We start from the raw sequence: 132,487 nt of genomic DNA, 5'->3' as shown, positions 1-132,487 counted from the left end.
CAAATGCGGAAGCAGCTCCAAATGCAGAAGCGGCAGCTCCAAACAGCAGCAGTGCTCCAAACAGCGGCAGTGCTCCAAACGTGGAAGTGGCAGCTCCAAATGCAGTGGCAGCTTCAAATGCAGAAATGGCAGCTCCGAATGCGGCAGTAGCTCCAAATGTGGAAGTGGCAGCTCCAAACGTGGCAGAGGCATGGGCAGAAGAGAAATCAACAGTGGCGGGCACTGAAGGTCTTGGGTCTGCCGCAAAGGTGCTTGGCAGGAGTAGGGAGCTCTCCGTGCTCCACCATGATCGCCCATTAGGAGCAGCTGGTGGCGAGGAATTGCTGCCCATGGGGCGCTCCTAACGGCAAGTCCCCCCGCCCTTCCCCCCATTTTGCATGTTTCAAAATAGGCCTAAATTTGGGGGGAGGGGCTTAATTTGATTTTATGCCTAGAAAACATGCTGGGTCTTCCTATTGGGGGAGGTCGTATTGTTGGAGAAATGCAGTAGCTAAGGCTGATCTGTTGCTGTTTATAACATGAAAATACACTTTAGTTAATAATTTAATAGTCAAGGAAATTTTGTTTAGCTTCTAAATAGCCTCTGAATAATTGAGAAGGCATTTGACACTGGATAGCTTTTTCATTCCTTCACATCCACCTTGTGTGAAATGGTGATAAAGATTGAAATAAGTGAACTGTCTCCTGAAGGTCTCATTTTACAGTCTATGGATAGACTTTCCAAATCAGAAACCAACCAACCATGGCTTCAAAGAGAACCAACTTAAGAGTCCTTTAGAAGCAAGTGAAGAATATGGAATATTTTCAAAAGCATGGGAAATGGAAAAACAAGGAGCTATTAGCACAACAGGTTGAATCTTAAGATTCGAACATACAAGAAATAGAACAAAGTAGTTAAGAATAAGGTGGGGCCCTAATTATACAAGATTTCAGAATATACTCCTTTTTATTTGTGAAATCTATTTTCTTACTTTGCATTTTCTGTCTGTGAGGTCTTTGTAGCTGGACATGCATACATCAATGAAGGAATAGAAGACGCATTAATTTCTGAGTGTAGAGTTTACTTCTGACTGCAGAATTACATATTGTACCTAACTTTTTTATTTAGCACATGGCTATATGTTATATTAGGCAGGAGAATTCGATGCTAATACAGAGTAGTTATTTTGCTGCCTAAGACTGCTAGCCTGTTCAGTTCACACTCAAGCACTATCCACAGTGCACCACACACACATACACACGTATCCAGTCCCATAAGCAATCATAATATATTTTATTAAGTTTTGTACAGAAAATGGACTTAGGAGTGTTCCAAGGCCACGCATTGAAAGAATAAGATAGTGTTGAGAAGAAAATGGCAACGACTTCCAATATTTAACATAATTTATATTACAATTGAATAAATTATTTTCTAAATCTTATTTGCTGTACACATTAGTCAAAACGGCATCAGAAACCCATGTTTGAAGAAATATGCAACAAGTCACATAAAAAAGTTATATGCAAAATTCCAAAGAATCTCAGAATCCTTGTGAATTGATTTTTGTTCTTTAAAGTAAAATCATCCACAAAAACTAGACTTGAAAAACTAAGAAAGTCAGAGAAAGCAGAATTAACAGATCTGCTGATCTGTAGTGTCAGCACTGCTCAGAAAAAAAAGGGGGGCTGGGAATCTCATACTTTCTAAATAAATGGGTACATTGCTTAATGGTTCCAATGGTGATCAGATTTACATCTTTCCATTCATCTCTGTGGTTTTCCTCTATTTTCATTTATTGATTTAAACGTCTGCATGGCAGAATGTGCGTTTCATCTTCTAACTAGGTAGACAGGCCAAAGAAGACACACGTACCATTTCCCACATCTTCATATGAAGTGGATTGATGCAGCTCTCCCAACTTTTGTTAAGAGCTCCATTTTTACTGCAAGGCCCTTTGAGTTCTGCTAATCTTCCCAAGTTCAGCTCAACCAAAGAGATGACCTCCACTGCAAGTCAGAACTCTTCTTTGCATCAGCACCACCACATGTGACCCAAGAGGACAGAGAAAAAGCAGCATCGCCTGGCCCTGATTGATAGATTGTGAAAATACTATTCAGCATCCTTTGTGGGTGGCTTGCTCAATGGATGTCATTGCATTTTTTTATGCTCTCTTAGTTGTGCAATGTCACAGATACAAAAAGATGACTGTAAGGACTGTGTTACATTTCATCTTAATTATCTGCTTTCCAGTTACACAAACGGAAAATTCCAGCCTATTTGCAGGATGAATGCATTCTGCTTAAACTTTTGTTTTGTGTGTGTGTGTGTTTGTAACAATAAAAGGGCAATGTTTTTATTTTCACGGCAAAGACACTGTTGGAAAGCAATTTACATGCAAGGCAACTAGTGAGTTAGCTACAAAGGTGTATAAAATGGAGATTTCAGTGTAAGTAACTGTTTTTTCTTGTTGATGAATATTTTCACTCAGGCTTCTTCAGCTGTGACCAATTTATTCACTCAGTAACCACAAATCTCAAAATGTTTATCAAGAAATACATTTATGTATCGATTTTAGTGGAGTTCCTAGGTTAGATTGAGATAGCAACCTTCATCAACTTTGGCATATTTCTACCTTATCTGCAAACAATACCGTTTGTGGATTATTTTTTTTGCATGAGAAATATAAGGAAGCTAGTTTCAAGACAAGTTACATTGCCTGTTAAAAACACATGGTTCATGTATGTGTGGATTTCAGTCATTTTGTCCTCTTGCTGTAGAGATATACGCCTTAGCATGAGTCTCCACTTTTATCACATTTCGAAAGAACCATTCCAGATACCAAAGATGTAATTTCATATAGTCCTCTTAATTCTCCTGGTGCTGCAATTTTACTGTCTAGTCAATTTTACTGTCTAGTCTGATAATTATTTATTTTATCATTTTTATGTAGTGTATATTGGAGGTGGTGACCCTTTGATAACTGTACGCAACAAAATTTCATTTTAATATATGCCGATTAGTGTACATTCAAAGTGACAATAAAGTTATTGTAAGTCTAAATCTAATTAATTAAATATATCCTTGGTTAGGTCTTGAGTTATAAAGTTTCCACCAGTCTAAGACTGTGAATCTACTTGTAAATAATAAGTACAACTATGGGAAAATAAAGCAAAGTAGTACCAATAGTGATAAGTGACTTATCTGGACCATCTGGAACATCACTTGGAAACCATCAGCACTGACAAAATCACCACCAGTCAACTGCAAAAGACAGCTCTACTTAGAACAGCTTACATCTTGCAGTGATACCGTTAATACCATCAAACAATATTTGAAAATCACAGGTCCTTGAGAAGGGCTCAGTAGATAGATAAAAATGACAAATCCAGTCTAAACATCTGGCTGACTATGCAACAAATTTTACTAAAATTGTGAGGCAAAAATGACTAGATTTTGGATGGTTGCTTTTTAGGATTTCTTTCTTTCTTTCTTTATTGAATTTATATTGCCGCCTATTCGTCCATGGTGACTCAAGGCGGCTTACAGAATATAAAACCACATTTAAAACAATGGAAACTAGCAAAAAGAATCAAATAAATTAATACAGTATAATACTCCTCAACTCCCACCCCCTGCCCTGGCGACCGCAGACCACACGAGCCATTTAATGGGCTTCATCCCGCTCTGGGTTCCCCAGGCCCGCTGGCATAACCAGGTCTTCAGCGCCTTCCAGAAGAGTGTTAGAGTGGGGGCCATTCTAATTTCTGGGGGAATGATGTTCCAGAAAGAGGGAGCCAACACGGAGAAGACCCTTCTTCTGGGATCCACCAGGAGTGTTTTGATATGGTTTTAAGACTGGAACTGAGAGTGACTTGCCTGTATGAGGCCTCATCATCCCATTCTCTTCTTTAAATATCATGGAACAATATATGTTGATCCTGTCAAGTCACCTCATCAAATGATGACCTTATTTGACCATTTAGATCAGGGGTGTCAAACTCATGTCATCATGGCAGTGTCACGTGACATATCAGGATTCCCCTCCCCCGTGCTAAACTGTGATGCATCTGGCCCATGGGCCAGGAGTTTGACAGCCCTAATTTAGATTATGAGGGTCAACCATAGCCTTTCACTCATCAAATGCTGCTCATTCCTCCTCTAGAGTTTTTACTTCACAGTGGATCCAAATGAGAAAAATTGTGTAGGATCTTTCCTGTCTCAGGCAAATCTGTCACATGTTCCATGAATCAAGTTCATTCAAAGTTGTGGCTGATACCACCCACCAACTTGATATTCAGCACAACAACCTGTTTTTTAAAAAAACCTAAAATGACTTTTTTTTTCTTCCTCTACCTTCGAGAAAAATAATTCGACACATCCGTATTTTCATCTCACTGTGCCTATCACTGAACTAGAGTTCAGGGGGAAAAATCTCTGGTGCTTCTAACTAAAAGAAAATTTCCTCCAAATGTTTTAGCATGGTAGGAGATTTCTTTAAAAACCTTCAGCTGGCTTCTTTTTAATGATGTGTTTAAAATAAACATTCCCAGATGGGATATATCATGGGCAAATCATGTCCTTCCATTCAAGTACCTTGTTTACTTTAAAATTTGAAACTAGCTACAAATGTAGAACCATTTTTTTTTTAAGCCACCTGGAAAAAATTATCAAATATTTAGGTGTATATCCAAATGAGAACAAAAACAGTGTGAATTCTTAAGCTGCTATGTCTATTGTTAAAACTGATTCCCAAAGAAGCTTTTGATTTTGATTTAATGAGATTTTAACTTCATTTCAAAACACATAGACACACACACACATATACACACATGATTATTAGAGGCACATTTCAGTTTGTAAACATAGCATGTCTTCAATAATGTCTCAGAGCCTTTTCGGCATTTCAGATGAGCGATCTTCCTAAATAAGTTAATTTATTTTTCATTTTTACAAGAAACACACGATTGAGGAATTAACTCTTTCACTGGAGACACAAATCTTCACAATTGCTGAACGATGGTTGATCTATTTTTGAAACATCTTGGCTGTTAAGCTGCACACAATTAGCCATTTAATTTCCATTGATTAAATCAGATCTATATGGCCTGGATGTGCAGAATTGCAGCCCTAAAAAATTTAAAAGAGACTGTGATTTGGAGAGTACTGTTTTTGCAGTGCAAGCATTTAATAGGACTTAATCCAAAGCATATGTCAATAAGATTGTACTTTATTGTCCCTAAAATTAAATACTGTATGTTTAAAAGGTTTCTATTTCTTAATCGGAAATTATAGGCATGACATTAGCTATACAGATATTAGATCATTGCTCTGTGTAGTCTCCTTCCATCCCATGGAGATTAGTAATATATGTTACATTTTTATCATATTCATAAACCTCTTGGAAATTTTTTTCCAACTGATTTAGAAAGATAAACAAAATTGATTCCAAATAAAATATGTAAATCTCAACTTTTTTTCCCATGATTTTGTTAGGGTTTTCATTCAAGATTGCCTGACTGGGCACTTGTCTCTGTAGGGCAGGGCTGTCAAACTGTTGGCCTGCAGGCGGAATGCATCACACACAGGCCACGCCCACCCCAGCTCTGTGAAGGGGAAAAATGTCACGGAACGACATGTGATGGCAACGGGAAGCCACGAGTTTGACACTGTAGAGAGCCAGGACCTTAACTCCTTCAGAATTCTCTTCAATGCATTCAGAGAATCTGGTTCCTTGAAAATAAAATACTGTAAGAATCTGTATGAGTTGTGAAAATATTTGTTTGTGATATTTGTTGATACATTATTTAGTATGTTGGTGTTTTTAGGATGGTAAGTGGGCAGCCTTAAAAAATTGAGATCCTCATCCTCATCCTCCTCATCTTCATGAATGGTGTAAATAATGCCATGATAGAGTTGAAAAAAATTTGAATTTATGTGGAAAGTTAGGCTTTATTGTTCACAAAAAGTACTGGGACTACATATCCAGTGGTGGGATGCTGCCAGTTTGGACTGGTTCTAGAGAACTGGTAGCTCTGAAGATCAGTTGGCCCCGCCCACCTGCCCCTGCCCTATTCTGTGCTATATGTCTGTGTTTTTCAGCTCAGCTGATTCGCGTGGCACAGTGGATTCCCACATCTCAGCTGTTTTACTTACCAGGGCTGCCCTAGAAGGTAAGTTGTAGTGCTCGGAATTGTTGTATTTTTAACTCTGCACACGCACATTAGGCGAAGCTTGCTCTCATAGATCCGGTAGTAAAAAAAATTGAATTCCACCACTGTACATATTCAACAAAGAATACAAGGAGGTAAAGACTTTGTGGGATCTTCAACTACAATCAATAGATAGCTGAAACACAACATAACCACATTATTGTCACTGAAAAGAAGTGTGGTTCCTAGGCATAGCAATAGCAAGTGATAGCTGAATAATTGATGGAAAACCAATGGACAAATACTGGGATTTGCAAATTGAATTTGGAAGACACACACATGTGTACTACCTACCTTGTTTGGAGCTTCCTACATATTACAGCAGAGTTTTCTAGGCTTTGGGTTAAAATCCAAATAATCAGAAACACTGTAAAATTTGATTAATCATTATCATCATTATCCATCCATCCTGCAACAATATCTGTAACAGTGTCAAGCATACACATCTCCCTATCCCAGCTCCTTGGTAAGGACTTGATAGGTAGACAAAAATGCTAAACCCAGTCTGAACACCTGGCTGACTGGGTGATGATTGATAATGATGATGATGATGATGATAATGTGAAGAGATAATATTGCAATGTCTGTGGCAGGCTGACTCCCCCTTCAGCTTCTAAAGATTAAATTTACTATTCTTAATGACAATTTGCCATCCATTCAGCTGAAAGAATTCAGTAACCACTGCGCAATCTGAATGAGTGAAAAATGTTCTTTACTCTTTTTTTATTATTGTAGTTTGCTAGGGTTCTCCAGAATTGGTCAGAACCTGCTGAATACCACCTCTGGTTATGGTTAGGATTAGGGCTGAAACATATTAATGAATTATATTAATAATCCAAAATCCATGAAGCAAAGAAATGACCAGTCAGGGGAAACTCCATAGTTTGGATCAAAGATCCTGGAGCATCATATTTAATCTGCTTTTGTGTGTGTGTACTAGGTCTAGATACAGTCTTGTTAACAGTGGAATCCTGAGTTACAAGGTGGATTGATTTTGTCCAGCAGTAAAGGGCAATGAGGCAGAGAGATCTCCAGAGAATGAAAGCATATTTTTTAAGCCACTGATGTTCAAATCACCGATGCCATTAGCTAATCATTATATTCTCCATAGGCAAGTCAGAACATGACAAGGCTAAACGCATCAAGGGCCCTGTCTCTGGCCTCTCTGAAATATGATTGAATAAGGCACATTGTAAATGGCCCTTTCAATTTTTCTGGGTTTTGAGAATATGATACCAGAGCATATTTTCTATTGCAGGCTATTTTAGCAAACCATAAATCAACAAAAGATGTATGTTTTGAAAACTGAGTTCTAGGGGGTTTTATTTTTAAGGCAAAAAGCCAAATAACCTTCAGAAAATGCCAGTGATGGAAAAGAAACACACACAAAAGGAGGGAGACTTATGCAAAAGCAGGAACAGTGTGTCCTGGGAGGCTCAATGGGCAGGAAGCAAAACAAAGTTTATTGCAGGACAGGGGCAGGGAAGCCATAGGAAATCCTTTCTTCCCTTCACCATCAAACAAATCAGTCTAGCGCTACCTGGTGGTAGAGTCTTAGTATGTCAGGACTCACACAAAGGCTTTCCAATTCAAAAGCCATAACCAATTTTGGACCTCAATACAAATTAATTAATTAACGCAAGTAACTAACCCAGATATTTCTCAGATACTGGAGGTTAGCTTTTAACCCCTAAAAAGTAGGCAAACATTCAGTTCAGCAAGTAAATTTGTCCAGAACTAAACCAGCATGCCTTGAAATTAGGAAATATGATTCCCTTGCCAAAATATTTCAATGATCTGAATCAAATGCATTGCTAAGAAGCAGTGGTTTCTCAATGGAGTCTTTTATTTATATTTCTTACTTGATTGTCTTGGGCTTTTCTATTCTGCTTCTGTTCTAAATGATATTCATACTGGGTTGAATTCAGAGACTCAGTCATATAAATCTGCTCTGCACCTCACTGCAACAGGGATTAATCTGATGGGTATCTTTTTTTAAGGGGCCCGGGGCTACAGTGGGGAGGAGGCAGGGGTGGGATTCCACTGGTATAACAACTGGTTTGATGATTGTGTGCTTTGCACATACACGCATGCTTTGTGCATGCGTGCACCAAACGCATACTCTGCACACATGCTCCGCGTTTGAAAAATCTCTAATATTTACCTTCTACTTCAGACCCTGTGAATAAAACACAGCTGAGGCACGGCAAATCGCTATGCCGTGCGAATCAGCTGTGCTTTAAAAAAAGGAAATAAAGCACAGGAAAGAGCAGGGGTGGGTGGATGGGCCCACATGTTTGTCGCAGCCAACCGTTTCGCTGCCAGCTGATCTCCAGAGCAAGAGGTTCACTCGAACTAGTCCGAACCGGTAGAATCCCACCCCTGGGAGGAGGAATAGGAAAATCTTGGTGTACCAGGGCAGTCCCTATTTTTTAACTTGTAGAATATTGTAGAAGTTACCTTGTAAATGCCTTTGAATTTTAACATGTCGTCTGTTTCAATTATGTGTATTAATTTGGTGTTGACCCTTTGTGACCACATAGACAGACCTCTGCAAGTATTTGTTCTGTCTTGTACCTATTTGAATGTCAATCCAATTCACTCCGGTTTTGTCTTCAGGGCAGAGGAGGTTATAATTGATACCCCAGGTCAAAAGTTGGCTATCAATACGAAATTGAAGCAAAGCTTTAAGCTTGAAAAAACAAATGGTAGCCAAGTAGAGGAAACCAATCATGAAGCATGAATATTTGAAGCCGTTTCCTCGTTTTCCACAAGTTTTTATAATGTCAAGTATGTTGTCATGGGGTATATACTTTGTTCAGCCGTGGGATTCAGCTGGTTCTCACCAGTTCAGGAGAACCAGTTGTTAAATCCCCCCCCCCCCCGGTTGAACCAGTTGTTAAATTATTTGAATCCTGCCACTGACTTTGTTGTCATCTAATGCTAACCAGGCCAGAAGAATCTTCCTTGATATCGTTTAAAGTAAGGAGACATTATTAATAATCATGGTATTGGTACTGATACAAGGTGGATGGACCCAATTACAGTGGCAAGGGGTGTTCTGTTGGAAGACCTGAACAACCAGGTTGGACAAGATTGTCATACAGAAAATGTATCTATGTGGTCACTAAAAATTTAAAAAATGACCTCATGGCACATCATCAATCAGTCAGTCACTGTCACTGGTATGACTCAGGTTTATGATATGTCCATATGTTTAGATGAGAGAAAGAGAAAGCACCAAGTGCTTCATAACAGATAAAATGAGAAATGATATGTACTGGCAAATTTCTTTACTAGCATTATATGGAACTCTTTCCAAGCATTTTTCACTTTAATTTATTTTTATTTTATTTTATTTTTCATTATATCGGATTTTCACACATGTGGAAGTGGAGAAAGCAGTTAGCTTTGGCAGACAGACAACACTGTGTTTTAGATCACAGGGTTGGTTGCAACCGTTGTTTGAGATCCCCAGCCCCTCACATTTATCCTATAGGCCTACTACCGTGGCGACAATATTTCTGACAAAGCCCCCTTTCCTCTTCTTCAATTACTCTGATACTATGCAAGACTGGTTCAATAATGTTTAATTACTGATATCTTGCCAATAAGTTTAGACCTTCCTTTTTAGGAAAACATAAGTATCTATTGGCTGCCTAAGTTTCATAAAATGTTCGTACCTCTGTCTACTTTTACCCTTTTTTTAATTATATGATTTTTGTAATATTTTTGGAAGTGGATTTAACATTATGTGTGTGTGTGTGTGTTTGTGTGTATTTTAAATATTTAACTGTGTTGATTTTAATTGGTTCAAGTTGTCCTGAGTGATGCATATATCTTAGAAGTGTGCTGTAGATCATTTTATATTAGTTGCATGGCCTATGTAAGGCCTAGACTGGCTGGGCTGCCTCAGGAAAGTGGGATTTATTGTATAGGGGAATACATCTACAGAGCACCATGTAGAGGAAGCTTACTCTAAACCAGGGCTGTCAAACTCGATTTCATTGAAGGCAACATCAGGGTTGTGTTTGACCGTGGGTGCGGGGTGGGTGTGGCCAGGGAGGGTGTGGCCAAGGTGGGCATGGCCAGCTCGGCATCACTCATGTTGGGGGCTTCTGTGGTGCCCTGAACACTCTGCTACAGAAAATGGGCTCCCGAGCTCCATATTTGGCCTGCAACCCCCTGCCAGCAAAAACTGAGCTGGGGAGGGCCACACACGGCCCTCCTGAGCTCTGTTTTCACTGGCAGAGGCATCGCAGGCCACTCCTTTTCTGTTTCCAGGGTGGCCCCGCAGGCCAGATCTGGCCCATGGGCCTTGACTTTGACACCCCTGCTCTAAACAAATAGTTGATAGCATAGTTATTGATGGCATGTCACCCATTTGCATTTGCCTTGTTGGTTTCCATTATTCCACCTGGTGGGGATGTGTCTTGCATAAAATAGGGCACTGGGCCCAATGACCCAAGTTGCTCCTTTCACACGCTGGGATTCCGACCTATGGAAAGGGACAGCTGGCTTGAAAACTTGATCTCGCATCATTATTTCCTATTATTTTGGGATGAAAATAAACATCTCCTTCATCTCTCCTTTGACCCCAGAGCAAAAGCCCTCAATCCCAGCCAACTATTTCAAAAACTTCTCACAACAGAGACAGTTCAGGTTAATTACACTGATGAAATTACAGGTAGTCCTCAATTTATAACAGTTCTCTTGATCATTCAAAGTTACAATGGCACTGGAAAAAAGTGACTTATGACCATTTTTCATAGTTATGACCATTGCAGCATTCCCATGGTCACATGACTTACAGGCAGATGCTTGACATCTGACTCACATTTATGATCATTGCAGTGTCATGTGATCCCCTTTTGCAACCTTCTGACAAGCAAAGTCAATGGGGAAGCCAGGTTCACTTAACAACCATGTTACTATTTTAACAATTGCAATGATTCACTTATCAAATGTGTCAAGGAAAATTGTAAAATGGGGCAAAACTCACTTAATACATTTCTCACTTAGTAACATAAATGTTGGGCTTAATTGTGATCCTAAGTTGATTGTGTATAGGGGTAGAGATATTAATCTGTTCACTAATGGCTGTTCAATTACCAACTTAATTATAAGGCAATGGTGGCCAGAGGCCAACAAGTTCTGACCAGTTCTGGAGAATTGGTAGCGAAAATTTTGAGTAGTTCGGAGAACCAGCAAATACCTCCTCTGACTGGAGATTTTACAGTATCTTTCCCTGCCACGCCCAGCAAGTCACGCCCACAGAACCGGTAGTAAAAAAAAATTGAATCCCACCATTGAATGTTGCTGAGAATGAGAACTCCTTTGCTGTGAATCTGAATGATTTATGTCCATCTTCCCCCCTAGGGGAGGAAATAAATTCTACAAAAACCAAGTCGAATTAAACCACCTGCTGTTTCTTGACATTGACTAGATTACTCCAGAAAATTGCAGGGCATAATGTGAAGTTATTTCCCTTAGGGAATTGCTCAATTTCTCTTCCGTGCATAATTCTTTACAACTCAATGAAATGCCTTGATGACGCAGGGGGAAACTTCAGACCGCAGGCACTTTGCAATTTCCTTTTTGAAGCAGAGATTGCACATCACAACACATAAATATGTGACATGTGCTGGTGCCCAGACTGATCCCTCTCCCTTTCTGACTGTCAGGTTCCAGCAAAGTGCATAGTGTGTGCATGTGTGTGTGTGTGGGAGGGTGGGGGTGGGGAATGAACTGACCTTCAAATGGAAGAGGTCAGTTCTACCTTCTTGAATGAAATACTAGCTCTGCTGACTTTGGCTGAGGCTTTATTGTTATTCACTGTCATGAAGAAAAGCTAAAATTGGTGACAATTTGTTCAAGCAATTTAGAATCTATTATTGAATATTCAGCTGCAGTGAAAGCTTTTTTAAAAATATTATTATTATTATAATGATCAGCAGATGTGCTGCTGCCTGAATTCATTTTCTCTGTAGAAGAACACGGCTCAGTCCACTCCTAAATCCTTAACTCTCCCTATGTCTGAAACCCAACAGCTAATTTGGACTTTGCTCCCTTGTGAATCATTCTGAACAAGAGAGCTTCAGTTGAGTTTGCTTTGAGTTTGATCTGGCATCACCCAGAACAAAACTGTGGTTCTTCTCATCCTTTCGTTTGTCTTGAGAACATCAAATACCCAGGACTAGTAACAGTGAAGTCAGTTAATCATTGGCTCAATTAATCTGAACATTAAAATAAAACTTTGATTCTCCCTGGAGTTCTGACCTGTTTTCATGATGTTCAAAGTCTGGAAGGAAAGCAGATATTCATACTCTGTGGGTTACATTTTTGGAGATCTTTGTTCAGGTGGTAGTGAAGAAATGGAAACACAAGATAGTTTAAGGGTAAGTTCTTTTCCTAAATTAACTGTTTTTTTTTCCTGGATTGCCAATGGGTGAATTGCCAATAGCTTAAACAAATGCTGTCTGCTGCTGAGGTAACACTTTTTCATTTGAATAGTGCTCTAAATGGCTTCAACTTATTACATATTAAAGTTTTAAGTATATAGTATATACTAGAATATAGTATTCTATATACCATATACTAGAATATAGTATATGTTATACTATATTCTCAAATGCACAAGCAGCCACATAATGTTGCTGGAATAAGGGAGTAACTATATTTTTCTCCATTGGTCATCTAATGGGCTGAAATCAAATCAAGCCAGTGTGAGAGAAATAGGAAGTTTGTCAGGGTCACTTGTCCTCAGATATATTCATGTATACATTTTATTTTCCACCTGTCTCGTATCCATTGACTCTGGGTGGCTTACAACATATAAGAGCATTGTCTAAATCAGACCCTAGGATTCAATCATTGCTCTTCAAACAGTGGAGGCAGACACCCATGTTCATAATCAGGCATTTCTCAATCAACAATGTCCGCCCCCAGAAAGACCAACAGAACAAGTTTAATCCCAAACCTACCACAGCCCAGATCCAGAAGACACTCTTTCCCCTCTACACACACATACACACACACACACACACACACAAACACACATCTCTAAAAACCCACAGCTACAGTGTCTGTCTACAGGCTTTTGACACGCCTCAAGGTAATAGTTTAAGAGGGTTTCTTAGCAATAACAAAGGCACCATGAAATCGAAGATTTGATCTCAAGAATCAAGCCTGCAACTACATCTCCATATACTGCCTCAGTTCTATAGTGTCATTTCTTATCTGTATCCTCATTTTTTTTGCCCAAGATAAATGGAGGTATTCAAAACCAAATACTCCAACTTATTTGTTTATTAAATTTATAAGCCACTCATGTCACTGTCAAGTGACTCTGGGCAGCTTACAATAATATAAAAACATAAGGCAATAAGAACATTAAAAAAATTAAAATGTTAAAGTTTACCAAGAACTAGGGGAAAAAAAGTAAAAAGTAAGTAACACTGTCTAAATGAGTGGAACAGAGGTGGTATTCAGCAGGTTCTGCCCAGTTCTAAAGAACTGGTAGTGGAAATTTTGAATAGTTTGGAGAACCAGCCTCAGCCATTTCAGTCACTGACTTTAACCAAACATTAATGGTAAGGGATGGAAGGAAGAGAAATAGTAACAGATTTAAAATGCAATGGTAGTCCTACAGGTTCAGTTTTATCTCCTATGACTTAAAAATGAAACATCCATTGTGGTTGACCATTGTTGACTTAAATACATATGATCTCTTTTCTCCCCCTGAATTTCATTTCCCTTTCAATTTATCTCCCATTTCTCTTCTTTTTAAAAACTTTACTGATTTGATTTTTATCTCATCTTTATTTTTGGTCCACTGAAGATGTTTTACTTACCTAATGTTCCTCTCTCTGCATGGAGAGAAATAGATTTAGGCTCAATCCAAGCAAGGCCAACCATCTATAGGTTTTAGGTTGTTGTGGTTAGCTGGCAGCAGTGAGGAGGAGGTTCCCGAGGGGCCTGTGCTAGGTGCAAGTGAGCACAGGATGATTCATAGAAGAGCAGCACTGGCAACTCAGAAGTGAGAATGCTAATTAATGGCCCCTCCTTTCAGGGAATATAAGCCTGGTTTCAAAGGGTTTTTGCTCTGTAGAAGGCAAAAACCTTCTAAGAAGCTCTAAGGACCCAGCATTGTGTAGAGATTCTGGCTTATCTGAAGAATTCTGTCAAGGCTTTTCTGGTTGGACTAATTGGCTGCAAGCAGGGGTGGGATTCAAATTTTTTAACAACCAGTTCTGTGGGCGTGGCTTAGTTGGTGGGCATGGCTTGGTGGTCATGTTGTTGGCTGGGCATGGCCAACTCAATATCACTCACATTGAGGCATGCATCTCCTCGCCTGGCCTCTCATTAATATGGGGATGCTGCAACAGTTGTAAGCGTGAAACATGGTCATAAGTCACTTTTTTCAGTGCCATTGTAACTTTGAATGGTCACTCCACACAGCAAAGTACCAGCAAAGGAGGGGAAAAAAAACTCCAGAGAAGTTCATGAGACAGGAAGTCTAGTCCTGCCAAGAATGTAATAAGGGGTAACGGAGAGGTGGTTTCTGTAAGCAACACCAGAATGTTTCCTTCCTGCCTTCCTTACAGGATTAGGCCAGTAATTTCTTCTAACAACCGGTTCTCCAAATTGCTTAGAATGTTAACAACCGGTTCTACTGAATAGGTGTGAACTGGTAGAATCCCACCCCTGGCTGCAAGCCATCTTTTACCTACAAAGAAGTTTATTAGTAGATTAAAGCTGTGAAGGTTTGAGTTACTGAGTTTCTCTGTGTTTGCTCTCTAGGAACCCGGCTGGGTCAGAGCATAGGTTTCTGAAGTTCTGGAGACTTTCTCTTGTTGGTACTGAGAAGGGTTGCATTGCCAGAGATAAAACTGGTGTGTAGTCTATTTGAACTGCTGGATCTTGCTCAAAGAACAGGTAGAAACCATGGCTAAGGAGTTCTTTGCACAACTATATTTTGTGTACCAATCATATTCATTCTGGACCAGGAGACCCTGTCCAAGGTTACTCATATCTTAATCATGTTCTTTTTCAGTTGTTCTACTGTACTCAACATGGGGCTGCTCTTGAAGACTGGAAAGTGTAAGGCATATTAGTTATGAGAGCATCTTAGTATTTCAATGTGACACTACTACAGTATGATCTGGAGGGCCTGTCCATAGATTTCTGGGTGCTATAAAGTCCGGGGGGCTGGGTTATCTATGAACTGGCCTGTTTTCAACATTTCTGCCAATCAAATGAAGTCTAAAAGGGTGGGAAAACTCAAGATCCCTTCAATGTCATCTCATGTAATTTTGGAAACATGGCCCACAACTCCAATTCAGAGGACCTTGATAGCCTATTGTAAGCCATTATAAATTTAGCTTTCCCCTTGGTCATTGGGCTAGGATATGTAGTGCATCTGTTTTTAGGACACTGCAGATGTGGATAGATGCATTGTTCCAGACATGATGTGTTTTCAATAGACGATGTGGTGATAATATTAATTTAATTGTAATTAATTGATATTAATTTTAATTGTTTACCTTCAAGGTCATATGTTATGTGGGTGTCAATGTACAAAGAAATGTGTGGATGAGCATTTAAATATGGGAAAGTTGTTTGGAAAAATTATGGGTGCTAGGCAAAATTATAAGCAAAACTATGTTTGGATATTGTGTACCCTAATGCATTGTAGTGCAAATTTTAAAAATTTGCCCAAATTTATGCAGGAAGTAGAAGAACTGATAATCAAAATACATAAGTATTGAAGTGCAAACTTTAAAAATTCACTCAAATTAATGCAGAAAATGGAGGAAATGAATTAAAAAATGAAAAAAATTGGGAGAAACTGAAGATAAGAGACTTACAAATGGAAACTTTAGAGAAACTTCACCTGGCGTAATTATCTATCCTTACCTGCTGTACTCTCATCTCACATCCCAGGTATTTTTTAGATATCCTTCAGCTTTGGGTAAACTTTGGGGGAAAAAATACAAGGCACAGCAGTGAGAAGAGAGTCACAATACTCACATTACACACCCAACATTTGTAAGTACTTTTAAAAAAAGGGGGGTGGCGGGTAGAAGGTAATAGAGAAATATCTAATGCAGATATTTATCTGTAATTATATATTCCATGAAGTTCAGAGGGAATGACAATGATACATAAATCTGAATGTCCCATCAGATACACAGAATTATTGGGAATTTCATTGAACTGGCCTACAATAATCTCAATTTTCTGCCAAGCCATTGGTCCCACTCTAAGGGAATGTGTACATGACCTTGGGGGAGAAATGCTGCCCAGGAAATAATCAGAGAAGAGAGCCAGGAGTGCCTATCCCCCCTCAACAGTCAGAGAAAGAAGTTGAGGGAGGACCCTTCCTAATGGATCAATCAGTTAAAAGTGGTGGAGGGAAGTACCTTTGTTGAGGTAATTCCCCGTTAGGAGAATGAGCGCATACAGGGAGACGTATTTGAGAGTAGTGTTTGAATAATACACACACAGCACACAGATACACTGTACAGTAAATGTAGGTTTTTACTTCCAGAAATGGTTTAAGCAAAGTCCAAACAAGCAATCCAAAGTCATTCACAGGTAAAATCAGTCAGTTTTCATCCAGGGATAATCCAATAACAAATTCCAGTGTCAAAAACAGTTCAATATCAGACTTACATCAAATCCAGTAATATCAATCAATTAGAAGAAATGGAGGAACGGCAATACTTTCCAACAGAAGGAAACAGAGACTGAGACACACTCTCTTCTGAGATTAAGACTAAGACAAACCAGGTTTCTGGCTCCATTTTATGGCCATTTGAGAAACCACACCCAATTGCATGCTTTTGCATTCCCTTAAAGAGACAGTATTAAAATGTTTATCCTGGTTTATATATTGTCCAACCCAAAATACTGTTAGGTGACTTATATTCCTAACAACCTTCAGACTTCCAAGATTCTAATAATGTAGCTTGATCCAATCATGTTTCCTATCTAGATTACTCAGGAAGGTTGACCCAAGCCATTGGCCCCGTTGTCTTTTTTTCCCCCTGGCTGAATGGTTTATGGAATACAATTCTATCCATATACATTCAGAGGCCAAGGGCTCTGTAAATGGTGTAGTCTGACTCAGGTATGAGGTAATTCTTATGTTCCTAGTGAGGGACCAAAGACAGGAAATGAGAATTCATTATATTACAGATGAATTCATGGAAGGGATTAAAACATTGGATGGGAACCGAAAGGTTATTTTCCTCTGGCATTCAGTCAGATAACTCTACTTTTGAAGAAAGTGAGCCTTACTAAAAAATAAATAAAATAAAGCAAACATATGACATGATCCAGGAAAGATTCAGCACATACAACTGCTGAATTGAAAGTGGCCTTCAGCACAGTGTCTGATAAATTGAATTGCTGTGAACATCACATTGGTAGAAGTAAGTGCACCACATTGTGTCCCTACCTATAGTTGATCCAATGAAACAAAATTAGGAAACCGTAAGATCTTCAGGTGTTGTTAGATTCCAGCTCATGCCAGCCTCAGTCAGCATAATCAATGGATATAGATACTGTGAAGTGTACTTATCCATCAGCTATATAATTCATATTTCCCCCCAATAAAGTAAGCTTTCAATGGTTCTAAGTTAAAAAAAGACCTCCCCAATCAAAATAAATAAAAAGATAAATGGATTTGTTTTGTATCCAGACAGACTTTGTCCTTGGGCAGAACAAAAAGGGGGTTATTTAGTCCAACATTCCTTAAAAATTTCAAGATTATGAACCACAAAATCAATATATAACTGTTTCTTTTTTAAAGGATGGGAGTTACAGTAATATAGCAGTGAAAACATATTATTCTTTATTTTTCCCTTACATAAATCTTAAAGGCGAGAGTGATTTACATATAGTAGTATATTTCATCAATGTATGAAGAAAGATTTGTTAAATAAAGTCCTAGTGTTGACTAATACTCAAACTATTTCAATATTTGTTCTTGACTGTAGTTATGTGCTGAAAATCCACTTTCACAAAGACGTACTAAAGGCTGTTCTACCTCCAATGTTTTTTTCACTTAAAAGCTCAAAATCTCTGTGAACCTGTGTGTGCCTGTGTTTGTGTATGTGTATAAATCAATCAATCAGTTGTATCAATGAGATTTCTGGGCAGAGATCTGCCAATATCTCTTCTTCATGTATTGATATGGTACTTTTTGGCAAGTGAAACTGATTTGAATCCAAATCTATAATATATATGCTCTGAAATCTTGGGACCAACTCACAGAACATGTGAAGCTGTTTGGAGGAACATTTGCACTTTGCAGAGTGTAATTTAAAGCAAATTGTTCTTCTCAACTTTTAGTCAGAGTATATATATTTCCTCTAGCTCACACATAGAGTTACAAGTTTTTTGAATTGGTATAAAAAAGAAATTCTGTTTGGATTTCCAAATGTTACAAAAGTTCTGCATTTAAAAAAATTCAGACAAGCCTTTCCTTAAGTGAAATTTCTCTATATGATTCTGCTGTTTTCCCCCTCCTCCCATTATACTTGCTGTTACTGTACCTTATATTTTAACCCAAGTTTTCTTCAATTGCTGGGAGCAAAAAAGGGGAAGCAATGCCTGTCTCATGTTTTTGAAGGATTTGATAACTACTTGTGAGATTTCTAATAAGCAGCTTTCATAATTATCACTCCATTCAAAAGTATAAAAAAGCTAACTCCAGTCCAAGCACAACAAAATCATAATGGGCCCAACAATATCCGTAGAAATGCTTTTGATTTTATTGTTTTTCAGTGTTTCATTCTAGATAAAAATCTGGGTTTAAAAAAAAATCTGTAACATTTTAATGCCAGCATAGATAGTCCTCATTGCGTGATCACAATTAGGCCCAGCGATTTGATTATTATGCCAAGTGCTAAATGCTAATCCTGACTGTGCTTAAGATAGCGCTGTGCTTAAGTTACCTCAGCTTTCCTTTGCTTTATAGAACCATAAATATTGTATATGTGAAGAATGGATGTAAAGTTACTTCTTCATCAGCATAGTAATTGTGAAAGGTTCTTAAGCACAGCAGTTGCGGAGCAAAGACTGCTTGTATTTAATGATTTGTTGGAATATGAACGTAGCCAAAAATGTCAAGGCAGTTTACAATTCAAACAGGACTTCAACCACAATAACATTGTGGTTTGGTATAACGTTATCTGAAGATATTCAGTTTAAGTTTTTGAGGACATATCAGAGTAACTGGGACCCAGTATTTTTAGTTAGAGCACCATTATTAAATTTCATTAGTATACTCAGTACACTGAACAAACTGTAATTTAGCATTCCATGGGACAAGTTTGTTTCATTGGTTATTTTATTCAAGTAATGATTATTTTGGTATAAACAAAACAAAATTATGCTTTTAAAATTGACTTTACATTTCTCACAATGCAAAATCAATACCAATGTGTGCATACAATCCAAGACAGGGAACAATGGTTTAGAGAAAATTGTATTTATTTTAAACAATTGCATTATAGTTTAGAATTATCCATAAGAGCCGTGGTGGCACAGTGGTTAGAATGCTGTATTGTAGGGTAATTCTGCTGACTGCCAGGTGTTCAACCCTGACCAGCTCAAGGTTGACACAGCCTTCCATCCTTGGTTGGTAAAATGAGGACCCAGATTGTTGGGGGTAATAGGCTGACTCTATAAACTGCTTAGAGAGGGCTGTTAAGCACTGTGAAGTGATATATAAGGCTAAGTGGTATTGCTATTGCTATTTCGAATGCAAAATTTGAATGGATTAACATTTCATATCCATTTTTTCAGCCAACAATATCAGTTATATAGTACATACCATTTTGGATGACTGTTGAGCTAAATAATTGCAAAGTTTGCATATGATAACTTTCTTATGTGGGTATATCAGGTAGTATAAACAAATACAACTTTTTTAATGGAGATATGTACCATGAAGCATTAATTATTAATCAATTCCCATGTTAAGATTATATAGCTGAGTGTTCATCCAACATGGCAACAAGGTACTGCAGTGTTGTATATAGAAGTAACACCCCCATGCAAAATTAATCTTGTCATAAACAGTCCTCAGTTATAAAAAAAATGATTATGCTTCAAAGCTTAAATGTGCGAAGCCAAATTCATAATTTAGAATATCTTTTAGCTGACAAAGCTTGGATTGAAAATAGCTCAAAAGAAACCAGATGTATTCACAGCTAGAAGTTTATTGTGACAATTTCAATACTCACACCATAGATCTGGCTCTTGGAATGCTTTAATAACGCCTTTCTGGTAAATTTGCATATTAAGGTAATTAACAGTTGCAAAGCAAGATGGGGGACAGATGCTGCTGACTGAACTTCTCCCTGGGGTTGCCAGTCCTCTAATAGCACTGCCATACCAAGCACTTTATGAGAGTTATAATCCCAGCTGATACAGTTACAAAGAATTTCCAGGGGATTTTTAAAAATATTTTTATCCTGCTTTTATTATTTTTATAAACTAATACATTCCTTCCTCCTCTTATTTTCCCCCTAACAACCACCCTGTGAGTTGAGTGGGCTTAGATAGAGAGTGGGAGTGGTCCAAAGTCTCCCAGCCAGCTTTAATGCCTAAAAACAGGACTAGAGCTCACAGTCTCCTGGTTTCTAGTTTAGTGTTTTAACCACTAGGCCAAGCTGACCCTTGATGTGATGTGGGTGGAAACCAGCCTTCTTGAACTCCATGAAATATATAGGAAGATCTGTAGCAATACAAGAAGTTGCTGCCCCGTCATGTATGTTTGAGGCAGTCACAGTTTTGTTCACTCAAGCTGTGATAACTGTTTTTGCAAATGTAAAATTCTCACTTGCATGAAAGTTGTAGCAAAAGCAACTGAGTTTCCTTTAATCTCACTGACTGGTCAATAGCTGAGCGGAATTGGCTGAGATGTATCTGCTTATCAATTAACCAGGAAAGGTACATTCTCACCAGCTTTAAGGTCTCTGCACGACCTACTGGCTTGCCACATAGAGATACCATAATGTCCTGATAGCTTTAATAGCCCAAATAATCCACTCAAACTCTACTTGTTTCAAATGTGAAATTAAAGGAGTTGAGTAATGAAAGGCCTCATACTCTGGAAATGAAAATGTTTGCAAAGAGAAAAAATTATGTGAGTGGGGATTGAAATCTTTGAAATACATTGCATACATTTTAAGATTTGAAAATATGGATGCAAGAGAGCACATTCAATATCTTTGGCTCTACAAAATCAGAATGTTCACATATTGTCCAGAGATATTATAAGTTGATTATGAGTCTCTTGTTTAAATAACGGTAAATAAATAATAGGTTTACACTTATCTGCAAAAAAATAATAATCTAGGAACAAAATTTGATCATCATATTTAACATATATAATACTTTTGTTTCTTCCCAAAGTAGTTTTTGTGGCTGAGAGCTGTAGACGGTAGCCTCTCCTATTTAGATTTTAGAAAATCTAACACTACAGCAATGACCTGGTGATGAAAAGGCACTAAATGCATTTGCCTCTTTAATACTTTGATCTACTTCTTGGTTGCTGAAAATGAGACAAACAGCTTGAAGTGAGTCAGTTTTTCTCCTTAATTGGTCATTCATATTTAATGATAATTATGTCAGAATTAGAATGGGCTGTATCCAAGATGTTATGAATTTAAGACTCAGGTTTTTTTCAGAATTTATGTTTTGTTTTTATACTGTACTTTTTTTTTCATTTGTTTTCAAATGGCCCACATATCAAAAATAGGTTTTATGTATTATTTCAAATTACATATGGAACTCATTTTGAACCATTCATCCTATTTTTTTTTAATAAAATACATATTAGTCCATGGTGGCAACGTATCTCTGAAAAAATATATATGCATGTTCTTCCAGAGTCTTGCTAAGGGACTAACATTCCCTAATGAAAAAACTTGAGATGTCTGTGAAGTATAAAGATATTTATATTCCAACAAAGATGGAACACAATGGTGATCAAGTTTAATACTTCTAGAGTTTAAAACTTTAATTGCCCTTATGACCAGAAAGTCATTACCCTTCCTTTGTGTGACCCTTCCTTTTTCTTTAGAAACCACAAAGGAGGTTGCAATTTTTTAGCAAAAGCTATTAGAAATTATCTGGTTCCTTCCTCACTTTATTAGTTGTTAACTGCTAACGCTTTTAGGATTTTCTCACAATTTTTAAAATTCCCCCTTTTAAGTTATTTTATTGAGTTGCTGATCTGTTTGATTTTGGACTATAAATACATTTTGACTGAATGCATGGATGTACACTGGAACATTGCAAAAAAGCAGGATAAGGAAGATGGGCCTTTGAATTGTAGATCTGGGAATGGTCAGTAACAATAGTATGGACTGCAGGAAAAACCAGCCCATCTTTCACCAGGACTACCCACCTGAGCAAGCAGAAATGCATGTACTTTGACTGTATGATTTGAGGGGATGATGGGTCAGAATATATCACTCTGCTGCGCACGATTTGAGAAAGAAGAAAGAAGAACCCAAAGTCTAGATTGGGGATCCCCAGCCTGAGAGCCATGGCCTAATACCAGGCCATAGCCTATTTGCAACCAGATCGTGTGAGTGGCGAGTCAGCATCCATGTGACTTGAACAAGTGGTGGGCATTGGTGCTTGTATGAATGGCAGACACTAGCACTTGCAGTCCCACTAATGTGAGTGGTGGACATGTCTGCCTGCTGCTCACAGAAATGAAGCTGTGTGTGTACATGTGCCTGCCCCTTACACAAAATCACCCCCTCTTTCCCCTTCCCCACCACATCAGGCCAGGCCACCTATCTGTAAACATTGGGGAACGCTGATCTACATGGAAAATGACAAGTGATCCCAGGTTTATCCTTGGAAGATAAACAAATTCTTATAAGTTGTGACTCATAGAGAGAAGGGAAGATTTGTCCAAATGTTAAGGACAATTAAATGAACCAAAGTACTGGGGAGGGAGGGGGTATGTGTTGACAGATGAATACAATAGAGAACAACTTTGATCTAGTGATTAAGGCACCAGGCTAGAAAGCAGGAGACTGAGAGTTTGAGACCCACCTTAACCATGAGAGTTGTCTGGGTAACTTTGGGTCGGTCATTGGCTCTCAGTCCAATTCACCTCATAGGGCTGTTGGTTTGGGGGAAATAGGAGGAAAAAGGTATATATTGGAGGGGGGGGAGAGAGAGGGAGAAGAGAGGGAGTGGGACTGACTCTTGACTTATACATACATACATACATACATACATACATACATACATACATACGACAGAATGTTTTACATTATTATTCAACTATTTAAATTAATTCATTATTATTATTTTTTGATATAAGCCCACTTATTTTTGCCTTGTTTGCCTGTCAAACCTTTTTGATGTACATCTTCAGCCAATATTGTCAATTCAGGGACTACACTCAATGCACTTCTCCCAAAGGACAGAAAAGGCATTCACTTGTGTGAAAGTTCATCATCCAACTATGGATTCCACATCTGCTTTCAAGTTATGTATTTAAGCTGGATCTGTGGTATCTTTTGATAGAATGATGAACAATCAAGCTTCCCTGATTTTCCCTTATGCATCTCTCAGTGTGCAAATAATAAAGAGGCCAAGAAACTATTTATTTCAACTTTAGCTGTAGAAAGCAGCCAGGAATGAGAAGGAAACCAACCTACTTAATTTGAAAATCTGAATTCTACAGCATTCTCCAACAGAAGCCACTAAGTGGTTAAAGGAATGGGAGTAAGAAGAAAAGTCAGTCTAGACAAAATCAAGTTTGGCCAAAGGATTTCACTCCAGAGCTGAATCAGAACTGAAAGAGCTTGGCAAAATGCCTGAAAGTGTATAGACAGATGAATGGATGGAATGGATTAATCTATTTTTAGCCCGCATCAGTTTTCAGTCCTGTTTCTGATCAATCTGCAGATTACAAGTGGTAGTTTTTTTGCATATGTGAAAGCACAGATTTTAAGTGCCTGCTTCTGCGACATGCTGAAATATCACACAAAGTTGTAAATATAATAGAACTGAACTTGCTTCACAATGTGGTGAAGGCCATGTCGTACACAGTATTCCAGGAACTGCATTTTGGTGTAGTAAGACCAACACATGTAGAGTTCCTTGCAGAAGCATTGGGAAATGGTAGTAGAAATAAATTTAACATGGGACAGATTCTTAGCTGTGTCATACTATGCCTTGCTATAATTGACCACATTTCATCTGAAAAGGGAAAGAAAACATGCAGAGAGCTTCAAAGAAGGCACAATAAAAATATCTACGATGATTAATGAATTAATATTGTCAGAATAATTAGCTATTCTGATGCACAGGCTATGGGAGAGATTCCAGATCTCACTGTTGTTTGGTCTGGAGCTGATTGACTGTAAGGACTCCACAGTTGAAGAATTGTTTTAGTACTTCAGGACTGTCAACTTTACAACAGATTTTTCTCCCAAAGTGCTATTTATTGATTTCAGATGGGGAATCCATTCTTAGCTGTCAGGAACTGCCATATGCCTGGTATGTTCCTTTCCTTTCCTTTCCTTTCCTTTCCTTTCCTTTCCTTTCCTTTCCTTTCCTTTCCTTTCCTTTCCTTTCCATACCTTTCTTTCCCTTTCCTTTCCTTTCCTTCCTTTCCCCTCCCGTCCTCCTCTGCCCCTTCCTCTTTCTTTCTTTCTTTCTTTCTTTCTTTCTTTCTTTCTTTCTTTCTTTCTTTCTTTCTTTCTTTCTTTCTTTCTTTCTTTCTTCTTTCCTTCTCAGATGGAATCTGGTAATTGTGAGGCAAACCAGAAAAAAATTAAGGAAATATGGGTCCTTGCCCACAGTTCCTTTAAATTCAAAATTTGCTTCCTTTATCTTCCAATGTGAGTAACAGTTTTCCTTCAACGTTGGATATTGGCAATTGGAAAAAACATCTTTGTAATACAATTACTATGCTTGGAAGGTACTGTGGTTAATAGCACAAGGGAAAGGCAGTTTGGGAGTAACTGTGTTGGGATATTTGTTTGCAAATCAAATAGGATATGATCTGGTGGAAATCGTAATTGTGATTATGCCTTTGGATATTTATATAACTATATATTTTTGTAAAATATAATCTAAAGATAGAAGGATATAGAAAACAGAGTCACTCCAGAGATCTTTCTTGTTATCTATAATTTAAGGTAAAGTCTTCACTGCAAAATAGATGAAATAGAAAGTTCTGTATTTGGAATGATTATCAAAGAAGCTATCTATGATGGAATCAATCATCTTTCTTGAATTCGGCTCCAAATCTCTTAATGTAGAAATGTGTAGCTGGAAAAACAATTCCAGGGCTGTGGGTTGCAGCAAGGGTGGCTAGCTAGCTTCAGTCCATAAGATGACAAATGTTCTCTCAACACCCTTTTTGCATCCCCTTCAATGCATTTACACATTTTGCCATTAAAATTCTTTATTCTGGCTGTTCTGCAACCCAGTTCTGAAACATTTATACTTTTTTTGTGTGATGATGAGGCGGGTTGGATTAGTGGGACTGCCAATTGCCAGACTATTACCTGTAGTTCGCACCTATTCCTTTGGGTCTGTCCTGAAGCCTGAAGTCATGGCTTGAGTAAACCTGAACCTGCTTTTCACCATTTCATAATGTTGTCTTATGGGATATAGGGATCATGCTTTCTCTGCTCTGGCACTTTGTTGGCGTAGCCTCTTGGAGCAGGATACCTTGCAGGGTCCCTCAGACTTATTTCTGGAGGAGTTTGGGGGAGAGAAAGAAAGACTTTTGCTGCTTTCCTTGCATGAAGCCAAAAGCAGAAGAAAGAAGCAGAAAGAAGCCTATGAAACAGCCTCCTCTGTGATATCTAGAAGATCTTGACTTTCTCAGCCTTCCAGAAGGCTGTAAAAACCTGGCTTTTCCCCTGGCACTTAGCCTGCCTGTTAGAGGAACTCAACATTGGTGTGGTATATATAGCGAGTCAGTTCTACGGTGCCTTGGTTATGGCATTATGGTTATTTTAATTCTTTTGTTTCCTTCTTAGCATTTTAATTGTCTCCTTTGAATGGTGTGTAAATATGATTTATTTCTATGTGGCTGACTTGTCTGAATGCTAAGCTTCCAGGAATTGCATAGCATTTTTGGATTTAGTTTGGTCTGGGATGCTCACATTTTCCCATGTGTAACTATGCTTAAGTCTTCCCATGTGTTGTGAAATTAAGGAGTTGTCATCATGTTTTCTGGCTGTTAGTTAGCGTTCATGGATGTTCTCTCTAGTCCTCTGCTTGATTATCCTACACAGTGGTTGTTATAACCCTTACATTCTATGTTGTAGATAAATCCTGTTTTTTCCTTTTTGGGCTACTTGGTTTTTTTCACTTAAGGTTTTGGAGAGCTTTAGTTGGTTTGTGTGCTACTACAGCACTATGTGGTTGTGATAGTCTATTGCTTATTTCTGCTCTCTCTCTCTCTCTTCCTCCCTCCCTCCCTTCATCTTTCTCTCTCTCTCTCTCTCTCTCTATCTATATCATATATGTATGTGTGTGTGTGTGTATTATGTTTGCTGTAGTGGGTTGAGTGGTCAAGAACTTTTTGATAAAGTTGTATGGTTGGAAGATGTTGAATAGGTGGCCTACTTCCATTTTCTAGTATTCTGGTTATTTTAATGCTTTTGTGCTCATCTAAATAATGTTCTTATACAGTTTCTGTTGTGGAAAGTTGGGTTGATACTTTAGTAATGAAGCACCCTAGTTAGTGTGGGTTGTTTTTCAATAGATGTGTGTTTCTAATTTGCTACTATTTCCTCTACTGATGAGTATATTTAGGAATGATTGTGTGTTATTGTTTTCCTTTGTGAATTTCATTCTCTGGTTGTCCCCTTTTTATTATCACAAAAGTGTCACCTATGTAACAAATCCATTATTTTGATTGTATGTGTAAGAGTATTATAGTTTCTAGATGCCACATTACAGCCTCTGTTATGACTCCTGTGAATGATGATTCCATGGGTGTCCCTTTGTTTGTCCATCAAACTTCTGCAGATAGGCAGAAGTTGATGAGTTCCATGATTTGGGGAATTGTGATCTTAGGGTATTTGGCTAGGTTGAGCATTCTGTGTAACACTGCTGCCATGGAATCTTTTTTTTTAAATAAAAAGTTTTTATTTTTTACAACAAACATACAAACAAAACATAAAAACATAAAACCCTCTTTCAATTAAAGGCAAATGGCAATGCCCAACTAGGAAGGTGAGGCTCTAGCTCCTGGAGCACTATCTCCCTATAAAGCCACCCCCTGCACCAGAAATCACTTTTAAAGCTGCCGCCTGCGCAGTAACTGTGAGTAAATCAGAGCCCAAAAAACAAGCCCCAAAACGCTGGATTCGGAAGCTGTGGAGCCCTAATAATGCTGGTGGAGCTCCTGCTAACTGATCCGGAGCCCTCGTCTCCTTCACCAGAGAAGTGAAGCTCTTTCCATCGAGCCCTATTAACCACACTGGTGGACCTCTTGAACTGGATCACTTGGAGCCAGCGGACTGCAAACAACGTACCTTCATTTAAATCCCTCACACAGCTGATAGAGGTATCTTCCATGCCAGACAACATGTTTCCATTAATATCCCCCACACAGTTTCCCTGGAGCCACATCAGACAGCTGGCAGGGAGAAACAAGGAGGGAAGGAGAAAGCCCTGAGGCTCTTAGGAGCCGAAAGTCACCCTGGACGGGTGGTAAAGGCAGAGGAATGCTTCGGTGGTCGCGAGGAGAGGAGAGTCTCCTCGACTGACCCGAAGAAAACCCCTCCATCCGAACTAAAAAGAGAACTGCCAGCATGGCTAAATCGAAGCCAGGAAGGCAGCTGAGACAGAAGTGAAAAAGAAAGGAAAGATCTTGTAACAGCATACTTAATCTTGGTAAGAATCACCCCAATTTCTGCAGTGGAATTTTTCTTGGAAAGTGGGACTCAAAGGAGGAAAATATCTGTGATTAACGATCTGGAGTGACTGTCAGATTTAGTTAAAAAAAAAAAGATATTGCAACTAGAAGTAACTTTAAAAGTAAAGGACAGATTGGATTGGTTAACCCAAATTTCTGGACTGTATTTTTACTACGACTCAACTTGAAGAACTTTAGGAAACTCTTGGAAAACAATCTTATTCAGAGACATATTGATTGTAGTTAAAGTGTTTTAATTCAGCGAGTCTTGCTCTCTTTCAAAAATCCAGCATGGTTTTTGAACATCTTGTTACAGCTTATTGTTTACAGAGTAATAGCAGCAGCAATCAGAGCAATAAATCCCTCCCACCCAGTAAATCCCAGCTGCTAGTAAACCAATTAATCCTTTCCTTGCAGACTGTCAATACTACCTCATTACTTTAATCAAACACTGATTGATTCATTAGCTCAAAACTTACAATTTTTCTACCTCATCACTATATCAATGATTAGATAATCAATTTCTATAAAATATTTCATTAATGGTTTAATTGATTTATTGTTTTAATTGATTAGTGTGATTAGAGTGTTTAGTGCAAATAGTGTGATTACTGATTAGTTTAAAAGATCAAGATTCATGCAATTTAATTGATTAGTAAAATCAGTGATTTAGTGAATTTAATTGAACAGTGTGACCCTTACCATTTTTCCTTCTTTCCCAAAGGCTTTTGAGCATAAAGGTACTGCTAATGAAAAAGATAAAAGTAAAGTTTCCCTTGTCCAGTCATGCTCAACTTTAGGGGGGTGGTGCTCATCTCCATTTTTTAGTGTTAGACACTTTCATGGTCACGGGGCCAGAATAAGGAACACTGTTACCTTCCCACCAAAGTAAAACCTAATTATCTACTTGCATTTACATGCTTTTGAACTGCTAAGTGGGCAGAAGCGAATAAATAACTAAACTGCAGGTGTGTGTGTGTGTGTGTGTTGTGAAGGAGGATGGGGAATGGCCAAGTAGGGAATGGAGAAAGCAATGGTTGATGGAAAGGTAGGATGGAGTTCAGATGCAGGAAGGCAGGACAGGGAAAAGCAAAATAGCCAGATTAGGGTACAATCAAATCAATTCTAGCAATACAGTTAAGAGGTAGACTGAATGGTGGGCAGGATGTTGGATAAAGGGCACTTGAGATTTGTCAATTTAAGGGCATTCTGTAGAAAGGAGACCAAATAAAAATAACGGATGAGAATTGAAAGGCCTATTTGGGAGCATGAGAGTAGATGTAGAAAGAAAATATGTTTCAATAATATATAGACAGTCCTCGATTTACAATAGTTCATTTAGTGATCAGTCAAAGTTACAGTGGCCCTGAAAAAAGCACTGTAACTTCTGACCATTTTTCACACTTCTGATCATTGCAGCATCCACATGGACGTATGCTTTACATTCGGATGCTTGACAATTGATTCATGGCTATGATGATCGCAGTATCCCAGAATCACGTGGTCTCCTTTTGCAACTTTCTGACAAGGAAAGTCAATGAGGAAGACAGATTCACTTAACACCCAGGTTGCTAAGTTAAGAACAGCAGTGATTCACTTAGCACACATGGCAAGGAAAGTGGTAAAATGAGGGAAAATCCACCGAACAAATTTTTCACCTAGCAACATAAATTTGGGTCTCAAGTATTACCTGTAGAAACTTCTATTGATAACTCCTGTGTTTTTTCCTTTCAAAATAAAAACCTGTACAACAGGATGCCCAGGTTCCCAAATGGGAGAAATTATTGTAGAATTTTTTACAATAGCATAGTAGGCTTTAGAGGAGAAGTGAATTTATGTGACTTGTTGCTAACCAGTATCAAAGGAATTCCCCCAGATAAACAGCATAGTCTGAGCCCTTGTCTGGGGAAATAAGGCTGAACATGAGCTCTTGAGCCTCTGGGGACAACTGGTACCTTTGAAAAAACATTTTGGACCGTCTAAGAAAATAGCTGCAAAGGAGGTGAAACTTATGCATGCAAAAAAATTACTGTTGTGTTTGACACCGCCGAACAGAAAATATTAATGTTGTGGAAGACAAATAAATGTCTGCCACACTTTTTATTCCTGGAAGTATAAAACATTGGTCTGTGGTCATTTACTATTTGTTTTCTAAGAAACCCTAGAAGAATTATATTGAATCACAGGATATTTTTGGCAATAATGAATGCTAACTTCTTTTTTTTAAAATTTTGTTTAAAAACTAAATCAAATCAAATAAAAAAGAAGAGTGGGGCAGTTTGAAAAATCACTCATACATTGAGAGTCATATAGGATATCCCACTATGTGTGCTAGGACAAACAATATTTTGGTACAGAGAAATACCGGGAAAATGTGCATGGACTTTGTTCAATTACCATCTCACAGATCTGCAAATACATAAATTTTGGGTCTGTGGTTTACAGTTTGGTTTTTCTGGGTGGAAATTTTTTCTTGCTTCCAACACAATTCCTATGCATAACAAACAAATAGTATTTACTGAACACCATCAATCAGCAAAGAAAATTAAGAAAATCATGATGATGTGCAAACAAATTAGGGTTGACTCTTGGTGACCATAGAGATAGATATTCTCCAGAAGGATCTCACAATAAGGCTAAAACATATGATGAATAATTGCAGGAACTGGGTATATCTCGTCTAACCAAGAGAAAGATTTTTTGGGGGGGGGGGGGTCACATGATAACAGTCTTACAATATTTGAGGGGCTGTCACAGAGGTCAACCTATTCTCCAAAGCACCAGGACAAAAAAGATGGAAGCTTATCAAGAAGACATCCAACGTAGAATTTAGGAGACATTTTCTGCCATTGAGAACAATCAGTGGAACTGCTTGCCTCCAAAAGTTTTGGGTGGAGGTTTTTAAGAAGAGATGGAACAACCATTTGCCTGGAATGGTATAAGGCAGAGGTCTCCAAACTTGGCAACTTTAAGACTTGTGGACTTCAACTCCCAGAAATCCTCAGCCAGGCTGAGGATTTCTGGGAGTTGAAGTCCACAAGTCTTAAAGTTGCTAAGTTTGGGGATCTCTGGGATAAGGTCTCCTACTTGAGCAGAGGGGTGGACTCACTAGAAGACCTCCAAATTCTCTTCCAATTATGCCATTCTGTATTCTGTATGTTCTGTTGCAACAGGCACATGAAGGAGCACCATCCATGTCCACCACTAGATGGGGTATGTTCTCTTTTAGTTTTGCATATAGAGCATGGGTGTCAAACTCTCCGTGTCACATTGCCGTTGCATGACATTTTGCAATGTTTTTCCCATTCATGGAGCTGGGATGAGTGTGGCCTGCGCATGAGGCATCTGGCCCATGGCCTGCCAGTTTGACACCCCTGATATAGAGTGATGGAAACATCTGGACAGAGACAAGTTAACCATAAACAGTATGCAAGGAAAGGCCAGATATTCCGAATATCACTGTAAAAAGGAGTGTATTTCAATTAATTAAAGGCAACATCAAAAATGTGGGAGAGAGATTATAAAAACAGGTTCTCCTTCCCAAAAGGAATTGTTGGAGTGTCTATTGTTTACAGATTTCTTGTCAGTGCATTAAAGAAGACATTTTTTCATGGGCTGCATTCAGCTAACCAGCCAGGAACTGGGTCTCATAATATAATGTAATGAAATGGTGTGAATGACAATGGGGACCTGTAGTAGACCTCACAAAATTCTCAAGATGGCAAGCAAGAGAAAAAGCCAACAGATGGTGCCATATACAAAGGAGAGACATTTTTTTTCCTTCCAACAACTGAGAATATAAGGCAGGAGGCAGGAGAAATTAACATTTAAGGAAACGGCAAGTTTTGTTCAGTTAGTTAGTATCTCACCTTTATTATTTTTATAAATAACTATAGGCAGCAAACATATGCAACACACCTTCCTCCTCCTATTTTCCCTACAACAACCAACCTATGAGAGAGCTAAGAGTGTCCAAATCACCCAGCTGGCTTTTGTGGCTAACATGAAACTAGAACTCACAATCTCCTGCTTTCTAGCCTGGTGCCTTAACCATCCCTTGCAAGTGGACTGGGTGGATAATGATCTAGATGCATTATGAAGATCCATTATGGTCTAGATCAGGGGTGTCAAACTCACGTCGTCATGACGGGTAATGTGACACATCGAGAGTTTTTTCCACTTTGCTAAAACGGGCATGGGTATGGCCAGTGCGTGAGGCATGCAGCCCACGGGCCGGAAGTTTGACAGCCCTGTCCTAAATGCACTGTCACAGGTGGTCTGAGTCAATGTCACACCGCAAATTAAAGGATTATAGTTCACACTATGGGTGAGCCATAATATATCTTTGGCTACTTACCAGTCTCCCAGTATAGGATGATGATAGTTATAAATCTTTGGACTAATTTGCTTAAATGTTTTGTTATCTGTTAAGTTTGCCATTTGTTATAAAACTTTGTTATTTTCCTCAGTTTACTCCACCATTTAAGAAAAAAAATTACAACTTATCAAATCCATAATTAAATCTCACAGTATTTTTCAGCCATGAAGGGAGGATTTTCTTTATTAGAATAGTATTGGAGAGCAGATGTATAATTTTAATAAATATAATATTTCCCTCATTTAAATCTTCTACTCCCAAATTAAGTTGCTGTTATCCCTACAGTGCATAAAATGGGAACCTATATTTTTTAATTCAAGGAAGCTAATAGTACCTTTAAGTAAAATTATTTAAAACAGAAAAGTGGCACTTGGTATTTCTCTATTTGCATATGCTGGGGAAAGTGCATTTAAAACATCATCCATTTGCTTCAGACTACTGCTTTACATGTATATATAAAACAAAATAAATTATATTTTATGGAAACTTTTAAACAAGAAGATAAACACTAATACAAACTAATATAAAGCAAGGAAGAAAAGAGGGGAAAAAAACCCACAATTGGTACAAGAAAAAAGTTGCAAAAACATTACAAAAAATAGAAAAGAAAAATGTGGTTTCCGATATATTCACATCAGTTATAAGTTATTTCAGTTCCTCCCTAAAATTACTCTTCCTTCTATAAATTATCCTATCTAATCATCAAAATTATAAATCACAAGTTCATTTTTCCATTTTTATTCAAAAAGCCCCTAAAAATGTATTAAGTAATTGAATTAAATTAATTAAATAAGCCAGTTTATCCATTTCATCAAAATCTGTCAATTTCATTAACCAATCCTCAACACTGGGGTATTTCCATGTCTGTACATATGATATAGAGAGTTATGCTTTAAAAAGAAAAATAAAACATATTAGACTTGATCATAACCTACTACACTCATCAGTAATTTTTGATATGTCATAGTCTGCTAAACTGTTACATATGTACATACAGAGAGACACACAAACTCCATCGGGCCAAAAGCAATGCACCAAGTTTTTAAAATATCATAAGACAGCTATTTCATTTAGAGCAGAAACGGTTATGTTATGTCCTGAGGACTCAAGGAGTTCTCACTCAGGTCCACTCACTTTATGTGGGCGTTATTCCCCCATTCCCATTGGTTGGTTCTCCCCAGCAGCCAGCTATAAAAGCAGGCTGCGGGGTCCAACCGGTTGCTGATTGCTGCGAGCCAGTTCCAGGCGTGGCTAGCACGGTCAGCCCTTTATTGTAAAATAAAGTACTGTTGCACTCATGCTCTGGTTCAGCCTCTCATTGCTCAAACATAACAGGTTAAGTCTGCAGCTTCTTTTTCCTCACCTTCTGGAGATTTATATTATGAAAAAAACTGATAATTTTATAAAAATATGACTAAATTGCATATCAGAAAAATATATTTTTTGAACATGGATGTTAAAATATCCAATTGAATCTAATGAGTTTTACACATGGTTAGTAGTTATAATAAAGCAATGCAAAATTGGGCCAGGTTTATTTTAATTTAGCCTGGAAGAAGATTGTTATTAAGAGTTTTATTATCTTTTCCCAATGAGAAATGATTTCAAAAGCCAAAATAAAAATAAAATAAAAACTCACTGCAAATCAGATTCCTCTAAATCAGGGGTATCAAACTTGTGGTGTCACATCATCATCACATGACATATTGGGACTTTTTCCCCCTTTGATAAACTGGGAGTGGGCATGGCCAGCACATGACGAATCCGGTCTGTGGGCCGGGAGTTTGACATCCCTACTCTAAATCTATGGTTCAATAGTCCTTGGCCATCAGCTAGGAAAAAAATAAAATATTTCAATTGAGCTTGACTCCTAGTGACCTTTTGGAGACATCCCAAGATGGTTGAATACCTGGGATATCTCACCAGCCTACCATCCAGGTATTAACCAAGTCTAGCTCTAGTTACTTTTCAAGATCAGTTGGGTGTTGCTGTGCATGCTCTGAGAACCTTTGGTCTTCATTTAGAAGGGTGTGAACTGTCTACTCATACCTTTGAGACTAACTCTTGCTGAAACCAGAGGAACCTATTTCTCAGGAGACATGGATTTAACCACTGGTGCGATTCAACCGATGTATCAATTGGTTCGGTGAGCACGCGCACGCACAGTGTTTTAAAAAAAACATTTTCAGCTCTAATACTTACCTTCTACTGAAGCTCCTGTGAATAAAACAGCTGAGGTGCGGTAAACTCTAAAAAAATGAAATATAGCACAGGAAAGAGCAGGGATGGATGGGCAGGGCCAAATGCTCATCGGAACTACCGGTTCGCCCGAACTGGTCTAAACAGGTAGAATCCCACTCCTGGATTTAACTCATGCTATATATGATTTCTGCTTGCAAATTATAGAATTTACCATCTTGTGAGAATGCTGGGCCTATTGGGAATGCTGAATTTCTCAAAGACTGGTGACCACAGAGAGGTGGTGAGTGACTTGTCCATTTCCCAAAATGGATGCCACATGAGCATTGCCAGTCACAAAACAGTCATTTACTAAAAAGAATGCTGATGAAGATATCTCACAATCTTTTCTGTCCCTCCAAGATCTCACATGTTTTCTCTCCCTCTATATTTCCAAAACATTGGTCCAAGTCAGCTCGCACTGCTATTTCTTAGTGTGTTATGAAACCCCAAAGTATCCTTGGATATAAAGAAAGACATGGCTGCTGTGTGAAATTTACTTATTTCATTAAGGTCACATTAAAAAAAAACTCAGGTGAAGCACATTAGGAATTATGTTTTCTGAGACATCTGGAAGGCAACAAATTGTGAGATTTAGCACTCAGAGACCGCTATATGAATTTAGTAGTATCCAGCAAGATGGAGGTATCTGGCTTATCTTCAATTGCTTACTCTAATTCTATACAATGAGATGTTTTTGTTATCCATTTCTTTATCATATGATCAATACTGAATGCATCAATGGCCCATACTCTGCCAGACCAAACTAAGTGTAACTCACATCCTGCCAGGTGTATGGGATTAGAAATCTCTGGTGCTTAAAAGAATGCCCTATTAGTCACCATTATTCTTCAAAACTGTAAAGCGAGAATCAAATGATATTAACAGCATAGCACAATTCATAAAACAATTTTGTGTTTAAGTAACAGGAAACTACAGACCTGTAAAATGAGAATGAAGTGTTTTTGGGCTTTCTCATTGAATCTCCTAGAGGAGGAGGCCTGTGACATTGATACCACATGAGTAAAACCTCAGTGATTTCTTAGCACCGCTTACTCTGTTCCATAAATTAAATTAGACCCAGGGATTTTTAAAATAATATAAATAAAATAAAATTGAATCCTTCAAGGTACAAAATAATGAAAGAGGAAATGAAAAAATAAAATCAGAAACAATACTCTGAAGCAGTGCCAACTTCATAAGGAACGATAAGGAACTTTTTTCTAAAAAAAAAAAAAAGAAGAAATTATTTTAAAAGCACAGCAATACTGAATTTTCCCACTAACCTTTAAAATAAAGAAATCAAAGATCAGGCTGTGGTTGCCAATATACTTAATGATTGGTTGTTTTTTTTTAAAAAATGGGGAAAGTCTAACAGCTGACTTTTCCCCTCAGAGAGGTCAACCATGTTCCTCGATGCACCTATATTTCAAGATGACAGGGTAGAGAGCTGTTCTTAGGTTCTGCCTTTTTGCCAATGATGAAGGGACATTTCCCCCTCCTTCTTCCACCCACCGTGTACCAATCATTGCTGTCTCATAGTTAATTGAATCACCCATTACACTAGTCTGCTTCAAACACAAAACAGATCCTTGCAGAATCAGAAACATTTCTTTGTACACAACCCACCACCAACCACAACACAGCTCTGGTTTGCTTGTGGCACATGGAAAGGGAAGGAGTGGAGAGAAAGAGGCAAGAAATATATTGTATTTCTTAATTCCACTCCTTCTCTGTCTCTTTTGGTAAGTAAACTAACCCCAGAGCTATTGTATATCATTATGAGGTGAGAGCTGAAATCTAGCAGGCTGCTGACAAATGGAGAGGGTGGGAGTCCTCATTTGTTCTGGAGTTATTTTATACAGTAAGGCTGTTTCTAATCAACCTCACTGCTCTTTTGGTGATGATGAAGAAGTAACTTTTATTTGCATATAGTATCATAAAATGTTTGAGACACTTTCAATTGAATTTGATAGATGAACCGCCAAGAGTCAGACTCGACTGAATGGATAATATCATCATCATCATCATCATAAAATAAAAGGTACTCCTGCCCAGCCACTCCTCAGTGTAGGATCCATTACAGCAGGGGTGTGGAACGATTTTCTGACTTGTGGACTTCAACTCACAGAATTCCTGAGCCAACTATGCTGGCTCAGGAATTTTGGGAATTGAAGTCCACAAGTCAAAAAAGGGCCATTGTTCCCCAAAACTCTGTGCTACAGCATCTTTGACCAATGGCTACGCAACCTTTGTTTAAAGGCTTTTAGTGAAAGAGAAGCTTGGTCCATTGACTGACAGCTCACTTGGTTGAGAAAGTCTTCAGGAAGCCTCAATCTGCTTCCACGTAGTGTTAACTCTTCAATTTTTATTCTGCAGACACCATGTATGAGTGACGCAAAACACAATCATCAAATCATGACTGTGGGAACAAAAAACAAACTAGTCAACACAATGGCAGAGTGTCAAATCAGAGCCCATAATGGAAATTTCCTGGTTGTGACAGATGAAGAAAACAATTGTATTTGCAATTTAGATATTTGTTTGTAATCTTCCCGTTAAGATTTCATAATTTATATTCTATATTTTTTTTGTATTTTACCCTTTTTTTAATTGAAATATGATGTCAATGTGCCCTATGATAAATAAATCTTTTGTGTGAACTAAATATATCTAGATCCTTTAACTATTCTTCACAAGATTTAATTTTAATTTTGTCCAACAGCCTATGCAAGGGTTCTGCCACGGTTGCCTTTTGGGGTAGGAAAACATTATAAAAGTTAATGAGTCCCAAAAACGCCTGCAGGTCCGCCTTGTTTTTTGGTCTAGGGGCTTCCTTGATGGCTCTGAGTTTTTATTCAGTGGGGTGAATTCCGTGATTGTCTAGGAGGTACCCCAGGAATTTGACCCTCTCAGTGCAGAGTTGGCATTTTCCTTTTTTAACCTTAAGGCCAGAGTCTTTGAATTTTTGCAGTACCGCCCTTAGGCGGGTTTCCAATTGTTTTTTGTTCGTGGCTGCCATCAGCATGTCATCAAAGTAAGGCACCACTCCTTTTATTCCCTGGAGAAGTCTTTCCATGAGGCTCTGGAAGACCCCTGGGGCGATGCTGACTCCGAATTGGAGTCGGTTGCATCGGAATGCCCCCCGGTGTGTTAAAATTGTTTGTGCCTTGGCGGTTTCGGCATCGACTGGCAGTTGCTGGTAGGCTTGAGCCAGGTCGAGCTTCGTGAAGACCCGGCCTCCCCCAGTGAGTGTAGAAGGTGCTGTACCACTGGGACGGAGTAGGCACTTTGCTGCAGGGCATGGTTGAGGGTGGCCTTATAGTCATCACAGATTTTTATGGAGCCATCCGGTTTGATGGGGGTGACTATGGGTGTTTCCCAACGGGCATGGTCAATTGGCTCTAAAACCCCTTGCGCGATGAGCTTATCTAATTGCTCATCGATTTTGGGCTTGAGCGCAAATGGCACTCGCCGTGGCTTAAGGCAGATTGAGGCAAAGTTTGGGTTAAGTTTGAAGGAGATTGGGGACCCCTGGTACTTGCCTAGGGTGTCATCGAAGACCTCCTGGAAGTCCCTTACGAGCATTGCTTCCTAGTCCGCCTCGTCGGTGTGGTGGATGCCCGTCACTTCGATTCCCAGCGGTGTGAACCATTGCAGTCTGAGCAGGCTGGGATGGTCTTTGTCCACGATAGTGAGTGGCAGTACCTTGGTGTGGCCTTTGAAAGTTATTTTAAAATGTCCGATGCCAACTACAGGGATACGGTTTCCCTTCAGGATCAGCTTTTGGTTGCCTAGTTCGCGGAGGCAGATGGTAGGCACCAGGCGTTTGATTGTGTGCGAGGAAACCATGGAGAGGAAGGACCCGGAGTCCACCTCCATTTTGCATGGTTGGTCCTCGATGCCTACCTCCACACGTACCTTCCGAGTGTCGATGGTTGAGGACTGGCCGATGACGACCGTCTTGTGGGTTTCCTCTCTCCGCTGCGCCTCGTAGAGTCATTTGTTCTGGCTGTCCCGGCTCCATCAGCTTTCGGTTGGGCGACCTTGGTTCCTTGGGGGGTTGCCGTTTCACCACCAAGGGCTGCCGCCTCGACGCTGGGGACTGTAGTTCTGTTTGTTCCGGCATACCTTGGCGATGTGCCCCTGCTTTTCGCAATGCCGGCAAATGGCATCGAGAAAACGGCATTCAGAGCGGAGGTGATCGCCTCCACAGTCGGCACACTGGAACCCTGACTTATGTCCTCTCTGGTCCCGCTGATCGCGCTCCGCCTGGAGTCAGTGGATTTCTTCCTCCTCGTCGTCGGTGTCGGAGGGGAATCGACATCGCCATGGTGGGGGGGGGGGTCGCCCGATGGCTGGTCTCCGCATGTCTCTCCGGTGCTGGGGTCATCTTGATGGCCGCCAGTCGGTCTGCCATGTTCGCTTGCCGCATCCGGGCCGCCGATTTGTGGGTAGCCTCAGCCGCCACTGCTTCAGCGATGGTGTTGGCGAGGGACATGTCACCCCTGGCCATCAGCCTGCTCTGCAGGATGGGGTCTCAGAGTCCAAGAATGACTCAGTCTCGCAGGGCCTCGTCCAGATTGGTAAACCCGCACAGGCCTCCGAGATCCCTCAGCTCAGCCACGAAATCGCTGATGCTTTCACTCTCGTGCTGGTCCCGTCGGTAGAACTTGTGCCTTCGGATGAGGGTGGGCATGGCAGGGGCATAGTGGTTCCGCAGGATGGGCTCGAGGTCAGCCCAGTCCATTTATTTTACGTCGGCGGGCTTTGACAAGGCTTTGGCCATCTTGAACACTGCGGGACCGCAGTGTGTCAAGAACATGGCCCGTTTCCTCTGCCCGTTGGCATCCTTAAGGTTGCTGCATTCCAAGATCATCTGGAACCGGTCGGTGTAGGACTCCCAGTCCTCAGTGGTGGGGTTGAAGGGTGTGGGTGGCGAGGTGCTGCTGGCCATCTTGTTGGTCGTTTCGCGCCGTTTGCCATGTGCTTGGTTGGTCTCTTGTCTCACGATCCCATCCTCGTCGCGAGTGTTAGATCGGGTAGATCGGTTCCCACAGAGACGCGAGACCAAGGTGAACAGTCAGTTCTTTATTTGGTATACAGTTCTGTACAGGACCTAGGAATCATGGCAGCTCTTCATATAGAGCTAGCTCACGGCTCGGCAGCCAATGACAGCGCTTTGAATCTCCCGCGATAGGCTCGGCCAATCGCGGTAGATTCTTAGCACACCAATCACGGCCACTTAGTCGGCCAATCAGGTTGTGGTCCGCCTGGACCAATCAGAATTTAGGATTTGGAGAATGTTAATATAGAACACCTACCTTGGAATATAGTCATATTTTCACTCAAATTTGTCCAGATCTTTTTAAACATTTATGTTCTTCACCTAAAGTATTAGCCATCTGTTTTATAAAGCAACAATGCTTTGTGCTGTAAACTTGCTGTCAGGGCTCCGGCAGTTATCCCCATTTAAATCATGAGTTTCGAGCCAAACTTCCAAAACTTAAAGATTTATTAGGAGTAAATATGCCGGCACTGCCTCGATATAGCCAACTGAGACACATCATTCATGGTCACCCTTGACCCTGGATGGAAGATGAGGATGGAATGGAGAAGATGATGGATGGAATAGATGAGGTTTATCGAGTCTTCACAAGATATGCGATGAGAAATAGCTTACCAAGAGAAGTTCACATCAGATTTACAAAGAAAGCCATTAAAACGCAAATACTGCAAGTGGCAAAAGAGAAAACATTGAAATATAAAGACAAGGAGATTGTGGTCTTGAAAGAAATACCCAGAAGAGTGAGAGAGATGAGAAGAGAATACCGATTCCTGACTAAAATGCTACTTAAAAAAGAGGTGAATTAAAGATGGCTGATTCCAGAAGGTTTAATGTTCACATGGCAAGAACAGAGACATAGAATTGACTCAGTTGAGAAACCGGAATTATTTTATACAGAATTTTTTGGAGGGAAAGAGGAAGAGGCAGAAAAAGAGAACTCACTAATTTAATTCCAAGAGGACTGCCAAATGGCAACTGAAAAAGAAGAAGGTGCAGTAGGTGGAAAGGTGGAAGCCAAAGAACAACGTGAACTAAGATCTACGCGAGCTGCTAAACTTAACTACAAAATATAACCATGAAAGAGAAAAAATTGATTACAATTGATATAAATGGACTTAACTCAGCCGTTAAAAGAAGGAAAACCTTTCATAAATTAGAGAAATTAAAATTTGATATAATTTGTCTACAAGAAGTACATATTAAAAAACAATATGAACAATTGTTGATACAGCCAAAATTAGGGAAAATATTTACTTCCTTGACACAATGTAAGAAAAGAGGAGTGGTTTTATATATTAAAGAGACCACCCCAGCAAAAACCGCTGATGATGGAAGAATACTAATGGTGGAAATAATGGACAATAATACAAAAAGACTCCTGATTGCAATCTATGCTCCGAATGACAAACAAGAAAAATTCTACAAAAAATTACATATGAAAATAATTGAACTGGACTATGCTAATAGTTATGGTGGGAGATTTTAATGGAATTAAAAGAGAAAGTCTCTCCCTAAATCTTTTTTTTAAAATGGTAGATGAAATAAACTTAAAAGATACATGGAGAGAAAGAAATGCTAAAACTAAACAATACACCTTCTATTCAAATAGACACTTATCATGGTCCAGAATAGATATGATATGGATGTCAACAGAATTAATAACTAATATTCAAGAAATAAATATTGAAATAAGTACTTGGGCAGATCACAATCCAATGACAATTAAATGGAAAGGACAAAAAAGAAGATCTAGACTTCACACAGTGGATGGAGAAAGAATTGGCTTTTTTGTTTAGAGAAAACAAAAAAGAAGATACATCAATTCAGAATGTATGGGATACAATGAAGGCATATGTTAGAGGCTTGATAATAGACTACACAAGGAAAAGAAATACTAAGAAAAAAATTAGCCTCTGAGGCCTTAGAGGATGAGTATAGAAGACTTGAAAAAGAGCTACAGAAAATGCCATAGAAAAAGGACATCAAGCTAAAAATGGATATAGTTAAACATAAAATGGGTCTAATAGAAAAAGAAGAATTAGCACAGAAAATTAAAGGTGCTAAACAGAACTACTTTGAAGATGCAAACAAACCAGGTAGATGGTTAGCATACAAATTGAGAAAGGAGAAAGAATCAAGGAAAATATTGCAATTAACAGATGACCAAGGCCAAGTTTGCTATGGTAGTAAAAAGAAGGAAATTATTCGAGACTTCTATGGGAAACTATATATGCAAGAGAATATTGATGAGGAAAGAGTTAAACAGTACTTACAGAATGCTAATTTACCTCAGATACCTAAAGAGATTGAAACAATGTTAGAAAGCAATATAACAATGATGGAGTTAACTGAAGCACTCAAGAAGCAAAATAATGGAAAGGCACCAGGCCCAGATGGACTTCCGGCAGAATTTTACAAAACATTACAAGAATCATTGAATCTTCTATTGCTAGAAGTTATGAATGAAGTTATGTTAAAGAAGATATCTAAATCATGGTCAGAAGCCTATATTACACTTATTCCAAAAGAGGAGGCTGATCCATTACAAATTAAGAATTATAGACCTATTTCTCTACTAAATGCAGATTATAAAATCTTTGCTTCAATATTGGCAGAAAGATTTAAAAAAATATCTAAATAATTTTATTCATCCTGATCAAAATAGATTTCTGCCAAAGAGACAAATTAAAGATAATATGAGAGTAATCTTGGGCACCTTGGAATACTACGTGGCACATCCTGAAAAATAAATGGCTCTGATATTTCTAGATGCACAGAAGGCATTTGATAATGTGAATTGGTGATTCATGTTATTACTGTTGGAACAGATGGGCTTTCCTAGAAAATTTATTCAAGCAAAAGAAGCTATATACTATAAGCAAACGGCAAAGGTAATGATAGAGGGAGAACTGACAGACTCTATCAATATAAGAAAAGGAACAAGACAAGGGTGCCCACTATCACCTTTGCTGTTTGTGTTAATTCTGGAAGTGCTAAACAGAAATATTAGAGATGAAAAGAATATAAAAGGAATGAAAATAAAAAAGGAAGAATTTAAGCTGCAAGCATTTGCAGATGATCTAGTTTTCATCTTAGAAACAGCACCAAAATTGATAGAAAAGATAGAGACATATGGAAAGGTCGCTGGTTTGAAAATAAATAAAGATAAGACAAAGATCTTGACAAAGAATATGCTATTAAGACAAAAGGAAGAACTGGCAGACCTATTGAAAATTCAGGTCACGAATAAGATCAAGTACTTGGGGATATATTTGACAGCAAGATGTAGTACACTAAAAGAGGATAATTATATCGAACTTAAACAGCAGATAGTGCTAGATCTGGCAAAATGGGAAAATGTACAACTGTCACTAATAGGGAGAATTTCAACGATCAAGATGAATATATTACCTAGAAGTTTATATTTGTTTCAAACAATTCCAATTAGGCTTGGAAAAGATTACTTTGAAGATTTAAATAAAATTGTGTTGAAATATATATGGCAAGGTAAGAAAGCAAGAATAAAGTTAAAACTTTTGCAAGATGCTAGAATTAGAGAAGGATTTGGTTTGCCTAATTGGGAGTTGTATTACCAACGTACAAATTTGATGTGGGTTAAGAAATGGATAACACTAAGAAATACTAGATTGTTGACATTAGAAGGACATGATTTGTTGTTGGGGTGGCATGCTTTTTTATGGTATAAAGCAGGCTTGTTCAACCCGCGGCCCACGGGCCGCATGCGGCCCAGGTCGCCTCGTAACGCGGCCCAATGCCCACCCCAACCATCGTGCCACAGCCAGCGAGGAGGAGGAGAGGCAGGCGCGAGGCGGGGCGAGGCGAGCACCAGGCCAAGCAGCAAGAGAAAAGGCGGGCGCCGTCAGAGCGCCACCTCCTGCTGTTACCACCGCCGCTTCTGCCCCCACTGCCGCTGCTGCTTCTGTCCCCGCCGCCGCCGCTTCTGCCCCCACCGCTGCTTCTGCCCCGCCGCCACCCCCGCCGCTTCTGCCCCGCCGCCACCCCCGCTGCTTCTGCCCCGCCGCCGCTTCTGCCCTGCTGCCACCCCGCCGCTTCTGCCCCGCCGCCACGCTTCTTCTCCGCCACCGCTGCTGCTTCTGCCCCGTGGCGGGGTGGCGGCAGAAGCGTGGCGGGGGGCAGCGGGCGGGCGGCGGCGGCGGCGACAGAAGCAGCAGCGGTGGCAGGGAAGAAGCAGCGGCGGCAGAAGCAGCAGCGGCGGCGGGGGCAGAAGCCTTCCCCGCCGCTGCTTCTGCCCCCTGCCGCCGCTGCTGCTGCTTCTGCCTTCCAGTCCTGCCTCATCCAGCCGGGCTATTTGCAGGAGGAGAGGTAGGCGTGAGGCAGGCAAGCTTTCTCCCCCCACCGCAAAATTTGGCCAGAAAATAAACTGTGATAAAAAAACTGTGATAAAAAAACCGTGATAAAAAATAAATAATTTTTAATAAATAATTAATAATAAATAATAAAAACATCTCACTAACTTTATTTCCAAATAAATTTAATATGTTAACTATGTTTTCTATGGTTTTTTGGGATGATCGGGTATCGTTACTGTTATTTTATTTTATGTGCGGCCCAAACCAAATTTTCATCTTCTAATGTGGCCCAGGGAAGGTGAAAGGTTGGACACCCCTGGTATAAAGGAACTAAAACACAGGGGTATTTTAGAAGACATTAAATACGGGAGTCTCTGTGGTTAAACTGGGAGAAGATTAAAAGACAATGTTATTTGAAAATTCCAGTCTGGCTATCGACTATTGAAGCTATTATCCTATATTATACAAAAAGGAACAAACAGTTAGATATGGTGAAATATTGAATGAAAAGGTGTGGTGGTCTGGCACTTGAAATGAGACGCAGGGAAACGTCTGAGCAAATGCCAGCCCCGAGCGAACTCAGGCAGCAGTATTTATTTAAGAAAGAAATCGAAAGTACAGAATTGAAAACAATGACCTCAACAGGATGAGAACATACAGCTGCGGAAAGTCCCATGAGAACATACAGGCACGGAAAGTCCCATGGGAACGTCTCTGCTGTGTACCTTGAACCTTCACCTATTTTCCTGTTCCTTCTAAGCCCGCAGATCATAACAGGATGAAGCACTCATTGCAAAGGCACTCCTGCCCCCACCAGGAATGCCTACGCATCCCTAGATCTATGCGAAATGGCTGTACAAAGGACTTACAGAAAATGATTAATAAAATATATTACCACAAAAAGGGTGAACTCAAATCTATGCAAAAACTAGAGGAACAAAGTATTAAGATGAATTGGTTTTCATATGCGCAAATACATTCAAGGTATGATAAAGATTCTAAAATGGAAGGTTTCTATGATAAATTGACTGATTTAGATAAGGTTTTGACAGGTACTGATGAAAAGGTGGATTAAAAAACTGTATGGATATTTATTATAAATTAAATTAGAAGAAGAACAAGTTAAAGAAACTATGATTGCTTGGGGGAAGAATTTTGGATATGGGATCAATTTAGAGAAATGGCAAAAATTGTGGTCTCAAAATTATAAAATGACAATGTCAACAGCATATAAAGAAAATTTGTATAAGATGTTTTACAGGTGGCATTTTCCCCTGACAAGAATAGCAAGAATGTTCAAGAATAAATCCGAAAAATATTGGAAATGTCACCAGGTACCTGGCTCATATTACCATATGTGGTGGACTTGTGTGGACGCTAAAAAATACTGGACTAAAATCCACATGTGGTTGGAAAAAAATGACAAAAAAACATATAGACTTGAAACCAGAGAAATTTTAATTGGAGATTTTACCTGAAATATATAGTAAAAACTTGAAATATCTGATTGTAAATGTATTAACAGCAGCTAGGATTGTATTTGCCAAAAACTGGAAAAATGAGAAAACACCATCACAGGAGGAAATCATTCAGAAAATATTGGAGTGTGCTGAAATGAGTAGATTGACATTTGAAAATAGAGAACAAGAGGATAAACAATTTTATAAAATTTGGGATCTATTCTATCAATGGTTAGACAATAAAATACAGTAATGAAATATGTAGACTTTTAGAAAATAATAAATATATAAACATGTACTTTTTTCTTATTATATCTACAAAATGATTTTAGGATAGATTTGGGATGATAATATGAACTGTTATAAAACAAACTAAGTAAATTATGTTTATCTTGTAAAATACGAATGAATAAAAGTATAGTCAAATGATCGATTAATAATGATACTAAGGTATTTAATTTTTGATTGAAAATATGAGATTATATGCAATGTAATTGTCATTGAAGACTACGAAATGGAAGCCCAAAACAATTTGTAAACCAACCGGCACAGTGTATGTATACATATGGAAGATGGCTTGATGTTTTGTTTGTTTATGTTTGTTTTTAAAAACCAATAAAAACTTTTTAAAAAACCCACTGAGAATAAACCTTCAAAACTCAGTTTGACCTGCATGTATGATCTGCAGCCCCATGTAGACTGCATTATAATAATCCAATCTTGAAGTAACCAAGATGCATGAATGACTGAAAGGCCTCCCAGTCAATGGAGAAGGTACAATTGGTTATTGCAGGTATCAGAAGATTCTATATGGTAAGAAATACAGCGGTTGCCCATCGTACATTTAAAGTGTCCTGCTAAAATGTTTTACAGAACTCAGATGTTCATTCAGTTGCTACCAACAGTTATCCTTTTGTAGAATAGATGTTTGAGCTGACAAAGCGCTCAGGGTCTGGCTTGAAGTTTGAATTCCTTTTGTTTGAATTGACTTACTTATGTTTTGATGTTTTTCCCAGATCTGATAGGTAAATGTATTGGGGAAGATGCAAAATATGAAGGCATAAGACTTCTATTTGATGGATTGCAACAGCCAGTACTTAACAAACAGGTGGGTTCTATTGAACACACGAGGCCCCTATTGTATTGAAGGGTAGAATTTTTGTCAAGATTTAGTTTACAGTTTTGAAATAGTGTGCACTATTACAAGTGCATGCACAGCTGTCTTGCATCAATAGCTAGTATGCAAAACAATGTGTTAATAAATACATTTCAAAGTTTGAGAAATGTATTTCGACTTCCAGTGGCGCTTCCATTGACGACAGTCAGAGACCATGATTGTACATGGCTCGGGTCCATGTTTCCTTTGTCGGAAGGGTCCCTATGGGACCGGTGTCATCCTGACTCACCTCAGACGAGTGGGCAAAGAGGGGGAGACCACCAGCTGGGTTGAGGGGAGCCACATCTCCCCTCCCTGGCTAGGTATTACTCCCCTGGGGGAGTAGGGAGACAGGGAGAAACGGCAGCCAAAAATGGCTGCCCTGAAGACAGAAAGCTGCCAGAATTTAAGTTTTGCTCTGAAGTGGTGAAGTGGTGAGAAATGTGCAACCAGATAAAAGAACTTGATTTTTTCTTCACAACCCTGAGAAGTAGAAAGTGTCCTCACGTAAGAGTAACACAGTGGCGAACAGAAAAAAAAAGATGAAAATACAAGGTAAACAAAATTGGTTCATAAAAAGCTACAATGAAATAAACTTTAGATAATATAAATTGGCATTAATTTGGCATTGGATTAAATGCTGGACTTGCCGGGAATTGGTTAATATTAAGAAAATTAATTGTGGAATTGGTTGGAAATTAATGTTCAATATAATTAAAAGAGAAAAGAAAAGAACTTCAAAAAGTGGAAAGTGATACAGAGCACCATCTAATGGTCAAAAGACTTTTTTTCCCTACAAAATTATATGGAAATTTACTGGACTTATAACTGTTATGAAATAAAAGACAAATAAAATAATAATGACCCCAAAACTTTTGAAAAAAGGGGGAGAAATTCTACTAAGAGGATATACAAATGCAATTTCCTGGGACTGTTGAGTGTTGATTGTGACAAAGAGACAGAAGGATTAATAAAGAAAATAAAGATAAAAGGAGACTTTTAGCAAGGATTGCAATAAAAGACTTTAAAAATTAATAACTTATTATAAAAATGGAAGAAATAAGCAAAGACTTTAAGTTTGAATTACAAATGGTAAAAGGAATGTTGAAAGAAAGAAGGGAATTATTGGAAATATTGGAAAAGAAAATAATGGCGATGGTTGAAGAACAAAAAAATTCCAGTGAGGTGGAGTTAAAGGAAGAAGAAAGAGGGTCAGACAGACATGGAGAACAAGAGACATTGCCAAAAGACATTAAAGGAATTAAAACTATGATATTGATGACAGACTTAACAAATAAAAGAGAAAACGCTCCCAGGATTAAACAAAAGAAGAAGAAATTATACAAGAAGAAACTTCAAAAAAGAGAACAGGAAAGTGGGGGAGAGAAGATGGGTGAAATGTTAGAAGGAAAGAAGGAAAACCAGGGAAATTTAGAAAAGAGAAAGTTGGCTAAAATTAAAATAAATATTAAAGCCGAAAAGTTTAGAGATAGGGGGTTAGGGATTCTATAAGGGGGATACCACATGGAACATATATTGGTGTTAATTTAAAACTGGTAGGGAAATTTAGGAATTTATAATTATATATATGAATATTAACTGTATACAAAATGTGTTGTTATGAACCCTTTTCTTTTTTGGAGGATCAAAACAAGGGAATGGAAATGAATTTTAAAAAGATATGATTATCAATCATTATATGTAAAGTGAAGATAAAATGAGAGATATTAAGAAGTTATTTTAATGATTTATTGGAGGGGATATATACAGCTGACTATATATACAGTTGATTATTTAATGGATATTAGAATTGTATAATGAGAATATTCTATTGTTAAAGTAGGGGAATGGAAAATACCATGTGGATCCTAAATATATTGGTTTTATCTATATTTTTACTCTTCTTAGATTGTTTATTATATATCGACTTAGAGAGAACTAAGGATAATAATGTGTAATGTAAAATAAAATAGGTAGCCAGCTGAAAAATGGAAATAATAGAGGATAAAGATTTGAAAACTTATGTATGGATGAAATGATGTTGATATTTGAATCAAAGAACTGAAATATGAAATGCAAATTTATTTAAAGATGAGTGAAATGGATAATGATATGAGTTAATATTATATAAGATTAATGGAAATGAAAGTATGACTACGTGTAAGTGTTATAACCTGGAACATGTTGCTCATGTGAAAGATGTATAAAATTTTAAAAATAAAAAACTTTTGGTGGAAAAAAAAGTTTTAGAAATGTATTTCCAAATACTGTTTCTGTATAACAGATGTGTGGCTGAGAGAGCAGCATAATTAATAAGCATAGCATTATTATGTTTCTGCAGTTAATAGCAGGAACAATGGTCAAAGAATTAAGCGCTCCAGAATAGCAAATGTCATTAATTGGCTAAGTTAGGCCAAACCAATTGGTATTTCCAGAGTAGAGATTGGATGCGGCCACAGAATGCTGTTTGTGTTAGTAGTCATAGCCAATCTGTTTTACATTTGTAAATGAAGCTAATCTTTGTATCAGAGTGAAGTGGGGGAGGAATTTATGAAATGGAAAGCCTGGAGATATGAGGAGGGATAAATGGAAGAATGGTAATAAAAATAAAAACAGATAGTAAAGAAGTATCTTTAGTATCTGTTTTTGTTTTTATTAAATAATTTTTATTTATGTGTTTATTTATTTCTTTAGTATGTTTTTGTTTTTATTAATCATAAAAACAAAACAGATACTAAAGAAATAAATAAACACATAAATAAACATTATTTTACTATTCATCTTGATGTTTCTTTAAAAGGGAGACAGGCAACTTCTTGTTATATTGATGTTATACATTATCTGTTTCTGCTTAAATCAATATATAGCAACATCAACGTAACAAGAAGTCGCATGCATACATAAATGATTTTTTTTTAAAATAAGTGTTTTATTTTTTTTAAACAAAAACAAACATAAAACATAAACCATCTTCAGTTATATAGTGTGTTGGTTGGTACAAATCACTTGTGCACAATCTCTGCAGTCTTTCCCTTCCAATTTGCATTAATCCTTATATCATAAATCCACTCTTCTTCTTCTTCTTTTTCTTCAGCGTTTGTCTCGCGCTCGGGCGAGGTCCGCTAATGTCCTTGAGTACTGCTTCCACACCTCTCTGTCTGCCACGTGTGTCGGCTCTGCCTTCGCGATCTCTAGATCGGCCTTGATCGTGTCCATCCAGCGTTGTTTAGGTCTACCACGCGGTCTCGCTCCTCCGACAGTCACCTTCATTACAGATTTGATGATGGATTCTTCCTTGGCGCGGCTCACGTGGCCGAACCATCGTAGCCGGGACTGCCTCATGACCGTGGGGATGGGCACGACGTTGAACCGTCTACGCACTTCTTCGCCCTGACGCGATCGAGTAGGGTGAGGCCTACCGACCATCGGAGCATTCGCATCTCCATTATCTGGAGTCTGCTTTCGACTTCTTTGGTCGTCGGCCAGCACTCTGCGCCATATATGGCCACGGGCGCACCACAGAGTTATAGATTTTCGCCTTCAGGCGCATCGGCATCTTCTTGTCACAGAGGACGCCCGTGACGGACTTCCATTTGCCCCACGCTGCATTGATCCTGGCTGCCACCTCAGTTTGTAGTAGGCCTTCTTCCCCAAGAGTAGTTCCCAGGTACTTGAAGGTGGAGGCGCGCTGTAGCTCCTGCCCGTTCACGTGGATGGAGCCTGTCATTTCATTGTCAGTGGTCAGGTATTCGGACTTCTTTAGGTTCAGCCGGAGCCCGAACTGCTCGAGGCGGTCGTGCCACTGTTGGACTCGGTGCTCTAGTTCAGCCTTGCACAGGTTGGCCAGGAACACATCATCGGCGAGAGCAGCGTCCATGGGGCGGGCGTGTACAGGTCGTGTGTAATTGTGTCCATCACCAGAATGAACAGCAGTGGTGAGAGAGCAGAGCCCTGGTGTACGCCGACGGTAATATTAAACTCCTCTGATATCCCAGCTGCCGCTTTTACACGGCTTTTGTGACATCTGTATAGGAGTTGGACCCATTGTACGAGCAGCTCAGGCACGCCGTGGTCTCGCAGTGCGTACCAGATGAGATCGTGCGGGACTCGGTCGAAGGCCTTTTCCAAGTCTAGGAAGGCGGTGTGGAGCGGGATTTTCTTCTCTCTGTGAGCCTCCATCAGCATCCGCACACCGAAGATGGCGTCGGTGGTGCCGCAGTTCTTGATGAATCCAGCCTGGTTGACGCTGATGTCGACGGTGTCCCGAATGCGCTTATCAAGGACGCGTTCAAAGATCTTCATAGTGTGTGACAGTAACCTGACCGGTCTGTAGTTGGAGCAGTCCGCTGGGCTGCCCTTTCCCTTCCAGATCGGAACAGTGGTGCTGCGGTACCAGTCGTGGTGGCACTTTTCCGTGGAGACGATGTTGTTGAACAGCTCGCACAGCCACAATGCCGAGCCTGGTAGTGCCTTTTTCCAGAAGTCGGCAGGGATGTCGCCTGGTCCTGTTGCCTTACCGCTTTTCATGGCCTTGATGGCGTCGGCGACCCGCTGGCATAAATGCCTGAGACTGGGCCTTCAACTGGGTCACCTCGCGGGGTTCGTGGGTGTGGGAACTCCTCGGTGGAGATCTTCTCGAAGTATTGCCGCCACCTCTCCGCAGCGTCTCTGGGGTTGACGATCAAATTTCCCCTTTCGTCGTTGATCCCATGAAACTGGTCAATGTCCAGGGTCTTCCTGTGTCTGCTTTTGGCTAGGCGGTAGATCTCATTCTCGCCTTCTCGCGTGTTCAGCTTCTCGTAGATGTCATCGTAGTGGGAGCTTCTGGCTGTCGCTACTGCTTTCTTGGCTGCCTTTTTGGCCGCCTTGTATTTGCAGAGCTTCTCGCTGGTCTTGTCCTGAAGAAAGGCCTTGTAGAGCCGTTTCTTCAGGTGTACGGCATCTTGTACTTCCGGTGTCCAGAGCCATGTATCTCGCTCGATGCGTCTCCGTCCTGGCTTGGTGCAACCAAGCTGTTGGCAGCCGGCAGTGTGAACAGTGCTCTTCAGCATGGACCATGCTTCCTGTGGCCCGTCGACCATCTGCGGGAACTGCTCCGGTTTGATGAGGGGTCCCGCCATCTTCTTCTGGTTCCACCACTTGATTCGTGGCTGGTCTGCATTTCTTTGTCAATCCTGGTCTTGGGCTTGCTGATCCTGATCTTCGCCATCAGCGGCCTGTGCTGACTGCTCGATTCGACGGGTACGCCTTGGCGTTGAGCACGTTTTTAGCGGCTCTTCGTCGTACGATGATGTAGTCGATCTGTGTGTGGTGGCTCCGTTTCTGCTATGGTAGGTGAGGAGTTGAGATTCTCGCCTAATGAAGCAGGTATTCGTGATGGTCATATCATGGGAGTCGGCAAAGTCCAGGATCCTCTGGCCATTCTCATTCGTATCGCCTGTGCCGTGCCCACCGTGGCACTGGTGTCCGCTTTTGTCCCGCCCTACATGACCATTCAGGTCGCCCGAGATGATGATGTCGCTTCGTGTGGGATCTGCCTGAGTTGGATGTCGAGCAGTTCCCAGAAGGTATCCTTCTCCTCCTCGTGACATCCGGTCTGAGGGGCGTAGGTGGACAAGATGTGTAGGCGCTGCCTCTCGGTCGCCACGATGATTATCATCAGTCGCTCTGTGAGGCGCTTAACTTCTGCGACGGAACTTTGCCAGCTTGGACTGACAACCACAGCTACACCGCCGCGGTTTTCCTTACAGCTGGTGTATATGATCTTGTAGTCGTCTATAGTCGTAGCCTTGTTGCCCTTCCAGTGAGTTTCCTGGAGGCAGCAGATGTCCAGCTTCCTGTCCCGCATGGCCCTGACGATCTCGGTCGAGCGCCCAGTCAGCGAATCCACGCTCCAGGTGGCCACCTTGAGCATCTGGCAGTCCTCTGTTCCCCGCTTGCGTTTTTCACACGGCCGTGCTTTCGCGTGGACCATTTCGCTGATTTTTGGCGCAGGCCAATGGTCTCCTGCGCCCGTCGGTTCCCCCGAACGCGGTAGCATTGGACGTGTGTTTTGTAGTGGACGTTTCCATCATGTTGATGCGGCATTTGAGTACTCCAGCCGGCCTGTCGCGTGGGCCTGTCGTCGGAGGGTCTGCTCTCAGTTACGGTCAGCGTTTGACGGCTTCGCGCATCCAGGGGACACCACTTGGAGGTGGCAGACCGCTCGTCCCCCATATCATAAATCCACTAGTATATATCATAATGTATATATCATAAATCCACTATATACATTTATATTATTACTATTATTACTTACTTACTAGATTACTAATATTACATCATTTTATGTGAGCAAATCACCATTTTTACTTAATCTCCTTTATAATGTTCATTTCATCATCACCAGTCTATTCTATAATAATATATCCTTACTTTACCATACCTCTGTAATTCTATTATACTAGTATTATAAAGTATTATAAAATATTTCATAAATGAAAAAGCAAAGCAGAAACAAATATCAGTAAGTACAGCAGTGTAACAGAAAAATTATTTAAATTTCTTTGTATTGACTTATTTCTAATTTTGTTAATTATATCAACATGTTTATAATTATCAACCTTCTGTATTTAATTCATACACAGCAATGATCATTCTCCGCCTAATTTCTACCTCTTATCTCTATCCATTTCTGCACATTGTAAATTTTAATTTCATTTTCATCTATGGGGATCTCTTCGTTTTTCCACTGTTGTGCAAACATAATTCTAGTCACTGTTAACACGTGTAACATTAAATATGTATTGTACTCCCTTTATGTGGGTACCAACAAAAATATTTCTGGTTTTAAAATTTAAATCTATATGTTGCTTTACCATTTTCACTAACCTGGACACTATATCCTTTTGAATACCTACATTGCTGTGCCGAATACTGAATTCATATATTCCAGTTTTTTAAACTGAGGAATAAATTTCAGAAAAAGAATTCAGTATTGCTCTGTGAATGTGCCATTTGTAATCTAACTTCTTAGATGATTTTGTACTATTATCTTTTTTTTGTACTATATATATCTGTATAAGGCTGTAAAAAGCTTCAGTATATTTTTAAGCTGCATTCTAAAAAGGTTAGGCAACCAAACATGGCTTCCCCTGGCTTCTCTCTCTCTGCTATAGAGAGAGCATTCCATTAGGGACTGTTGGTCCAGGTAAGTAGTCTTGGCTTGGAAAGATTTTTGTGCCAATACTGACACAAAATAACAAACTCCCTTGGTTTGTTAATAGTATTTCCATTTTAAGTGTTTCTTTTTCAATTAATGAATTGTAATTATGAAAATAGCAGCCATTCTTTTATATACACAGTGCAACATCTTTTTTATAGACTGTCATTTTCAAATCCACTTTCAGTTCCGTCTCATTCTTGTCTAGTGAAACTTGTTCCTTTTCCATAACATCTTTTAAACACTAACTAGCTATAGTGTCAGGGCCTCTTAAAAGTAACTGATTATTACTGATCTCTGTTCCTTGCCTCCTTTCGTCGCTTGCCACTGCCTTCACCACTCAACTTACAACAATTGAGTCCAAACCACTGTTGATTTTTTTTTTTTTTGCAGCATATTGCCAAGATGAAATGGCAAGAAAACAAAAGGAAATCCAAAAGAGTCACAACCACAACCATTGGAGTCTGAGGAAAGCAGAGCCAGCACATCATCCACACCACGACCAGAGGAAAGAGCCAGTACATTATCCACACCAGGACCAGAGGAAGGAGCCAGCACATCACCAGGTACTGGAAGAGCTGAATCAGACATTGAAGGGAACCTTCCTGACAGCTGGACACTCCAGCAGTACAATAATTTTAGGGAAAAATATGATGGACTGGACATTTCCCAGAAAAAAGTAGGTTGCAAGTATTGCAGAAGATTTGAAATTTTGACCAAAGAAAAAAGTATCCACGGACTTAAGGAGTGAAAGAATTATCAAATTGAACCATCAGGAAGGAGCAGGGGTGAGATTCTACCAGTTCGCACCTATTCGCTAGAACCAGTTAACTTTCTAAGCAGTTCGGAGAACCGGTTGTTAGAAGAAATTACTGGCCTAATCCTGTAAGGAAGGCAGGAAGGAAACATTCTGGTGTTGCTTACAGAAACCGCCTCTCCGTTAACTCTTATTACATTCTTGGCAGGACTAGACTTCCTGTCTCAGGAACTTCTCTGGAGATTTTTTCCTCCTTTGCTGGTACTTTGCTGTGTGGAGTGACCATTCAAAGTTACAATGGCACTGAAAAAAGTGACTTATGACCATTTTTCACACTTATGGCTATTGCAGCATTCCCACAGTCGTGAAAGGCCAGGCGAGGAGATGCGTGCCTCAATGTGAGTGATATTGAGTTGGCCACACCCAGCAATAACATGACCACCAAGCTATGTCCACCCAGTCACATGACCACCAAGCCACACCCACCACCTAAGTCACGCCCACAGAACTGGTTGTTAAAATTTTTGAATCCCGCTCCTGGAAAGGAGTAAAGATATCCAACAAGCTTCCCTCAGAAAGAAATTGAAGGAACATTTCTCATCTAAGGCTCACAACATCTGTACAACAAAGTTGAAGCAATGTGAACAGGATGTCATAAGCAAAGGACTGGAGAAGAGGAGTGAGAAATATCTGGATAGTACATGTAGAGTGTTTATTACAGTGTATAGTCTGGCACAAACCTGCAGACCATTTTCATATATAGAAGATCTGATTGAATTATAAAAAAGAAATTGTTTAGATTTGGGAACAAGGTTGCATTCACGTAGAACTGCAGTTGCAATAGTAGATTTCATTGCAAAAGATATCAGGAAACATTTACCAAAATTATTGAGAAAACTTGCAAAATCTGTTTGATAATTGATGAAGCCTCAACAATATCTTCCAAACCAGTTCTTATACTGTACTTAAAAGTTGAGGGTCCAGCTTTCTCACCAACAATTTTCCTTGAACTAGTAGAATTAGATAAACAAGAAGCAGAGACGATATATTGTTCGGTTATAGAAAGTTTGAATAAAGTTGGGTTTAATAGAAACTATCTGGAGAAACATTTAATTGGATTTTGCTCTGATGAAGCCAGTGTTATGCTTGGGAGAAAACCTGGGGCAAGCACTAGGACAGCCAAAGAGTTTCCAAATATTATAATATGGCACTGTTTAAACCAGGCTTGTCCAACCCGCGGCCCAGGGGCCGCATGCGGCCCAGTGCCCACCCCAACCTTCGTGCCAGAGCCAGTGAGGAGGAGGAGGAGAGGCAGGCGCGAGGCGGGGCGAGGCGAGCGCCAGGCCAAGCAGCAACAGAAAAGGCGGGCACCATCAGAGCGCCACCTCCTGCTGTTGCTGCCGCCGCTTCTGCCCCTGCTGCTGCTTCTGCCCCCGCCGCCGCCGCTGCTTCTGCCTTCCAGTCCTGCCTCATCCAGCCGGGCCATTTGCAGGAGGAGAGGTAGGCGCGAGGCGGGCGAGCTTTCTCCCCCCGCAAAATTTGGCCAGAAAATAAACCGTGATAAAAAACCGTGATAAAAAATAAATAATTTTTAATAAATAATAAATAATAAAAACATCTCACTAACTTCATTTCCAAATAAATTTAATATGTTAACTATGTTTTCTATGGTTTTTTTGGATGATCAGGTATCGTTACTGTTATTTTATTTTATGTGCGGCCCAAACCAAATTTTCATCTTCTAATGTGGCCCAGGGAAGGTGAAAGGTTGGACACCCCTGGTTTAAACCATCATCTGCAACTTGTTTTAGATTATTCTATTAGGGAAATAAAGCAAATCAATCATTTTCAAATTTTTATTGATAAAATATATTCTATTTTCCATCAATCGAATAAGAACCTAATTGAACTTAACATTTCCGAACACCTTGAGATTGAAATTATAAAAATTGGTAGAGTTTTTGGACCAAGATGGGCTGCCTGTAGTTTAAGATCAACCCTAGCTGTGTGGCAGGCTTATCCAGTGCTACATCAGTTTTTCTGTTCAAATAAAAAATACTCCCGTATGGCTGCCCGTCTTGAAAACTCGTATTTTCTCAGATTTGGCCTTGATGATTGATCTGCTAACTGAAATATCTCTCCTTTCTAATGCATTGCAAGCAAGAAACATAAGACATTATAAAGGCTGAAAAACTTGTGCTAAGATCAATTAGATCATTTGAAACGCTTATAGAGGAAAAGGGTTCATATGAAAATAAGGTTGATGAAACCTTAAAAAATATAAATTTTATACAATATAATCAATTTCTGGGACTTCCTTGTAAAAAACTTATACAAAGCATTGTAACTAATTTGAAGAAGATTAATGGATTGCAAACATTTAAAAACAGGCTGCCAATTTAAAAACATTGATCAATTAAAATTTCTAAATTATTTGGAGCCAAATTATTGGAACATTGAAGAAGTGGTGATTCCATGGAGAGCAGCTAAAGGACATTGGTTTGAATCTGGTCAAATTTTCAATTATGAAATCAATATTAATGATTATCATGATTTAATAGAAAATGTACTAAGAGTCTAAAAATTATACAATTCCTTGCAGCATTAAAACGGCTAGAGATATTATTAAAACTATTGCAGTCAGTTCAGCAGAGGTGGAAAGGGGCTTCTCGCAGATGAACATAGTATGTTCAGAAGGCAGAAGTCACCTTACAGTTTCCAATATTACAGACCTCCTGACCATCAGTCTAATCGGCTTACCTCTGCAAGAACGGGACCCTGTTCCTATAGTAAAGAAGTGGTTACGGGCACATCATCACACAGCTGATGATGCTTGTGTTGAACACAGGAAAACTGTAACTTGGGACAATAATAGAAAAGCAATTTGGGAGTACGTTAAATAAGTTTTATTGTTTTTTGTAAAGTTTTGTTATGTAATAGTTTTTGATTGATATTTTAAAATATTGTAACAATAGTTTTTATTAGTTTTTATTATTTAAGCATTAAAGACATGACATAATAAACTACCTTTTGTTTTGTATATCTTTTTTAATACTTAAGTCATTAGGGCAAAGAAGTGATGTTGAGTTGGCCTCGTCCAGCCCTCTGCAGCCCTCCCTGTAGCTGCCCGCACCTCGCCTTGCCCTCTCCTAGATCCCCCAGGCCTTGGAAACTGGCAAAAAGCAGTTGCTAAGCAATTGCACACTAAGCAAGGACCTGGTCATTAAGTGAGGATCACTTAAATTTGGGTTGCCAGCCACATGGCCATCTGCCCGGGCCTTGCCTGGGCCTCCCCAGGCTTTGGAAACTGGCAAAAAGCACTTGTTAAGATATTGGCCACTAAGCAAGCACTTGGTCATTAAGTGAGGACCAGTTAAATTTGGGTTGCCAGCCACATGGCCATGCCCATCCATGACCACATGACCACCAAGCCACACCCACAAATTAGGCCACGCCCACAGAACCGTTTGTTAAGAGATTTGAATCCCACCCCTGAGTGTAATACATGAAGTATCCACACTGGAATGAATGAAAACTGCAGGCAAGTTTGTACAGGATCCCAGTCATTGCAAGGAAGAGCTTTTATCTTAGTAGGTGGTGGTCCTTAATTCATCATTGCATAAAGGAAGATCAGCCATTTTTATAGGCTATTCTGAAAGGATTTCTTAGAATGGAAGCTGTAGCCACTGGAAGCTATAAAGAACTTAAATAGGTAATGTCTAATGTTATGACTTTACAGTGGTCCTTCAGTACTCAGTACTCATCCCCATTTTTTAGGCTAAAAAACTTGAAAGAATACAATAAATTTTGTAAATAAAAATAGTGACAATTCACAAAGATTATTAGGTGCAAATAGAAATACACACTATTTCCGTAGCAAGGAAGATGAACCAGGAATGGTTAAATTGATTACTTTATTTAAATAGGAAAATATGTTCTTATTTGGGTATCACTTCTGGAATTTGTGCTTGTGGAGAAAAAAATGAAACTATTGTGCTAGGAAGAGTTGGAAGTCAATGCCCCCTTTTCTTTCTTTTTCTCTTCCCCCTTGTATTTCACCCCCACTTTTCCCTGTTCCATTTCCCTCCCTTAATTTCCTATTTTCTTTTTTGTATTTTATATAATAAAAATGATAAATGTTAAAAAAAAGAACTTAAATAGATGACATGTAATGTTATGACTTTACAGTGATACTTTGGTATTTATTGTTAATTGGTACCAAAAGGCATGATGAGTACCAAAAATGATGAGTACTAAACAGATTTTTCCCATAAGTAATAATGTAGCGAGCCACAAGGCAGTAACACCTACAAGGTCTAGCATGTACATTGAGTACCAAATAAATGATTAGTACCAGGACAAAATTTTTCATGTCAAAACACATTTGAGTACTAAATTCGTTGAGTTTCAAAGCAATTGAGTACCAAGGTACCACTGTATTAGTATTACTTATGTTTATTGTACTAAATAGCGGTGGTCTTTTCATTGGCTGATATATTTTCTTTCCCCTCCCTCTTCCATTATTTTTCACAGGTTGAAAAGAATGGCTCCTTTATCTTATCAAGATCCCATACACATCAAGATACTGAATTAACTCCGTTTCATAGATGACTGCTGTGTGCTAATTTAATGACTAGGTTATTTGTTTAGTCTTGTATATTTGTTTGTACATATAATTAACCTTTATTTCAGAAAACAAAAACTTTTACTCAAAAAAGATTGATTAAAGCCTATTGTTTATTGAATCTCAGGAAAATCCCATTATTTGTTCTTCTGAATAATTTTCGCTGAGGAAAAATGCAGAACTTGACTTTGAAAGATTATTCGGACTTCATTCATGATGACTTTTGCATTAACTGAAGATCATGTACAGAACCAAAAATGAAAGAATGTTCTTTTTATTAAACAGATTTTACAGAAGTTGTTGCATAACACCATTTACTGTCACTGGCCAATTTTCATGAGTAACTTTGTTGGAATTCTCCAACCATGCTTTGTGCTGTTATTCAGATGCAGATGGAAATCTTCAATTTATATTTCTGCCATTTGTCAATGTCCCCCATATATATATATATATATATATATATATATATATATATATATATACAATGCTAATTAAAATTTACATGCTGGCTTCCGAGAGTGCATGAACTAAATGTTGACCAAAGAGTCTGAAATATCTTTGAAATTAAAGAATGAAATATAAAAGTGAAATGCATAATCCCCAGGTCAAGAAAAGATGTACTTGGAACAAAGTCCCAGCCGAAAACATTATGCGACCTTCCATTGCTGGAAAAACCTTTCCCATTCTTTTGATGTAGTCACCGACAATGGAAATATCAAGATTACCTGTTTAAAACAAGTTGTTTAAAATAATTATTCCACATTAGCCAATGATGGACTGCCTATAAGTGATCTGTGTGAAATAGATTTCAAAAAATGAAACGTGTTCTGGACACAGCCACTGTGAAATTCCTTGTCTTAGTACAATACAATAATCTTACCTCTCTTTGCCTTCTATTATGGTAGTATACTCCTAGGAGAGCCTTCAAAGTCTAGAATCCTTACTACATTATTTTTATAACAAATGGAAGTCACATGGTGTAAAGAGAGTAATTTCATTTTTGAAAAGTAATCACATATGTACTTTGCCCAGGGAATCTGCAGCCAATTGTATCTCGTGGCTCTGTTCCCATGCAACCTTCATTTTATATCACCCAGGAGCCCAGTTTTTAGTAGATTAGATTGAGAATAGCGACTGACTGACTCAGTGCTCTGCTGTGAAGTTAACTCCTGAGTAAGCATTTGAACCGGCACTCCCCAATGTCAGTCAAATACTTTAAGTCACTGTGAAAACCTGGCTTTTAACGTTAGTATTCTTTTTTTTAAAAAAAAAGAAACATGCACAGGATCCATTTACTGCTATTTGAAATGGAAAACACTCAAAGTTTGTTTATCAAATCTATATAGCAGCCCATCTCATGCAAGGCAATTCTACTAGTGTTGTGTTTTCAGGACAGAGCAGAATGGCCATTCGAATGCTAGTGTGCATTTTCTTGAATAGCTGCCGCTGTCCTTGCTGTTGATCTCATGCATATTAAGATTTCTCTGTCTTTCTATTCCTAGATTTTATAAACTGCACACGCAGCGTCTGCAGCCTTAAGAGGTTTTTTGCTGGTGTTGTAGAATAAGGAGGCAGCACCAACCATGCCACCAGATAGAAAGGAGCAGTGAAAATGTTTCTTTAGAGAGAAACTTGAGATCTACTCTCCCAACTGCATTTTTGATACACAAGTAGATTTTCCTAGCTAGTTTATAAATAAACCTGTGTTAATACCTTGAACACAAATGCTGCCTGATTATTCTATTTGGAAGTAAAAGACACGAAAATGATAGCAAGGGCACTTTAGACTGATCTATATTTTCACAGTGCTTTACAGCCCTCTCTAAGCAGTTTACAGGGCATATTTTCCCCTATTTCTCCCAACCATTTGGGTCGCCATTTTTCTGACCTTGGAAGGATAGAAGGCTGAATCAACCTTGAGCCCTCCAGGATCGAACTATTTATTGGCAGTTGGCAGAGTTAGCCTGCAATACTGTATTCTAACTACTGTGCTACCATGGCTCTTCATCGAAGATGACCCTTTGATCAAGTTTTGTATTTTTATCTCAAATCTTGCTTTACAGGAAAATGGTGAAGTTGCTTGCAGTTCTATTCTCCCTCATTTGCATAATGGCCCAAATCATATTAGATTTTGTTGCAGTTTGAAAAAGGGAACATAGAAATTGTGGGATGTTAGCAATACTGTCCTTAGTTACGTTGTAAAGATTCATTTCAGGGATATGAATTCCAGTACTTCCATAATTAGTCGTTCTAATTACATTGCCATCTGCTAATCACCAGGAAGGCTAATACTTACCACTGCTGTGGTTACTTGAGTCCCCCTTTAGCATGTAGTATCCATCACCGCCAGCAGCAAGGAAAGAAGGTAAAAGCACTTTGTAGGTCTTTTCCATCTCAAGCGGCACGTAAGCTGGTACTCTGCACTCTGTGCAAAGAACATTTAAGCTGACCACCCTTTCCCCTGGCTTTTGGGAGAGATCATACACCACTTTTATGCCTATTAAGAAACAAAAGTCACAAGTATTTAGGTACCATCTATTGCAAATCTCTGGTTTGTATCTCTAAAAATATTTTTAAAAAGTTGTGCTATTCATGACTTTTGGTGGGTTGGGGTTAAGGTTAAGGGTTTGGTGGACAAATGGTAAAACCAGATTCACAGTACCATGGATTCAAGTCTGCGTGCAAAACACTTCAACTAGCAGAAAGGGAGAAGTTATTCTTAATTCATTCTACGGTGGCACTTTGCATCTGTTCCACATTGGCATAGACCATCAGCACAGGAGATGTGCTGGTTACAGGAAATTCCCCTCTGACAATTCTATCTTCCTCCAGCAAGAACCTCTATAGGAAAATTGATTCTTCTGAAAACAACTTCATGTCCAGCCTCCCCTCCCCCCCCCCCCCACCGCACCTTTTAAACCATACTAGGAGTGCTTACAATGTAATATGCAAGTGCATTTCTAGCTTTACTTTATTGGGGCAGGGAAATAAAATAAATATATTCCTGCAGCATTACAAAACAGAAAAGTACCTTACCAAATAGGAAAGTAATAGACAACATAATTTCTCAACGTAATTGTTATTTTTGAGTTTTTTAAAAACTAGGAGTTACTAATTCCACTTTATAAGAATTTACCATAAATCAGTTCAGATTACAACTGCTGTTTTCCCATGAATCCAGAGGTGGTATTCAGCAGGTTCTGACCAGTTCTGGAGAACCGGTAGCGGAAATTTTGAGTGGTTCGGAGAACCTGCTGAATACCGCCTCTGACTGGCCCTGCCCCCATCTATTCTCTGCCTTCCAAGCCCCAGCTGATCGGCTGGGTCTTCTTTTGTTGCCCTGCACAGGAGAACGGAGCTGGAAAGCAGGTTAGTGGGGTGGGGAGAGAATGGAAATTTTGCAGTACCCTTCCCCAAGCCATGCCCACCAAGCCATGCCCACAGAAATGGTAGTCAAAATTTTTGAATCCCACCACTGCATGAATCGCTATTGAGTGGACCTTCATTAAGTAAATAAAGGCATGAATGACTTAAGTGTTTCTCATCTGCTCACCTCCAATTCAAAAACAGTCGAATGCTAAGAACTGACCTGCCATTCACAATCATCTTTACATCCCAGCATGTAAATCCTGAAACATTTTATTTATGATGTGGCTGCAGCAACACAGTGTAGCTCCAGGGAAAGAAATGAGGGCAGGGGTTTACACAAGACCACTGCTGTATGGTCGGAGGGATTCTCATCTCCACTACCAAGGCTAGATGAAGGTCTGTGCTGAATTATACTTGATCTGGCCTGGAATCTGGCCTTCAGATTATTCTGATGCACATCCCCATGAAAACTTCAACCAAAGATTGAGATGTTTAGCATTATTTATTTGAAGCTTGGCTGCCTCCCCCCGACTCTCCCTCACAGTTTGGCAACAACATAGGGAAAGGTGAGTACTGGGGCCTCCAGTATGTTGTGTTTGTTTACATCCAATGCTACTCAAGCTGGAAGTCTGAGACAGATTCTTATTCCGGTTACCTGACTCCTTAGTGACACTACACCTCTGGGATGATGCCCATGCTGGAGATTACTGTAAATCATTCTTTCCTGCCACCCCCAGGAAGGGAGGGGTTGAGCAGGAAAAGATGAACTGTTAATGCTCGAAAAAGATTTTAGCACTTTGTGCTGGCGACGGATGAAGATAGCTAACCTGAGACCTGTAGCAATTCCCCACTTCCTTGCCCATGTCGGTGAACACTGTGCTCAAATGCTTGTCTTAGAGTAGAACCTTTGATCTGCAGCAAGTCGAAAGTTCCTCCAAATGGCAAAACTGCTGTCAGTTCCTCCAAGGTAATAATGCCTGATTAGAACACAACAGTCATAGTAGTAAGTCATAGTATGCACAATTTTGTTCCTTTTTAAGCTTTGTGGAATTGCTTAAATGGAAGAGAGCAGAGTTCAAACCTTATTCCACAATGAGACTCCCTGTCAGACCTTAAGGCTAGTCCTTATCTCTAATGGCATTGTAGGAATCACCTTGGGAGACAGGAGCAAGATCCAAGGATTAGAAAAACCATCATGCAAAAGGTATCTCAGCCCTCAGAAGAAAAAGGGATGTGAGGAGCAGCTCAGAAGGGATCTTCCCTAGTTTACTGGGAAGTAAAAGGAAAGGAGGGAAGAAATGTTTTCCTATTTGAAAGATTCTGTTAATGCTACATTACAATAAAGATATTGCAATTGTGCTTTTTGTGTAGGTGACCTCAAAGGGCTAAACTATCTTCCACTCCACTTTGCATCTTAGAATTGCATCTAGTTTGCATCTTGGGCTAAAAGTGGCAGGCCATCAATCATTCATATGAAGAGTAGGAATGTTAATTTTATTTTTGTGGTTTCTACCCGTGCCATCTCATGGTCTCCAGTGCACTGCAGTATAAAAATTAAATTACGTTTAAAGAATTAGTTAAACACAATAAAAACATAATAATGTGCAGTTTAAAGTATCAGAAAATCACAATCAATCAGAATTTATTACAGTCATAGACCAGAGATCATTATCAGAAAATTTGTAAGCACTGTTTTTCAATGTGTATAAAATGATTAGATGATTTTCCAAGAGAAAAACTAGTAGTGCCACAGGGGGGTTGGATAAGATATTTACAGCAAAGTAATAAAAACATAAATAAGATGCTTTCTAAAGGCCAACCTGATATAGTTTTTAAATATTAACGGAAGAATGGGCTTTTTTCCCATGAAGGAATATGCAAAAGAGGGATTTTGGAAAACTGTGACAGTAGTTGAATAGAGTGGATACAAGTACAAACTTAAATATTGATATAAAACGAAGGGAAATTGAAGTGGCACTGTGTAAAAGCTCTTGAAATTGCACATACCATTATTGGCTTGTTCATCAATAGGTGACCGTATTCCACCACCATTTACAATGCACATGGAAACATGATTCCACTCACTATCATCTGGGTGTCTTAAGTTATTGTAAACCTAAAAACATTCATAAAGAACAAAAAAGGTGAATCCATCCTCCACTATCCTTTTCACTTAGCTTTTAAGGTCATCGGTGTATCAAAACTAGAACTCCTGAGATGATCTCTAACAGCATAGCTGTTTTCCACTAAAACCAAACAAGCCTATAGTAAAGTAGTTTTGTTACAAACCTTCCTTCCTTGCAGCACCCCTCCCTCAAAAGGGCCCCTTCTATCTGGCAATGCGGCTTTCAAAGAGCCTCCACTAATGCCAATGGGAGTTCTTTTGCTATCTGTATGGAAATACTTTTTTTGGGAGAAAGACATAAAATTGAATAGAGAGGGCTTAGCTCATTCTCTTCAATAGCAGCTTCCTTTTAGATTGCCTTTAACAATACTTCTGGAAGCCTTACTGAAGGGTATTTGTTGTTTTTTGAGAAAAGAAACCTTAATCCTGAGCTGCTCCTCATCAGAGATAAAGATTATTTCCCATTTTGAGGCAAAGTGAGAAGTGGGGTAACGACTATAGAGAAACTGTGGCTCTGAGGGAGAAACTGTTGGGTTATATTGGGCCTCCCAGCTGACTCCATTTTGTCTGCGAGCTGGGCACCCTTCTTTTAAGCACAATACGATTTCCAGGTGCATACATTTGTTAATACCAATAGTTACTCCTGTCAAGAACTGTGCAATAAGGGTGATGCAACTGTGACAAAAAGCACCATTGCGTGACAGGCTAGTGGTGCAACTATGACAAAAAGCACCATTGCATGACAGGCTAGTGGGAGTTAGTAAGACAGTGGCGGGATGGAGATTGTGACAACAGAGCAGGTGGAGGAGGACCTGAAATTAGGGCTGGTACCAAGACCAGCAGCAATAGGAATGAAGCATAGAAGGCAGACAACTGGTTGGGACTTTTGGAAATGATGCTGGCAAGGAAGAGGAGGAAGGACAAGCCAAACAAGAGAAGATCAGATTCTGCGGCATCCATGATACAAATAAAGCAAGACAAGGACAAAGAGGCAGGGCTTGGAAGCAAGATAGGAAACTAAAATCAGACATGGTAGAAGTTTTGCCAGGCTATTTGGGGTTCCTAAGCCAAGGCCTATGCACCCCGATCTATCATCACCCTGCAAATATCGGCAACTGTTGAGCAAAATAACAGCGACTCCTTTCTGATTTAGAACCAATCTTTACTAAGGTTTACTAAGGTTATTTGGACACATTTTACTAAACTGTGCATAAATAGAACTTCAGGATTAATTCTACACTTCAATAGTCTTTCTGAGACTATGGAACTTCCCTGATTTCAACATTAAGGGTGTGTGCCTCACACAGCAACAATGTTCCTTTAACTATAGTTTAGATCATCAAGTACAGAACCAGTTATTTGTATTCTAATTTGTTACTTCCTTACCACAGCGTCACAAATTAAATTTCCCAAGTTGCACTCATGAAAACGGCAAGCATGAGTCGTACCATTTAGGTAAACAATTGTTCTCCCTATTACTTGCGAGGAATAATTCTGTAGCTGATCCTTCATTCTTGTAACTTCTGCTTTCACAGCTGGATCTAAAACAAAAATCGTGATTATAACAGTAACTGAGTTGAGACCGGGGTTTGGCAATGCTTCACCGAGACTGTGCAACTGGCCATCTGCAACTGCTACAAAATTTGTGCTAGGTGATTGACTGCTATGTAAAAACCCAGCTGGATTAAGGCATTGCAGACAGGAACTATATGAGCATCTCCCTCATTCTCCAAAGCATTTTCTTGCTTTCTAAACTGAAGTATTACATATAAATAGGGGGGAAACCTTTATTTTTTCACTACATAGCATTACAATAGAATTGGTATTCAACCACCTCAAAGAAATACAGTAGAAACGAAAACTCGGAAGTAATCTCAAATTTAGTTTTGAAAGGATTTCACAATTAGATGGCAAGGCTGTGGACAACTTGGATTTAGTTCTTCAAAAGCAATCTTCTTTCTCTTTGTATCAGGCATAAGACTATTTTCAAGACAAAGTAGTTGTGATAGAAAAAACTCAAGGAAGAGGGGAAAACATTGCTGTTTCAGGTTCAAAGTAAAATATGCTTTGGAATGCATATGTGTGTGCACATAAGACTTGTCAGTACTTAATCCAAATGTGTTTCCCCCCCAAAAAATGGCACAACAAAGATAAAAATATAAGCCTGTGGGTGTACCCAAGCCTGTGGGTATTATCTACAGTAATGCTTTGAAACTAATCCAGATCTACAAAAATAATATATTTCTATGAAAGGGAGTAATAATACATTTCAAATAACCATGTTTATCTTTATAGGTATTAATGAAAGTAAGTTGGGAACCATGTCACATCATTTCATTCCTGAGCAATGCAGTAATGGAAGAAGACTGATAATTGTAGTTATATCAGAAATGGTAGATTTCAAGTGCTTTGGATGTAGCATTGAAGAACACTGAGCCCCCAAATTTCAGGCTTTCCCTATAAAATCTGCTTCTGATTATCTCCCCATTTTCTTCAGTTTAGCAATAAAGAAGATACAGAATGGGCAATCAGTTTGTTGCTGTCAAGGTTGAACAAAATGGAAAAGCTTTGTTCTTTCACAAATCCCTTGAAAACATGCTACATATATATTTATGGTGATTCTCAGTCGTCCAGGTCAGGGTTGCCCCAAAGCTGCTTTAAAAAACAAAATTCCAAGTTTTTTTATTTTTATTTTTTACACATCTCTTCACGTGAGCAACGTGATTCCAGATTACAATATTTATACATAGTCCTAGTTATTTTCAACTTTCTTAATCAATATCACTTCAAGTTACTGTCCATTTGACTAATCTTTAGATAAATTTCCCTTTCATATTTCAGTTCATTAATTCCATATCAAAATCATTTCATACAAAGATGCATTCCCATGTGGTGTCCCCCCTTTATGCTATATCTAACCTTTATCTCTAAATCTCTCAGCCTTGTCATTTCTCTTAGTTTTGGCCAGCTTCCCCTTTACTAAGTTTTCCTGGCCTTTCCTCTTTATCCCTCTTTTTTCCCCTCTAATATTACATTTATTTTCATCTTCCTGTCTCACATCTTTCCTCCCACCCTTTCCTTTTCTCTTTTTTGAAATTTCTTCTTGTACAGCTTCTTCTTCTTTTGCTTACTGTTAGGAGCTTTTAATCTTTTATTTATTATATCTGTCATCAATGTCTTAGTTTTAGTTCCTTCTGTATTTTTTGGCAATGTCTCTGAATCTTCATGTCCATCTTGGCAGTTTTCCTCTTCCTTTGGCTCTTCCTCTGTAGGATTCCTTTGTTCTGGTATAAATTTCATTACTTTTTCTGCCAGTGTCTCCAATAGTCCCCTTCTTTCTTTTATCATTTCTTTCACACTTTGCAGTTCCAGCTTAAATTCTTTGCTTGCTTCTTCCATTTTTTTAATCAATTGTGTTATTCTTTATTTTATTAAAGTTAGTTGTAATCCTTGCCAAGTTTATATCTCTTTTCCTTATTGGTCCTTCCATTTCCTTTGCCCAGTCAACCCCCAACAGTCCCAAGATATTGCCTTCCTTTGTCCTCTTGCTGCAATCTCCCCCTTTTTCTTTTAAGCTTCCAGGGTTCTTGTTATGCTAAAAAATTTTATTTCATGTTTTTTCTCATTCACACATTAACAGGCCAGTAATTTCCATAAAGTCGTCCAGGAAAAAATGCCTTGTACCATTAGGTGGCGCTCTATATCACTTCCACTTTTCAAAGTTCTTTTTTTTCCTTTTTTCAATTATATTGTTAATTTTCAAACATTTCAACCATTGGCTTTTTTTTTTTTTAAAGTATAATCAATTCCAAGCAAGTTCAGCATTTTATCCAATGCCTAATTAATGCCAGGTTCTGTATATTATTCTCAATTCTGTCCTTAATTTTGTTATAGCTCTTTTGTAGTCCAGTTTTTATTTACCTTATATCGTCCTCTTGTTTTATATTCACCGCTGTTGTACTCTCAAACAAGGAATCTTTCTTTCTGCTTTTCGGGGTTATTAAAACAAAAGGTTCAGCTTCTCTTATCTGGATACATGCCGCTCACCACTTCACCTCTCCAGCACACACTTAGGTCCTGGTAGCTTCCCATCTTGAAGGCAGCCATTAAAACTGCTGCTTCTCCCTGTTTTCCAGGGGAGTACACCAAGCCAGGGAGGGGAGATGCGGCTCCCCTCAACCCAGCTGGCAGTCTCCCCCTCTTCCCCTACCCCTCCGAGGTGGGTCTGATAGTTCCAGTCCCATAGGGACCCCTCCAACAGGGTAAGCACGGATAGAAGCTGTGCACAATTGCGGTCTCCATCCATCGTCGATGGAAGTGCCCCAAAGGTGCTTTTTAGAGAGGCAACTGGACTTTCTGGTTTTCTTTGAAGATGTTTCGCTTCTCAATCAAGAAGCTTCTTCAGACCTGAGGAAGCTTCTTGGATAAGAAGCAAAACGTCTTCAAATTAAAACCAGAAAGTCCAGCTGCCTCTTTAAAAAGCACCTTTGGGACATAACACTTATATGCTGCCTTGTACTATAGTTTATGTTTTTAAAAAGACTCATAATTATCTTGTTGATATTATGCAGATGGTTTTTAGAAGGCTTCTTCTGGAGAAAATCAAACATGTGTCTAATGACATAATCATCTATACAGTATATAATATAATAGTATTAGATTTTGAAATATCATATTTACTCAGTTGATGCTTAAGGACATTTCACATCCCCTTCCCAATTCCATACCTTCTTGAATATTCTTATTCAATAAAATGGGATTTCCAGATGCTTTAATTACTTTTCCTTTATCATCAAATGTGACATTCAAATAGCCAAGATATTTTCCAAAGGCATATGCCTGAACAACAGGCACTTCGCGTCCATCATCAGATAACTGCATAAATGGATAATTACCGGCTGCCACTTCATTGGAAGGTGGACTTCCTAAAAAGAAGAAAAGAAAAGGAACCAAGGCAAGAATGATCTTCCACTCTCTGAATACAGAACACGCCAATTGACAGACATTTTGTGTGAATAAAATGGTGACCTATTTACTTATTACGGTATATGGGCTTGGTTTTCAATTATTAAAATCAATCCCAAAGAGAATATTAAGAGTTCACTAATGCTGTAAGTTTCCAACCTTTCCAGATTAGAAGGGCAAAATATTCATTCATGAATCTCTAGCCAAGGACTTTTGCTCAGCTGCCTCGCCAAGGGATTACGGATCAGAGCAACAAGATGTTTCGCCTCTGCTCGCTAGACTCACAATGCAACTGAAGTAAAAAGCAGATCAAAGCACAGATCATTTATTCCTCAAGTGGCTTTTTCTCACTTCCTTGAATCACGTCAATATTATTGATTCACCTGCCACCTGCATTCTCAGCCACAGAAGGAGTTTCACTGCAGTTTTGAGGGATTTTTTTCCCCCATGTAGGGAACGGCCTCTCTTTTGGAAAATCACGCCATTGGAGTGCTTGCTTATTTATTTATAATATCTGTAGCCCACCGTAATCAGGAAGGGTGCTAGGTGACACACACACACACACACACACACACACAAACCTACAACCTACCTATTAAAAAAACCTAAATAAAGTGTTGAAAGCCTCACAGTCACCTCATAGCTTAAACAAACCCAAAGGTCAAATTGAAGCTGAAACCACAATGCTTTGGCTTATTTATGAAACGCCAGGAGAACAATCTGTCTGCAGGGAAATTGATCCTAGAAAGGGGGCCACCCACCACCACCAGAAAGGCCTGTCATCAGGTCCAACAAGAGCTCCCCACACACAATAAACTCTTTCTGAGAGACTGGATGGGCAGATTCAATTCTGGCGCTGTGTTGTTTCATATTAAAGGTTCAACTGAAATAAAGAACGACTTCAAGAATTCAGGCAGGTGTAGGTGCTCATATGCTATATATTTAAAAACAAATGACATGGTATGACTAGCTAATACAGCTAGTCATCGACTGACAAATCTTTCATTAAGGAAGTTTTGGCAGCACAGAAAAAAGTAATTTATGACCAGGCCTCCAGACGTGTCCAACATTCCCACGGTCATGTGATCAAAATCCCAATGTTTGGCATCTGGCATGTATTTACAATGATTGTAGCATCCTGGGGTCATGTAATTACCATTTGTGATTTCCCAGCTAGCTTTAAACAAGCAAAGTCAATGGGGGAAGCTGGATTCGTTTAATGATAGAATAGAATAGAATAGAATAGAATAGAATAGAATAGAATAGAATAGAATAGAATAGAATAGAATAGATTTTTTTATTGGCTAAGTGTGATTGGACACACAAGGAATTTGTCTTGGTGCAAATGCTGTCAGTATACGTAAAAGAAAAGGTACATTTGTCAAGAGTCAAGAATCATCAGGTACAACACTTAATGATAGTCATAGGGTACAATAAGCAATAAAATGATGACATGATTCCTTTAACAATGACAGTGATTTGCTTAACAACCATGGCAAAATGGTTCTAAAATCGGGTGTGATTTATATAGCAACTCTCTTGCTTAGCATGGGAAATTCTGCTCCCAACAGTGGTTGCACGTCAACATAAGCAGAGATGTACATAAGCAGAGGTGGGCTACACTTACATTACCAACCGGTTCATTGTTTGTGAGTGCACGAATATTATGTATGAGGGAAGCCCCCACTCCTCCTAGAAGAATGAAATATTTTTAGAAAATATTAAAAAGGCAGGATATTATATTTCCCTAAAGGGAGAAATGGAGAAACATGCTCTTGGAGGCAGAAAGCATCCCCCACCTTTCTTAATAATCCTCAGCAGATGTGAGCATTTAAGAGATAAAGAGCTTATTGAAAGAAACCAAGTATCTAGGTCATTCTATCCATAGGCAAAACAACTACTGCAGGCAGAAATCCATACAAGACAGGATATTTTGAAATTCCCTGCAGCAAGGTCTGAACAAAGGTAGGACTAGCCCTCAGACACAGAAGGAATTGCTCAATGCTCCTTTAATTGCATCAGCAGTCCAAACCTCAACCATAGCTCAGACAAACACCTAGGATCTGTACTTTGCCTATAGAGCCAGCTATAACTCCTACATTACCCCTAAATGGCCCCATGGGAGTCTGACAGCAGCCAATAGAATACATGTTCTTGCATAGAAACAGGAAGTTCAAGTGCGAAGCCAAGAGAAGGTATAAAAACCTCCACTCTCAATTCTATGTGGGCAGCTCAGTGGAGGGATGCAATTTTTTTTACTACCAGTTCTGTAGGCGTGGCTTGGTGGGGGAGTGGGGGTGGCAGGGGAAGGATACTGTAAAAACTCCAGGCAGAGGTGGCATTTGCCGGTTCTCTGAACTACTCAAAATTTCCACTACTGGTTCTCTGGAACTGGTCAGAAACTGCTGAATACCACCTCTGGGGCAGCTGTGCCAGAACCATGTGCTTGGTGGTTCTGTTCATCAATAAATAGACCTTTTTTTCCGCCGCCAGCCTCCATTTTGTCTCCAGTATCTTTCTCCCGGCTGAACCAGAACTGAACCAGATAGATATTTCTTCCCACATGGCATTCGGCTTTGCTCGGGTATTTTCCCACGTCATAGTAGTTGTGCTTTTTTCCCCACATATATATACACAAAAATGAGAAATCACAGCTGCCAGTTCTTTAGCTGCCATTGGCCTTTAATGTACCTTACTCAATGACAGACAGTTGGACACAACTGTTTTATTGCATTTTCTAAAGGTGCTAGGTTATTTTCAGGTGGAAGATTAAATCAACAAATACTTCAGCCTGAAGTATTTATCCAATCCGAGAGTTATCCAAACATTGATGAGTCTCCTGGAAAAACCTGTTACTGCATATTTTTTTTAATTCCTTCCCTAGTCAGCCAGTCAAACGCTTCCTGTCATGAATGCTCCTTTCTTCCTCCTAGCACAAACATTCCTATATGCCACAAAACAACACGCTTCAACAGCTCCCAAAGGCATTTATTGACAGCAGCCAAAAAACTCAAGAAGTGAATGGTGCTGTTACTTAGCTATCATGTGTTTTTCAAAAAAGAAAATCCAACTCAGATTACTGAAATAGGTTCTAGAGTATATTGAGTATATTCAGATGAAGCCGTCTACATTAATGGACATCGGTTTCTGTGTGACAAAAGATAAGTGGACATTTTAGTATAGTTGGGTTTTCTAGAAAACGCAGCCATTTCGGAGTTTATAAATAATATGTTTCAAATTGGGAGAAACCAGATGCCAGGCTCGATTCCAAACAACGGAGAGAGCCAAGTAAAACCACAAGGAAGGAACTATTCCACAGGTCAAATTTGCAAAACAAGCCACGTACATATATATCATGAAGTAAGACATTAGCGGGTTTGTGTGTGTGTGCTATAGCTGCGCATCTTAAAAACAACTCCAGAAGGCTTGCTGCAGCCAGTAAAGCAGCATAAAACAGTGTGAAACCAGTAAAAATAAAACTAGAAATAGAACAAACTGGCATCTGTCCACATTTTCATCCCACCCTCATCGTGTCCTAGCTTCCACACCTGAGGGAATAGCAGGGTCTCAGAATGCATTCAGGGAAGAATAAAGGGTGGAGTGGGGGGGGGTCTGTCAGATTGCAGAAGGGCGGGCGGGGGGTCATTCCAAAGGACAGGGGCTGCAATGGAGCTTGCTTCTGAGAACCTACAAGATGGCAATGTTTAAGAGAGGGGAACTGGAGCATCCCAACTTATCCACTCTGGTCACTATAAGAGAGCATGTCAATTTTTTTTCTCCCTTTCATCTTCCTGAGAAACATCTTAGAAGATAATTATGAGTTCTGACAGCTTTAAAAACACAGGTTAGTCCTTTACATATGACCACAATTGGGACCGGGACTTCCCTCACTTCCATCATTCAGTGAGTTCTCATAAAATAACACAGTTGGAAGGGACCTTGGAGGTCATCTAGTCCAAGCCCCTGCTTGTGCCTAACTTTATAGCTTTTTTTGCCATGATCTTTAAAGGGACCATGCAGTTGTTAAGCAACTTCCCCCATTGACTTTGTTTGTCAGGAGCCCTCTGGGAAGGTCACAAACAGCAATCATGCAATCCCAGATACATGCTGGTTGCCAACATCCAAACTTCGATCATGTCACCACAGTGACTCTGCAACAGTTGTGTGGGGACTGTTCATAAATCACATTTTTGAGCACCGTTATAATAACTTTGAATGGTCATGAGACAAATGATCCCAAGCCAAGGACTACCTGTAAGTCATTCTCCTTCAGAACCTTCATTTCAGACACAGGAAAGTTTGTTACACTCACTGAGCATAACGCATAAGAGGTATAAAGTTGTGGCAGTGGGAAACAAACAGAAAATTTACATAGACAAATATATTCTAGAACAAAGATAAGGCATGAATAAGTAAAGAGAGAAAAATGGTTCGTTGAAGTAAGGAATATTTGACCAAATTCCAGCATTTTGATATCCTTCAGCAAACTAAAATCAATGAAATTCCTGAGAATTGAAGCTCTGATGCTTAACAAACTGAAAAACAAACTATACATCAAGCTGAATGTATAAAAGACACCGTTACTGATCTGATGAACTTTTCTTTTTATATGACTCAAACCAATTAGTTCACTTAGGATTAGTTATCCAAAAATATTCTACAGAATTTACACAAGCAAATGATATTTAAAAAAACCATGTAAACGCATGATGACTTCCTTGCATGGATCAGAGTGTGAGGAATTAAAAAATTTGGTACTCTAATTGCAAGGTTATATAAAAATCATTTTTTGGGGGGGTGAGGAAATAACATACCTGTATAAAGAAATGTGTTTGTATGTCCTCCAACCACAACATCTACACCTTTAACTTTCTGAGCAATGCGGCAGTCCTCCTTAAAACCAGAGTGACCAAGTGCAATGATTTTGTTGACACCCAATGTAGTAAGTTTGTCTGCGTGTTTCTGCAATTCCTCAACTTCATCTCGAAACTCTAAATATGGTCCTGAAAATCCAGAGAGGAAATACATATTGTTATTGCATTGTTTACCTAGAAAGCATGTTTTACCAATGAAAATCCACTTAGTACTTCATTGTTTAAAAAGTTCCTTTCAAACAGGATAAACATCAGATGTCTTAGAATTGTTTTGTTAATATAAAGTGTATCAGATATTTAATATAGTTGAATGTCCTTCGTAGTTAAAACTATAGCATTTAATGTCTTCAAATTTGTCAATGGCCACTCATGTTAAAAGAAAACTAGCTGTAGAATCAGATTTTCAATGCCTGTTAATCTTCATGGGTAATTACCACACTAAGTTCAAAGGCAGCCACCCTTAAAACTAACAGGAAGGAAGAGTGCTACGGGTGGTAAGTGGGATTAATTGTTTCTTTGGGTATTAACAATTGTTGGTAAGGCTGTTGGTTTTAATCTTGTAAATCACCCAGAATCAATTGTGTGAGATGGGCAGCTGTATAAATTACATAAATAAAACAAGTGAAATCTAATGCTAGTTATGAGATCTAATGTTCACCTATTTTATCTGTGAGCATTCATCTATGACTGACTTTTCTGCAAAACAAAATGATTGACAGTTCCATAGACTGACTTGGCAAGGGTCTTAAAAGGGAGGTGGGGTATGTCCTCTCCTAAAAAATGATTGGTTTTATCTTTGCATATTGCAACTGCTTAGCTTAAACCTGATTTTCTAAAAACTGGCGGCCAAGTATTTTCATATAAGGGGATGCCATTACCAATATTTAAATTGTGTGGGACAATGGGAAATTAATGTGTATGTGTGTGTGTGTTTTAAACATCAGCTTTAAAGGAATCTGTAGTACGTCACATATACCTCCTTAATGGAACAAACGTGGTGAAGAATATGATGGCTTGCATGGCTTCCAAAAAAGTCTCTAGATTAGAGGTCCTAGTTTGTATTTAATGAACATTTTATAAAGTAGAATTGATGAACATATGCAGGAAAATTCAGGTGTAGGTTTAATTATGATTGAAAGGGCTAAACTAGGTGTCAGGACGTTTATTGCCACTGTAATTATGTTACGAAAATAGAGGATTAAGGATTTGTATCAGATTATCTGATAGTAGAGACCTGTATGTATCCAACATTTGTGAATTGTGTAACATTCTTCACAGTCTGAAATCGTGAAATGCAGCAACATGTCCTGGCCTGCCATATTAATGATATTGGAACAAAGCAGAATGACAATAGAAGGAACATCCAACATTATGGAGGAAAATCCACCAAGTAGTTAATTCTCTAACCTATGATAAATTTTGAGAACAGCCCTGTTGGATCAGGACAAAGTCCACCTCAGAGAAGCATTCTTTGTCCCCACAGGGGCCATATATGGTAGCCCCATCATTACACATCATCACACACCACTTCCCTGAAATGGCCCTTGGAATGAAATAGCTCAGTCATTGCAACAATGTAGTTATGAGCCAGATTTCTCAGTGCCACAAATGCTCAGGGAAAAAAAAGTAAAATTAAAAAAAAATACTTCTGAGTAATGCTGTGAGAGGCAATTTGCTGGTGTTTTGCTAGCTTTGCTGGTAACTTCTTTAGAGCAGATGTGAAACTGAATTTTGCAAGGCATCTTATATCTTTATAAATTGTCCATATTGAGTGGAACAAGGAAAATATCCGGAAAGAGGGGCAAATGTGGGCATGATGCAAATGTCATGAGTTACGTATCTGCATCAGACATTTTGACATGAGTATAAAATGTGTGATGACATCAGTGGTGGGATTCAACCGGTGTTTCAAAAGGCACAGGCAATTCAACTCCGAGTGATTTTTCAATATGTCTTATTGGTGATGCTGTGCTGAAACGGTCCACATAGCCTGAAAGAGTAGAGTAACTAGTAAATAGTGTAATTACAAAAAAACAATATTTCTTCTGAATCAAAAACACGAATTACGACCACAATTGAGGCCAACATTTCTGTTGTTAAGCAAGACATTTGTTAAATGAATTTTGTCCCATTGCCCGACTTTTCTTGCCACAGTTGTTAAACAAATCAATGTAGTTGTTAAGTTAGTAACAAGGTTGTTAAGCGAATCTGGCTTCCCCATTAATTTTGCTTGTCAGAAGGTCAAAAAAAGTGATCACATGACTTTTAGGACACTGCAACCATCATAAATATTAACCAGATGCCAAGCAACTGACTTTTGATCCTGTGACCATGGGGATATTGCAGTGGTCGTAAGTGAAAAAGGGTCATAAGTCAAAGTTGTAACTTTGAATGGTCACTAAAGGACCTGTTGTAAGTCAAGGACTATCTGTACAATGTTCATTTTCTCTACTTTTTAAAATACTACCTTCAACCCATCAAAGCAAAGGAACTAGAAACAAGATTGAAAACATTGCCTCTTGTAATTTCTAGTACTATATTTATTTAATACTGCACAATAATTATCCCTACTCCAACCATTTATCTTTGAAATGATGTTCCAGCATTGGGAAAGGAATGGTTTCCAACTGCTCATACTGTGGATACTTGTACCAAGACCATTTAGTCAACCTTCTCAAATAAAACAAAGCATTTCATTTGACTGACAGTAAACACCAAATTCCCAGCCTGATGTTTTTAATCTGTAATCATAGACCATGTTGTACATTTGGATTTCTTTAAAATATCTTGGGCTGCCTGAACAAAATGAGCTCATGCTCTTTCCATTCTTTCAGAAAAACAAGACATATTTTATTTCAACAAGTGGTTGAATCGAAATCTCAGTCTATGCCAAGAATTTTAGTTAGTGCCCTGGGAATTATTTGATTATATTAATTCTTAGCTAAGTGATAGTATTTGTGAATATCCATGTCAGATTAATGTGAAGGAAATTCCAGTGAATAAGAATTAAAATTTCACATAGCCAATCCGAAAGAAGTATTTACAGTACTGGAAGAAGAAAAAAATTATAGATTTTATGAAGATGATTGCTTGTTGGATCTAAAGATAGTTATTTATTTAAAAGACTTATATAGCTGATCATCTTCTAACCAATTCTGAGTGGCTCTCAAAATGATGTCTTGCATAAACTGAAAAGCCATTTTATTTGTAAAATGGGCTCCTGCCAAATTCTTTAACTTTTTCCTTAACTTTAACTCTTTTTCAGCTTTTCACTCCCATGTGTCCTTATGCTGGGTTTGTTGATCTTCAGAATTAGTGTTTGGGAAACAAGCATGAGTCTGTAATGGGGTGGAATACACAGAGTCCCGTTGTTGGATAAGCAGAGTCCCATTGGATCCCTGTGAATCTCACTCAATATGTGGTTCTTTTGCCAATAGCAGTGCTTCACAAGGTCCCACTCAAATTTACCTGCTATTGCTTATCTACAGTCCGAGGATAGATTTAGGACAGAGGACGTGGTATCACTATAGAAAATCTATGGATATTCAAATTGATGTCTGCAAAATGCTACGCTTATAGAATTGTATGTGTTTTGATCTCTTCATTTGACCTGAAATCCTGCCTTTTCTGTTTCTAATCATGTTGAAACACACCTATGTATTTGGGGAAGCATGAAATAGCTTTACAATCCCAGAAAAACAGCTTGTTGGTCAGTAGTGGGATCCTACCTTAGTCGCTACTGCTTTGGTGGGTGATCGTGCATGAGTGCGCCCCTAACACACACACCCCTAACAAGCCCATCAGCTGAGAGGATGAAGAAACAAAAGCTAGGAGTGACACCCCACCCTCCCATGCGCTTTCCGGTCTTTTATCCTCTCAGCTGATTGATGGAGGCTTTTTTTCCTCCTCTCAGCTGATCGGAGGCTTTTTTTATTACTACCGGTTCAGCCGAACCAGTCCGAACCAGTAACATACCACCACTGTTGTTGGGGACTAAATGCACTCAATGGACAAGGCATGCAGACTGACAGATATGGGAAAAACTGGAAGTCAATAATGGATCGGAGTATTCTGAAAGAATGGAAAGCTGGAGGAGTACAAATCTCTAAAACATTTTGCTGTTTCATTTGTTCAACGAAATAGTCATATGATAGAGTTCATTCTCTATTGTATGTCATCGTAGTTACTTTATGAAAATAGAGGATCAAGGAATTGTATTAGATTATCTGACAGCGGAGGATCCTATTTGGGGGAAATGATTTAACATTCTTAACAGTCAAAAATCATGAAATGAAGGCAACATGTTCTGCCCTATCATATTAATGAAATTGAAACAAAGCAGAACGACACTAGAAGAAACATCCAGCATTATGGAAGGATATCCATCAAGTACCATTAATTCTTTCTCTGACCTATGATAAAGCATAAGAACAACCCTGTTGGATCAAGCTTAAACCCACCTCAGAGAAGCATTCTTTTCCCTCACAGTGGTCATTTATAGTGGCCCCCTCATCATACAGGGGAGACCCATGTCCTTGAAACTGGTATTTGGAAATATGCTTGATAGAATATTGATAGATCAGGAATTTATCCAATCCTGCCATGCCCCTGTCAGAATCTGATTCGGAGGGGGGAGGCCAAGCAGCTGACAGGGACTGGGAGTGTGGCTCTGTTGGCTGTGGAAAAAACTGGGGAAAGGAAAAGTCCGGCTGGGCAGAGAAGGAGAGAGTTAGAATAAGGCAGAGGAATTCAGAGGAAGACCCAGGGTCACCCCCTCTTCATCCTAGGGCACGCAGGGAGGAATGGAGAAGGGAACAATGTGAGTTGCATGGCTTACAGGGGAGGAAAGGGCCCTGATTCCCTTCATTAGCTGCAGCTAGGAACACAGTGTTTAAAAAGTGAAGCTGTGCACAGCAAGTTGTTGGGAGCAAATCATGAATTATCTGTTATTGTCGAGGCTTATCTGAGTTCCTGGAGTCTTCCCAACTGTGTGTGTTTGGCTGTACTTTCAAGTCTGCAATTCCTTCTCCTGCCCTATCAAGTTAATTACTGTAGCGTGGTTTGTTTGGATTTTTAGTTACAGTTTGTACATACTTCGTTTTCGGACCGAATTTTCTCCACTTAAAGGCTGTTCCTGACAGAGTTTTTTCCAGACAAAGATAACCTGGACAAAGATAACTGGGGCAAAGTTGGAGATAATTAAAGGGACTCTTCTTGCTTATTTAACTGTGTTGCCCTTGTGCCATGCCCCAGGTCATCACAAATCCCTTCTAAACCATCCAAGTTAGTATCTATTATAATAAATTCCAGAGGTTTATGGTCTTCTGTGGAAACAACTGCCTGGTTTTTGTTATAATAAATCTTCAAAACAGCTTGATTGATCGTTCACGGTCTTAGCATTTGGAAAAAGGAGAAAAACTTCTCCCTATCCTTTTTCCCATGCCATGCAAATTTTATACACTTCAAACATCACTACCTACAATAGTGTTTTTTTTTTTCCAAGCTAAAGAGTCTAGCCTTTTCTTGTAGTGAAGGTGTTTAAGGCCTTAATTACTTTCATAACTCTCTTCTGTATTTTTTTGTCCTATTATATCATTTTTCAGGTCTAGGAACCAGAACCGTACAACTTTTCCCAGTACAAAGATACCATATATTTGTATTAGTGCATGACCATATCAGTTTTTTAATTTTTATATTTCTTTTCCTAATGATGGGCAGACATCTTTCACCCTACCTCACTCTGATGCCCTTAGCCTTTGATGAGCAATTATCAAAACTGTTTTGAAAATCCCCAAATAAACCATCATTGGGTTAGCTGTTCTATGTCCATGTATCTATCAATAAATTCTAAATGGTTGGTGAATCAGTCTTTATGTTTGTGGAATCCATGCGGATTTTCTTTAGGAGGGCTTGTTTCTTTATATGCCCAATTTTTATTAGATTATTGCCCCTATCAATTTGCCAGAATAGACATTAAACTGACTATATTCTCCTGAATATTTACAAAAGTAAGATTTTTTTATTATATCATCATCATATTATTTTTACTTTTAATGTTAATACAATCTCATATATGCCTAGCTGAACACGTGGGAAAGGCATCATGTAGGAGAATAAGTGTACAAAGAGGATTGTACTAAAGAATATTTTTGTGTGCCATAAAATCTTAGAATAACAATTATTAAAATGATGAAATCTGGGATTTATAAATATATAAAAAGCCTTTGAGAAAGAGTCAAACCACAAATATTCTGAAAATTATGGTTCAACTTGCATGGTCTCTTCTGGTCTTCAGACCAACTCTTTCCTTCAACAATTTTTCATTCCTAAAATTGCTTCACTTCATCCTATCATCAGCAGGTATCCTCTTCCCAATCTGCAGTAAATCACTAATTCTGTTAACCTTAATCCTGTTATAGTCAAATAAGAGAGCAGGAACTATATCAGGTTTATATTCTGTATAAAACTCAGCGCCTAGTTGGCAGTTAACTTTTTTCTCTTACAACTGTGAAAGACAGTACAATCCCAATTTCATGTTAGAAAAGAAATAAAATATGATGTGAATGATGCAATCACTAGTACATCTAGTTATATAATTATTGTTTCTATATATAAGCATGAAAAAAATGTATACCTGGATTTGAAAGAATAGGTGTCTCCTTTGTGGTATAGCCAATAATTCCCACTTTTTCTGAACCAACATTTATTATTTTATAAGGAAGGATGTACCCTGAGATATTACTTGCTATTGGCCCTTTTGGTCTAATATTTGCACTCAGTATAGGAAATTTTACATTTTTAAGGAGGGGATCCAATAATCCATTCAAACCATTATCAAATTCATGATTTCCTAGAGCCTAGAGAATAAATATTAAAAAGGAAAGGGAAAATACAATTAATTAGAATTAATTATGACATATAAATATGTACATATCAATCACATTACTTTCAGATTAACAATGTCATACGGTTTGCAAAGGAGGAAGAAATAGTAAGCACAGAAGAAACAAATAAACATTTCTAAAACGTATAAATCAGCTATATCATATCACTAACAAGTTAAATCCAAATTTTATCTCTACAAAGAATCTCTATCTATTTCAATGAATACCAACAAGCCAACATAGTATTTTTCTGATTGTAAAAATTAGAACAGCACAATTATGTGCTTATGTGGATTATATTCTTCATGTAAAACCAAGGAGTAACTATATTTATTAACCAAAAGGAACTTTAAAAACCTTTAACCATTTAGCAGACTGTGCTGGTTCTTTCTTCTTTTCCTTTGACCAAAATACCAAATCTATTAAAATAAAATAAAGATAACAAGTCACGTCTTAGTCAAGAAGCCTGGAGCCCTCTCACTATTGATTATAAATGAAATTCTCTAACAATTCAGAATACAAGACAATATTTGGGAAATTAAATAAACATTAATTCTGGATTTTCCCTATTTCAAAGATCACGGATGAAAAAATAGCATTTTAGTTGTTCCAGTTTAGATAATGAATAGCGTTGGAAGTTATGATTCCCCTCTCTTATAGGAAAACAGCCCCCACCCTTTGTCAAGTAGGGCTATTAAAATAGCTGGACCCGGCTTACTTTTCACAACAAAGGAAGGAGAAAATTACAGGCATGAGATTCAGAGAAAAAATCCTACAAACTAGCAAAGATCCTTTCCCATAGAAATCAAATAGATGGCCAGCTATAAAAAAATTGTGAAAAGCAAACCAAAAGGCATGGCAGGAAGGAACCATGATAGCAAACAAGCAACTACAAACGATCAGGACCATAAAACCAAGATCCCAACCTCAAAGACACAGGAATTCAACACACACAAATCAAAGACTTCACTTCCAAATCAAAGGACCTGAAAAAGTATAAGAAAAGGGTTTTCTTACCCACTTATTAGATTAATCCTAGGAACGCTGTGAGATTTCTTTTCACCTGCCTTCCTATTAATAAACTGATTCTGACTTTCAAAGCAGCTGACCAAATCATTCTGCATTTCTCCCAACCAGGAAATTTGAATCCACAAAAGGAAAGAACTTTGCCTATTCCTTAAAGGGCAAGATTTCTTTTTTTCCTTTCCTCAATAGCAGAAAATATTTTAAGGTCCCCCTTTATCAGTTTTCTATTAGTTGAGTATACTTTTGTTCAAAGGTCATTATTATATTTCAGTGTTGATGAACCTTTTCGGCACCAAGTGCCAAAACGGGAGTGCGTGCATGTGCACACATGCCCAAAACCAGAAGAGCAGTCACCTGGGTGGTGCATGTGCACATTGGAAAAATTATCTTCTGGTTTCCGGCTCATGTATGTGCACTGGCCAGCTGGTTTTTGCACACACAAGTGTACCAGAAACTGGAAAACCAAGTGGCATGTGCTTCGGAACATGAGCATCGGAAACCGGAAGATTAGCTTCCCAGTAGGTGCACGCACCCTAGGCAGCTACTCTTCTGGTTTCCAGCATACATGCGCATGCACGCGCTCCCATTTCGGCACTTGGTGCTGAAAAGCTTCACCAACACTGAAATATGGTAATGACCTTTGAACAAGAGTATACTCAACTAATAGAAAACTGATAAAGGGTAGCAGCTCTTCCGGTTTCCAGCACTCCCGCACGCGTGAAGACCAGCTGGCCGGCGCACCGGAACCTGGAAGAGCAACAGGCAATGGCTCATGTGCCTGGAAATATGGCTCTGTGTGCCACTCCAGGCAGGCATGGCATGGGTTCGCCACCACACTATATCTCTTCATTGACTCATAAAGTCTGTGGGAACTATGATTCTTTGTTCTTTGTGTACGTGCTAGGACAACGGAGCCTTCTGGTGGTTGGCTAGAACACGGAGCAAGGAGCAAAGACAAATTGTTGCCATTTCTTAACCAGAACTGTAGCAAACTTAAACTCTGCAGCCTTGTATGCTTTATGCGAATGATCAGTGCATGTTGTGTGATGTAATGCGTGTGTGATAGGACGTTAACAGAATTGCTACATTAACAAAGATTGCTTCTAATAAAAGAGGGTTTCGGAGTTCTCTCTGCGCTCTCATCCCAAGACAACTTTGCATAGTGTCTTCTTTTCATGAGAGACCACCACAAAAGTCTACCTTGTAATATTCTATTTCTACTTCAAATCAACTGCTTGGAAATTTTCCAACCAGGAATCAAAGACTGTATAGCAACTATTCCAACATGGCTAGAAGTTATCATCCCATTATATCTGGAAGGGATCAGGCTGAACAAACCTGCTATGAAGTGTTTTCCTCAAATTCTAATCCAATCATCAAATTTCATGATTTTAAATTGGATGATTTTATCCAGGCCTTTTTATCTGCTCCTTATGACTCCAAGAAGAATTTCAGAAAAGGCAACTTTGATTGAGCAACTGTTCAACCACAAAAATGGTCAAAAAATGGTTTAGCTGTCCTCATCATGCAAACTCATGAGTATTTTATCCATCTCATAGGGGTTTCTTTTTCTCCTGAGCTAGGTCAGGATAATATTTGGAAATATATTGATTAGATAATTCCTTAATTTAGATATTATCAATTTCTCTGCAAGGGCCTTCTCTGTGGTGGCTCCCTCCCTCTGGAAATTAGAATGTCCCCCACTCTAAAACTTTTTCAGAAGGCCCTGAAGACGTAGTTCTGCCAGTGGGCCTGGCGAAGAACCCAGAGCAAGACGAAGACTATTAAATGGCTAGTATGAATGTGTGTTGTCACCGGGCTAGGGGCGGGATTATTATTTTATTATTGTCATCTTTTATTATTTTATTATTTGTATTGCTTTTATATTATGTTTTTGTGTCCTATAAGTTGCTTTGAGTCGCCATGTGCAAGTAGGCAGCAATATAAATTTAATAAATAAATAAACAAACAAACAAATAACAGTTTTCTGTAGAGGTAGTCCTCGACTTACCACAGTTCATTCAGTGACCATTCAAAATTACACCATCACTGAAAAAAATGACTGATGATCATTTTTCACACTGATGACCACTGCAACATCCACATGGCCACGTGATCAAAAATCAGATGTTTGCAAGAAAATACAAGAGTTTTGTCCCTAAAATCTGGATATGGCCAGAAGAAATGTTGGGTATGAAAATTAACTTTACACCAGAGATGTTCTTATTAGGAATAATAGATGAGAATTTTAGTAAAGCAGATATATATCTAATTATTCATGTTATTACGGCAGCAGGATTATTGCTTGCCCAAACTTGGAAGTCAAAAGAAATCCCAAATGACGAAGCAATAACAGACAAGATTTTTCAATGTGCTGAACTAGATAGTGTGACATTAGAATGGAAAGAACGAGACGTATCAGAATATTATGAAGTATGGGGCAATTCCATCGAGGACGGATGGAGACTGCGATCAGGCATGGCTACGATCCGTGCTTACCCTGTTGGAGGGGTCCCTACAGGACCAGAAACATCAGACCCACCTCGGAGGGGTAGGGGAAGAGAGGGAGACCGCCAGCCAGGTTGAGGGGAGCTGCATCTCCCCTCCCTGGCTTGGTATATTCCCCTGGAAGACAGGGAGAAGCGGCAGTTTTAATGGCTGCCTTCAAGATGGGAAGCCACCAGGACCTAAGTGTGTGCTGGAGAGGTGAAGTGGTGAGCGACATGTATCCAGATAAGAGAAGCTGAACCTTTTGTTTTAATAACCCCGAAAAGCAGAAAGAAAGATTCCTTGTTTGAGAGTACAACAGCGGTGAATATAAAACAAGAGGACGATATAAGGTAAATAAAAACTGGACTACAAAAGAGCTATAACAGAATTAAGGACAGAATTGAGAATAATATACAGAACCTGGCATTAATTAGGCATTGGATAAAATGCTGAACTTGCTTGGAATTGATTATACTTTTTTAAAAAAAGCCAATGGTTGAAATGTTTGAAAATTAACAATATAATTGAAAAAAGGAAAAAAAAGAACTTTGAAAAGTGGAAGTGATATAGAGCGCCACCTAATGGTACAAGGCATTTTTTCCTGGACGACTTTATGGAAATTACTGGTCTGTTAATGTGTGAATGAGAAAAAACATGAAATAAAAGATTTTAGCATAACAAGAACCCTGGAAGCTTAAAAGAAAAAGGGGGAGATTGCAGCAAGAGGACAAAGGAAGGCAGTATCTTGGGACTGTTGGGGGTTGACTGGGCAAAGGAAATAGAAGGACCAATAAGGAAAAGAGATATAAACTTGGCAAGGATTACAACTAACTTTAATAAAATAAAGAATAACACAATTGATTAAAAAAATGGAAGAAGCAAGCAAAGAATTTAAGCTGGAACTGCAAAGTGTGAAAGAAATGATAAAAGAAAGAAGGGGACTATTGAACACACTGGCAGAAAAAGTAATGCAATTTATAGCAGAACAAAGGAATCCTACAGAGGAAGAGCCAAAGGAAGAGGAAAACTGCCAAGATGGACATGAAGATTTAGAGACATCGCCAAAAGATACAAAAGGAACTAAAACTAAGACATTGATGACAGAGATAATAAATAAAAGATTAAAAGCTCCCAAGAGTAAGCAAAAGAAGAAGCTGTACAAGAAGAAATTTCAAAAAAAGAGAAAAGGAAAAGAGGAGGTGGGAGGAAAGATGGGGACTGGCAGATGGAAATAAATGTAATATTAGAGGGAAAAAGAGGGATAAAGAGGAAAGGCCAGGAAAACTTAGTAAAGGAGAAGTTGGCTAAAACTAAGAGAAATGACAAGGCTGAGAGATTTAGAGATAAGGGTTTGATATAGCATAAAAGGGGGACACCACATGCGAGTGTATTTTTTATTAGAAATGTAGCCTGGGGAGATTTGAACCTTATAATTTACTGGGAATTACCTTAAGATCATTAGATAATTATAGATGAGAAAAATGAAGATGGAGTGAGCGATATTAAGATGGTTCTATTGTTATTAATTCTATCTATCTATCTATCTATCTATCTATCTATCTATCTATGTGTTTTCGTAGATTTTCATGGGTGTTCGGGTGTGTTCGGGTCTTTTCCCATGTAAGATTAAGAGTATCTTGTCGACGGTCCCACTCGCCATCCTCAGGCTGGTGCTTTCTGCTTTGTTCCAGTGCAAGCAGTGTGTGATCAGAGCTGCTGTGTCTCTAGAAATACTGGTGGGGGGCCTGGTGTGCTGGGCTGGTTGGCTGCACTGCTGCCTATTGATTGGTTGATGGAGTTGATGTTTGTATAATGGGTTGTGTGATGGCCTTGTGAGTTTTGTTGTGGAGATATCCTGGATCTTGTGCTGTAATCTCTTGGGTCGTTTGTTTTGTTGTGATCTTTTTTCCATTAGCCACAGTACCTCACTGCGCCTGCACGCGCCTTACGGATGATTGTTCGGCCGGTTTGAGGCCTTTTTTGCCGTCCCAGAGTTTTGAAAAAAGCCTCTGCAGGTTGAATAATAGGTTGAATAATAGGCCCATTTTGTCACTTCCTGTAGTGATAAAGTGATTAAATGGGCCTATTCGGCCCGGTCAAGACTCTGGGAGGCTGAAAAAGGCCTCAAACCAGCCAAAAACTGCTGTGAGGCACAGTACAGTTAAGGAGGCGGGGGGCTGCGAATTGCCTTCTGGGTCCTAGCACACAAGTGCCAGTGCACACACAATTTTTGGCACAGGAGCCCAAAAAGGTTAGCTACCACTGCCCTATACTATTTCAGACAAATGGTTGTACTGATATTGGAAATATTAATTTCTAATATTGATTGGAAAAGAACCCCATTTTTCCAATTGCCTCACCTTCCCATGAAAATCTCTTTAGCAGCAATTGCTCGAAAAACCTTGCCTATACTACCTGGAGTAAACAAAATATGTATGAATTGGGCATGGTTATTCTGAAACAAGAGTCATCTGTCGAAACACATTATCGCAAAGCAGTGCTTTCCTATCAGACCCAACCAATGGCAAAAGAAACATTTCCGTCCTTTGGGGTCACCTTTCTTGTAAAAACAAATTTGTGGAGGATGAAAGCAAATCAATGAACGTAAACCAGATTTAAGTCACATTTAAACCGTATGCCCGCTTTGGCACACCTTGAATTGCTTTTCAGGTGGAATTCTTGACCCCGCTTTGAGAACAAACTGTAATAGGCTCAAAGGAATATATTGAAACAGTAACGATAAAATCATATCTTCTCCTTTTCAACAGAGCAAGACCTCTTTTTTCTGAATTCACAACACATGAAAATTAGGGTTGATTTTTTAAAAAATGATAATACTAGAAAATTCTACCAGAAGGCAGGACAAGGAGCAACGGGTGGGAACTAATCAAGGAGAAACCCAGAACAAAGAAGAAATTTCCTGGTAGTTGGAACAATTGATCAGTGGAATGATTTCTCTCCAGAAGTTGTGCGTGCTCCCACATTGGAAGTTTTTAAGAAGAGATTGGGCAACAGTTTGCCCAAAATGGTGTTGGGTTTCCGGCTTGAGCAAGGGGTTAGACTAGAAGACCTCCAAGGTCCCTTCCAACTCTGTTATTCTGTTAAACTGATTTTGGCATTGGCGTATATCTCTCTGCTCATTAGAACCATGGGATTCGCCTTCAGTTTGTGAGTAATTGGATAACAATTCACTGTAGTTCTTTTTTTTAATCAACTTGCCCCATTCCCTAGCAGCTCCTGCTCACTCTCATACTTAAAACAAATACTATTACTCTAATAACCAAATTCATGAGCAATAGGACAATGGAAGGCAATGAAAGTTCAGGATCTCATGGCTAGTATTTGCTCGCCAAAGAAGTGAATGGGAGATCTAATTAGCTGGAAATGTAGAAGTCTCTTTCCTACAGCCAAGAAACCAGGAAGTTCAGAGGAATCCAGAATTCTCTGGCATGAATAAAATGCCAAAACTGGGGTGCTTTTCTATCAGAAGAATTCTTTCTTTCTTTCTTTCTTTCTTTCTTTCTTTCTTTCTTTCTTTCTTTCTTTCTCTCTCTCTCTCTCTCTCATTTATTTATGTTGCCCATCTCACAATCAAACGAGTCTGGGCCGCTTACGATATCAGTTATTTGACAAGATCGACAGGCAGATGGTGAACGAAAGCGAAGGGTGCAATTGTACAGAACGGCAGGGTCTCTTTAGGTCAAGCTGGAACTCGTATCCAAGGGAAGTCACCCTTCAGGTCTGCCTTGCCAAGTTAACAAGCCGCATCCTGACTTCTGCCCTCACGCGAGGTTGCAACGCCTTTTCCAAACTGGATACATTCGTTCCGGGAGTAAGGAACGAGCTCCTCGCTCAGTCGGAGGAAGAGGAGAAAGGGAGAACGAAAGGGAGAACGAAAGAAAGAAAGAAAGAAAGAAAGAAAGAAAGAAAGAAAGAAAGAAAGAAAGAAAGAAAGAAAGATTTTCTTTTCACCTTTCCACCTCCCCCACTTTTCCCGCTCGCTCGCTCGCCCTCTCGCTCCCTTTCGCCCATCCCGCCAGCTCACCATCGCGTCGTAGTGCAGGCTGTTCATGAACTTCACCACTTCGCGCCCTTGGAAGTAGTTGAACCAGATGGTGCCCTGGTACTGATCCCCGGCATCCAGGAGCAGCACGTTGCGATGCGAGGCGCGGATCTCCCGGATCTTCGCGGCCCTCCGCGCGACGCCCCCGTAGCAGTCCTCCCCGGTGCATTTGCCGGAGTCTCGGCTCGTTTCCTCTACGCGGGCGTGCACGTCGTTGGTATGCAGAATGGTGAGCTCGAAAGAGCCGGCGGCGGCAACCGAGAGCGCGGCGCAAAAGCAGACGGCTCCGACGAGCCGCCGCATGGCCGAAGGGGCGCTTCGAGGGCAACCCGGAGCCCCACACCGCCGCCTCGGTGTCTGCATGGCGGTGGCAACTCGCGTGCCTGTCCTCCCTCGCCGGCGCCAACCAGCCCTTTTAGGCACAAGGGTGCGGAGGAAGGATCTGGAGGAGGAGGAGTTTCACGAGACAGCGTCCCAATGCTGTCTCACCAACCAGCGCAAATGGGTACCTTGACTACTAGGCCTTTTGCTCTTCCTTCCTCGTTCTTACTCAACTTTGATTCTGGGATCCTGGCTCTAAGGCAGTTTAGACTTAGACTGAGATTAAGATGTATTTGATTTGTCAATCGCTTACAAGATAATAGGTATAAGTATATACATACTTATGAATACATGAAATGGGTACAAAAAAGAATCCGATGCCCAGGTTGGGAGGAGGGGTATTTGTGGTTACGTTGTGAGCTTCAGCCCTGATACCATCGGTGAAATTTAACAATTGGTCCGGCCTGTTCTTCAGTCAAGCTTTTCATCTGAAAGTTTCACCCGTTCCAATAGTTTACTACCCACTGGATTCTCAGGAGCCGAGAACCCAGAGACCTTCCATTCAAACAAAAGTACAAGTTGTAGAGGTTGTGGTTTTACAGTTAATCCTGCCAGGTCCATAAAACTTCAAAATGGGCACTTTCTCCAGCCAGTGGTAGGTGACTCCTATTAGCAAAAAAGGGTTTCTGCTAGGCTGTGGTTTCTTAAAGGATGGTGGGTGAAGGGGTTCCCAGAATTTGAAACATCTGGTGACCTCTTCAGAAGAAAGTCATTGGAAGTTGGAACCTACTTTGTTTAAAGTTTGCGTGGCGCATTTTATCTCTGTGACACTTACTCCTCTATCCTTCACTCTTCCGTATGAAACAATGGAAAGCAAAGCACTGAATCATTAGCTGCACTGCTGTACTTTTAAGTATATTCTGTTGAACTAAATGAGATGTGATCACAAGCATGTTTTATTGGCAGGCCTCTAACCTCCTAGCCTTCCACAAAGCTTTGACGGCCTGTACTTGGCTTTCCCCCTGCACTGGGATGCAATTGGATAATTACACCTTAGGAATTTGACTTCACATAGGTCCTTGTTGTTCTGAATGCTTTAATCTGTTTTATATGCTAATATAAATAATATTTTAATATGATTCTGTGTTGCTTTATCTTTTGATTGGGAGCTGCCCAGAGTTGGTTAGAAGATGGGTACATCTTTTAAATAAATCAACTGACTAGGCCTGATGGTTGCGTCAAGCAAAAATCATTATCATGTAAAATCTGTTGTTTTTCTCTTAAATAAGCTAAGAAGGCTGGTTTGCAGAGAGGTGAAATATAGGTCACAATTCAGTTTAGTGATTGTGCAACCAGAAAGTATTAGCCTTTTATATCAAGAATGCATAAGTTAGCTTTTGGATGGCATGCTGAGAAAGTCTGTGGTCAAAAATAAGTAGTTGAGTTAGGACATTCCTTTACACATACATTTTGTTACTATTTTACATATGATTTCCTTCCGGTTGTGGGTGTAAACATTGACACTCGTCATCTACTAACATACAAACTGGTAAAAAAATTTCAAGGTCATAGGCATACTGGCACCTTGAGTTGTATATTTGCTTCATTTTATTTCAAAACACTTGTTTCTCTTCTAACCAATGCCTTCAAAGCAGGCTATGTCATGCTAATAAATCATCTTGTTAAATCTTCAACTTGCGTTCCTGGGCATTTTGAGAAAAAAAAAACATCCTTTACTGCAACATAATGTCTAAATAGATAAGAAACATCTTTCAAAACCTACCTCCAATGCTTCAGAGTGATAAATTATTTTTTAAAAAGGCTTAAACAATTTTATAGTTTCAACCGTAGTTTCCAAAGGTGAAATCTCTCTATCTCAGATGACCGGAAAACAGTAAAATAGTTCACCACTGGAGGGTTTTGTTTTGTTTTTCATGTCCAGATAAAGGTAAGAAGCTCAAGGAAAGAAAAATATAATTAGAAAAAAAAGATGTCCTTTGGTTTTGAATAATTAACTTTTTTATTTACAAAGCAAGTGCTATCACCTTTGTGCTATTAAGACACTCAGTGTAAAAATAGATTTGAAAGACATAAAAAATGGATGGATGGATGGTTCTTGAAAGACTTGAACACTGGACCCTTAACTAACAAAATAAAATTCAATGTAGAAGAATGTAAAGTCTTTACACTTAGGCAAGAAAAAACAAGAGTACACATATAAATTGGGAGAAACTAGAATTAATAGCAGTAACTATAAGAGGGACCTTGAAGTGTTAGTGGACAAGCAATTATACAAGAGCCAACAGTGTGCAGTGACAACCAAAACCACCAGTACAATCCTAAGATGCATTAACATTAACATGTAAATCAAGATCATGTATTAATATCACTCTGTAAAGCTTAGTAAGACCACACCTAGAGTACTGCATCTAGTTTTGGTCATCACTCTATAAAAAAAGATGTGGACTGCAGAGAAGAGCAACCAAGGTTATTAGGGGAATAGAAGCTAAAACATATGAAGAACAGTTACAGGAACTGGGTATGTGAGGAGAAGGACCAGGGGAGACATGATAGCACTCTTCCAATATTTGAGGGGCTGTCACATAGAGGAGTGGTCAACCTATTTTCCAAGTCACCTGAAGGCCAGATAAGGAATAATGGATGGAAACTGATCAAGGAGAGATTCCACCTAGAAATAAGGAGAAATTTTCTGACAGTGAGAACAATCAACCAATGGAACAGTTTGCCTTCAGAAGTTGTGGGAGCTTCATCACTGGAAGCTTTCAAGAAGAAATTGGGCTGACATTTGTCAGAAATGGTGTACAGTCTCCTGCTCGAGCAGAGGGTTGGACTAGATGACATACAAGGTCCCTTCTAACGCTGTATTCTATTCTGCAATTCAAAAAGAATTGACCCCCCCGATACCTCCAGCTCAGACACACCCCAACCAGGCACCCAGTTGAAACCTAGCTTCCTAATAAATGATAGCCGTCTGTTTACTTGGAGCCAAGCTGCACTAAAAGCCTCCAATACAGGAAACACAATGTTGCCAGCCAATCAAGACAAAAAAAGCCACAAAACAGAAAGAAGATATTAGAAACACCAATCAAGCAGAACACAGCAAACTCCAAGACCAATAAACACAGACCAAGACTCCCAACCAATCAGGATGAAGAAAAAACCATTCTGGCACAGCAGTAGGCTAGCCCCAAATTTAAAACTGAAACGGTTGTAAAAGTCTGACTCACAGATGAACACAATACAGAATGATGATGGCAGATGAGATTCTGCCAAAACATTGCTACAACTTTAAAAGCACAACTATAATGACATGGGAAAATACCCGAATAAAGAGCCACAGATAGATTTATACAACTTGGTATGCAAAATCATACTTATATTAAGTTCTGGAATCACAGGATGTCTGTTTCTTCACACACACACACACACACACGTGTGTGTGTGTGTGTGTGTGTGTGTGTGTGTGAAATGACCTACCCACAGGAAGAAAACTGGCTTTTTTGGAAAAGAATGATGCGAAAGCACAGCAGCAGGGAATTGTCCAGCAGGATGACATACTACCTATTTAGATAGGCCCATCAAAATGGGGGCCCATGGGCCAGATATGGCCCACACAGGCCACACCCACCCCAGCTTTGCAAAGGTAAAAAACATTGTCATGCATCACGATATGGCCCACAATGCGACTGGGTTTGACACTCCTGAGATAGAACATTTTGCAAGCTGTTCCCCAACTGAGTCCATTTTTCTTAAATTAGCTGAGATGAAACCTTCATGAAAGGAGCACAGAAGCAACTTAAATGAATAAACCTCATTCCCCTTGTCTCAGGGACCTTGTCCTAGGTCCCATATCACAAAAATAGAGAAGCAAGTTACATAGTAAGAATAAAGTTTAGAGTTGATCTTTCCTTCAAAGTTGAAGTATGAACCTGAAAGCACTGCTTAACTTGGATTTGATATACTTGGCATTAAATCAAATCTTGTGCATATGTATTCACATTAAATTTTACTTCCTAATTATAGTGGTGAATGATTGTTACCTGATGTTATAATAAAAACTGTTATGATATGAATCAGGTCCTATAGAACACAGTCAGCTCAGTGTAATTTCATCACGCTAAGAGGGTTTATGGTAAGAAACCTAGAAAGTAACTTATTTTGAAAGTGTGAATTGGTGATATTGCACTCCCACATTCCTATCCTATAAACTTCCAGTCCATCTCTTCTTCTTAAACCACAGCAACTCAAATTGCAAACCATTTTTAATCCCTCCCTCCTGTCTCTGTCAGATGGAGTTGGAAACAGAGGTTCTGACCAGTTCTGGAGAACCGGTAGCGGAAATTTTGAGAAGTTTGGAGAACCGGCAAATATCACCTCTGACTGGAGATTTTACAGTATCCTTCCCCTGCTACGCCCACCAAGCCACGCCCACAGAACCGGTAGTAAAAGAATTGTAATCCTACCACTGGTCGGAAACGAACTGTATAGGCAGTGTGGAGTATGAAAAATGAAAGCATTTGTGGCTAAATATTTTCCCCGGACTAATTTGTGTATCTTTTGGTCTGAAATGGAGACATGACAATGGCAAATACCTCAGAGATAGATGATCCATGCAGAGGTTTTCTTCCCCTGCTCACAGATTAAAAACATCCCTCATGTGTCATGATTCCAACTCAGAATTTCAAATACAAAAAAAATGCTGGTTTTGGAAATCAGTACTGTGTGCTCTGTAGGTCTAAAAAAGGACAGGTCCCTTTCTTATTATTTTGCTATCAGTTGACTATAAGAATATAGAAGGTGCACCATTCTCTTCCGTTAAGAAGTTCCTATTGCTTGATGCATATTCAGGAAGTCCTTGACTTATGACCACAATTGAGCCTAATGTTTCTGTTGCTAAGTGAGACATTTGTTAAATGAGTTTTAGCCCCTTTTACACCCTTTCTTTCCACAGTTGTTAAGTGAATCACCGCAGTTGTTAGTAGCATGGTTGTTAAGTGAATCTGGCTTCCCCGTTGACTTTACTTGTCAGAAGGTCACAGAAGGTGATTACATGGCCTTGGAGACACTGCAACCGTCATAAATTTGAGTCAGTTGCCAAGTATTTGAATTTTGATCGTGTAACCACAGGGATGCTGCAAGTTGTTAAGTGTAAACAATGATCATGCAGGAATTGGGTATGCCTAGTTTAATGAAGAGAAGGACTAGAGGGTGACATAATAGCACTGTTCCAAAATCTCAGTAGATGCCACGAAGAAGAGGGAGTCAAGCTATTCTCCAAAGCACCTGAGGGCAGGACTAGAAGCAATGGGTGGAAACTAATCAATCAATTAATCAATCAATCAAGGAGAGAAGCAACCTAGAACTAAGGAGAAATTTCCTGGCAGTTAGAACAAGTAATCAGGGGAACAACTTGTCTCCAGAGGTTGTGGGTACTTCAACACTGAAGGTCTTTAAAAAGAGATTGGACAGCCATTTGTCTCAAATGGTGTAGGGTTTCCTGCCTAATCAGGGGGTTGGACTGAAGACCTCCAAGGTCCCTTCCAACTCTGTTTTTCCTTTATTCTGTGATTTTTCAGTGCCGCTGTAATTCAAATGGTCACTCAACAAATTACTTAAGCCTTAGTGTGGTATTCACAGAACTGACGGAAGTCCCCACTCTGGTCCGCCGTTCTAGCGGGAGCGCCGATCGCTCCCATTGCCTGATGCCATTTGACAGCCGGCTATAAAAGGAGCTGTCAAATGGCATCAGCTGTTGCCACCAGCTGATCTGCCTGTTAGCCTCAGCAGCCGTGGCAACCCTTTATTCCCTGAATAAAGCCTTTTAACTGTTCGCTCTGAGTCTGTCTCGTATCTCCACCACTCCACAACAGTGGCGACGAGGGCGGGATACAATAAGAGGTGACCAGACGTTCAGCAGCTGAGCTAAGTCACTTCAAAAAAGAGCTGGAGCCACCGAGAGCTGATTAGTCGCAGCCGCTGACGTTCTCCGCGAGCGCAAAGTTTAAAAGCCTCCACAGCTGAGGAGACAGATTCCGCCTGACAGGCGCAGCCGCAATCGCTCTTTTGAGAGAGCGAAGTTCAAAACCTTCCCCAGCTGAGGAGAAAGACACTGCCGCCTCACGATGACTTCTAATCCGACATTCCCACCCTTCAAGCCGACAGCCGAGACGTGGGAATCGTATAAAAATTGTTTTTTCTGCTTCCTAGATGTGATAGACCTCACGGACGCCACAGACCATCTAAAGAAATCCTATTTCCTTAGTTTCTGCGGGGCCGCGGTTTTTGACACTGCCACGGCACTGATAGCTCCGCGTTCTGTTAGAACTATTCCCTGGGATGAGCTCCAAGAGATCCTCTCCAACCACTACTCCCCTAAGCCTTCCCAAATCGCTAGGAGACATGCCTTTAGGATGAGGAAGCAGTCTGAGGGAGAGTCAGTTAGTGAGTATATGGCAGCTTTACGATCAGCTGCCCTACAATGTGGTTTCAGAGATTACCTAGAGGATATGCTCCTAGATCAGATTGTTTGTGGGGTCAAGGACCTGAGGCTTCAAAGACGTTTGCTAGCTAAAAAAGACCTGACCCTAGACATAGCCATAGAGGAAGCCCAAGCTGCTGAGCTATCTGCTCTGTCAGCAGCTGAAATACAAGGGAACCCTATCAGACAAGGCAGCTCAACTATTCATTCTGAGGAAGTTTCCCTAGATGAAAATCCTGAGGACACAATTGAGGTAAACCGCCTCAGACAACAGAAGCCCCCCCTAGCAGGACCTAGACAAAAAACCAACCTTGCCCCCAGGCAGCAACCTATCTGCCTGAGCTGTGGGGGAACCCATCTCAGGGCATCCTGCAGGTTCAGGAATGCAATCTGCCTGAACTGTCAAAAGAAAGGCCACCTAGTTAGAGTCTGCCAAGCAGGGAGAACTTTTCCACAAAGACCTCAGCCTACTGCTATTTTCCAAAGGCAAGTTGAGGATTGCTATACCTGCTACCACTCAGATCACAGTTCAACAGGCTGTAACAAAATAAGTATCTTTGTTTTTTAAGAAGGTAAGCCTTGCAGGATGGAGGTGGACACGGGATCTGCACTTTCTATCATCTCCTGGGAAACCCTAAAGAAGATGCATCCTAGAATGTCCAAGAAGAAGCTCCTGAACTGCCACCTGACTGTGTGATTACCAAGGCAAGAACATTCCTGTCCTCAGGAAAGGCAAGTTTTTAGTCCGATTCCAAAACTTCAAAGGCCACTTGCCTTTAGTAGTGGTAGATGGTGCCCTCCCTAGTTTACTAGGACTAGACTGGTTCCCTGCTCTTGGCCTCAGCATAACTGGTATCCACGCTGTTTCAACCTCTGAAGTAGACACCCTATTCAGAGACTACTCTGATGTATTTAGCAAAGATTTAGGGTGTTACTCTGGTACCCCTATTTCATTCAATGTAGACCCACAGGCAACTCCTATTCGCCTTAAACCATGTAGGGTACCTTTTGCTATTCGCCCCAAGTTAGACATAGAGCTAGATAAATTGCTAAAGCAAGGGGTGTTAGAACCGGTAGATTTTGCGAGATGGGAGATCCCCATAGTCACCCCACTTAAAAAAGATGGCAGCGTGAGAATCTGCGCTGACTACAAGACTTCCCTCAATAGATTCCTACAAGTCAGCGCCTACCCTGTCCCTGTCATCCAACATCTCTTACACACCTTTGAGCCTGGGACTATCTTTGCAAAATTAGATATGTCCCAGGCCTACCAACAGTTCCCTGTAGATGACCAAACTGCAGAATTGCAAACCATAGTCACCCATAGGGGTGCATTTAAGTGTAAATGTCTCCAATTTGGCGTAAGTGTAGCCCCCAGGATTTTTCAATCCCTAATGGAAAGGCTTCTCCAAGGACTCCCAGGCGTAGTCCCCTATTTTGACAACATTTTGGTTTCAGCTATGGATAAAACACAACTAATACAGAGAGTCAGAACAGTCCTTGAGCGTTTTAGGCAGCATGGCCTCAAACTAAAGAGGGAGAAGTGCACCATCGCCACTAAGCAAGTGGACTTTCTAGGCTACAGAATTGACACCTCTGGTATTCACCCAATTGAGTCCAAAGTCAGGGCTATCCACGAGGCACCCACACCTTCCAACAAGACTGAACTCCAAGCCTTCTTAGGGCTTCTAAATTTCTATGCCGCATTCCTTCCACATAAAGCATCTATAGCAGAACCTCTGCACAGACTTTTAGATAAACAATCCCTCTGGCATTGGGGACCAAGGGAAGCCCATGCCTTCAAATCCATCAAGTCCTTGCTCACATCTAATGCAGTTTTAATTCAATTCATTCAGCAGCTGCCCCTAGTCCTGGCAGCAGATGCTTCCCCCTTTGGTATAGGGGCAGTTCTGAGCCACAGGCTCCCTAATGGCTCTGAGGCACCAATTGCCTTCTTCTCAAGAACTTTCTCTGCAGCAGAACGAAACTACAGCCAAATTGATAAAGAGGCTCTGGCTGCAGTTGCTGCTGTTAAAAAGTTTCACGAATTCCTTTATGGTCACTATAAATGGAACTTATAACAGATCATAAGCCACTTTTAGGCCTCTTGTCAGAGGACAAGCAAACCCCACAGGTCCTATCACCAAGGATGACCAGGTGGACTCTGTTCCTGGCCGCCTATTCATACAAGCTGGTGCATTGCCCAGGGAAGAACCTGTGCCATGCAGATGCCCTCAGTCGTTGCCCTCTACCAGTGCCAGTCGAAGACCCCGCGCCCATCCAGGCCATTTTTGAAGTCTACGAACTCAACCTGCCTATCACAGCTGAGGACATTGCCACTCACTCCAGAAGGGACAAGGTAATCGCCCAAGTCCTGGACTGGGTGGGAAGGGGGTGGCCTGCAATTCAATACACTCCTGAATTTTTACCATTCAAGATTTGCAGGCAAGAGTTGTCATCCCTATAGGGTTGTTTGCTGTGGGGGACAAGGATGGTCAACGCTGCCAAACTACAAGAGCCAGTCTTAAAGGTCCTACACAAAGGCCACCCGGGCATCATGAGGATGAAGGTTCTGGCCCGCAGCTATGTGTGGTGGCCAGGCATGGATGCCCAGATTTCCAGCTGGGTAAGCTCGTGCCAGCCATGCCAAGCTACCAGACCAGCACCTCCTGCAGCCACTCCTACCCGGTGGGAGGATGCTGGGGCCCCTTGGTCTCGGCTGCACATTGACCTGGCAGGCCCAGTGCATGAGCGGACTTTCCTAGTCATGGTGAACTCTTTCTCCGAATGGATTGACCTGGCTCTGCTCCCTTCCACAACCACGCTGGCTATCACAAGAGCCCTGACCAGAGTATTTGTCACCCATGGCCTCCCTGACACACTGGTATCTGACAATGGCCCCCAGTTCACCTCCTGTGAGTTTGAGGTTTTCGCAGCCAATCTGGGCATCAGGCACGTCCTCACAGCCCCTTTTCACCCTGCAAGCAACGGGATGGCTGAAAGAGCAGTTAGGTCAGTAAAGGAGGCCTTGGCAAGGTTTGGCCAGATGGATTGGCACTCCAAACTGTCCAGATACCCTCTGACCCAGCATACAACTCCCTGTACCATGACTAACAAATCACCTGCAGAATTACTAATGGGCAAGCACCTTAGAACCACCTTGGATAGGTTGCACCCCCATTACACCCCTGGCACCCCTTTGGGTTCTGACAGCCTAGCCAGGGAATTCGCCCTGCATGACCTGGTCTATGCCAGGAATTATGCAGGGGACCCATTATGGGTACCAGGACAGGTTATATCAGTTACAGGGCCTAAGTCCTACAGGATCCTCCTGGACAACGGTCATATGTGGCGCCGACAAGTAGACCAGCTGAGGAGGCGTTGGAGGAGGACTACAGATGACCCTGGCATCCTGCCAAGCGACCCAGTCTACCCAGCGAACGCCGACAGTCCCCAGCCAGGCGAAACGGTCTACCCATCAAACGCCAAGGGACCGGTCTACCCAGGGAATGCTGAGGGTCCGGTCTGCCCAGCGAACGCCGAGGGTCCAGTCTACCCAGCGAACGCCGAGGGTCCAGTCTACCCAGCGAACGCCGAGGGTCCGGTCTACCCAACGAACGCCGAAGGTTCCCAACCAGATGACCCAGTCTACCCAGCAAAAGCCAAGGGTTCCCAGCCAAATGATCCAGTCTACCCACCAAGACAAAAGACATTCCTGAAGCAAGCCGAACGAAGGAACCTACCTGGACCGCCGCCGGACACTCAGACTAAGGCTCCTGATGATCGAACTCATGCTCCTGCAGTTTCCAGGGCGATCCAGGAGGTGAAGGACTCTGCCCAAGCAGGAGATCCTCCAGGACTAAGACGGTCCAGCCGCCTGCGAAGGCAGCCGGCCTATTTACAGGACTACGCATGCTCCTGGCCAGGGGAAAGGAGTGTGATATTCACAGAACTGACAGAAGTCCCCACTCTGGTCCGCCGTTCTGGCGGGAGCGCCAATCGCTCCCATTGGCTGATGCCATTTGACAGCCGGCTATAAAAGGAGCTGTCAAATGGCATCAGCTGTTGCCACCAGCTGATCTGCCTGTTAGCCTTGGCAGCCATGGCAACCCTTTATTCCCTGAATAAAGCCTTTTAACTGTTCACTTTGAGTCTGTCTCGTATCTCTGCCACTCCACAACACTTAGGTTGAGGACTTCCTGTACATATGCAATTGTTTAATTACAGCATACCTATTTCTGGTCCCCCACAGAAGAGCAGACTTCTGGTGGTGTTTCCATCAAAGATGGACCAGAGACCACAATCGTGTGTGGCTTTGATCTGTTGGAGCGGTCCCCAAGGGACCGGAACCCTCTGACCCACCTTGTAGGGGTGGGGGAAGAGGGGGACACTGCCATCTGGGTTGAGGGGAGCCACATCTCCCCTACCTGGCTTGGTACTTACTCCCCTAGAAGACAGAGAGAAGTGGCAGTTTAATGGCTGCCCTGAAGATGGGAAGCTGCCAGGACCTAAGTTTGTCCTGGAGAATGGAAGTGGTGAGCGGCATGTAACTGGATAAAAGACTTTGAATATTTTTTTTTGAAAACTCCGAAAAGCGGAAAGAAAGAGTCCTCGCTTGGAAGAATGGTAGTGGCGAATGGAGAACAAGAGGAAAATATAAGGTAAAGAAAAAACTGGAAATAACAGAATTATATGAAATCAGTGATTAAATTTGAACTAATATACAGAATTGGACATTAATTAGGCATTGGATAAAATGCTGGTCTTATTTGGAATGGATAAAAATTAACATTAATACTATGGAAAAGAGAATTAAAAACAGAAAACTTTGAAAAGAAAGTGAAAGAGAGCACCACCTAATGGTTAAAGATTTTCCTCTTTTATGTTTTTATGGAAAATTACTGGTCACATAAATATTTGAAAGAGAGACAACAAATAAAAGAGATAAGGCTCCTAAGATTAAGAAGAAGAAGGAATTATATAAAAAACTCCAAAAAAGAGAACTGTGGAGGGAGGGGAAAAACATGGCTGACAGGCAGAGGGGAATAAAAATAATACCAGAAGGAAAAAGGGAGAAAGACCGGGGAAACTTAGAAAAGGGAAAGCTGGCTAAAATTAAAAGAAATAATAAAGCCAAAAAATTTAGAGTTAAGGGTTAGGGATTCTATAAGGGGGATACCACATGGGAATGTATATTGGTATTTAGTCTAAAACTCGCTGGGAAATATTTTAGGATTGAATAAGTATGTGTGTGTGTGTGCGCGCGCGCATGTGTGCATGCATGTGTGTGTGAATACAAATTGTATATGAATTATGCTGTTATAAACTCTTTCTTTGGAGAATTAAAAACAGGGGAATGGAAATGAATTAAAATATATAGATAAACTTTGCCAAAGTGGAAAGGAAGAAAAAATAAGATTATTAATGATTATAAGTAAAGTGAAGATAAAATTAGACATATTAAGAAGTTATTTTAGCGATTTACTGGGGGGGTGATACTTCAAAATATATACATTTTAAAATATACAGTTGATTATTTAATGGATATTAGAAGTGTACAATGAGAGTATTTTATTATGATTAAAGTAGGGGAATGAAAAATACCATGTGGATCCTAAATATATTGACTTTATTTTACTTTTACTCTTTTTAGATTGTTTATTATATATCAGCTTAGAGAAAATTAAGGATAATAATGATGTGTGATGTAAAATAAAATAGGTGGTAAGCTGAAAATGGAAATAATAGGGGATCAAGAATTGAAAACCTATGTGTGGATGAAATGATATGATATTGAATTAATGAATTAAAATATGAAATGCAAATTTATTTAAAGATGAGTGAAATGGATAATGATATGAGATGATATTATATAAGATTAATGGAAATGAAAGTATGACTATGTACAAGTGTTATAATCTGGAATCATGTTGCTCACATGAAGAGATGTGTAAAATTTAAAAAAAACTTTTATACTAAAAAAAAATTGCTTAAGCCTTAGGTTGAGGACTTCCTGCACATATGCAACTGTTTAATTACAGCATGCCTATTTCTAGTCCCCACAGAGGAGCAGACATCCTGGTTCAGTGATTGTTGCAATAAGAATTGAGACAATGTAATAACAAGTGTGACTGGACACAGTTTAAACAATCGCTACAGTTATTGGCTAGCAGAGCTATTACCATAATGCTTATGAGGTCCCCAATGAAATGTGATTTAGTTAGTTTTGTTTTTACCTGTCATTGTGAATGAAAATTTGAGGTCAGGACTTTTGGCTGTCATTTCTGCTGTCTCATGTTTTCATGCAATGTGCTGTGATAGGTATTTCCTATAAACCTTTATGTAAAAATGTAGTTTTTCATGTTTCATGATCTCTTAGCTAGAAGTGGAAAACAGAACAACCTAACAAACATTCCGCAGTCAAAAATGTACAAAGTATTTAGGATAAGTTAAGACATAATAATACTTGCTTTTTGTTGGAGATGATGCTATATTTATATGTTTTGCAACATGAAAAAAGAGAGAGCTAGAAACACAATTCCCATCTATTACTATGTCTATTCTAGTTTTCCACCCTGTAGTTTCTAATGTGTAGTGTTTAAATTTGTCCCAGTTATTGTTTAGAAATATCAGCCCTTGCAAACAATGGTTTAGATAAATCTTCATGCTTGAGAGTATATTTTGTGGAAAACCTACATAGTTGTGATTCTTTTTTTAAAAAATGACTTTTCCAGAACGGGCATTTCCAGATCAAATATTTCATGTAACATCACACACAGTACCTCTAAGGTTCAAGCACTGTCTTCCATTTCCAACCTCTCTGAACTTTCCAGTTACTGCTTTTTAGCTAAAATGAAAACTTTGGGAGAGGAAGAAGGCATAATATATTTTGAATTAATGTTAGAAAGTATTACTTCACAGAAAAAGTAGTGGTAGCTTAATTTCCAGCCAAGATAGTGGACCAATTGTCGGTAACTGAATTTAAATATGCCTGGGATAAATACATGTCCATTATCTGACAAAAATAAAATAAATAAATGTAATAATAATTAAAAATAATTACAACTCCCTTTCTATGACCCTGTAAAAATAATAAATACATTAAAACAAAAACAAAAAAATAGATAAACTCAAAGGGAGACTTGAGGGGCCCACTAAGTCTTTTTCTGCTGTCATTTTTCTAGTTCCTACAGTATGTTTCCATGAATAATCATGTCAGAAATCATCCAAATGGAGGAAGTCAGGTTTGTGATTCTTCCCTTAATTAATGCACTTGTGGCTTCCTTGTGAGGGTCCTGAGCACAGAGTTGTAGTTTAAGTGAATATTTTTTTAATGTATTGATAGATTGTTATCTATTAATTTGACTGATATATTGTGATAACCATGTATTATTAACACCTGCTAAGGTAAGAAAAGAATGTAACAGAATCTTTTCTGCTGTTTTTTTTCCCCATGGCTTTTCTAAAATATGCTTTCATAACTCAGTTTCATGTGGCTTCTTTCTGTCTTCTTTTCATTATACTTTATATACATTATCATTATTTGATAAACATATATTATTGGTGAAATGTAAATGCAGCTTAAGGTAATTTTTTTATACAGTCTTCAAAATGCCATCATGGTTGCTTTTCTTAATGTTTGTTCTGCATGGCTGTAGGGTCTCTTGGTTTTGCCCTGCGCTTGTCTAGCTTTTACATTGATGCTCCCCATACCTGAGGCAACCAGATTCACACAGCTTGTTCCAGAGCCTGACATCGATTGGAGCAGAGGAAGTGTCTAGTGCCAGATCATCCAGCTAGTTCTTTGTGTACAGCAGAACTAGAATTTGTGTCTCCCTGCTCCTGGTACAGTTTTTTATTCACTCCCACACCTTTTACTCTCTTTTAAAAATATCTGTGCTTTTAATATTTCTGGAATGTGCAGTACATGCACCAGAAACCGGAAGAGATAGATGATGAATTTAAAAATCTGCAGACAAAAAGAAGCCACATGAAACTGAGTTATGAAACCATATTTTACTTTAAAAAGCCACAGAAACAAACAGATGAAAAAATTCTGTTTGAAAACAAATGATATCTGAAGAAAAACAAGGCATATTCATTCGATATGAGCCGATAACTTGAATGGTGGCACAGCACAGACCATGCCTCACTGGGTTTGGGCGCAGGTCTCAGGAACTAAATAGTGACTCTCAGCAAGTAAAAATTCCCTGAGCGTCAGCAAGAGCTTGCTGTTTACATCATCCTTAATATGTTTACATATTTTCATTGCATTATATATGATTTATATAATAAATACAATGGATATAAAATGCGTATATAACATTCAGTGAAAATTGCATGCCCAGAGTCTAGAATTGAGCTGGCATATAAATCACATGAACTACAATTAATGCATTGTGCTGACCCAAAAAAGAATGTCTATGTTGGTTTCCCTAGGATCTGTACTTAAATACTGTGACACTGTTAGAATACTAACATTTTGTGGTATTATTTTTGAATTGCTCATTTAATGCTGTGTTTTAGATTCCTTACTTATTTTGGTTTTTAATTAGCACTGAATTGGTTATTTGCTTGGAGGAAACAGTGCTGGGGCCACTATTAAAGCTACAGTAATTACAGGAACTTTTAATAAATACCATCAATTCCTTGTTTTGATTTTATTTATTAGATTTCTATTTGAGGAGTTGAAGGCGGCAACCACAGGATTCTCTCCCTAACAACAGTCTGAAATAAGTTGGGTAAAAGAGATGAACTGACCCAAAATCTCCTAGCAATTTTTCACAGTTTAGGTGGACTTGTACCCATGTCTTCCCACACCTAGTTTAACATTTTAAGCACCATACCACATTGGCTGAAAATGGTTATTCTTCCCTGATGTATTTTTAATTTAAAATCATGTTGGATGGTTGTGATTACTTAAATTAATTCAATTAATTTAAATTTTACAGTTTTAGGCAATCCCATGAAACTTTGAGAGAAGGAGGCATTGCCTGGAAAAAAGTAACTATTGTTTGATTGCCAACTGCAAAAGGAAAATGCCTCACATAAAAGAATGATTATTGGACACAAACACAGATAAAATACTGCAGTAGAATCAAAAGCAGCAAAGAAGTTGCCTTCCTTTATAACCAAATTCAAACTGTTCTAGAAAAATAAAACTGAATATTGAAAAATTCTCCTGTCGGAGAGATCCAATGGCTGCTACTCTTTCAATAAAGGACATTTCTCTTTTTCTGTGGTGTTTTCCTTCTGAGTACAAGTCAAATTCTAAAGCCAATAAATAAAATAAATTCTTATATCTCCTACTTCAATACTTTGCTGTTGAAGAAAAAGAAAACTCAAATTTGTATATTCTTTTGTGGCATGTTGGTTCCTCCTTGTAAATACATTATTCAACAAAGGATATTTTTTAATGGGCCAAACAAAGAGTGCATAACATTTTACTTTGGATATTTTAAAAAATGGCCAGCAAATACTGTCTGTTCTGCAAAAGCCATGCCTCTTTGCAATGGACAGAATATAAAAAGACTGGACAGGGAAGGCAACTGGTATGTAAAAAAATGACAGGCGGGTGGCCTTCCTTCATCTAAAATAAACTGCACTCACAGCAATCAACAATCAGTGATGTGGGTTCTTATTATTAGAACTGGATATGAACTTATTCAATGTATCTTGGGCAAGAGGTGAATTTCAGATGCTGAGTGAGCAGCTCTGAACCTAGATTCCCCAATCTCTTTTTATTTATTTTTATTTTTGCTTAGCTCTTTTTCATTTATACTTAATCTCCCCTTGTACCTTTGATATATTAAGTAATAATGCTATTAATTCCACCTATTACAGTCACTAAATTGCTGCATGTGTATCCTGGGTTGATTTATCAACATTCAACAATAGTTCAGCAGACCAGGAAGTTTACAGTATAAACACTAGTATAGGCAAAGAAGGGATTTCCTGAAACAATTGCTAAACACTCAGACAAAAACAAAACAGTGCAAGTGCAAGCCGTGAGTCACCAAAATATAATCAGATGGGGGAAAATGAGGAGCTTTAGAAAGGAAGTGATATAATTGGCTGTGAGAGTAACCTTGGGAGCAGAAGTGGTATTCAGAAGGTTCTGACCAGTTCTGGAGAACCGGTAGCAGAACTTTTGAGTAGTTTGGAGAACCGGCAAATACCATCTATGACTGGCCCCGCCTCCATCTATTCTCTGCCTCCTGAGTCCCAGCTGATCGTCTGGGTCTTCTTTGGTTGCCCTGCATAGGAGAACGGAGCTGGAAAGCAGGTTAGTGTGTAGAGGTGGGTGGGATTTTGCAGTAACCTTCCCCTGTCACACCCACCAAGCCAAGCCCACCAAGCCATGCCTACAGAACCAGTAGTAGTAGTAGTAAACATTTTTGAATCCCACCCACTGCTTGGGAGACAGTTCAAAAAAAGGGTTCCTAGGATGAGATGGATCTTTGAGAATGTTTTGAGCTTTCTTATGGCAGTGGGAGCTATAAAGTCTTCCAAAGATGGGAGAGGGCAACCAATGATCTTCTGGGCAATGACATTAACCCTCTGGAGTGCTTTCCTATCTGCCACTGTGCAATTGGCAAACCATACAGAGGTGCAGTCAGTTAAGATACTCTATGGTACAGTGGTAGAAAGTCACCAGCAGTTTTTCATTCAGTTGTTGTTATTTTCTGAGAAGTCTCAGGTAGTATAATCTCTGCTGGGCCCTTTTGACCAGGGCTGTAATGTGGGCACCCCAGGTCAGGTCCTCTTTTATGGTAACACCCAGAAACTTAAAACTGGTCACTTGCTCCACTCGGTGTCCATTGATAAGCAAGAGCTGGATGTCTGATCTGTTTCTTCTGCAATCCACTATAAGCTCCTTAGTCTTATTGGTGTTGAGGACCAAGTTATTGTCTCCACAACACAAAAGCAACCATGGAAAGATAAGTCCCACCACTGTTGTATCATCTGCAAATTTAGCAATAGTATTACTAGCGTGAGTGGGAATGCAGTCATGTACATGAAGAGTATAGAGTAAGGGGCTCAACACGCAACCCTGTGGTGTACCAGTGTTAGGAATAAGGGCTGAAGAGGTATGATTATCTAATCTGACACTGTGAGCAGCCAGACATGAAATCCATAATCCAAAGGCAGATTGAATTAGAAAGTCCAAGGTCCAGAAATTTAGACACTAGTCCATGTGGAAGAATTGTGTTAAACGCAGAACTAAAAACCACAAAAAACATCCTCACATAGCCCCCCCCCCCCGTTCTAGATGAGTCAGAGCCGTGTGAAGAGTGATGGCTATAGCATCCTCTGTAGATCTGTTTTTTCTGTATGCAAACTGGTGTTTATCAAATGTATGCGGAAGACCAGAAATGATGTGCCGTCAGACCAATTTCCATTGGAAATTTTTATTGATAGGGAACTTCTTTGGCAGCGGAACAATGGTGACGCCTTCAAACAAGATGGAATAATGGACTGGGATAAAGACCGATTGAAGATCCTGGTAAAGACTTCAGCCAATTGATCAGCAGTCTTTAAGCACTCGGCCAGAGATATTGTCAGGACCTGCAGCCTTTCTAGGGTCCACAGCCGTCAGAATAGTCCTCACCTCATGTTCCTCCACAATTGGCTAAAATAGATAGAATTATGCTGCTAATTGAGAAGAACTCAAAGGGACTTTTCCCAAAAGGCGCATGGAATTTCTTGGTTTTTTTCCCCTTGAAAACATTTTGCTTCTCCCCCAAGAAGCTTCTTCAGTTCTTGCTCTCATCCAAGAAGCTTCTTAATGAGAAGGGAAACATTTTCAAGGAAGAAAACAAGGAAGCCCAGCTGCCTTTTGGAGAAGCACTTTTGGGACAACCATGGCCTGGATCAGAGGTGGTATTCAGCAAGTTCTGACCAGTTCTGGAGAACCGGTAGCGGAAATTTTGAGTAGTTCAGAGAACTGGCAAATGCCACCTCTGACTGGAGATTTTACAGTATCCTTCTCCTGCCACACCCTCCAAGCCACGCCCACAGAACTGGTAGTAAAAAAACATTTGAATCCCACCACTGACCTGGATGGTTGAGAACCTCCAGAGATAATTGAGGAGAAGAATGGTAATTGCAGGGAAAGAGGAGGCACTCCAGAAGGGTGAGATTGTTTTCTTGATTTATACAGCTGTTACACTGTCAAGCTTCTCACAACAAATTTAATGCACTCAAACGACTACCTAGGCCTTTTAGAGTGACAAAAGTAGCCCTCACTTTCAAACATGGGGAGGTTCCCTCTGATGCTGTTGAGAACCAGGAACTATTTAAGAAGGTTTCGTATTTCATATATTCTGCTGTTCAAGGATGTTGGAGGATTTTTTTTGTTTTTGTTTTTGCTATTTTTTGCAATTGGAAGGCTGGGATGCCTTGGAAGGTTTTCCAGTTATAAATGCAGGTTGATTAGCAACTTTACCAGTCTATAGCCAAGAACTGGTAGCATCCAACTTTCTCCAAGGCTGATCCCCAACCAATGAGGCTCTTCTGACCAATAGCGTGTATCTCACAGCCTCTTTTTAGAGAAGGAATTCTTAGTATAAGATCAAGTCAGTAAAAGATAAATCCACAATAGCTGCCCTTTCAGTAAAGGATCTAGAACTGCTCTTTAAAGAGGTCGCTGAGAACATCAGTGGACCAGCTTGTAAAAATCTAAGATTCCTGGCACACAACAGCTGCCCCCAAATATGCAAATATACTATTAGAAGACAGCTGGCTGTACAAAAGCTCAGTTATCTTCTTCTGTGTAATCATCCGAGATGGGGATCAGGTTGCTTTGCTAAGCTTATCTACCCTGCAACTCCTGGAGGTGACATCAGTTCTTCCCTAGTGATCTTAAGGTGACTTTCTGTTGTTGGCTTCTAGTCCCCTTCTGCTTGTCAGAGTCAGAAGTCAGTTCCATGTAGACAACTACATGAAGTTTGCTCCCTGCATCATTGGACGTCCAATGGAGGCTCTCAGTTGTGGCATTAAGTGAAATTAACAACCAGGCTCATCACAATGATTCTCTGGAACCCAGCCAACTCCTAATGATGGCTTTTATTTAACTAATGATTCACTGGCCCCTCTAGACTTCAAAGACGAACACTCCTTCTCAAATCAGGGACACAGAAACTAATGACATTCTTGTAATAGAACACTTCAGGGTAGTGTGTACCATCCAAAGAACACCAGATTACAAGATACATCACAAAATTTGATGTTTTATTTCAAGAGACTTGGGAGGCAGGTGACTATCACATAAAGGGGTTTAACTCCATGTTTGTCTCTATTCTGTATGGGGCTGGTTGAGACAGAATATTAGAAGGAGTACATATGCTACTGTATTACTCTAAGGTCCTTTTATGACTTGTGGACTTCAACTCCCAGAATTTAGCCCTGCTCTAATGGCTAAAGTTAGATAATTATATAAAGTTCAGAGGTGGTATTCAGCAGGTTCTGACCAGTTCTGGAGAATCAGTAGCGGAAATTTTAAGTAATTCGGAGAACCGGCAAATTGCACTTCTGACTGGAGATTTTACAGTATCCTTCCCCTGCTACGTCCACCAAGCCACACCCATAGAACTGATAGTAAAAACAATTTAATCCCACCATTGAAAAAGTTATATATATTGATTGGATCAAGAAAAACTGTCCTGTTGTAATTGCTAAGATTTCCTTGCTTTTAGTTAATATTTACCTAATTCCTCCAAATTATTCCTGTTATCCAGCAAATTTAATATCCATTGACCTAGAAGTCTATTTTAGTAATCTTTTGATGTCCTCACTCTTACATAATAATTGTAGGGGATTTCAGTGCTAGAACAAAGGCAGATAACAATTCCCTTCTGTAATCTAAGCAGCAGCATAATTATCTCTGTTCAGGTCATGAGATTACTCCCACTCACCAACCCATTCACTCACCTTCAAGGGAAGCCAAAGATAACACTGAAGACTTCAAAGGTTTATATCTGACTCAAACCCTTAATAAGTTAGACCTTTTCTTAGGGAGTCTCCTGCACAATGTTTTGCCCATTGAGCAGGAATCAGATCCCTTACATTACTGCACCATTGTGTCAAGAACACTTTGCCTTTCTTTGAATTAATTATCATTCTGAGGAAGTCGATCCTTCTTCCATTGCTTATCTGCCTTGCCACTGGTCATTCTATTATTCTGTTTAGGGAAGGAAATATCTGAAACTATGAGCCAATGGCCGCGGGTAGTCTAGTTTTATTAATAATGCTCAAGAGACTAATAGATTGATAGTTGGAAGATTCTACTTACCTTTTTTGTGGTTTTGTGTGTGTGTATGTATATATGTGTGTGTGTGTGTGTGTTTGTGTGTATGTATTTGTTTTCACATACACTGCTAAAAAAAAAAAAAGGAAACACTCGACTAACTTGGAAGGAGCAAGATGGCGGCGCCCAACTAGGAAGGTGAGGCTCTCGCTCCTGGAGCACTATCTCCCTATGAAGCCACCACCTGCACCAGAAATCACTTTTAAAGCTGCCGCCTGCACAGTAACCGTGAGTAAACCGGAGTCCAAAAAACAAGCCCAAAAACGCTGGATTTGTGGAGCCCTAATAATGCTGGCGGAGCTCCTGCTAACTGATCCGGAGCCCTCCTCTCCTTCCCCAGAGAAATGAAGCTCTTTCCATCGAGCCCTATTAACCACACTGGTGGAGCTCTTGAACTGGATCACTTGGAGCCAGCGGAGTGCAAACAACGTACCTTCATTTAAATCCCTCACACAGCTGATAGAAGTATCTTCCACGCCAGACAACGTGTTTCCATTAATATCCCCCACACAGTTTCCCTGGAGCCACATCAGACAGCTGACAGGGAGAAACAAGGAGGGAAGGAGAAAGCCCTGAGGCTCTTAGGAGCCGAAAGTCACCCTGGACAGGTGGTAAAGGCAGAGGAATGCTTCGGTGGTCGCGAGGAGAGGAGAGTCTCTTCGACTGACCCGAAGAAAACCCCTCCATCTGAACTAAAAAGAGAACTGCCAGCATGCTAAATCAAAGCCAGGAAGTCAGCTGAGACAGAAGTGAAAAAGAAAGGAAAAATCTTGTAACAGCATGCTTAGTCTTGGCAAGAATCACCCCAATTTCTGCAGTGGAATTTTCCTTGGAAAGTGGGACTCAAAGGAGGAAAATAGCTGCGATTAACGATCTGGAGTGACTGTCAGATTTAGTTAAAAAAAAAAAAGATATTGCAACTAGAAGTAACTTTAAAAGTAAAGGACAGATTGGATTGGTTAACCCAAATTTCTGGACTGTATTTTTACTACGACTCAACTTGGAGAACTTTAGGAAACTCCTGGAAAACAATCTTATTCAGAGACATATTGATTGTAGTTAAAGTGTTTTAATTCAGCGAGTTTTGCTCTCTTTCAAAAATCCAGCATGCTTTGAACATCTTGTTACAGCCTATTGTTTACAGAGTAATAGCAGCAGCAATCAGAGCAATAAATCCCTCCCACCCAGTAAATCCCAGCTGCTAGTAAACCAATTAACCCTTTCCTTGCAGACTCTCAATATTACCTCATTACTTTAATCAAACACTGATTAATTCATTACCTCAAAACTTACAACTTTTCTACCTCATCACCTATATCAATGATTAGATAATCAATTTCTATAAAATATTTCATTAATGGTTTAATTGATTTATTGTTTTAATTGATTAGTGTGATTAGAATATTTAGTGCAAATAGTGTGAACCACAAGACTCCTGCACTTGCCTTAAATGCTACAAAACTCTAAAGAATAATGAAAACTCCATCAAATGATGGCTTGGTCACATTTGAATGCTGGCGGTGCTGTCACTCTAGTGGTAGCATGAGACGGAGTCTACAACCCACACAAGTGGATCAGGTAGTGCAGCTCATCCAGGATGGCACATCAATGTGAGCTGTGGCAAGAAGGTTTGCTGTGTCTGTCAGTGTAGTGTCCAGAGCATGGAGGTGCTACCAGGAGACAGGTCAGTACATCAGGAGACGTGGAGGAGGCCGTAGGAGGGCAACTACCCATCATCTGGACCGCTACCTCCACCTTTGTACAAGGAGGGATAGGAGGAGCATTGCCAGAGCCCTGCAAAATGACCTCCAGCAGGTCACAAATGTGCATGTGGCTGCTCAAATGGTCAGAAACAGACTCCATGTGGGTGGCGTGAGGGCCCAATGTCCACAGGTGGGCGTTGTGCTTACAGCCCAACACCATGCAGGACGTTTGGCATTTGCCAGAGAACACCAAGATTGGCAAATTCGCCCCTGTGCTCTTCACAGATGAAAGCAGGTTCACACTGAGCACATGTAACAGATGTGACAGAATCTGGAGATGCCGTGGAGAACATTCTGCTACCTGCAACATCCTCCAGCATAACCGGTTTGGCAGTGGGTCAGTAATGGTGTAGGATGGCATTTCTTTAGGGGGCTGCACAGCCTTCCATGTGCTCGCTAGAGGTAGCCTGACTGCCATTAGGTACCGAGATGAGATCCTCAGACCCCCTTGTGAGACCATATGCTGGTGCAGTTGGCCCTGGGTTCCTCCTAATGCAAGACAATGCTAGACCTCATGTGGCTGGAGTGTGTCAGCAGTTCCTGCAAGATGAAGGCATTGATGCTATGGACTGGCCCACCCGTTCCCCAGACCTGAATCCAATTGAGCACATCTGGGACATCATGTCTCACTCCATCCACCAATGCCATGTTGCACCACAGACTGTCCAGGAGTTGGGGGATGCTTTAGTCCAGGTGTGGGAGGAGATCCCTCAGGAGACCATCTGCCACCTCATCAGGAGCATGCCCAGGCATTGTAGAGAGGTCATACAAGCACGTGGAGGCCACACACACTATTGAGCCTTGTTTTAAGGACATTACATCAAAGTTGGATCAGCCTGTAGTGTTTTTTTCCACTTTAATTTTGAGTGTAACTCTAAATCCATGGGTTGCTAAAAAATCTCCACACCACAAGCCAGGCAAACATCTGGGGACAAACAGACTCCCCCTGATACCTCCAACTCAAACACACCCCAACCAGGCATCCAGATGAAACCTAGCTTCCTAATAAATGATAGCCACCCATTTACCCGGAGCCAAGCCACACTAAAAGCCTCCAATACAGGAAACACAATGTTGCTAGCCAATCAAGACAAAAAAAGCCACAAAACAGAAAGAAGATATTAGAAACACCAATCAAGCAGAACACAGCAAACTCCAAGACCAATAAACACAGACCAAGACTCCCAACCAATCAGGATGAAGAAAAAACCATTCTGGCACAGCAGTAGGCTAGCCCCAAATTTAAAACTGAAATGGCTGTGAAAGTCTGACTCACAGACGAACACAATACAGAAGCCTGATGATGGCAGATGAGATTCTGCCGAAACGTTGCTACAACTTTAAAAGCACAATTGTAATGACGTGGGAAAATACCCGAACAAAGCTGAATACCATACATGTAAGTACCCATGAAATCTTAAGAAAACATATACACACACACACAAATATGTGTGTGTGTGTATGTGTGTACACAGACACACACACAAGCTCGATATCCGTGCTTCGCTATGAAACTATGTGGTTGGGCTTAGTTTTTGGGGAGGAAAATGAGGGGGAAAAAATTCTGCCTCTACCTACCAGCATCCATCGGTATTCATCTGGCTCGGGTCCTGTCAGTGTGTGAGACGGCTGTTTGGAAACTGAAAGAGTATTTCCTGTGTCAGCAAGGAGACAGCAAGAAGCCTGGGTGTGGCTTAGCTCAACTGTTCTGTACTAAAGGTGCTTGGTGCTGTGAAACTGAAACTGAAACTCTTCTCTGCTTGTGTTTTGCATTTGGAACAGATTTCTTTTCAGGTGGGGTGGGGGACTAGAACTCCTTAGCATCAGACCTTATTAATAGTAATATAGGAAAGACTAATTCTCTGACAGTAATTTCTAAAAATCCTTTCTTAGTGAGTACCTAGAAGACAAAAGGAACATACGTGCCAAATTTCAAATTTGTAGGCTTTACGGTTCTGGAGATTTTGTGATGATGCGTGAGTGATATTTTGCTTTTATACTGCTCTCTATCTTCTGCTTAAGTCGTGAGGACTTTTTTTCAATGAAGGGCTTCATTCCCTTGCAGGAAATGTGAAGAAAGTCTGACTCTGATTTTTGAGAGTTGAAGATACATCAACAGAACGAGAGTAAATCATTCCTTTGAGTGCACTTCCCCTCCTTGAAGTAAATTATTGCTGGTGATTTTTAGAACAACTTATCTGATATTTAGCACTATACTGTCAGGGGTGGGAAATGGTGGTGTCATAAATATCTGAATTTATCATCTGTTGCTGACTTATAATCCAGATACCAGGGAGCTATAAATCCTCTTTTGCAAGCTTCCAGACGAGTTGCATAGAGTAGCTCTTTCTTTTCATATGATCAGCAGTGCCCTCCACTGGAAAAGTACAGTAATAAAAATAATTGAAGGAAGTCACATCAAGAGGAATATTCTAAATTCTCAGCAAGTATTGCTTGAATATATTTCTGTAGTTACCCTGAAACAATTAGAATCTAATCTAAAGTTTTTCGGACTTGAAGTGATTACTTGCCCAGCATACCATTAAACTGTGTAACACAATACATTACAAAGGGTTTTTTTTAATGTATTCTTGGCCAAAAACAACACAACACAAAACAAAAAATAGGATTTTGGTGCCACTTTTCCAACTAAATTCTAACTTGCATCTTGTGCTTTATCTTTTATACTAGTTATTCATTTGTCCTTTGTGTTAGTGCTGATTCCTGCTTCGTTTTTCAGCTCTATCAATTTGTCCTGCAGTCCTGACACATTATTTCATTCCGACTACAGGTAATCTTGACTTACAACAGTTCATTTAGTGACTATTCAGAGTTAAAGTGGCACTGAAAAAAGTGACTTGTGACCATTTTTCACACTTATGACTGTTGCAGCATCCCCATGGTCATGTAATTTACATTGCAATTTATTTACTTTTATTTATTTAGTTTAGTTTGTCAAGCATGTATGAGAAAACAAGTTTAAGTATGAACATAACCTATAAACATATAGGTATAAACAGGTATAAGTATATACATAATAAATGAATATGAATAAATGGGAACAGTAGGACAGGGATGGTAAACATGCTGGTGCGCTTATGTACGCCCCCTAAGAAGCCTCTTAGGAATGGAGTTAGGTCCATGGTAGACAGGTTAAAGTTTTGGGGGTTTGAGGATGTAACAACAGAGTCAGGTAGTGAGTTCCAGGCATTGACACTCTGTTGCTGAAGTTGTAATTTTTGCAATCGAGTTTGGAGCAGTTTATCTTGAAAATTTATTTTCTTTTGTATCTATTGTTTGCCCGTGTGTTATTGTGGTTGAAACTGAAGTAGTCATTGAAAGGTAGGACATTGTAGCAGACAATTTTGTGTACTAAGCTTAGGTCAGATTATAGGTGGCGTAGTTCTAAGTTCCAATATTTGAGAGGCTGCCACAGGGAGGAAGGGGTCAAGCTATTTTCTAAAGCGCCTGTAAGGAATAATGGATGGAAACTGAACAAGGAGAGATTTAACCTGGAAATAAGGAGAAACAGTCAACCAATGGAACAGCTTGCCCTCGGAAGTTGTGGGAGAGCCATCACTTGAGACTTTCAAGAAGAGATTCGACGGCCATTTGTCAGAAATAGTGTAGGATCTCCTGCTTGGGCGGGGGGGTTGTACTAGATGAGCTACAAGGTCCCTTTCAACTCTGATTATCTGTTAAATCTGTTGTCTAGGTCCAAAATTTCAAGTCTGGTGGCATAAGGTAATCTATTGCAAGATGAGGAGTGGAGTACTCTGGACTCATTCAATTGTATTAATGTCCGTTATACAGTGGGGATTCTAGGCAGATGAGCTGTATTTGAGAATTGGTCTGGCAAAGGTTTTGTATGCCCTGGTTTTCAGTTCAACGTTACTGCAGAGGAAGCTTTGCAAAATTAGGTTAACAACTCTTAATGCCTTTCTGGCAATGCTGTTACAGTGAGCTCTGGGGCTTAGATCTTTTGAAATGAGTACTCCTAGGTCCTTGACAGAGTGAGGGTCATCTAAGAAGTCGTATCCGCCCAGTTTGTATTTAGTGTTCTGATTTTTGTTGCCAATATGTAAGACAGAGCATTTGTTGGTTGAGATTTGGAGTTGCCAATTGTTCGACCATTCAGACACATAGTCAAGGTTGCTTTGTAGGGCAGCAGTATTGTCAATGTTTGACAGCTGGTTCATACTTATGATGGCTGCAGTGTCATGTGATCCTTTTAATTTGAGTTTCTGATAAAGTCAAAGGGAATCTCAGATTCACTTAACAATAGTGTTACTAATTTAACTACTGCAGTGATCCACTTAACAATTGTGGCAAGAAAAGTGGTAAGATGGGGCAGAATTCACTTAACAAATTTCTCACCAACATAAATTTTTAGGCTCAATTGTGGTTATAAGTCAGAGGATTACTTGTACAAGCTTGTACTATCTTGTCTTTGGTACCTGACTCAACTGCCAAGCTACAGTAATGAACAAATAAGTGTGGGTGGCAATGATTTAAGCATCAGGCATGGATAAGGAAGATCTGGGTTCAAATTTCTGCTCTCAAATCATTGGTGATTTCAGGTTGGTTTGTCTCTGAATACGCGTATTTTTATCGTATCTGTGATTCATGTTGTCCCCTATTGAAATCTATCTCAGGATAACCAAGATAAAAATAATAGGGGAAAATCATGAAAATGGAATATTGAGAAGAAAAGTAGAGGAAATTGGGATAAGTGTAGGCAATAGTCCTGGAGTTTCAAATCTCTGAGATGCTGTGATTTTACTCCTGAATATTTCGACAGAGAGGACTGTCAGTGTGGATGTGGCTCTTACCATGAATGAATTCATCTATAAAAGGAACCTGTTCTCAGTACTAGAGACAGCTTACTGTATTCTGTCTATTGGATAATTTTAATTGGGATTGATACCAGAGGGGGTATTCAGCAGGTTCTGACCAGTTCTGGAGAACCGGTAGCAGAAATTTTGAGTAGTTCAGAGAACTGGCAAATCCCACCTCTGACTGGAGATTTTACAGTATCCTTCCCCTGCCACGCCCACCAAGCCACACCCACAGGACCGGTAGTTAAAAAAAAATTGAATCCCACCACTGATTGATACCTATCTAAATGGTCTTCAGATCAGAAAAAAGAGCAAAGATTGGAATTCATACATTGCTACCAACCCCGGCCTGATAATGCACTCAGTTAAGTCATTTTGAGGAATTGCTTGTACAAGCAGCCCGCAAAGCATGAGATTCTGAACTAACAGTAAAATCTGAGAATCATTAGCTCCAAGAAATCTTCCTGACTATGTGGAATATTTAAAAATTTAGATGTCCTCACAGCTTATTTATTTGATTACAATGGAATGAAGATGAATGAATTTCCAGGTTTTTTTTAGGGTTTCCCCCCTCTGCATCCTAGAAAGCCACAAAGCATAAACAATTAAAAAAAAACTTTGAATGGGGCTGTCCCTGGCAGCAGTGAGAAAGAATTGAAGGTTTTTACAATTGTCTTGATTGAGAAAAGCATTGTTGGCTCATTCAGAAGACATAGAGCACCATCTTATGGACACTAAAGTATTAAGAGCTTTGACAAAAATATTCTAATGCAGTCTTTCTCAACCTTAGCAACTTCATGCTGTGTGAACTTCAACTCCGAGAATTCCCCAGCCAGGCTTTCTGGGGGATTCTGGGAGTTGAAATGCACTCAGCTTAAAGTTATTGAGATTGGGAAAGACTGTTCCAATGTAATTGTTTCATAAGTCACTCATTCCATTAATATAAAATAAGGAAATTTCATTCTACAGAAGGGAACACTAATTTTTGAACACTGAACTTGAAAAACTAGTGTAGAAGTGGACCAAGAGTGCAAAGGGGCAAACAATATGATGAGCCCTAATATCAATATAAATCGTTAGGATACAAGCAACAAAGTTACAAGAGCTAGTTGCTAGGATAAATGAGCAATTCATTCTAGCAACTAAGGTGTGCTACATCAGAGTTTCTCAACCTTGGTCACTTTAAGACATGTGGACTTCAACTCCCAGAATTCCCCAGCCAGCTGTTCTACATTATTTATTTTCTAATGAGCACCATACAGGGATCTGTTTGGCCACAGAGAATAGAGATCTTCTAGATACACCACTCGTCTGATCTGGCCCATCTTTTCTTATATTTTAGTTATCACAGCTGCTTTGCAATTTCTATGATGGGCACTAATATTCTTTGCTATACCAGAGAATCCAAACATTGTGTCTTACTTATTGATTCCCCATTGGGAACTGCTAGCTACTACACAGTAATGTTTTCTTTTTTAAGCAAGGGAGAATGAGACAAAAGATAAGAATAAAAAGGAAAAGAAAAAAGGAAATAACACTATTAAACCTGGACCAAAGAAAAATAGTATTGATCAGTCTTTACTGTATATTTCATTAATAGGCAGCCAGTTCTGTTTTTTATCAACCCAATTTGATATAAAGGTTGTATTCAATCCAACACTGAACAAAATCACCTGTTGCTTCTCAGAATCCATTAATGCATAATTCCTTACACGTGAAACTCCATGTTTTGGAGTATTTTCCAGAGTCCATCTACATCTTTGAACTGCAATAATTTTTCTATCCCCATGTTAGCAAGCTAATGGCTATTAGAGCAAGATGAGTCAACAGTAAAACAAGCTTTATCATTTGAGTAAAACCCTCTCATCCATTTTAACCTTCTAGTAAAATACAATTGCCAGCCAATTCTTTATAGACATTCTTTGTGATATTGAATAAATGTGAAAAAAAGTTGAATTATTTTCCTGTAGATCCAAGATCACACGTGTAATGTTCTAATACTATTAGTTCACTAGCATTAACAGTCACAGGAGACTGGAAGACAATGAAGGTTTGCAGTGACAAGTGTGACAGGAATGGGGGGAGCTTTTTCAATACCCTTTTTTCATATTTATTAGCCATCAATCTCCCCTCACACAGCTTAGCCTCAGATTGCCTTTTCAATTTTTTGCATTACAGTAGATAAAATTTCACCAAGTTATGTAGAGAAACATACAGTATATATACCCTGTAAAGTCATGGAATCAATTATTAACCAATCTATTATCCTCCACTTAGAGACAAACAACTTACTCTCTAATAAAAAAAATTGGTTTCAGAAAAAATCTATCCTGTAATCTGCAACTCTTACACTGCAAAAATATATGAACTACACAACTCAATCAAGGCAAAGCAATAGATGCAATCTACATAGACTTCTGTAAAGCCTTTGATTCAGTGGTACACGACAAACTACTAAAACTAAAATCTTATGGTATCTCTGGACACCCACATAACTGGATAAAAGCATTCCTATCAAAAAGACAACAAATGGTCAAAATTGGGAGTGTCCTATCAAATCCTGTACCTGTCAATAATGGTATCCCCCAAGGCAGTGTTCTAGAACCAACTCTCTTCATACTCTACATAAATGTGATCATATTAAAAGCAATTGCATTCTTTTAGCTGATGATATAAAGCTATTCAACACCACCGACAATACTGTTACCCTTCAAAAAGACCTCGACTATATATCAGAATGGTCAAACAAATGGCAACTTCAAATCTCAACAAATAAATGCTCTGTCTTACAAATTGGCAAAAAAAATCAGAAAATAAAATACAAGCTGAATAGTCAAGACCTTGTTGATGATGCAAACTCTGTCAAGGACTTTGGAGTACTCATCTCAAATGACCTAAGTGCTAGAGCCCACTGTAACTACATAGCCAAAAAGGCGTTAAGAGCTATTAACCTAATCCTACGTAGCTTTTTCTCTGGTAATATTACACTGATAACTGGAGCATACAAAACATTTGCTAGACCAATACTTGAATACAACTCATCAGTCTGGACCCCGCATTATGTATCTGATATTAGCACAGTTGAGAAAGTCCAGAAATATTTCACAAGAAGAGTTCTCCACTCCTCTACTCGTTGCAGAATACCTTATGCCACCAGACTTGAAATTCTAGACCTAGAAAACCGAGAACTACACCGCCTTTAGTCCGATCAAAGTATAGTATATAAAATTATATATTGCAATGTCCTACCTGTCAATGAATACTTCAGCTTCAACCATAACAATACAAGAGCACACAAACTCAAGGTAAATCACACCAAACTTGATGCAGGAAATACGACTTCAGCAACAGAGTGGTCAATGTCTGGAATGCTCTACCTGACTCTGTGGTTTCTTCCCCAAACCCCAAAAACTTTAACCTTAGACTGTCTACTATTGACCTCACCCCTTTCCTAAGAGGTCTGTAGGGGGCATGCATAAGCGCACCAATGTGCCTACCGTCCCTGTCCTATTGTTTCCTTTTTTTCTTATATGTATCCATTTCATGTATTCATAACCATGTTTATACTTATATCTGTTATCTTATAATCACTTGACAAAATAGAATAAATTAAAAAAAATAAAAATAAATATGGGTCATGAGTCATGGGGCAGGGAGAATGACAAATGTGATAGTTCATTTTTTATTCTTTCTGTAAAGAGGGAGTGGCTTCAGATGAATCGTGGCAAGCTGCTGGCAGAAGTTCAACATTTGTGCTTATTTAATTGGGCAAAACTAAAGCATGCAAGAATAATTGTCCTAAACCGGAACAGAATTTTCTGTTCTCTTCCTGCAGAGAGCAGCATTAAACTGTACAAAAAAGATTTTTTTAAAAATTTTTGTAAAGATGACATACTGTGAACTAAAGTTTTTTAAACTGAGTTATAATTCGTAAGTCATTGTTTCAAATGAATGTATATAGTTTTGCAGGCTTTAAACAGTAGAAGCCTGCATTGTACATTGAACCCCACTGGTCCTTGTAAAGGCAGCTGAAGGAAGCCTCAAGTTTCTGTTTCATATGCCTAGTGCAGTAATGCAAAGTGTGGGAGGATAAGTACTAGACTGATACGGGAAAAAACAACACTGAAGAAACCAACAATCATCTGAATTATAGTCTGTCACATGACAGTGCAAAGTGCCAAGGACAAGCTGTATCAACTCAGAAACAAACTCTTTGCCCTTCCATGCCACGTTCAGTTTAATCCCAGAAGAAGGGGTTTAAACATCCCCCCCCCTTGCAATTTTTAAGCTTTATTTTACAGACCTAGTAAGAAGGTGCTTTGGGGTTCCTGATCTCCTCATTGCTGAGTACAGCCATTCAGTCTCCTTTAGCTTTCTTGGCTTCATTTTATAGCTGAGTAGCACATGAACAGACAGGTTTCAACCCAAATAAGAACAAACTCAACACTTTTTTTTTTTGCTTAAAACAAGTTCAACTTCAAAACTTTATTGTCAGAGATGAGTGAGACGAATAAGATCGTACCCATGTTGTACTCTGACAATAAAGGTTTGAATAATTTTGCTCCTCTCATACTTGAGGGTTTTTCCTTCTGATACTGCACATCTGAGCAACTGACTGTCTTTAGAAGCACAGGACTGGCTACAAGGTAAGCCGTTCAACCTCTTTAACCTATGTCTTTTCTGTGAGTCAGTTGCAAGATTGATGTATCACTCTTGACTGTGCTAGCCCTGAATTGCACACATGGTCCCTTCCTAGACAACTCCAGCGTTCTTCATAATAACCCAGAGCAAAATTTACAGTAATTCTTTAAAGTGTGTCAGTGACACACTTTAAATATACAATGGTATTTTTATGATGCTGGTCCATTTGATTAATTGGAATGATTTTTATTTTCTTGGGTAGATACTCATAAGATTTAATGTCTACCATATCTGTCAGTCCTTTGAGGTAGTCCAGACAAGAAATACTAAGCATGAATATTGACACTAGCTTTCTCTCTCCTTGAATTCTAAACTTACTGGTTTGAATTCATGAACTCTCTAACAAAAAACAACAACAACCACCTTTTATTACTGCTTTAGATACATATCAATTTTTCCTGTTATTTTTCTTCGCTTTCTCTTTCATTGAAGTCTAAAATTCAGTTTGTATCTTGTCTATTTGCAGGATCCAATCTGGATCAGTCTAGCAGCTGTTAGAGAGAAATTCCCAGAGGATGGGCTCCAGCATGAGTCTTGAAGCTTGGAAGACAAAACCTCTGATCTGAATGACTGACTCAGATTGGATTGTGCAACTTTATTCTGGGACACATATATTTGCCTTTGTCTATTTGCCCCACCGCTTTGCCCAAGGAGTTTTTATAATCAAATGAAAATATAAAATTGTTCATGATTATCCATAAACTGAAGATCCTTTGAAATATCTGGATGAAATTTGAAGCATTTAAAAAAGAAATTGCCTTCATTGGTTTTTAGACTGAAAGCCACTTGGAAGACACACTTTGGGGAAACTTACAGAAAAGTAGGTTTTGACCCTTTGTTCAGTAGTGGGATTCAAATAATTTAACAATTGGTTCTCTGCCCTAATGACCAGCTGGGTGGGCATGGCTGGGTGGGCATGTGACTGGGTGGGCATGGCAACTTGACTGGTCTCACCCTTAGGAAATTTCTCCTTAGTCCAACTCACAATAAATAGCACAATAAAATGGCACTGTTCCAATGTTTAGAATAGAATAGAACAGAACAGAACAGAATAGAATAGAATTACAGAGTTGGAAGGGACCTTGGAGGTCTTCTAGTCCAATCCCCTGATCAGGCAGGAAACCCTACACCACTTCAGACAAATGGTTATCCAATCTCTTCTTTAAAACTTCCAGTGTTGCGGCATTTACAACTTCTGGAGACAAGTTGTTCCACTGATTAATTGTTCTGTCAGGAAATTTGAGGGGCTCCTACAAAAATGAGGTGGTCAAACTATTTTCCAAAGCACCAAAAATCAAGACAAGAAACAATAGATGGAAACTAACCAAAGAGAGAAGCAACCAAGGACTAAGAAGAAATTTCCTAAGGGTGAGACCAATCAACCAATGGAATAGCTTGCCTTCTGAAGTTGTGGGTACTCCATCACACACAAGCAACACAATTACAAGATAATTTGAAATCTTTACAGTCTAATACTGTAAGCTAACTCTTAAATGCTGAAAATGCAGGATCAAAATACATAAACATAGAAACAGCATTGCAACCCCACTCCAAATTAATAAAATCAACTTTTATACATTAGGATTATTGAATCCTAGAATTAAATAGCATGATGACTGTCTTTTTCAACCATCAGCAATGTACAGGAAAAGTAGTTAAAGAGCAGTGAATGTTCAGAAACATTTCTGGAGATGAAGAACTCACACATTAAATCTGCATTAAAGACATGTAATAGTATTTAATAATCAATAATGCTTCTTTTCCTACAGACATTTTACAACCAGGCTAAGTAACTTCATCAGTGTATGGGGTGGGGTGGGGTGAAGTTTGTTTTCTGTTTATTATGAGTAACTTCTCTTATCAGCTTAAACCAGAGTAATGTTTCTTCCTTCACTTTTGGGTGGGTTATTATTTCTTCTTTGGTTATCATTGTTTATCTTGGGCTGGAGCCTCTTCAGGTGTTGTTAATAGGTTTATGATGAGGAAGGATATGTTTAAGTCTATCTGACTTTTCCTTGATCTCTGGTTGCTTCTTTTTATGAAGGGTTCATGAATGGAACCTATCTCAATATGTCAATTAATGAATAGAATAGAATCCTTTATTGGCCAAGTGTGATTGGACACAAGGAATTTGTCTTGGTGCAAATGCTTTCAGTGTACATAAAAGAAAAGATACATTCATCAAGAGGCAAGAATCATAAGGTACAACACTTAATAATAGTCATAGGGTACAATAAGAAATCAAATCATACTAGGAAACAGTCAATATAAATTGTAAGGATACAAGCAACAAAGTTACAGTCATACAGTCACAAGTGGGAGGGGATGGGTGATAAGAAGTGATGAAAAGATTAATAGTAGTAGTAGTGCAGACCTTGTAAATAGTTGGACAGTGTTGAGGGAAATATTTGTTTAGCAGAGTGATGGCTTTCGGGAAAAAGCTGTCCTTGTGTCTAGTTATTCTGGTGTGCAGTGCTCTATAGCATCATTTTGAGGGAAGGAGTTGAAATAGTTTATGTCTGGAATATGAGGGGTCTGTAAATATTTTCACAGCCCTCTTTTTGACTCATGCAGTATACAGGTCCTCAATGGAAGGCAGGTTGGTAGTAATTGTTTTTTCTGCAGTCCTAATTATCCTCTGAAGTCTGTGTCTGTCCTGTGGGGTTGCAGAACCAAACCAGACAGTTATAGAGGTACAGATGATAAACGTACACCTGAAGAAACGGCTCTACAAGGCCTTTCTTCAGGACAAGACCAGCGAGAAGCTCTGCGAATACAAGGCGGCCAAAAAGGCAGCCAAGAAAGCAGTAGCGATAGCCAGAAGCTCCCACTACGATGACATCTATGAGAAGCTGAACACGCGAGAAGGCGAGAATGAGATCTACCGCCTAGCCAAAAGCAGACACAGGAAGACCCTGGACATTGACCAGTTTCATGGGATCAACGACGAAAGGGGAAATTTAATCGTGAACCCCAGAGACGCTGCCGAGAGGTGGCGGCAATACTTCGAGAAGATCTCCACCGAGGAGTTCCCACACCCACGAACCCCGCGAGGTGACCCAGTTGAAGGCCCAGTCTCAGGCATTTATGCCAGCGAGGTCACCGACGCCATCAAGGCCATGAAAAACGGTAAGGCAACAGGACGACATCCCTGCCGACTTCTGGAAAAAGGCACTACCGGGCTCGGCATTGTGGCTGTGCGAGCTGTTCAACAACATCGTCTTCACGGGAAAAGTGCCACACGACTGGTACCGCAGCACCACTGTTCCGATCTGGAAGGGAAAGGGCAGCCCAGCGGACTGCTCCAACTACAGACCGGTCAGGTTACTGTCACACACTATGAAGATCTTCGAACGTGTCCTTGATAAGCACATTCGGGACATCGTCGACATCAGCGTCAACCAGGCCGGATTTATCAAGAACTGCGGCACCACCGACGCCATCTTCGGTGTGCGGATGCTGATGGAGGCTCACAGAGAGAAGAAAATCCCGCTCCACACCGCCTTCCTGGACTTGGAAAAGGCCTTCGACCGAGTCCCGCACGATCTCATCTGGTACGCACTGCGAGATCACGGCGTGCCTGAGCTGCTCGTACAATGGGTCCAACTCCTGTACAGATGTCACAAAAGCCGTGTAAAAGCGGCAGCTGGGATATCAGAGGAGTTTAATATCACCGTCGGCGTACACCAGGGCTCTCTCACCACTGTTGTTCATTCTGGTGATGGACACAATTACACACGACCTGTACACGCCCGCCCCATGGACGCTGCTCTACGCCGATGATGTGTTCCTGGCTAACCGGTGCAAGGCTGAACTCGAGCACCTAGTCCAACAGTGGCACGACCGCCTCGAGCAGTTCGGGCTCCGGCTGAACCTAAAGAAGTCCGAATACCTGACCACTGACAATGAAATGACAGGCTCCATCCACGTGAACGGGCAGGAGCTACCGCACGCCTCCACCTTCAAGTACCTGGGAACTATTCTTGGGGAAGAAGGCCTACTACAAACTGAGGTGGCAGCCAGGATCAACGCAGCGTGGGGCAAATGGAAGTCCGTCACGGGCGTCCTCTGTGACAAGAAGATGCCGATGCGCCTGAAGGCGAAAATCAATAACTCTGTGGTGCGCCCCGTGGCCATATATGGTGCAGAGTGTTGGCCGGCGACCAAAGAAGTCGAAAGCAGACTCCAGATAATGGAGATGCGAATGCTCCGATGGTCGGCAGGCCTCACCCTACTCGATCGCGTCAGGAACGAAGAAGTGCGTAGACGGTTCAACGTCGTGCCCATCCCCACGGTCATGAGGCAGTCCCGGCTACGATGGTTCGGCCACGTGAGCCGCGCCAAGGAAGAATCTATCATCAAACCTGCAATGAAGGTGACTGTCGGAGGAGCGAGACCGCGTGGTAGACCTAAGCAACGCTGGATGGACACGATCAAGGCCGATCTAGAGATCGCGAAGGCAGACCCGGCATACGTGGTAGACAGAGAGGTGTGGAAGCAGTACTTAAGGACATTAGCGGACCTCGCCCGAGCGCGAGACAAACGCTGAAGAAAAAGAAGAAGAAGAAGATGATAAACTCAATAATTCCTCTGTAGAACTGTATCAGCAGCTCCTTGTGCAGTTTGAGCTTTCTGAGCTGGCACAAAAAGAACATTCTTTGTTGTGCTTTTTTGATGACATTTTTGATGTTAGATGTCCATTTTAGGTCATGTGATATAGCAGTACCTAGAAATTTGAAGGTCTCTACTGTTGATACTGTGTTGTCTAGTATTTTAAGAGGTGGTAGTATGGGAGTGTTTCTTCTAAAGTCTACCACCATTTCTATGGTTTTGAGTGTGTTCAGTTCCAGATTGTTCCGGTTACACCATGAGACAAGTTGTACAACCTCCTGTCTGTATGCAGATTCATTGTTGTCTCAAATGAGACCAATCACTATTATGTCATCAGTAAACTTCAGTATTTTAACAGATGGATCATTTGAGATGCAGTCATTGGTATATAGGGAGAAGTGAAGTGGAGAAAGCACAGAGCCTTGGCGGGGGGGCCTATGCTGATTGTACAGGTATCAGATGTGATTCTGCCTAGCTTCACCTGCTGCTTCCTGTCCGTTAGGAAGCTTATGATCCATTTACAAGTGTGTTCAGGTACCGCCAGTTGGTTTAATTTACTTAGAAGAGTGTCTAGAATGATGGTATTGAATGCTGAACTGACGTCTACAAAGTGGACTCTTGCATAGGTATTTGGAGATTCAAGGTGTTGTAGGATGTAGTGCAGAGCCATATTAATGGCTAAATTGTCAAGGCATCATACCTCAAGGAATTCCCTTTTGGTTTTGGATCTGGCTTAGTTTAACATATCCAAAGTTTTCCAACTGAAACTGTGGTTTAACTTATCACTGTGTTATGAATTAGAGAGTTTTCATTGTGCTGTATGATTGTCATTTGATGCTCATAGATGAGTTCTCGAAATTTTTGCCTATTTGCCCCACACAGTAAGCTTTTTTAACCAATCCATAAGAACACATTATATTCATAAAATTAACATTAGTTGTGAAATGAATAGAACATGTCAGTCAAACTGCTGTGTATCTTATATATTACATAACAGAATTCAGCCACACTTAAAAAGAAAGAGCTGCTTGAGTCCAAGAGTAATAGTTTAAAAAAGCTGATCAGAATAAGTGGGCAAGCCGATTAACTCTGGATTTATCTATTCAAGGTAATATCAGTATAAAATGAACAGTATAATGAGACATTCCTTACAATTTCAATAGCTCCTTCAATAGCCTATCTCTCCTCCAGAACATTGAAGTATTAGGGCTCTTTTGAGTTTGGGAGGCGGCACTTAAATACAGTATTTAGCAGGTATGGAAAGGGTGCAGGAGCTACTTAAATTACATCTTTAGGGAGGGACATCAGATTGAATGTCAGTGTCCCTGACATTGATCGATTGCTTCTGTTACATAGTCTTGTCTTTGCAAGCAGGCTTGAGTTTAGTATAAAATGTTTCCAAGGCTGGGGAAGATCTTTGGGGATTTTGGACTATGTATTTTCTATGCATCCTATTCATGATTGTGGCATGAAATACAACACATGTGCTTTAGAGTTAATGACCATTCAGTGACCATTCAAACTTGTGACATTGTTGGTACTTATGCCCAGTCCTCAATGTTCTGGCCAATGCAGTGCCCCTGTGGTCATATGATCATGATCCAAGTGCCTGGCAATTGGCCCAGATTCCCCCCGCCCCCACCATCTCTCTCTGTCTCTGTCTCTCTCTCTGTCTGCCTGCCTGTCCTGCTGATAGATCTAACCAATCCTAGAACTTTATGGATTGATTTCCACCATATGTCTATATATTACTAGAACTCTTGTGGTCACTACTTTAACTGGGCAAAACTGGGCAACAATTTTTGAACTAAGTTACTTCAAATAGACTAATGTAGAGAATACATCCAAAATCCGGTCCCATGACTCCCAAGAGAATGAAATTGTGGAAACTCTGGTTGCTTCAGGCTGCTGCAGTCATATCATTTTGAACAGCCTAGGTCACAATCCCACACTCCATCCCCTTCCCAGCAGCAAGAAATTAACCCATGTGGTTTTTAAAAAATAACAACTTCAAGGTGCATGAAGAAAGGCCTGAATATTTTTATTGCTCTATATGCCCCTTCTCTGAAACACAAACATGCACATATATCTATATCCCATCTTTGTTCATGAACTCAAGGCATATATATACCTATCCTCCTGCATTTTTTCACAATGATGTAGCAGGGGTGGGATTCTACCAGTTTGCACCTATTTGCTAGAACTGGTTATTAATATTCTAAGCAGTTCGGAGAAATGATTGTTAGAAGAAATTACTGGCCTAATCCTGTAAGGAAGGCAGGAAGGAAACATTCTGGTGTTGCTTACAGAAACTGCCTCTCCATTAACCGTTATTACATTCTTGGCAGGACTAGACTTCCTGTCTCAGGAACTTCTCTGGAGTTTTTTTCTATTCCTTTGCTGGTACTTTGCTTGTTTGGAGTGACCATTCAAAGTTACAATGGCACTGAAAAAAGTGACTTATGACCATTTTTCACACTTACGACTGTTGCAGTATTCCCCACAGTCATGAGAGGCCAGGCAAGGAGATGTGTGCCTTGATGTGAATGACATTGAGTTGGCCATGCCCAACCAATAACACGACCACCAAGCCATGCCCACCAAATAAGCCATGCCCACAGAACCGGTTGTTAAAAAAATTGAATCCCATCCCTGTCTTGTAGACTAGGTTGGGTTAAAAATTACAAGTGAGCTCAGGAGGGAGGGAGGGAGGGAGGGAGGGAGGAAGGAACTTTCCAATTCCCTACCAGTTTCCTACAAGGAAACTTAAAGGGGAAGCTGACAGGAAGTTGGAAGTCAATTCTTCTTGCATTGCTTATATTCCTGCCACTGGTCATTCTATTTCTCTGTTTAGGAAATATCTCTCAAATGATGAGCCAATGGGGCATGGGTAATCTAGTTTTGAGATATATATCTCTCTATATAAAACCAAAATACCACTCATGCATCATCACAAAATCTCCAGAACTGTAAAGACTACAAACTTGAAATTTGGCATGTATGTTCCTCTTGGCTTCTAGGTGCCCACAAAGAAAGGATTTTTTGAAATGACCATTGGAGATTAGTATTTTGTATATTATTATTAACACGGTCCGATGCTAAGGAGTTCTACTCCCCCTCCCCACCTGAAAAGAAATCTGTTCCAAATGCAAAACACCAGCAGAGAAGAGTTTCAGTTTCACAGCACCAAGCACCTTTAGTACAGAACAGTTGAGCGAAGCCATGGCCAGGCTCCTTGCTGTCTACTTCTTGCTGACACAGCAAATACTCTTTCAGTTTCCAAACAGCCTGCAACTCTCTCACACACTGACAGGACCCTAGCCAGATTAGATAGGCAGAGGCAGAATTTCCCCCTTATTTTCCTCCCCCAAAACTAAGCCAACCATATTTTCAGAGCGAAGCACGGGTATCAAGCTTGTGTGTGTGTGTTAACTGGTTTGCAAAAAGAAAAATGAAAAGTAAATAATAATGGGACTGAGTTTGTTAACAAAAGATTCCAAACTATGTTAAAATTGGCTGGTGTTGAGCATAAACGTTCTGCACCTTACAGACCACAACATAACTCGTTTGTAGAACAGAGATGGCAAACATTACAAGCCATGGCTCACACTATGTTATCTGATTCAGGTTTACCTGAAACACTATGGGGTGAAGCCATAATGTGTAGCAACCATGTGTTAAACAATGTAGTTAACACAACAACTGAAGAATTGCCATTCACTCGTTGGCATATCAGAAAGCCAAATTTAAGTTACCTACACACATTTGGAGCTCCAGCATGGGTGCATATTCCCTGACAAGTAAGACTGAAAGGGCAACATAGAGCTAAGAAATTATTTTTTGTGGGTTACAAGGCCAACCATAGATCGTTTAGATTCTGGGATCAAGGCATAGCTCATGTTTATTGTAGTGCTAATGCAAAATTTCTTGAGCATATTGGGTAGGATAAATTGGAACAGGAATCCAGCAATGATATTATTGACACCCAAATAGTCCCTAAAGATGATATCAGTAAACAACAAATAGCAATTAAAGAGGAAGAACAGGAGGAAGTGGTAGAACAGCCACAGGAGGAGGTAGAAGAACAGGAGCAGGTGGCACAGGAAAGTCCACCAGTAAGCCCTGTATTACCAAGACATTCAACCCGAGTAACACGACCACCTGATAGATATCAGGCTAGTGTTGTATGCCAAGTGAGTACAGTTCCAAGTAATTATAGTGAACTAAAACTGTATCCTGCAGTTCCAAGTAATTATAGTGAACTAAAACTGTATCCTGATCAGACTGCTTGGCAGAAAGCAATGGATAAGGAATTGGAATCATTAAAAAGACTGGAGGTATACGAAAATGTTAAGTTACCACCAGGTAAACATGCCATAGGAGGTAAATGGATATATAAACTGAAGACAGGTGTAGATGGGACTGTTACCCATAAAGCCAGGTTAGTAGCACAAGGATTTAATCAGACAGCAAATGATTATGATGAGGTGTTTGCACCTAGTCTGAAGGCTGCTACATTAAGGGCAGCATTAGTGTGGACAGCTAAGGAGAAATACATTGTAAATCATTTGGATGTAGAGACAGCTTATCTGCATGAACTGTTGCAACACACTATATATTTAAAGAAACCTTTAGGTATCAAAGATGATAATACAACTGATTGCTGGAAATTGAAAAAGAATAAGGTTTGAAGCAATCAGGATATGAGTGGAACCAATGTATAGTTAAAGAATTAACTAAGAAGTTTTGTAGCTGGCATGGCTGATCCATGTTTGTTTAAAAGAGAAAGTGATGGTATAGTGTCATTATTGTTATTATTTACTGATGACATAGCATTAATCAAAACTGAACAAGAAGCTACTAAAATAATCTCACTATTGGAAAAGAAATTTAAAATAAAACAATTAGGAGAAATCAAACAATATCTTGGTTTAAAGATAGACAGAACTAGGGGAGGATACAAGATCTCACAGGCAGATAAAATTAACCAATTACTAAAAAGTTTTAAGATGGAACTTTGTAAGCCGGCTAAAACACCAATGAGCCAGAAGTTTAGCCATAGTGATGTACAAAGTCATATTTTTGATAAGAACATTTATCAGTCCTTGATTGGTAGTTTATCTTATCTTAGTAATTGGTCAAGGCCAGATATTGCATACAGTGTTAATTAGCGAGATTTAATGCTGAGCCCACTGAAAGACACTGGCAAGCTGCTAAACGTGTGTTAAGGTATCTGAAACAAACAATGCATTATGCATTGTATTTGGAGCCTAAAAATGAACTGAATTTGACTGCATATGCTGATGCAAATTTTGCTACAGACATAAATACACGAAAATCTACATCGGGTACTGCTGTATTATTGGAAAAGCATTGATTCGATGGAGATCTATTAGACAGAAACATCTAAGTTTGTCAACAATGGAGGCTGAATTCTCATGTTTGTCTTTATTATATACAGATTTAGTTTTGTATAAACAATTATCAATTGATATGGCAATTAATGTAACAGATCCTATTGTTGTTTACGAAGATAAGATGATTAAGCTAGAACACTGTATGTCAGAAAACAATATAGCAGATCATTTTACAAAGGCCCAAGGCTCTATAAAGCATAAGGCGTGCTATGAAGATTATGGACTTAGAATGTAAGGTTGTATATATTATCTTACCCAAAAGGGGAGAATGTTAGGAATATGAGTCACCTAACAGATATTTGGGTTAGAAATATATAAACCAGGATAGACATTTTAAAACTGTCTCTTTAAGAGCATGCTAAAAACTGCAATTGGGTGTGGTTATTCAAACGGCCAAAAGATGGAGCCAGAAACCTGGTTTGTCTTGGCCTTAGTCTCAGAAGAGTGTGAGTAAGTCTCTGTTTCCTTCCCTTGGAGAGTATTTTTCCTAATTGACTGATATTTCTGGATTTAATGTAAGTCTGATACTGAACTGTTTTTTGACACTGGCCTTTGATATTTGGATTATCCTGGAAGTTTATAGGATAAGGAATGTGGGAGTGCAATATCACCAATTCACACTTTCAAGATATGTTACTTTCTAGGTTTCTTACCATATATATATATATATGGTATATCTTACATATATATATATGCCATCCACAAACCCAATGCCATCCACAAACCCAAACTATGGTTAAGATACATCGATGACACATTTGTGATTTGGCCCCATGGAAAAGAAAACCTAAACAATTTCCTAACACACCTAAACAGCACACATCCCAAAATCAAGTTCTCCATGGAAACGGAAACAAACAACAACTACCATTCCTAGATGTACTAATCTACAAAAAA

General features: G+C 39.7%; 1 protein-coding gene and 1 long non-coding RNA gene across 2 annotated transcripts; one reads left to right on the top strand and one right to left on the bottom strand.

Annotated features, from left to right (window-relative positions):
* Window positions 1-59,431: 59,431 nt before the first annotated feature.
* Window positions 59,432-89,523, bottom strand: NT5E (5'-nucleotidase ecto). The gene is made up of 9 exons (XM_087914669.1): window positions 89,115-89,523; window positions 81,304-81,526; window positions 74,610-74,798; window positions 69,558-69,755; window positions 66,217-66,371; window positions 64,713-64,821; window positions 63,533-63,682; window positions 61,633-61,833; window positions 59,432-60,061 (listed from the first exon to the last, which is right to left on the bottom strand). Exons 1-9 carry the CDS (start codon window positions 89,493-89,495, stop codon window positions 59,901-59,903), a joined length of 1,767 nt encoding a protein of 588 aa, XP_087770795.1. The 5' UTR covers window positions 89,496-89,523; the 3' UTR covers window positions 59,432-59,900.
* A 31,424-nt stretch (window positions 89,524-120,947) lies between these two features.
* Window positions 120,948-122,457, top strand: LOC148127771 (uncharacterized). Its single transcript, XR_015739773.1, has 2 exons — window positions 120,948-121,507; window positions 122,029-122,457. It is a non-coding gene; the product is annotated as an uncharacterized LOC148127771 (long non-coding RNA).
* The last annotated feature ends 10,030 nt before the right edge of the window (window positions 122,458-132,487 follow it).

Source organism: Pseudonaja textilis, chromosome 1, assembly GCF_049901715.1.
Source record: "Pseudonaja textilis isolate UNSWEBS1 chromosome 1, rPseTex1.2, whole genome shotgun sequence".
NCBI lineage: Eukaryota > Metazoa > Chordata > Lepidosauria > Squamata > Elapidae > Pseudonaja > Pseudonaja textilis.
The sequence above is the reverse complement of the archived record's forward strand: the minus strand, read 5'-3'. Positions and strand labels throughout refer to the sequence as shown.

What these genes read in the sequence shown, in the direction of transcription:
- NT5E (XM_087914669.1), bottom strand. Translation starts at nt 89,495, where the DNA reads ATGCAGACACCGAGGCGGCGGTGTGGGGCTCCGGGTTGCCCTCGAAGC. An exon ending in GCCTGCACTACGACGCGATG is followed by an intron (nt 81,527 to 89,114) that starts GTGAGCTGGCGG and finishes TTTATTCTCTAG; the next exon opens with GCTCTAGGAAATCATGAATT. An exon ending in GAATAAGAATATTCAAGAAG is followed by an intron (nt 66,372 to 69,557) that starts GTATGGAATTGG and finishes TTTTTGTTTTAG; the next exon opens with ATCCAGCTGTGAAAGCAGAA.